Source organism: Ooceraea biroi, chromosome 4 (genome assembly GCF_003672135.1).
Source record: "Ooceraea biroi isolate clonal line C1 chromosome 4, Obir_v5.4, whole genome shotgun sequence".
Classification (NCBI taxonomy): domain Eukaryota; kingdom Metazoa; phylum Arthropoda; class Insecta; order Hymenoptera; family Formicidae; genus Ooceraea; species Ooceraea biroi.
Window position 1 is genome coordinate 326,166 of NC_039509.1, and position 128,780 is coordinate 454,945.

Sequence of the window (128,780 nt, forward strand, 5' to 3'; positions counted from 1 at the left end):
ACGCGGTCGATTCCCTCCTGACATATATCTGCAAAATAAACTTAAACAAATTTTCGAAACGTGCGTCGTTTCTCTTTCCTTTCTTTCTACTTTCATTAAAACGAAAAAAAACATCTTATGAGAAACGGAATATCTGCAATTATGCTGTAACACAAAAAGGTGTAACAAATTGTCAAATCAAGAGCTGATTTACGTGAGTGCATCTGTCGATCGCCGTCATCGAAATGTCCGCTTTTCAGTGGTTAAACCAAAATTTATCGACGTGGTCGATCCCTTCTTCAGGATCTCCCGTCGTGACAGAAGGAGAGGACGTGTGGCAGCGGACATAAATGTAGCGTGGAGGTGGTGCCAGGCCCCTCCTTCTAATAAAAGCCGCTCACTAAGCGCCGCTACACAGACAGTAACAGAAAACCCCGAAGAGAGCAGGAGCCGTCGAGAGCTCCTTCAGGGACCCACGAGCTCGACCTTTTTTTCCAAAAATTCCCTCGGTTCAATCTCACGACACGGAAACGTGTGTGACGGATAATATCTGTGCGTGGTGAGTTCCTACAGTATCACGCGCTCCTAATTTGAACCAGCGTTTTCGTCGGATTGGTCTTCAGTGTATCTCGCGGAAAGTTGTCGAATGTGACGACCACGTGACGAAGTAGTGACAAGTGGAATTATTTTCGCGAGTTTTTCGAGTGTTCCTGGAGATGAGTGTAGGCAGGGAAGTTTCGGTCGTTTAGCGACGTTAAATATGTTCGAATGAGAAAAAAGTCAGTCAGTATTAAACAAGAATCATAAATTTAATAAAATCATAAAATAAAATCACAAAAAATCATAAATTTTCTTTTTATTGTTACTTAGGAGAAATATACGGAATAATTGGATGCAATTGTTCGGTGTATTTTCTTAAAAGTGCTGCTGAATCGCGGTTTTTCGGACAAATCTGTTTACGACTGGACGCACAATTTTCTTAATCAGTCATCCGATGGAAGTCTGAGATTTCTCTCAAGATATTCTCGAGAACGTCTGTATAATGACAAATTCGGTTTAAAACTTTTATTTAGATACGCGAGATTGCTCAAATAAGTTTTAAAAGGAAGAAAACGAGAGAGTGAAAATCTTCTTGAAGTGGTTCTTACTAGAATGGCAAGTTTCAGGTGAAAATTCCAACCTGTCGTAACAGAAAATTAAAACAAGTGTCACGTAAATTCTACTTCAGTCACTTCACTTCAGTCAGTTCACTTCAGTCTGAAGAAAATAAATTTTCTTGATCTCTTATCTTTGTAGAAAAATCCTTTTAGAAAGTTTCTTGTTTTGTTTTTTCCAACAATCTATTTTTTATCATCTTGATTTAGAAATTTAAATATTGTTTATTCAAAAACGTAATTTTACGAATAAGAAAATTTATCAATAATTTCTACATCTTTTTGTACAATAAGCATACCATAAGAGTATATAGTATGTAATTGAAATAATTGGTATGTGACCTCGAAAATGCAATATCGCAACATCGTTCCCGAACGAAAGTGATGCGTGCTGAATCCATATGATCAAGCTATAGTGTGCCAAATGCAAGCAATAGTTACTCGCACGTGGCATGCATTGACGAACTTCTAAATTACGCATACGTCATTCTACATTCATGCTGAATTCCTCGACATAAATATATATATATATATATATATATATATATATATATATATCATAACTCAATACTTCATAAAACGATTTTTGTAGAAACAATTTTGGACAAAATTCAAAAACGATTGAATACGTTTACATTTTATCAGGTGTTCGCGAAACTTATAATCGGTTTTTATCTATCTCGGCTTTCATGTTTCCTCATTTCCGCTATAAAACGGATAACGACTCTAATGATGAACATCACACTAACTTTCGTTCGGAGAAAAATCGCAGATCGATAAATATAATTCACGGTCGTGACGCGGATGTGATGCGAGGAGGTAAACGTGTTTCATTAAAATCACGATTAATTACGACGCGCGCGTTATCGCGTCTTTCCTCCTGCGTCTGGAAGACGCCAACAGCGTTCTCCACTTTCATTCCGTCGAAAGTGATAGTCGCGAACGAATCCACGCTCGAGAAAGGAGAGTCATTGCGCCTCTCTTTCTCTCTATCTCGCGCACCTCCTCTCTCTTCTCGTGATCGTCATGATCGTCGTGAGCAATTTCCGCCTTGCATCGCCGACCCGTGGGCTACATCTTTGCGTGTCAGGGTCCACGTGAGAGGCGCGCTGAACAATACGTGAGAGGTATCGAGATTAGCGGCATTATGGCCGTGAAAAACATCTTGCTCGTTAGATGCGCGCATCATCCCGAACAGGTTTTCTTTACATTTGCGTTCTTTGAACAAACAATTTTTTTACAAATACTCTCAACTAGGCAGTCTGCGAGATAAAAATCTATGCGATATAAAAAGTTACATCTAATGATATTACAACATTGATATGCACGCATGTGATTCATGTGATGACTTCCACATCAAAGATTTTTACGCGTTTACTTTTAAGATATAAATACCATGAATATTATTAAATACTGAATGTTAATTGTTTTTGCAGAAATCCATCCACTCGACCAAGATGAGGTGTACCATCCTGGCGCTAACGGCCGTGCTCTGCCTCGCATTGGTGAACTCACACCCGCTTCCGGAAGACGGACTCCGCTCGGAGGTAAGCACGTGAGAGACGCATCTCCGTGCCTTTCTCTTTCAACGTCGGCGCCTAGCCGGCGAGATTAATTCGCGGGATTAACCCCGGCCGCTATTGTCCCCCGTTATCGCTTAATTATCTAACATAGCTTGCACGTGGTGCGCAACTAACAGAACATCAGCCGAATTTTACGCGAAAAACTGTCGAGACACCTGTTTATTTGCCGGTTACTCGGCCGGTTTTGCCGGGCACCGCAAACGTCTTCCCTATCGAGCGTTTCTGCGTGAAATTATGCAACGGTAATTACAAATGACTTTCACCGTGTCACTGGGTCGCGATATCAGCGATTTTCCCCATTGATCGACTGGTTCTATCTTCGCTCCTTTTCCATATCATTCCGAGAGAAAGTCCGATACGCATCGTGCTGCCGTGCTATTAGGGTTGGAGGGTAGAAGGGGAACTCATCGGCGAGTTGATATGGAAATTACGAGTGATTATCGATCGTTCGTCAATTAAGTGTACAAACGATTGAGCGTGAACGATCGTGTTCCATGATCGCGAAAGTGAAGCTGCGTGCCGGGTCGCCGACGCGTTTAGAATCCCCTGATTGCTCCACCGAATTGACAGATTCGATCGGCCGCGGATGATGTTCCGCTTTCGACGAGTCTTTCACTCGAACAATACCAGCTGCGACGAAACCGCGATGCGAGCAAAACATCGGCGAACGGTCGCAATCGGAATTTCACGCCGATGCCTGCGGCCTGCGGAACCGCAAACGAGCACCTGTTTACTTTACAATATGACAATCGGAAATGCGGATAGGAATCGCGGATACGCTTTTATTGATCGTACCCGTAAATGCGTTTCGCCGCAAAAGTGCTACGGTCGCACGCAGAGCCGGTGAAATTCGCGCGAAATAGCGTTTCCACGTCGTGACACCGCAAGAGTAAGTACGTGGCGAAAGTATTTTGCAGATTCTAAATATTACTGGTAACGTATTCTGCACTCGTTGAATATGTGTAATGCTCTTAATTGCAACGAGAGAAACGTGCGCTCTTAAGATCGCTACTTTGGCGTCTTTCCAGGCGCTACTTTTCCAGAGAACGCGGTGATTTTAGCCTGGCACGCGTGTTTACTGTAATTTATTTATAATTACCGAGGCGTTTTACGTAACTATAATTTGAGGCCACGTAGCATAACGCACGTGTGCGTAAGTATGGCGGAAGAGTAGCCGCGGACGTGCACTTACATGACAATGAAGGGGATTATTCGTACGGAAAGACATTCGCGCGTAATACCGGGGTTGCGAGCGTCGTCAAGGAATTGATGCTTCGGTCACGCGGTCATAAAATAGACGATATAACCCTCAAAGTATACGGTCCGACGAAAAAGCCGGGTCGTCCGACCGGCTTTCGTCTTCGTTCCGACACTTTCACTGGCCGCAAACACCGGCGCGGAGTTACCGGACACTTTCTTCGGAGTCGATAGGTGCTCAATGGAAAGCTGGTGCGTACGCACGTACGTGCATGTAACACCACGGTGTGATATTCAAAACACCGTGTACAAACACATTATGAAGCTAATGCGTCCGATCCGCGTCCATCGATTCGTAGCTGAAAAATTTCTAGTTGTTAGTAGATACAGTTATGAGTAGTCAGACTTCAAGATCGATACGACGCACCTATGAGATGATTGCCCTTCTCTCTCTCTCTATTAAAAATTTGGGGAGATTTATTTCAGATAAAGATATCGAACGTTAATAGTACTGCGAATAAAATGCAAATGAGATATTCGATTGTGAGTTATATAAAAAAATTATGTAAATGTTACAAAAGATTGATAAATCTTACGTAAAGAGAGGTACACAAAAACGTTATATGAGCAAACGTAATACAGGAAATTATATATTCGCTTTCGCTTTTTTGTTCTTGAATTAGATCTCTCCGATACACAATAAAATTAGTGTCCAAATGATATATTTTAAATGACCAAAAATTGAAAGACATCGCGCGATGGTCACAAGAATGCGAGCCAAGTTTTGAGGGAAAGTGAAGCACACCGCTCGGATTTAGCAACGTTTGAGTTCGGTGACTGCTCATTGACCAACCTATCAATTTTATTGCGATTTTATAAGACACTAAAAGACATTAACGATACCGACTTGCCTTGACATCACGATTGATCCTTCAACGAAGTAGATATAACCAAAATGTTGACCTTTTACATTATATACTTTTTAATAATCACCATTATTCACATATTCGATTTCGAAAGTTAGTGAATATATTATTTTCACGAGAATCTTACCTTGAGGATCTAAATATGCTGGCAAAAACTGTTGCTTGAGGTAATCTGTTTCGAAACTTCTTCGAGGTCGGTGAGAAAAAAGAGGAGAAGGAGAGATGCTGCCGATTAATAGCATGAGGAATGTATCTTACGGTATATATAACTTGGAATTTTAATTACGAGAGTAACGAGAGAAATTAATCGGTACGTTCTCAGGGGATAAATCGTGAAGTAACCGACAAACTCGTTTCAATGGCCGAGTTAATGATCCTTGCTTGACCAGCACATCTAACACAAGAATTCTTACACGACACTATCAACACTATATTAACACGTAAACGTTACCAAATTCCACAGTCATTTTATCGTTTCCATCTCCAGCGCCAACTCAGGGGAAAATTGCGCATTTCCTTATTTGCCGCCACTTTGCGTAGAATGAGCTTCGCGATACTTTAACGCCTCTCTGACAATAACGTTTATGACGTACAGTTAACTTTAACAAAAGCGGCTGATGGGGAGTCTTTCGCTTATTTTATTGCGATCATAAATCGAATATGCTTTAATGATGTTCGCGAAATATACTACAGGGACGCGACTCAAAAGATCTCAGCTTCTACGTACCTGCGCAACAAAAGTAGGTGATTGCTTACAAGCAGTTAGGTGTTTTCTATGACGAACCATTGATCTCTTTAAATTACCAATCTAAATAAGTTAAATTTTATTGCTCCGGCAATTTTCAATCTGCGCGAACGTGCCACCAGCTGAAAAGTAACGCTGCTGTCATAAAGGAACAGATTAGAAATTGCTGTCGGAGGCAGGGCCAATAGGAAACTTTCTTTCAGGCCCTTGATCGGCTGGTGATGGCCGAAGCCGACAGCGAGGCAGCCCTGAGAAGCAAACGGACAATCGGCATTCTGCGACAGCTCTTCCCCGAGATCTCGCAGGTGAGCAGTCGTGATGTACAAAAGATCAGAGAAATCCTGCAGAAGGCCAGGACTAGATTGACGCGCTGTGCAGCGTTTCGAGGCTGTGCATAAATTATCATCTAGCAGATTACCTCGCTTGGCAAAGACTATCAAGGAACAACACGACATCCTTGAGAGTTCGTACTGATCAGACTGATCCGCACCACTCTGAATCTCTGAAACTCAGAACTAGGATTGCGCTTTAATCATCTTTTTTTCTTCTTTTTTTTACGGCGAAGAACGTGCCGTAAAACTTATAGCGGCACTAGGCTGAATACCTAAACCACAGCTCTTTCTTACGCACGGCATTCTTATCGAGAAAGTAACGCACTCGATTTGTAAGTCAGCCGGTCGACTACCCTTCGTTCGTACGTCGCGCATGTGTGTGGCTCCGATCAATTTCCCGTTCATCGGATTTACTCTACGCCATTATGAAAGCGGAAGCGATTAGATTATGCACGTACACGCAAGAAACAATTATCGCGCGACTTTGATTTCCGCCGCCGAGCATCTGATGCCTCGCCTACTACATCGAGTTACATTTTCCTTCCTCGTTTTTTTCTCTATCCTTTTTTATGCCCAATTTCTTATATTTGATTTCATTTATGCATCGAGTTGCCCACCGAGAATTCCCGCGGAGTCTGCGGTCTCGTTAGGGGAAGTTTTATTGCGGTCTAAAGAAAAAATTGTACAGTTCGAGGCAATCGTTCGACAATGCAAGAAACCCACACTCGTAAAAGTTAAACGTTCTTGGGAAAGTTTCTTTCTTGCGCATGAATTTCTATCTGGCCGCGGTGTCCATAGAATTTCCCAAGTACGACTTCCTAATTTGACTAATAATACGCTGTGTGATTTTTTCATGTCGTTAGCAGACAATTCTCTTTGGCTGCATTTGATCAGCAACACCGGCTTCGTTTGCATGCGATCGCATGTCACGACAATGGCGATTGATTCAATAACGAACCTTGCAAACTAGGGCGAGTTAGCTATGCCACAAGTGCTTGCGCGAACCGGAAGATCGTTCATTAACGAACGAGTGTCGAAATTTTTGGATTCGATTTCGATACGTAACATTCTCGAGTGATTGAACGACGTAACAGGAAACGGCGAATTTTGTCAGTCATGGAGTAACCCGCGCTCTAACGATAGTCTTGTTTAATTCTGATTTTAGATGTCTTTATGAATCTCTGAAATATGCTTGATTGAACGTCGGAAATGTGACGTAAGAGCGGTGAAACTAATTTCCCTGATGACTTGCAGCGTCTCTAAAAGAAAGTCCGATAGTAAGATAATTTAGCTAGTTTGATGAGGAACGTTAATAAATCATTGATCGACACTTACCGATACTGATCACTCATACGAACATTATTAGACGGACGATCGCTCAGATACTTGAAAAGTTCCTCGCAGGCTGGACTCAGTCCACATCATCCATAGACGAAAAGATCATACCATCCACTGATCACGACCACAAAGCGAAAAGCTTTGAAATATTAGCGAAAGGAAGATCGAGTTGTCGCCACCGAGTGCTAAGAGCGCTCCCAGCTAAGGCCTGTTATTTTCTAGAGAATCGAACAGAAGGTCAACATGATTATAGCGGAAATCATTCGCGCCGTTGGTCCGACCCTCCTCCGCAGTTTTCTCGGTGGCAGAAATAACGGCGGCGGCAGCGGCAGCGGCGGTGGTACTAGCGTAATGGGTGAATCACCTTTCGGAGATGACTTTGGATCGACAACCGGCTCGAACGGTGCCAGGGTGTCGATCTCCCTGCCCGACGACGAAGACGAAGAGGAAGAAACCGAGACGCCCAATACCTCCTCGTCTACTTCATCGACGTCGACGACAACTACAAAGCGCAGCGAAAACGTTGACGTTACCACGTTGACCACGTTGGACCGCATCCGAGCAACAACACTACCATCACAGAAAGAGAACGAAGTCACCACTACGCTGTGACCGTTCGGTCAGCAGCTCGGTAAAACTTTGGAGGTCATGATCTTGAGGAATACTCGCGGGATGCCGGAAATCACCGCGCATCCAAGACTGCTGCGGCGTGTTCTCCACTTTGTGTGCTAACTATTTACTGGGTGCACTCGAGAAAGGTCACGATGGAATCGTCCAGATCTCGAGGGGGATCCTGAGGGGGACCACTAAATTACCGCGCCACCAGGACTGCCGCGGCCGCGCACGTTTTCGTTACATTGCTAACTTTTTTCTTCTGTGCTCTCGTTCTCGTCTGCTGTGTATCTCAAGCAATTAACGCGATTAATGACGCGCCGTCATTATCGGTGATCTGCGTTGGCGTGATCTCGCATCGCCAGAATCACCGCCGGGAAATTTTCCGTTGCTTCTCTATGATCACCATTTCGCTCGTCATTGTCCGAGTATCATGCTACTTGCGGAATAACCCGCAAGATAACTGTGTTTCGTCTGTCTCTTCGCTATCCAACTCTGATACAAGTTCAGAGCAAACTTACTTTTCATAATCTCACGTATTTTCTCTTTTGCAATGTTGAGACTGCGAGCAGGTTGCCTTGAAGCTCATCTTTCGATGTGACCCATTAAACCATCTCGATTTTTTGTGATTTTTTTAGTCTATCATCTCAGTTTTACATGAAGCATTTCTTAATAAATCTTTCTAATAAATATTTCTGTAGCGAATTTCACGCGACGTAAAATAAATCTACGTGTCTACGCACACAATATTTACAGAGCATAATTGCGAATAAAGTATTTGAACAATGCTTGAGATTAATCAGTAATCACAATAATGAATAATGCTCAGCTCTAGGTTTTGATCATTAAATCATTGGCGATAAATGTGACATCGTCCAAGATTCTTGCGTGATTTAACATGAATAACTTGTTTGAAATGATTCTGCACATGTGTTATTAACGCCACTTTTGTCGCTTACAATTGCACACGTTACAATATTTGTGTTATTTATAATCTGCATGTTATATATATTTTATTCTCATCAAATCGTAATCTTTATTGCAATTGTAATCTATATGTGCGACTAATCTGAAAAATTATGCCATACATGAATTCTACTTGCTTATTCTGGTGTATAAAAAATCGCGATCAAAATAAAGTGAAATTCATATAATGAGAGTCATAGACGTAATACTATGAATAATTCATAACGTTCCTGAAATAACGCAACATACTTTACAGACCCTGAGTAATATGTGATTTGAAGTGAACATGTGATTCAATTACCACTTTTTGTAACGATTTTTTATGCACTTTTTAGCATACATTCAAGGGAACTAGTGTATCTATTAATCAATCTCTCCTTGATGATTAACAGTTAATGTCTATATTTGTTCTTTTCGTGATTATTATTTATATAATACATCATTATTGTCGTCATTATTATTTACGCTAAATACATCAACCAAAGAAATACGGACAATTTGCGAGATTTTGAAGAGCTTTCGAGTTTTGCCTTCTTTCTCACTTGATTCTGCCACCCAAAGAGAGTCCCTGTTTACAGGACGTGAACCCGGAGTCGGAGAATCGAGTGAACGAGATCGGAACGGCGGAGTCGCAGAACAGCGAGGTGCGAGTGCAATTCGCGGATGAAGTGTCGAGCGACAACTCGCCCCAGGAGTTGACGCCATTGGACGAGATCGAGACGGATGAGGACGAGAACAGAAACAAGAGATTCCTCTTTGGTTTTGGCGGTTCCGGAAGCGGCGCCGGTTCAGGCAACTTCCTCTTCGACATTATCAGGGTGAGTCGCGTGTTAATTCTGCATCCAGAACTTTTTCTATTAATGGCAACGCGTGAAAAATGGAGAACGCGAATCGACGTCTCTTTACCTTACGATCGAGTCGTGGTAGTTAGAAAAATAAGAGCTAATGAAAAAAAAGAAAACCAATAAAGATTCATGGCTGTGTTGTTAATGGCACAGCACGATAGATCTCGAACGCTTGATATTCCAGTAACAGGCGGTCGCAAGGGCGCCTAGCTGCAGACGGTAGTGAAAGTAAGTAACCGAATTGCCTTTAACCGCGCTATACCACCTACCACCTGCTATTCCAAGGTTCCTGACCTAGGCACGACCTGGCCTCGCGGTAGAATTACATTAATCGACTGATCCATCGTCCTTGATTGAAGTCCAACGACGATACCTAGCAGAATACCGCAGAATACCGCAGATAAAAATAAAAAAATATAATAACAGCACAGAACATCAGACAACGAATACTTTATCATGATTGCAAGCTGTTTGAAATTTCATCAACTTAATCTCTCTCTTGCTGCGCTTATTGAGAGGAACGCTTGTACGTATAATATTTTCAAGTTGTGTGGTGTGGCTTTATTATTTTTTTAATATAATTACATAGATATTATTTAATTTAATAAAAGAGAACATAATTGTTGTATTTCTGCGCGCTCGAGGAATATTATTTCATACTATTTTCTGCAATGAATCAATCTCGCAAGTAGCCGTACATTAACAATAAGCGCAACATACTAACGACATTCAACGACTTGTTCGATACGTTTTTTGTTCGATACGTCTATCTCGGCAAAACGGGTTTTTCGACGACGCGACAGATGCAATCGTTCGAACTGGTCGCGCGAAAACCGAGTTACCGTTTCCAATGGCTGCTGTCCACCGTTATCCACTTTCTTGATAAAAACAGTTCGATTACGAACGGCTCGAAGCGATTCCAGACCAGTCGGTCGCGACGCGACCTTTCACCGTCTGCGGATCAAGAAAATGAAAATTTGCCTACGTGACTGATACTCTGTATTTATTATATTTTTTTTCTTTATAGCTATTCATTTACCTAACTCTCAAAATTATACGGGCAAACATGTCGCTCGTATTGCATCACAGAAATATAAATAATGTTCCTTGGGATTTTATAAGACCTATATCGCAGCAAGAGATTTTCATGATTGTGAAATAAAATTAATATTCATCGCGTATAACAAGCCACTTGACTGTGATAATAATAAATAATAACCAGAGATTGTTTATATCACTAACATAATGAAGGATTCCTTTGAAGATACTTCTTACAGCAATATAAATTTGTATAAAATGTTCAAAATCGTTAGTACAGAATATGCAACGTGTCGCAATCTATCAATAGCAATCATCAATTATTTTTAACAATGTACATGTTTATTCGAGCAAAGTTCACATGAAAAAAATAGCTTATTCAATAGCCAGCAGGACTAACTCGCTCATTAATATCGAACCGAGTTCTTTCCTCTGTTGAATTTTGTTCCCATAAGACGTGATAAAATACGTGAACATTACTTAACCATTTCTCCATTTTTCACGACTACGGAACGTAATTGATTGACATAAAAATATTCGAACGATCGAGCGGTCACAGACTCCTGCCGAGGAGGCCCCCACTTCGTCGCGGTCTCCCCGGTGCTCCTTAACGAACCACTTTCCAGCCATATTGCAGGAGTTCCAGGATGCGTGCTGATCGGCGAAGAGCGCCGGAAGAGATAGTGATTTCGCGCGAGAACTCGCGCGGAGGGGTGGGCGAGCGGCAAACGAAAAAAAAAGAAAAACAAGCAAAAGAAACGAGCGCGATCCCTCTCAACGGGCAAGGGCAGCGAGCCAAGTAAACGAAAGTTCTCGTCTCTGTTCTCGTTTAGCAAGCAGCCGACGGGGCGGCAAGAGCGGCGGGCACCGTGTACCGCGTGGTGGCTGGTACACAGAGCCTCGGGCTCGGGCTAAGCGCCTCGCGTGACCTGGGCCCGGCGCCCCAGCAGGGCCCCGCTCCTGCTACTGCCAACCCCGCCGGCGGTACTGGCACCCCGACGTCCGGCGCACCCTCGACCGCCGCCGCAGGAGCCGGCATTCTACCACCGGTACGCCAAATCCTTCCGACACCTATGTGTCCGCCGACAGAGATACGGCGACTGTGCTTCTTCGATCGAGCCCGACAAACGAGGGACGCGTTCGCACGAGAGTGGAGATCTTTCGGACGTGATGCTGGGATCGCGTTTGCCGCCGATGCGCGCCAAATTGGCGAACGCGATCGGCATTCGGTCTGAAAGCCGAAGGAAATGATTGTCTGCGTGAATGATGGGCATATTATGATATCGTTTTTCACGATTTGTAATATGCTAAAGTACGCGGGGTGAGCATTTTCCTGAAGCTCGATGCGAACCGTCGACGGTTGGTGTTGTGCACATGTGCAGTACCAATCGAGTTTATCAGGTTCGCTCAATTAACTCTTTCTCTTTCTCTCTTTTTCTCTCTTTTTCTGTCTCTGTAGTTTAATCTCGTTTTGCCGATGTAAATTCTGTGCCTGCTCATTAATCTTTCATACTTTCATACTCTCTTCTCTCATCTTGTTATTGTCTTCAGCATGTCGTTTGTCTCTCGACCGCATGAGAAATTAAGTTCTATTCTGATTATTATCGTAAAGTTTCTTAGAATCGGTCAGAATTCTCTCTAAGAATAACAATTTATTATTATTGACTCGCTCGTTCTTGCGACGTCTCGTGCAGTCGCATACTAATATGCAAGTAGTAAAGTCGCACCTTTCATGCCTGCAAGTGCGTTTTAATTCACCTATTATTCTCAGCAAACTATTCTCTCACGTAATCCTCTACAATCACAGAATCTTATTTATCCACGTGTAGAATCACACTTTATCTGCATGCGGCACTTTTCCACCTGCACGCACACCACATATCACTCTTTTGATTCAGTCGAGACGTTCTTCAATTTTCCACTTACTTTCTACCGGTGACTTTAATCCCTTTCGACGACTTACTTTGAACGTGTCTACTGACTGTCTTCCTGTCTTTTCTTTTCTTCGTTTTTCTTCCTTCTCACCACTTCTCCTTCCTTTGTATGAAGCCTCTGTCAATCTTATCTGTCTCGCTGCGCATGTATTACATATCAAGATCTCTAACGTATGTAACTGAAAATAATACGGAAATAATAAAGTTCTAATCTCGTTTCCTCTGTAAGAAAAATACTATTCTCTTTATCTGCTGCGACTTTCTTTGCATTGTGCACTGTTTACACGTGTCTCATGTCGCAGTGAGGTCTTGGCATGTAATTTGTATAGATTGCGCATTCTTAATCCCTAATTAGTTGTTATTTAATAAAATCCTACGCAAGCATGGAGTTGAAGTATAATTAATTGATCAAAATGTACAAGTCATAGTAACAAAAATCAATTATTATTAATTATTATTAACTTTATAAGAACATTAATATTTTTTAGAATGCATAAATACCTGCAGTACTTGTAACATATTTCAGACATCTGTGTTTTATTTTTTGATAGCTTATTCTTGTCAAGAGATGATTTACGCTCGAGGCCAAACTTTAAGACTTCGCAAGTTTATCTCCTAAATTCTTCATTACTCAATGGTTTCCTTCAACTCTAGGATAGTTACCAAATAGTTTTGCCCACTCATCTCGTTCTCCAAAAATCCCATCTTGTTCCACCCAGCCAACGGTCCCGACGCAACGCTGACAACCACCGACTAAAAGACTTTTTTTAATGGCGTACTGACCGGCTGATGGACAGGCCGATCCAATCGACGGTCGCCATTGATCAGCGCCGATTCTGTCGTTGTCGATCTTCGTACTCGTCCACTGCACCGTATATCTAGCGGCCGTAGCTGTATCTTGTTTCATCGTATTTTGGACGCACCGGAGTAAACGCACGCAGATTAATCGGCAGACGAATCGGTTATCGGAGATAACAATATTCACAGTTTAAGCGCGAAGATAGTATTAAAATCGAACGAGTTTTATCATGGAACACAGGCTTGTTCCCGTTGAGTTAAACCGGTTTGTCTGCCAGGCAGAGACTTGTGTATCTCGTAGTATTGTAAATTTGGTAATCAGTCCACGACGCGTAAATTCGATGCGCTCGAAAATTGGAGAGTTCGCGCGAACGCCGAAAAGGGAGTAACATTGTAATATTGTTGTTGCACTGTCGCACAAACTCCCAGATGTGAGACGCATCATCAGTCCCGTCGTGGCGTATGGCTATTCTGTTGTCACCATTGGGTATTCACCTTTCTATAGTGCATGCACAGGGTGTCCATACGAAAGCCCTTGACCGATCGTCTCCGCCCTCGTTCGCGCGGGGGTGATCCCGAACGATTCTCAAGCCGGACGAGGATGCGCGTATGAACACTCTGTAAGACGAGCCTCGAGTATCACGAGCCGAAGGAGCTCACGTAAGGATCGTAGCAGCAAGATCGATGGATCGTGTAATCGTAGCCGCAAGTAGGAATATAGGACGTGAGAGCACCGTAGTGTCGGGAGCGCTGGAGTTGGACGTGGAGCTGCAACACACATCGCAATTTTACATCCCATACAGACAAACATAAGATTGCAATTAGATCCCCGTATGATTTGTACCCGCCTCCGCCGCGCGTCCCCGGTGTAATCCGGGGTCTCCGAGAACGGCGAAACTCCTTGCTTAGCTTAATCTGACTAATGACGGGTGTGATCTTTCAGCTGGTGGCCGGAAGCGGAAGTAACCAGCAGGCCAGTGCCGCTGGTGGCCTTACGCCCGGAAGGACGGACGGCACAGCGGAAGCTGTACCTGGACCCGTTACCAGGTTCTTCGTTCTCGCCAACCGAGGAATCGCCAATCTCCTTCAGGATCTCATACTCGTAAGTAGATGCAATATCTCTAGACTTTTATCGATCTCTAATCGTGTCTTTTTGTCCCGGAACATGAATATGCAAATGAAATCCAGCTTTTGCAACTCGAACATTTCAAATTGTAACTGTACTGAGGATAATTTCATTCTCAGTAAAGGTTTAATTAAATATTTTGCTACGAAAGTAATATAACTTTGGTAAATTTAGGATATTTTGTAAAATAGGCAAATTGATTAAAAATTTGAACTAGCAGAGGAATTTTAAATCCAGCAGAAATTTCACAACGGTGCGTAATTTTTAGGGGAATGTACCGTTCAATCAATTACATACGTAATAGAGGAGGTTGATTGATTGCTCGGTTATTGCAGTCTACGCTGACAATGTGATTATACGAGTATCTCTAATAACTGGTTTTGAAAGGTATCAATTCGCTTGAGAGAAACGGACAATGTAGTAGTAACACTCATTCTTTACGTTAATTATATAGATTTTGAGATTTTATAATGACTTAAGTACACTCGAAAGTAAATCTATGATGAAATATGAAGCAAATACGTCAAAGGCGAAGCGCGATAGATTAACAGACGAACCGGAACGATTTTGTTGTTTGTATCACTAACAGTTGTAGTGAGAAATAATGTCTATTAGAGATTCAAGGAAGATGCAATTGATTTACTTGGAATCTACAATCATGCAATTCCGATGCATATAATCACACATTGTACATCAACGTGTGCCTGGTGCGGATTAATTATTCGTACCTGTTTTGTTCGTATGTAAATGGTGTTATTTCAACATTGCTAGAACAAAGAAAAATATTTTCTTAATTCAATAATATCTACGATTCAAAAAATTCGCACAATCTTGCGCTACAAATCCAACGAGCAGTTTAAATAAACTCAAGTATGAATAAGAAATTAATATCGCACGTGACGTAATTTTCATTCGATTCTATAGCGAGCAATTCAACCTGTCACGTCTCGGATGATTGCATTAGTTAAGACGTGGATAATTGTGGCGTTACTCACAGTCCGCTTCTTCGATGGATTTGTAAAGCGAAATTCGCGTCGTGGTTTCTTATGTAAAGCAAGAATATTAATTAAGACAGACACGGATGCAACGCAAGAAATCATCGGGCAGTTTGATACAATACAAATATCTCAGTGAAGAGAGATCAATATTCATGAAGCAAATCGGTTTCAAAACAGTCAAAGAAACATATAGATTATAGATGACAGCTGACGCCATAAATCTGGAGCATTCCGTATTGATGACAGATAATTGCGTGACAGAATTCCATGAGGCTTTCAGGTTGTCAGATAAAAAAAGGACGTTAGTTAATCCTCGCTCTATCCATAATAACGCATAGGACAGGCTCTGAGGTAACGCCACGTCATGAAGGTCGAGAGTTGCCGCGCAAGGCTGGGGCAGTTACATCGACGGCGATGGTCAATTAAAACCTCATAGAATGGTGATCGCGAGAAATTCGAGTTTCACGGTGGGCAAACCATGCCGGCGATGCCGAAAGTCGCGTAAGCGTGGCGCCGCATCGCGCCGCGTCATTTCAAATATAAACCGGACGATTACGCAAACGCGCGGTCGGGATCGATGGAAAGTAAAAATGTAAGCGACTTTCTCTATGAAATAGTGCGTCCGTTTACCAGCTGCAACTTATGCAAGAGACTGCTCCTGGCACGCGAGATTGCCAGGGGCGACAACTGGCCGCGGCGACTATCGTACCAAAATTGTGTTCGAGTTATTTTATGTTCGCGTTTTCTCAGGATTACTTTATCATGGCATATCAGACAAATGAATAGCGCAGATTAAGCTGTAGTAATGGACACTCGGATTTTCAGTTTCTGGTTATCGCTAAGAAACAGAACTTTCTGAAAAGTAAATGTGAAAATGGATGAATTCCGGAATTCATTTCGAGCAATTAAATTCGGAAAGTTTTTAATTGATTATTTAATTTACATTTCATTCGACAAATTTCAGAGTTGCTCAACAGTTACAGCTTACTTTGCAAAAAAACATTGCACCACAACAAAAACGCGAGATAAAAAAAGATTGACGTATATTATTCGTACTAACTTTCATACATTGCCAAACCGACTACTTTCACTTCGCGACTCGGTCAATTTTAGTTTCGTAGAGCAACCGAAGTCAGACTGGATCGTGATTCACTGACCATTGTGCAGGAGATCATCCATCTCGCATTCGTGTGAACAGGTTTTCGGACTTTCAGATTGCACGAAATGAATGATCATTGATCCATGATCAATGTGATCGTATCTCCGAACAAGATCCGTGTCTGTCTCGTGATCTACTTTGAACCACTCTGATTCAATCATGACGACATAAGAGTGGTCTCCGCGACCTATTAAAATATAGAAACACCGGAAAAAGTATTCGAGCTCGTGCGTGTGATCACGCACGAATTCTTTCTACATGCTGTCGCGTGCAATCAACTGCTATTTCTTAAAGCCGACGATTTTTTCTGCGTAACGCTCGGAATTGCCGCGCAGACCGTGGAAAATGATCCACCTTAGATCATCTGGTCGACGTAACCGCGACAGTTCATTCTTGCGCGGTTGCCACTTCCGCGTGATGACTCAAAGATTTTACAATTGTATAATGATGAATAACCGCAGCTTTTATTAGATATTCTAACAGTAGCGATACAGCTGAATGACTATAAAGCGCTGCGTAATCAGGTGCTGCGGTAGAAAACCCAAGCGTATAAGAGGTGTGAAGAAATGAGAATATTTTTAATTACGTTTTGAAATTGGTCAATGTTAACGCCAGACCGTCAATGTTAACGTATAACAGCGATGATGATATGAAAGTAATTACATTACTCAGTCAGCATTGCGTGTTTAAGGGTATGTAATCTTTCGAAACGAACGTCGGGATAGCGCAAACACCGGTTTTGCGTGTATTGCAATCGCGGATTGAAATCACCGGCTGTATAGGACTGTATAACCGTATTATGCTCGTAAGAAATCGTATAGCGTAATGCAAATTAAGATTTCGCGGCGATCAATCGATCGATCGATTGACTGCGCAACGGCAGGAAGTTTCGCTGTTCAAGCAAAGGCGCACGGAGAGAAAGGAAACAGTGTTGAGATCCTGGTACATTTTTGTGGACTTTGTTGCAGTTGTGTTGTCTTTTTTAATTTTCCGCGTCGCGTCACGCACTGACCGTAATCATTTTATTATGCGCAATTTGTGGCGCATTAATTCGCTCGCGCGCGAACGTACGAGCGGTTTTGCTCGACGGAAGAGCGTCCGACACGTTTGAAAGCGTTCACGCTTCGGACGCCTCGCGGAATTCCTTGATCCGGCCAGCTGAGCAGTTTCTTGTTCGCCGCGATTTTGCGCGATTAAACGGAGACGAGCAGGCAGCGGAAACGGCTTGCATTAATACCGCGCGCATAAGATATACTACACGTTACGCCTGCGATCTTTCTCCGTCTATCTCAAGAATGTTGAGGCCCTGTGTTTATATATATAAATAGCTCCCTCACACATTAAATAATAGAATTCAAGAAAGTCCGGAAGTGCGGAAAAGGCAGCAGGCGTGACCAAAATCTCAAGAAAGTATAACTCATTCCGGGAAGCTGCTCTATTGTGGACCATTCTGTTCTTTCGCTTCTTGATCATCATATTAACAGTAATGAAGATTCGCTCAGATCAAGCGACGACTCGCGCGAAAGAAACAGCGTGTGGACACCTCCGCTCTTTAATGTTACTAATGTCATGTAACGCTGACCTCCTTTTACTCTACTATTACTCTAGGTAGCCGAATAAAATGGCTCACCTTCACTTTTCGCACTCACGGCCTCCAAGAATTTTCACGTCAGCGGCTTACGAGCGAGCCAAACGGTCTGAGCTCGCGAATCGAGAACAAAAATAGCATTTGTTAATAACAACTACCTGCTAATACCAGTTGTTATTAACCCAGAATTTTTCTGGCCATCGATTCATCCTACTCGCCCACGGAGTTTCACTCGCGTAATGATCCGTAAATTAAGAAAGTTGGCACGTTCGAGAGACGCGAAACGGATTCGTATAGCCCGTTACTCTGCTGGAAAGCGAGAAACGTTCGTTTACCGTATTCGGAAGCAGCGCGGTTCAAATTCGCAATAAACCAGGAAAGAGAATCGTCAGATTAAATCGCGCATGCTGCGCAAGTACCCGAACGGTATCTTACAATTCCCAATTATAATCAGTCTACCTTGCTTTGCAGCGTCTGGCGGCCACGAGCGAGCGTATCGTTAACTTCAAGGCGCGACTGATCACCTCCATCATCTAGGATCTCACACGAGGACCGAGATGAGGAAGCACAAGAAGAGGCTCTGCCGGCCTTGGTACCGCCACGTGGGTACCATCGCCGAGCCGCCGCCTCTGCCCAGAAGGAGCACGGGTACGACGTTGGCAACATGATCATGGTGTTGCCCCCTTGTCCCCGAGATCCAGAAGTTAATTCCTTCGTCGATGGCCGTCGAGCTCTTCGCACAAGACACCCGAAGGCAGTTCGCCACGAATCGCATTCCTCTCCCTGCCCTCCCCCTCGCCCAAGACGATCGACGTTCACTCGATTCCACCCGACTCGGTTCACCCTTCGGTTCTCTCTTCTCTAGTTTCTTCCGTTCTCTTTTTCTGTTCTTCTTTTGCTACTTTTCCTTCCGTATTACTGTTATTTTGTTCCCCATTAGTCGATTAGGATAACGATAGATGACGATAGAGAAATTCCCGTAGACGCGATCGTCGTTTCTTGAGAGAATTGATCGTTACGGCGTGGCTCGCGCCGCCATGGTACGATGGAAACACACCGAGACAGACGGTAGAAACTGTAAAATCATTATCGAATTTGTGATACGACACGCTCTTCGTTGACACTTTGAACGGGATGATTCATGCATTTCGACGATTACAGATCGATCTTTTCCCCGCGCGCACGCTCTCTCTTCTTCTCGTCACGTCGCTGGAAGTCATTTTCTGACTTGAAAATGTTTTAATTCGCGCCCAAAGCATGATTAAAAAGTCTATTTCTTTATGTAGGAGCCACAAGAGCTCCACGATCTCTTTTAAACAGGGCTACGACGCGTGCTGCTGGTGAAATCGGAGCGTAAGACCGTGACCCACCCCTCTTCCCCTAATTATTTGCGCGAACGAACGAGATATCACAAATCTGTACATAGCCCATTTCGGAATGCAATAGTGCCAGGCATTCATTGTTATTAATTCGTACTATTTTCTTATATAATTATCTCTTGCTTCTATTATTTTCTCTTATTTCAAAAATTACAGTGATGTAAAATTTGTGAAATGTAAGCAATTAAATTTTCCATATAGCTTTAATTATTAATTAAATGAAGATTTGTTTTTACACATCACGATAAATAGCTAGAACGAAGTTAGCTCTTCTTGCTTTTCTGGATTCTCCATTTCCAAGAAGATAGTTATACTGATAATTTGAATAAATGTAAAGTCGTCGGCATGAAACGCAACGTTTCTCGTCCTTAGACGGAGCGTATTTCTCTATGTAAAACGTCCCTGTTGTTTTGTAGTGAAAATAAATTTTATTATAATAAAAATTGAGTATATGTTGTGTCCCTAACTTTATTCCGGCCCTGTACATCAGACAAAGTTTTAAATATATATAGCAAAAAATATACAGATATATATGTATTCTCGACAGTGTATTAAGATTCACTAAGATTTATTACATTCTTTGTGTATAGTACAAAAATATAATTAGAAAAATATCATGTGTGTAGTTCCGGATATTAACGGAATTGACGAAATTTGCATCTGATACTATTTACGAGAGTTTTAACAGATTGTTATAATAATTTTGTAAAATTAAATGAAGAGTGCTAAGACACTGATTATTATCATTACGTATTGGTTTGTTCCTTTTTCTGATAAAAGCAATACACACTGCATAATACACACGAGTTATTATATCATTATAATTAATTTCAAAATCGCTGCAATATGCAAATTTAATATTTAAAAAACAACAGTAAAGTAACATTTACTCATTCACAGACCATTTTAAGAATTACAGTTTTATTATTCTCAAAATGATAAGCTTTTTGTTGCGAAAGAAATTTAACTTTGTTCCTTGTAATAGGATAATTATAATTTTAAATTATATTATGAGTCAGAAAGGAAATGCGATTCTTAGCAATATATAACAGAATATGTAAAAAATATAGATATTTCTGTCTTTCTAAATGACGCAATTCCATGATGCAAAAAGTAAAGATTGAGGTCGCACATATGTACACTTAGAATTATTTAATCCCACACGTCGTTGCTCACTTTAGGCTTGCCCACAGCACAAAATTTTTCATTGATATAACGATCACTAATAATTACGAGTAACTTTATGATCTTATTGCCCTTACCGATCTCCCAAATTATCAATTGTTCCCAGTTGAAAATGTCTCAGACGCACAGTCGTGTGTGTGATGCGCGTGATTGTATATTGATATCTCATCATCTGATTCTGGACTCTGCTTTTCATGTTTGCCCTCAACCTTTGGGTCGGGAAACTGTTCGCATTCCAAACTTTCGCAAGAGTCCCAACGGCGTAGCTATGATGGTGATATCAAAGATGGCTCTTCTTCTTCGGTAATACCCACATAAACTGGATCGCCCAAGCGAACCGTCCCGTTTGATCCTCGCAGTCCAAGGTGAATTCCCATAACAGGACTGTCGCCACTTACACGTCGAATCTCCGGATCGTCTATCTGTCTATAACTGTTCAAGACAATTTCTTGTTATCATGTTGTGTCAAGACAAAGTTTTTCGTATGAAATATAATTTTAATATATTCATCCTAGTGATTTTCCACCAGTTTTACTCAAAATACTCAAAAAAATATATAAAATAAGAAACGACGGATTCTTGTACATCGTTATAAAACAACATATTTTTAACGCACCTTTTGAGAGTTTTCAGAGGCTCCACTTTGGGATTTTTCGTTCCAGTCTCTGGATCTACTGTGGTGAAGATGCACCTTGTGCACGGCTGGATGTTCCTTAGAATCACGTTGCCGATTTTTACCCAGTCCCACTTATCCTCTTCGTAAGCAGTAGCACCTTTGACCACGAAATTCGGACGAAACTGCTGCGGCGTGACCGGTTCGTCCAGCCGGCTATTAAGATCTGTTATCGAAGCTTCGTTGATCAGACAATAGCTTGTTGCATCTGGATAAGCTCCCTATCGAAACATAAGTTTTGTAATTTTATTTCAAACTTTGAATGAAATAATTTTTAATAATTATGACTAGTTAATTAATAAAATTGTCACGATATATACATATAATTATGTAATTATTTCTTTATATACACTACGGCATGTCATTTTCCCGTTGTACAAACGGTGCAAGAAATTCTCTTTGAACCAATTAACGGCCGATAGACTAATAATCTTAAGATATTTATGATCGTGATGGCAACGTGCGTAACAGATGTATGATGCAGGAAAATTACGTTAACCGACTTAGAGCGGAAACGTAAAGTCGAAGCGCGATCTCTCTTCCGTTAGAAACGTTTATGAATTATCTACTATAATAGCCAGTTAAAAGACCATCCATTAAGAAACAACAAATATAAGAGAGAGAGAAAGTTTACTAAAAATTATTCAAAGTAATATGAACGAAAGCTATACAAATATGTATAGTTATCAAACGCTAGAAAATTTAATTAAAATTTCAGCAGATGAATATATAAATTACTATTTTGCATACTTTTACATTTTTATATTTTATATTTTGAAAAAAAGTACTTACAGTATCTGTCGATTCCGTTAAAGGGTAGACCTTGTTTTTCGTTCTCACTTCTCTCGTCGGCCGATCTAATGGATAATAGACCAACCTAAGACCGGTATCTTCCTGAAGAAGGAAGCGTGACAGCCACCGAGCGACTTCCTCGCCGCAGTCGCACGCCAGTACTGGTTGACCCCACACGGCAGTTCGGAAAGTTTTGCCACCAAGCTGAGCAAGCTCCACGGACATCGACATCATGCCTGGGGCACGAAGTGTCAGTACAGAATCCTTAATACTTGGTGATACCTACAACACAAAGATATAAATTTGATATCTCACATGTAGAACACTGATTAAGCGGAATTAAGTATATATATGTTGCAGGAATTTCTCCAAATTTTTATTTGTTCCTAAATAAAGCGTCTTGATAATTGTATTAATTATATACGATAATGGATATGATGCGAATGTAAATTAGGAAAAACGTGATGGCGTTATACGTATGCAATAAATGAATCTTGTATATCGGGATCACTATACTGGCTCGAATCGAGCTGGAAGGATATTTAACAATGCGTGAACGTGACAAGAGGGAAGAATGGCCAGGCGAGCGTGTTTATGGCGCGTATCGATCAGTTGTTTCGATCTACGCTCGGTGGAAGTATATCGAAACTGTTATATTTCTTTCATGAATCTCTCTGCCTATTAAATTGCAGCGATGCATAATGATTCAACGTAGAATAAAGCAGAGTGGTAGTTATCTTCAGATTTCGCGATTCAAATCGTGTCATAAATCATAATTTCCATTAAAAACTCATTATTATTGTCGGAATAAATGAATAAATCAAGTCTCCTAGTTTACCTGAACCATTTTGGGGATTTGTCTGGCGGTAACAAAATGCCCATCCAGATCAATGACCATCAGCGTCCGGTCCCTCAACCAACCGGACCTCAAGCCCAATACCGTGCACTCCATTGCCGTCATGCGAATTGGGCCAAGCGATTTAACTGGGAACGTAATCAAATCACTCAGCTCGCCGACCTTTCGCCATTTCGATGGTGGCTGAGGTCTTTGCCTCCTGGTCCACCACCACCAGATAAAGAACATAGCTGTGCCGGCGCCCACAGCGACGGCCGTGACATATGCAAGTCGCGTTCTATCTGAGAGACAAAAAAACAAGATAATTATGCAAGAAACGTTCCATCTCTCGCATCTGAAGTTAATTGTTTATTTGCAAAAACAGCTATAGCTACTTTTTTAGATAATCTAAGAAATTAAAAGGAAGAACATTTATAATCTCAGCAAGTATCTCTCCTTATTATACTATTCAGTTCGGACTGGCTGCAGCAATTGGATCAATTGAATTTTGCGTAGATTAATGCAGGCGGGCTGTGGGTAACGAGCCTATAATATTGCAACGCAAGGTCAGTGTATTTATTTTTCAAGTCACATGTTCGCTAAATGTGCTCGTGTATGTAAGTCGCGCAGAGCATAACTCATTTCTTTCACGTAACAAAAATCGGGCTTGTGCGATGCATAACCGGTTTTATGAGTTCCGGGAACTTTTCATGAAATGGTCATTCAACGAGGTCATATGGTCGTTAATTGCAATGTGATGTATAACAGTTGTAAATTATGATGCACTTAGTTGCACAGAGATTATGAAAAAACGCGAAAGACAAAACTGATATAAATTTCGTAGCTACAAAATTCTCGATATTGTTATATAAGCTTCTGAAGAAGAATTCACTTCCAGTTGATAGACGAGTTGATATAGAGTTTCTACTAGTAGAAACCCGTTATTTCAAGTGTTAAACATCTTGCTAATTAACAGGTTGCATGCAAATGACATAGATCTACACAGTTTCACCAGTCACTGCAGTTTATGCGGTATCCTGTACGTTATCAGTACACGCGTAGTGTATTACAAAAATATAATAGCGACACGAATTTACTCTAAGAACCTGTAATGCGAGTTAAATTTTAATGACGTCGGAAAATTTATATGTAAAAAGATTTATTCTTAAGTTAAGTTTCTTAACATTATTATATAACTATATAATACCCAACACCTGCTCAACACCGGGCAATAATTCTTAAAAGAAATGTCATGTAACGGAGAAATGAGAGCAAGGCACCGGTTGACAACAGATGCGTTCAATAAACTGAATGAGTTTCATGAAAATTGCATGCGCAGCGATTTGTCGTGGTCGTCTCCTCGAGGAGCTGTTCGAGCTCTTCGAGCGAATACAACGCAGTTTGAGAAACAGCTTATCACATATAACATAAGTGCATTATCTGTTATTATTTTTGCAGGCTTTTGCAGCTTCAAAATTACATTGTACATGATACACGGTTACATCAGAGATATTTTAGTACATCAACTGGATCTTTTTGCGCATTATTTTCTAATAAATGGGATAACAAAAACGTAGCTTATTCGATTCCGACGAAATATATTTTTCTAAAGGGGGAAAACTCATTGTGGACTTCTAGGGGACTACGCACCCTTCGCACAATCAATACTGCAAGAAACGGGCATTATTCGAACACGAGGGGAAAGTAGCTGCTCCTTTAACGCTTAAAGCACATGACTTATATGATTATTTTATTTTACCGAATTAAAAAGATTAAAATATACCAATTGTTCTCATAATATAAAGGTGATATTGCTGCAATAATAAAAATTAATATGATATAATTTTTATGTTATGATATAATTTACTATTAATTAATTGAGTAAGAAATTGATTCATGAAAACGTAATGACGTAACAATAAATTACATTTAATTATAACAGAACAATTATTAACAGAAGATTGCACTTTCGTTGTACTTTTGTACCGTTCAATGATGTTTAATAGGGAAGTAAAACTATTGATCGTGAGAAAGATAGAATTGAAGGAAAACATTGTTCGAAGGAAATGTGCCGTGCGAAATGCCGGATTCCGCGTAATGATTCCCTGATGCTTTTCCGCTTTTACGTCTTCCTGTGGTGAAATGCAAACTTTACATTCACTGTTTCATATAAATGAGAACATGTAAACAAACATGCTTCATATTACATGTTACAAATCGATTATAATGTATATAAATTGTTCTTCAAAATGAAATATCAGAAAAATATTTCGCTTTTAATCAAAAGTCTTTTACGACTATCTCCTTACTCTCTTTTTCAACTTATCACTATAGACCTTTTATTTATTGAAGATTTTACTAAATCAACATTACTATCAGCACATATCAAAAGAACATATCATAACTCAGTAAGCTTTTTATCACAAATTGTGTTTCATAATTTCTCGTCTTTATTGCGTCATTTCTCTCTCTTCCAATTTTTTATAATATAATTTTTTTCTCCCTTTTCAGCCAATCAAATTTATAGGTATGATACTTTTGTCGAATTTATTTCGTAATTTAATTCGCCATTTTTTCACGCATTTATATTTTCTACTAGTAATAATTATATCGAGTTTCTAATCAAATAATTAATATCATTATTGATCTTGCACTTGAGCTATATTTCTTCTAGATTCTGGAAGGGTCTACGAATAATCAAGCCATCAAGTTGAACCAATCGAGCAAGGCGTATATATATTTACCCATGATCAGTCTCAAGGCCGGCGATAATTCGTCACGATAATTCGTACAGTCTTCGAAACAGTCGCAGTTCCAGGAGCAATTTTCAACGAAGATTCCTCAGGATCACGCCGAAAAATTGGAGGATCGACAACGAACCTCACTTCCTCGTAGCCGTCGCGGCACTGATTCGGGCTTCACGTGCACGCCGCGACCATCTCCTTCCTCGTGACGACGACACCGTTATCTGCTGCGTTACGTTCTGCTATCTCCTTTCAGCATGTAGTGAAGCACAGTCGTTGATACTGCCGCCGTCGCGTCGATATATGTGAGGCAGAAGGCATCGATGTGGTATACAGAAGCATCGTCCAGAATTGGAGTAGCTTTCTAGAGTGGTTCTATAGAGTGGGTGGCACATGCGCTGGTCGTTATCAGCACGTGCGCCGGTTTCTACGCATATTTTCGAACCGGGCGCTTGATAAACTTGTAAATGATACTTACGTAATCACGCCGGTTGGAAGACTCGTAGAAGAAATGATTAGACTATATATAACGATTATTCCTGACTTATGTTATTTTCCTAAATAACATTTTTTACCGAGATATTCTAATGAAATATTTATTAAAGTGAATAAATTCTGCGCTGCTATGTTGAAGATCTCAGGCTGCACTTAGTAAAACTCAAAAAAACGCAGAATTTTTCTTTTCCGTTTAACTTGGAATCGCAGCTGTTGCTGCTATTTCGCGTCTCGCCGTTTCAAATCTCGCGCCATTGCGAGAGCGCAGGCGGACCAGTGTCTCCCCACTACTCCGTTGTTGCCACCGAACTGTCATCCAACGCACTCATCGATGATTTCGGCAGAAGCGTAACTGCACGGTTGTGGGAGGTGTTTTTATGTTTTCCCGAAAGTTTCCGCGATAGAAAACAACGGATCGATCGATCGATCATTGTTCTGGAGCAGACGTAAACTCGCGGATGCTCGTGTTACATTGCCAAAGACGTAAATAAGAAAGTGCGCAGCTGCCCGTTCAATTAGACTTCTTTGTATCGTGAGAGGTCAAGTATTGGATCGTGTGATGCTTTTATCAATTATATCTCGACTCGTGCGATCGTATCGTCGCGTGCGATTTATATCTAAATATTCAAAAACCTTTTCCAAATTTGCCTCATTCGTCATTCTGTCGACTTCAGATTGAAGGATCAGAGGTTAAGACTGCAAATACGGATAGTGTTGCTTGTGTGTATGTGTGTATGAAAAAATTATTCATTTGTCATGCACGTCGCAGCTAATTTCAATTATTATCCACGTTTGTGATAAACATTTTGCATAGTTACAAGCGGATCAGGCTTTTGTTTTGCATATTCTTTGCATGGGGCGGCCTGTTGTTTTCACTTGCAAGATATGATAAGAGGATTCCATTGGGAAATCGTCATCTAATATAATATTTGCTGTATCGACTCGTGATCAAAAGTATCAAGTTATTCATTGAAGCTTGTAAAAGTGCAACTGTAAAACAATTTGGTACGTGTACCCATCATTTTATTTAATGAAATAAATTGTCTGTTGCAGATATCAAAATGCCGATTTTGTACAGCGTGGTGGCCCGTGGAACGATCATATTGGCGAAGCACGCGGCGTGCGTTGGAAATTTCGAGGAGGTCACAGCAAAGATCCTGGCAAAGATACCACCAGACAATGACAAGCTCACCTACTCGCAAGGGCCTTATCTTTTCCATTACATCTGCGAGGACCGCCTTATTTATATGTGCATTACTGATGATGTAAGCATCGTATCCACTGAAGCAAACGTTAATATCGAATAATGACATTAGTATTGCATGAGCGCTGATGGACTTTCAAAGTTGATCTTCTCAAAAACAATGCTTTGTAAATTTATTAAATTTTTTAACATCTTATCGATGGATTACACGTTGATGACGCATCAAACTGGATATTATTGTGGATGACAATGATGCTTCAAATGAATAACAACTTGGCGTGCATTCAGTTGCTAGCGAGACTTTTAACGTGATCATTTATGATCTAAAGATAATGATGATACTGATATTAGTTTTTCTTTTCTTTTTTGTTCATTGATCTTGAATGTACTTTGACACGTTAAATCACTTCCTTGACGATTGTATGATTATTTGTCAACTGAAGCATTCACATATAATGAAATTTTATTTAATTTCTTTTTTATTTCAGGATTTCCAAAGATCCAGAGCGTTTTTATATCTCAATGAAATTAAGAGAAGATTCTTGGCTGTTTATGGGCCAGGCGCTCAGACTGCCGTAGCGTATGCCATGAACACCGAATTTGCCCGCGTTCTAGCGAACGAGATGGTAATGTCACACTGAAGGACTGAAAAAATTGGAAAAATTTTTGTCTGCATTATGCATTTTTTCTTCATTGCATTTCTCTTACTCTTCGCAGAAGCATTATAGCGAATCAAAAGATCTGGACAGGTTGTCTCAGGTTCACGGCGAACTGGATGAGTTAAAAGACATTATGGTAAAAAACATTGATAACATAGCGATGCGCGGCGAACGGTTAGAACTACTCGTAAACAAAACGGAAAACTTGTCTGCCAATGTAAGTGAGACCGTATCGATGAATATCGATTATCGTTGATCATGGGCGCCCGCAGAAAAGAATTCAAGAGAAAACCTTAAGGTCCTTCCAAAGATAAGAAAGTAAAGTAGAAAACGAGGAAAATTTTCATTTCGAAATTTGTTATATCAGATATATAATTTATGTGTATTATTTATTTGCTGTTTTCTTCTTTTTCAATTCCTTGTCTCCTCCCTTCGGGCGCCCATGTCGTTGAGCGTTGTCAAAGCGATATTCTTTTCAGTCTGTCACGTTCAGGAAAACGAGCAGAAATCTGGCGCGCTCCCTGTTTTGGAAAAACGTCAAAATTTACGTGATCGTCGCCGCTATCTTGATTGTAAGTTTAACATTACGATTTGTTTTTAGGTTTCTTCGATTTTCATTGCAATTCAACATCGACTCATTTCTCCTGTTGCAGTTGATGATATACGTGATCGTGTCGATTTCTTGCGGAGGTATGGCATGGCAAAACTGCGTCGGAAAATAAAAAGGAACTGTATACATGATGAAGAATGCAACTGTCACGCAATCTTTGAGTCAACCGTGGAGTATGCGAAAAAGGCACGAAAAACTAGTATGAGACTGACGAAGATAGAGAGATCCGAGGGAGAGCCACATTGGAAATAACAAGCAAATCTATTATTATTATGTTTTAATTTTGTTTAATACGATAAGGATACTGTGCTAACGTATGCATACAAGTTTGAAATATTTATCCATATAACGCTTATATTATTTTCACCAATGTCACAAGAAATGTAATATATAGTTGCAATTTACAATTCTGTGCAAACGAGACACATATAAATATATATTCACTTTTGTTTTATAAATCAGAATCTGGAACACGTCACGTCTTATTTTACGAAAATAAAAAGATTTTATTATTCGAATACTATGTCCTTATTGCACTCGTTACGTCATATCCTGCACAAACGAAAAGAGAATTGCAATCCTCTGGGCACTGAATTTTTTTATATTTTTTTTACATCTCTTTCTACGTACGACAATCCTCTTTTTTTCAATAAGCCATCTCTGCTCGTAGCTTTATATGCTTGAAAAGCGCGTGCGCGCAATCTTGATTTGTCAAGGGATGTAACACGCTCGAATTGTGCCTGGAGATATAATCGAAATCTAATGAAACCACAAAGCAGATTTTAATTTTAAATTGTTTTAAATTAATATTTTTCAAAAATATGTGTTATACAGTTTCCCATAAATCTTATATAATTTATTTGTATAATTTATGAATTTCAATAACTATAGTCCTAAGAGAGAGAGAGAGAGAGGATTTTTACATACAAATTGTTTTCTAATTATACAAAAAAAGAAGATACAATCGTTGCAATATCTTTGGTTATTTTAAATTCAATTAATTAAAATTCAATTGAACAGGATCATAAAAAACACTTATAGAGATTTTTATCAATATATAACAATTCGTGAATTCAAGAAAATTGCAAATTTTGCATTACATGTATAAGAGAGAAATATAATTCCAATTTTTTGTAGAGACAAACTTGGCAAACTATCGGAATGTCACGTTCAATTTTTTCCCCTCCACGATCCACCCTCTCGATACGTCGCGATGCAACCATGTCGTCCGGCGCAGCGGCGTCGCGACGCGCCCGCGCCCGCGCCGCGCCGCGACGCCCGGGCCATCGGCAGCAGCCCGGCGGCTCTCGCAGGATGTCGATGTCTCGCGTGGCGCGCCCTTCGGGAGGTGTCCAAGTATTCCCGTGCCTCGTATACGCGCGCCACGATTGATCGCGCTCCGTTCTCCCAAGCTCGACTTTCGAGATATTCTCCCTTTTCTTTTTTCTTTTTATATTATCCTGTTCCCTTTCCTTTCCGCACGATTCGCCGAAACAAGTTTCGCACCCCCATTTCCCGGAGTATCTTAAGAAAAAAGAGATTCCGGCGAGAGATAGACAGAAAAGAAACGAGAAAAGCGAAGAATCCGGTCCACGCGCGCGTTTCTTTCGGCTCTCACCCCCGAGACAGAGCGAGCCGCAGGAAGCTCACAGGAAAGCGCACGGGGGAGCTCGTGTGGCACCCCCGAGCGTTGAGCGGCTCTTCAGGTACGCGTGTGTGTAAGGAACGCGTTGGTGCGTGTGTTTACAACCTGTGGGTGGTGCGGCGGTGGTGGCGGCGGCAGCAGAGCGGCGGCGTTAGGCACCGATTACGGGATATGGATTCGCGGTGGACCCGGGTGGAGGCGGAAGGCGGTAGATGATGGGTACGCGACCGAGCCCGGCGAGAGAAGCCGCCGAATGAAAGTGAAAACGGGGAACTGCACAGTGCGTACTGCGATGTGTGAGAGAGAGGAGATGCGTCGCCCCCGGAAGAACGACGACGTAGGGTGCGGGAAGACGAACGGAAGGCGACGGATGCCTTGAGCTCTCCTCAGTAAGTGCGTTCCCTTCGTTTCCGTTGACTTTCTATGAGAGCAAGGCGCGCGAGATGCGCGGAAGTCGCGATTTTCGGCGTTGGAGGGAAAAAGTAATAGACTGACGCATATATTGCCAGCCGATTGTGTATTGAAATTGGCATGCTATGTTGAATCAACCACAAGGGTGATTTGCTATTTATTATATACATGGCATTCTTGAATTATGTATGATGTTTTGCATTATGTATAGTAAAACACGGCGGTGTAAGATCGATCGCACGACGAATAGTCTATTCTCGAAATACGTGACCGAAATCTGCAAGAATATTTTTGATATGCAATCTATTCTTATTTAGGGCAAAAATATTTTTCCTACATAAAACGATTGTGGAAGGGTTTTTGCGAGAATTAAATTCTGAATAAATAATGAAACTTTATCAGTGATTTAAATAAAAACGGAAGCTTATAATTCGCGATTTATCTCGTGTAAATCAAAATGCAATTTTGTTGGGAGGAAGGGGGTAGCTCCATAAATAACTTGCGAATATTAAGTTGCTGCATTTTTTTCCTTGTTGATATTACTCTTGGCCTATCATTTGCGAACGTTTATTTTTCATCCTGTTGCGTGTTTTATTGCGTGCATCTAAAAACGAGACGTATAGTTTAGATAAAACGTCGGAACGCGCGACATCGTCGGTGCAAAAAGGCAATGAACTGCTTTCGAGCATGAACGCGAACTGGAAATACGCTGCCTTTCCACGCACGCGACGGAAGCAACGGAAAATCGTTGCTGCAGAATTCTGGGAAAGCAACAACTGTACTACTGTACCAAAGAAACGATACTATTAATACTACGAGATATAGAATCTTCATATCGATTCTCGCAAACACAATCCTTCCACCTTCGTGCATCAATATTGTTATAGTCGCTCTTTCTCATCGTGTTCTACTTATTATACTACACTTATGAGACTAGTAAATTATACCATCGCGTATTAAATCTGTAATCATGTTTTCCTGCATTTTCTTTGGCTAATTCATCAAGCTTTATCAAGATTACGTTCAATGCCGTCAGTCTTTTTATTAATTGTACTTTAATTTTGTTAGGTATAATATATGTGGTCAATGACCTTAATTTTTATTATATTCAAGGATGTAATTACTGATCAATTATGTAGGTAATTTAATCCGCGACCAGTATTACTCTGCATGTTACATTGTACCCACAAAACTGTTTGCTACTGTGTGATACAAAATGTTGCATCTGACCCCACTTTGTTTCTGTTCAGTATTTCCCTGACGCGCGCAGGGAGTCATTTTGATGGAGAAATATTTGATGCCACGTATACGAGCCATAAAACGTTCGAAGAACGGGAGGGTCCGTCGTGGAACGGTGTTAGGGGCGATCCCAAACGGGAAGAATGTTCATTGCCGTTAGAGCTCCTGTGTCCTGGCGAGAAAGCGTTTTAGTGTCTCCGCACTGGATCACTCATAGAACGACAAATGTTCTTTAAAGGTATGAGACGTTGCCGCTAGATAATTACTGCGAACTTATTGCGACAAATAATTGTAATATCTAGTCAATATAATATTAGCTACTGAAATTAATCTTTGAGATTTAATCATTATTCCGATAATGATTAAATCTTCGTTCGTTCGTAAAATATCGTCGCGAATGTAAGCAACGTTCATCAATTTCCTCATTGTCGGAACACGAGACGATATTTGACGTTAGTGAGGAGCAGCTCAAAGACTTGAAGACTGTATCCGCCGAAAGTTTCTAGTAACTTTCGCAAGTAATTATGCATTCTATATGCACAAAGACGTCTTAGTTGAGTATCTTGTTACTCCGCTAACGATAATCCTGCGCGGCGAGCTTGCTTGTAAGATCTAGAGTCAACATGACACTAAGTGGTTAAGTACGTAAGCCCGTTTCTCGTGAGATAATTTGCAACTTTGCTTATAACTTATCTTATATTTTTTATATTAATAAAATACTTTTGGCACAGAAAGTAGAATTGAGAACGTGGTCAATAAGCAGCCGTCGTGAGTCACAACTACATTTTACGATTTCGATTGAAATTATCACTGCACTGTGAACGGAATAATTAACTCGAAGACAAACGGGGAGCCAGATTTAATTTCCTACCTGCCGTAATTAGTTTCGATCTTACAAAGTACGTCCCTGCACCCTCTCATCACCTTACGTAATTAAGGGCATCGAAGCCGCTTCCGAGATTGCCCGGCAGCAGCCGGATAAAGTTTCTTACGTGAAATACGTGATAAATACCGAAATTGTAGAATATACAACACGTCGTTTTATATTTACTATATAAAACTTAATTATTACGATCTCTTCATAAAATTTTCAACTAAACAATTACTTGTATTTTCTAATTAAGGGGTAGAAAAAAATAAAAAGAAAAAAACTTCTCATTTAGTGCAGACAATAATTATCTTTTGTACGTTTACATCACGTGAAAATGTTTCAGATATAATAAGCCGCACATGATAACATGTTTAGCTTTGAATCGAGGTTTGAATCGAAACCAGTATCGGTGACTACCCTTCGAATCTCTCGCACGGTTAATAACTGTGATAAGTGTCGAAATAAAAATCAGAGCTTTCCGGCGCGTGCACGCGCGATCATCTCTCGCGAAGGGATAAAGGGGGAGTACCTTTGATATCCAGGATGAAAGTTGTTGAGGAGTGGGCCGCGTGCGCTGTCGACTCTTTTTACCAGAATATTTTCGCATCGCGCGGTCGAGAGCAGCCTTTCGTTTCCTCTCGCGCGATGAGGGGGAGGAAGAACAGGCCGGAGGAGGCAATGCCGTTGAGGCGATCTGTCTTTCAAGAGCCGATTCTTTCAGGCTACAAACCCGGCAGATTGTGTGCGAAAGGGCCCACCCTCTTTAGAATTCCCCGTCCGTAGAGGAGAGAGGAGCTTGTCGAAGAGACAAAGACGAGGGGGGTTGGCGTGCGAGAGGGGCGAAAGGAACGAGGAGAGGCGCGAGGGAGAGTCGGGACTCCTTCTAGAGGGTAGGTGCGGTTGAGCCCCCAAGGGGTGAAAAAGCGAGAGGAAGATAAGGAGATAGGGAAGATGGGAGAGAGCTCGCCAGATCTCAGCCTCCGGCTACGCCAGGGCAGTTCCGACTCCAGAGATTCCTTCTACATGGACTTCGCTCAGGTAAGCGGGGAGAGAAGGAAGAAGAAAAAGGTGTCTCGCGCGTCTCATAGATTAAAAATCATCTGTCTCGAGTTACTGAGGGCAATTACACGGAAGAACTTCTGACTGAAATGCGACGAGAATTATGGGATTACGAGTCCTCGATTTTCGAACTTGTCGCTCTATCTGCGTACACGATAAATTACAAAGAGAATGTTAATTATGCTCTACGCGCTCATAGAGCATAATTAGCATTCTCTTAATTATGGATTCTCTATAATTATGGATTCTGATTCTTGTACTTAGAAGTTCAGTTTTAATAATTTTTTTGCATTATTTTGTAACGCATAACTGTGCACTACATCTCTCTGGATGTATGTCATATCATTTACGCTTTTGCCACAATTTATATAGAATGACGGGTAATAATTTCTGAAGTACAAGAGAATTCGATAAATTTCTGTTGAATAATTCTCGAAGTATTCTCAGCTCTCACTGTATTTGACCCTCTTAAAATCGGATTAAAGCGTGGCGATGTATGTCGATAACTGAAATAACAGACCAACGGAGTCACATATCCCGCGAAACAAATTCAATAAATCCTCCTAAATATTGTATTTTCGAGAGAAGGACAGTTATTGAAAAAATAAAATTAGTTGCTCTATTTTATTTTATTTAATTCACTTTGCTTGATTAGAAACCTGCATTTATTTCTCGTATACCCCGTTCATGTCATCGATAAATACATTTGGTTCTAAATTGCGGTTTTGTTAAAAATAAGTTGGTCTTTCCGATAGTTCGAAGCGATATAAAACGGGCACGTCATCTACAGTAACGTATCTTTCGACTCTATCCAATAGGGTATCGATTCCGATATCGAAGAAGTGACACGACCAGGCGATAATAATTCCGATCCCATGCTGGAAAATCATCTGGAGGAGAACGGGAACGACTTTCCGCCAATTGAGGACATTACAACGATCCCCGAGGAAGCTTCTGAAGAATTAAGGGAAGAAGAGGAAGCGGCCGCATTAGAGGCTGCGCTTCGAACGTCAGACTGTGGTACGATTAGCACGGAAATCGAAAAACCGTCAACTGCGACGCTCACGCAGGAGTGAGTACAGAGAAAATATCTTTTCCTCCAGTACTAATGCACCCGCCCATTTCACTCGCTTTTCTTTATTATTCATATTCTCGATCGTTAATCCCGTACGCGCGACGTTGACGTGGATTACTTTATTCACAGATTAGAAAAAATCGATATCAGAAAAGCGACTAAGCAGAATAAAATTAACCGACTTGAACAAGGTAATCTTCGTTTTCAAAGACGTAAAATCCATTTCAAATCCTTCACTTACTGATACCTGACTGATTTAAGATCTAAGCGAGGGGAAAAAAGCTTAATTCCCTTTCCGGCGTCGCATAGAAACGTGAAACCATGAAGAAACTATGTGGACGCCGTCGATTCCACCGTTTTGTATCGATTGTTGCCGCTTTGTACGCAGCACCGCAACGTAAATTACAGCCTCCCCTAAAGAGCCTGCGTTTCTCCACGTCTCTTCATTGGAGTGACCAACGCCGGCGGTCCCGGCGGGCAGCATTAATCACCGTCTGCGATTAACGCGCATTTCCCTCGGTTCCCGGCATACGACCCCGCACTTTGTACACCGTTGGCAATTAAACTTGATCGTGAAAAATACCTCGGCGATTTCGCAGCAACGCACCGATTTCTCTTGCGCCATCAATTCCGCATCCGTTCGACAGGCATTCTTTTGATACAATTTCCGACGAACATAACGAAATGCAGCCTTCTCGCATTTGTCTACAATTAGAAGATGCAGTCGTTTGCGTTGACATATGTATAAAAGAAAAGAGAATATATCCAAGACTTCTTTGAGCATTAACATCTCTTGCTTTACATGCACTTTATTTTATTTTAATTTATGTATTAATACATATCTATTAATACATATCTATTAATTAACATACAGAGTTAGTCGCGAATACTTTTCAGAAATATGTATATAATTATATAATTGCTGATATATACCCATATAATTAACGGTGTTGTTTGTGGCGTTGTGTCACTGTAACTAATTGTAAGGAAAAATGGGCATCTTGTGCAATAATGCGACAGCTCTTACCATTATTCGTCGCAGGCTCAAATGGAATGATTTAGCAGGAATACCAGACTATCCTCGAACCGGATTCCAGGGAACAGGCGCGTCTGGTTTGCGCGTGAATTCGGTCCATCCGCGGAACTCGATTACTTCCGCCGGATATCGAACGTGAATTCACGTGTATCGGCAGGGGTGGCTGTCGACGTCAGAGTTAATATTGACCTGTCACACGCTTATGGCTTACGCTCGGTCTGCGTGCGCGTCTTCCCTCTCACTTCCGCTTCCGCCTTTGGGCGATCTTCTAACTCTCTCTCTCTTTCTCTTTCTCGCTAAGTCTCCTTCGTGCCACCCCCTTCTCCTAAACCCTCCTCTTGACTCTATCGGGAAAGCAGCTTATTCCGTCGATTTACATGTAGATTCAATCAATGTACATACATACGACGTGGCATTTTGGCAGGAGAATATCTACGGTGCGATGCATTTTCCGGAAGAGGATTGCTATCGAAAAATATGATGGAGTTATGTACGTATCGATGAGACAGATAGAATTAATTAAAACCGAAAACTGTTTGATACCAAAAAAACGATAGCTGTTAGCATCGAAAAATGCTGCGTTGAAAAGTTGTAAAAACTGTAAAATCACACCAAAAATGGTTTTTGGTGCGAATCGCGATCTACGAAGCCTATCATACGTGCCTGACAGCGTGAGTTCCGGGATAAAAATTTTCTGGTTATACCAGAGGCATCACTCGACAGAAAATTTATATCTCACGATTCTCCGACGAAGGAACCTCTCTACCGTCGAATTTGTCGTCTTGATGGGAAAATGGTAGATGCGGTGAGGGCGGCGGAGCGCTGTCAGATATTTTCCAGTGAATACGAGGATCTCGGGAGGCAGATGGAATAAAAGTCGAAGCGTGTGAATATTGGAGTACAGCACTTTTACGCATCCTTGATACGATACTTTTCTTCCAAAGAAATTTCAGATCGCAGCAACTTACTGAGAGAAACATTTTCCTTTTTAATATTTTTAAATGGAGCCAATATATCCTATTCCATTTTTAATTTCGATTTTTTTCGAAATAAAAATTTTATGTAAAAATGTTTCTCTCTCGATCCCCGATTTATTTTTTAACGTAGAATCTTTCCCTTGCCGAGTCGCTGCGGGCCATTCTAATAAATTCCACTTACCATCCACATAAATCTCTCGCTCTGTATCTAACGCGCGTGTTTCTTTGTCCGAATTCCGTTGTTGATCTTCGTCCCCGGCACGCGAACCCTTTCCCTTTCGATTATTTCTCGGATTCTCGTCACGTAAGCGAGGCAGGAGCGATCAGCTGGCGCGCTGGCGATGCAATAGCGTGTTACGTCGCTGCAAATTTGATACACCGCTAACGAGCTCGCTGTCAAACGATCGCATATTCAAGCAGGAATAAAGAGAGAGAAACGATATGCAGAGAGAAGGATCGGCATATGCGATAGCCAGGGAGTCAGTCTACCCCGGCTTAGGGTCTCAGTGTGTGATGCGGGGTCCGTGAGTACCGTGTCACGAGCCGGAGGGCCGTGATTGTGTCATCCGTTGGTGTGAGGGCCGTTCATGAGGGCCAACGTTCCGCCGAGACGATCGAGGAAAGTGCAAGTCAAGGTCACGGGTATGCTGATCAAGGAGACGTCGCTCAGGTATCACGAATTTTCGCCGCATCATAGGATATACAAGCGCACCTCGCAGCTTCTATTTGGATACCATCCGTTAATGCGATTTGACGGGAGTTTAATGATACCGATATCGTTTTAAAGTGGAAATTGTGTTGTACGAACGTCAATCATAATTTCATCCCACGTCGAAAAAAATGAGGAATTATCGTGGAGAATTTACTGCCGCGTGAACGAAATAAATCGAAAAAGAGAGAGAAAGAGGATGACGATAAAAGGTATGCGAGAGACAGGAGATGATGGACAGCTAAATGACAAGTTATAGAATCGATGTTCCTCTCTGACAGACATCTCGGAAGCGTAATTCTCATCGTAATACGTGAAGTGACAGAAAAGAGAAAGGCGGGTCGGAATTTCTCAGGCGCAAAGTTCAAAGGAACCACGCGAAGGGTTCCTAAGTTTCTGAATAAGAGATGTACTTTGACAATGGCTGCGTTGCAATTGAATTCAAGCGAAATGCTACCGACGCTTTTGTAGAACATGGAGAAGAATTCCGCGGAAAATCGTCGCCGAAAAGAAATGTATCAAAAATTGCGAAACATCTTTGCGTGAATATCTGTGAGACACATTTATTCAGCAAATTCAGTAAATAGCACTTTTAGAGAAAATTTTCGCGACGATAACAAGCACATTACTGTGCTTTTTTCTGGTTCTGCTTTTAAAAAGAAAAAGATGTCAATTGAATTGAGACTCAAGTAAATAAGTGATTAATGGCAACAGATGGCCAATTAATCGACGCGTATCGAACTCTGTTAAACTTGGATTCCTTGAATGAATTAAAACTATAAACGAACCAGGTCAGCGTTCTATTAAAGTCTCTTGGAAAAAGAGAATTTTACTTTTACTTTTAAATAACATAACAGATCTCCGGTCGCGAGAAGAGAATTGTAGAAAAGAAGAACTATGAGAAGACACGTCGAAGGGCGGAAAGTAGCGTACGGGCAGCAGGTTTCTACCGAAGGGTGGGCAATGTGCCAGGTCCTCAAGCCACGTACACCCTCGCCCTTCGCAGCGAGGGACGATACTCGACCACTGAATCAACCTCTCAGTGCCCTCTCGTTCTTCCCTTCCCCCGGCCAACGATACCCTCTCTCGCTCCAACACTTCACAACGCTACGTGATTATTTCAAAAAGCTCGGAGGCACGAGATGAGCCCTTCCACCCTACTCATCCGGTACCTCAGTATCGCGCCGATGCCACGTTCTCTACGAAATATTTTTACGCCGCCTACGTGCGCCTCGTGCGATGAAAAGAACTGAGTCCTTTTCTCATTCCTTTCTGCACCCCTTTCGATTGTACGAATCGTAGGGGTAGGTCGTCGTGCCCGGATCATTTATCTCTTTAAATACGCGGAACAGTGCTGGATCCTGTGAAACGTCGGGGGCGTGAATGTGCGCAATTTCTATGATAGTTACAACGAGGAGGAAAGGGAGCAAATTCGCGCGAAATTGCTTCTTTTTTTAAAGCCGCCTTGATTAAAACTTGGCGAAACTTACAGCCGACTCAAGATAGCACGGCTAGGAAATGTTAGAAGTGGATAACATGATTCAAGAATATAGTTGTAGGCAAATATTTTTTCTAAACTCAGTAGAATAAAATTTATTATTAAATATTAATATCCTTTTGGAACGATATGATTTGTGAATGTGTGATTTTATAAATAAATTGTTAAAGGATATTTTATCGAGATATTTAGAAATTAAATGGATTGATTAAAATTATTATCAGATAAATAATCAACAGTCGAAAGTTAACGCTACGTCACCCAATTGATACCCACAAAGTCATCAGCACTAGTCGGTCTCTTCCTGCAGCCAGTGTCAATGTAATGTGTCAAACATTACGACACCGCGTTGACCTTATATTAAGCGGACATGTGGGTTCATATAAAAATCATGTGCAAAGCGCACATGGCTAACCAATATTTTTTTTAAACAAAAACAAAACTTGTATTAAAATTATTATTTACGCAATGTGTAGCAACAAAAGAATGAATTAATCAAGTGATTATCGATGTCAATTACTAAAAAGAATTAAACGTGATCATGAAAATGCAAAAATAAAATTAAAATTGTAATAAATAACGGTTTTTGTCGTCGTTATGCTAATGAAGCCATTAAAAAAATAATTACACATTTTATTCGCCGAGTTTATCGGGCGAATTATCAATTAATTAAAATCGTTAATGGGAGATGGCGAGAAGGGCGTGGTCACAAGGTTATCCGCAATTGCCACGCGCGGCCGCACGTAAAATATAAAAAAATGATCTCCCTTTACACCTCTTCAGAAGTGATAATTGTCAAAAAAAGAAAACTTGTTAGGTGAAATTACAATTTAAAAATCTAAAAAAAATTGCATTAATAGGTGAAATACTATCTTCTGTGTCTTTCCACACCTTTTTGGATCTATGAATATTTTTTGAATACGTTTATATATCAAATATAGATCAATTGTGTATCAATGAATAAGAGGAATTTCTGCTTGGAATACGAGATATATGGAACCCGAAAGCCCAAGACGTTAGAATCTTGGAAAAAGAACAATATGATTGAAGTAATAATAAGATACATTTTTACAGTTGGCCAGGATTGCCGGTCGCGTTGCCGTCACCAGCCTCTCCATCTGCCGTAATCGTCTCGCCGGAAACGCTGTCTAGACACAGCAGCAGCTCACCCTCTCGTGTTCATCGGCCACCCCAGTTCGCATTGGCCCTGCCATGCTCCTCGCAGCCGATTCCGGCGGTCTGCTATCCGGCGCCGACCTTCCTTGAGGTCACCGATGAGCGGAAGTGGAAGAACCTTGGCTGGTGAGTAGCGGATCAAACGTTTCGTTGTCGTAACGAAAGTCGATGTATCCCGATCCGATCGGTCCAGATTGTCTTCTAGCATCGTACGTTCAAGCACAATTAATTTCCAGCAACTCGGAATCGTGGATATTACATTTAATTATTAATTCGACTGTTTTCGTATTGATAAAACGTAATTATTTACGTAACAGAAAGCTATGTTGAATTTTGTAGACGTGTGCTGCTGGTTATAATTAATATTAATTTAATTATTAAACCTAGGCACATACACACACACATTTACATCTCTCTTTTATTAATCACGTGTTCAGTTATAACGTTATCCTCGAGCGTATAATTTCCCGAGACAATAGACCAACATTAAAATTTTAGTGACATTATTAATGCATAGGACTGTTAACTCAACAAGACTATTATTCATGATATATCATTAAAACGCATAACGAAAACATTTATCGGAGCTAGAATGCATTTTCTTACGTCCTTAGTTTCTCGTATTCTTCGATTTTGTTCCACTTTGAACGTTTCGCAAAGATTCGTGACTTAAATTCGCTCTCGTTCTCAACAAACGTAATGTGAAGGGGGAATGTCGCTCGCCACGGAAATTTCACGTGATCCTCCAGGTTATCCTGACCGACGTCTGAACCGCAATTACCGGTACTTTATGAATCAAACACACGCGTAGAGGCGACCACGCGATTACTCGTAATTGAGCCAATTCTTACGGGGGTGGATGTATTTGCGGCCAATGGTACCTCCGCTGTAATGTTACACAATGATGGGCATCGAGCTAACGATCCATCATTCGCGCGCTGCCCTCAATCTCTCATTTCCAATAATTCCTTCGAAAAGTTATTTTTATTCGGGTCAGGGGCAAGAAATAATTAATTCACCAAATTTTTGAATATCAGAAAAAATCACCGCAAATTCTTTAAAATTTCTAATTGAAGCAAATGAAATTAATTATTCATAACTGAGATAAACTTCCAGTTCATACGTAAAAGAAAAATGATTAATTTATCTAATGAGATTTGTTTGTTTAAATTTGTTCTTTGCTGAGCTTTAATAGAAAATGTCGTAAATTTGCGAATGAGCGGATCCGTAGAATTTCTTGTCAGTGCATTTTAAGCAAGATCCGTTTGATAGCCAGCAAGTAGTAGCTAAAGAGGAATGTGACTGCGCAAAGTATGGCCGGAGATGGATCTATTTCCTCAAGTGAGAATTTAATCCGCGCGCGACGCGGATCCGCGTTTCATTCAACTTCAATTTCCGTTTTTGCTGCAGCGACGCCCTGGCGACCACTTTGAGCGCGCTGTACGGGAAACTCCTGGTCGTGATGGGGATCGCCTTTCCCATGGCGGAAGTAATATCCACGTACATACCGCCGTCGTTCTACGAGGCTTTCTACCTCTACCTCTACTTCGGCAGCATGATCTTCCTCGTGTACATGTACGCCATGCTCTTCAGGGACGGCAAGACGAAGCCAAGTGAGTCGATCATATTTGGAAAATTTATTTCGCTCGGTCGCCGTTCCCGTCTGTCCCGCGGCGAGGAATCTCTTGAGGTTGAAATATCGATCCGACTTTTACGACGACAGAACGCAAATTGACTTTGCGTTTCGTACGTTTACACGTGAAAGTGGATAAAGCTCGCTGTGATCAGACGCGAATGTCCGAAATCTCACGTCGCTCTGGCAATCGCAGTTTTACATTTTGCTCGAGCTATACCCACACGCGTTGCAACATAATGTTATATATACATCACTTTAACAACCTCGTATCGAAATTCCTCTCTCAGTCGACAGCGATCGCCAAAAGCGGTCGTTAAATCCGTATGCCACGAACCGGGATTAACGGGGTTCACAGTAATTAATTCAAATGAATTGCAAATCCGCGGAGCAGAGAAGCAGAAGGACGTATGCGACCTGGACTCGTCGAGATCGTCGAGCGGCGCCGGCGGCGACAGTGACACTCCTGAGACCGGATGCCCGCACGTGAATCCGGTACGTCCGGTGCAACACTACGGCAGCTTCTATCTGCGAATGGGCGCCGTGGCGTTCGGTATCGGCTCGATGATCTATTCCGGCCTGGAATTCGGCCAGTACTTTGAGTTGGAACAGAACACCAAGTGTCACAATATTATGCTGGCGCTCACACCCGCCACGAGAATGGCCTTCATTTTCATCCAGATGTACTTCATATTTCTGAACAACGAGGTGAGCGGGCGCGAGTGATATGTATACGAGCTATTTCGCAATTTGCAATTTAAATTTTAACCACGAGTTCTCTGATCAATGCAAAATTGATTTTTCTTTAAATGATTCTTCGAGGACAGCCACTATCTATTGCACTTTTTAATTGTAACTTATCTAAGCAACTTTTTAATTTCTTCGTTTCATATTTGTTTGAATCTTACATTAAAAGTTATATTGAAATAGAATTCTGTTTGAAATTAATTGAATAATTGTTGTTTATAATTATGCAAGAACTGTAACAATGTAAAAATTTTTGCAAGAAACTGAAACATGCAGAAAACTGTCTCATTGATTTCTTGAGAATCGCTGCACGTGTTATATCGGAAAACTATGATGCACTGTAACTCGATGGGAAATCCACCGATGGAAGTGCTGAGCTAACACCGCTCGTCGGTTACGGGGTTAATGAAACAGAAGGGTGAATAACCCTGGAAGCAATAGTAGAACGTGACTATCCGAGCACTCTGGTACCCTATCGACATATAAAAAAACTAAATGCTTTCTTCTTTATCATTAACATTTTTTCAAAGTTTTATTAATTCATTTATGACTGGATTAAAAATAACTTATTATTCTCATTCGATTTTGATTATTTATATCAAATAGTTACAAGATCACGTCACATTCTAGCAAATGAAGGTTTATCGCCATCGCGTCGTCGCGCGTTTCGGACTAATGCACATGATCGGCACGAATCTGTCAGTCTGGCTGAACGTTCTCGTGCAGGAAACGAAACACGAGATCCTCACCTTCTACAATCCAGAAATCAACTCCCTCAGGATCTCTCACCGACTAGGTAAACGAGTTGCATAGAGAGATCCCTCATTTCTGACTCGACACGAAGTATCTGACGCTTCCAAATGACTTTCAGGTCCGAAAGGAGGACTCCACCTCGGTGGTACCACTCATTCTCATCACGGTGAACACGTGCGGCTTCCGCGCGGTCTCAAAGGGCCCCATCACATGTTCGAGTGCAGGCGGACGAATATAATGGGATCCCTGGTTCAAGATGCCAGCCCTTTCCTCTTCCCGTGCACGATAGAGTACAGCTTGATTTGCGCGGCCATCTTATACGTCATGTGGAAGAACATATCGAAAGTTGGATTCATACAACCCATGACGCCGCCGCGTCATCACACTCACGCCTATAGGTAACAATACATACGCCCACGACTATAGTAACAATATACGCCTACAGATGCAAACGGCGGTGACAGTAACACGCTTAGAGGCATGCGAATAATAACCCAGTTCATCAACCATCCCACTGACGCACAACTTAGTGAAAAATCGATCGCGGATAATATCTTTATGTAAAACGTCTCGCATGAATTCCGTCAGGCTTTATTTCAACGAGTGATAAACGAATCCTTATTATTTGCAGGAAGTCGCCGCATCATTACAGCGTCGACTGCGCCCGCGCGCATAAGGGCCTCTTCGTGGGTATCCTGATTCTGGTACTGACCATAATCTCCCTGATCCTATTCTTCGTGCTCATTTCGCGACCGGAGCTGGTCAGTCTCGCGGTGACCGAGGTGAACGTCTGCGAGTTGACGCTCTATGGGATGTCCACCCTGGCGACGCTGATCGGCATGTTCCAGATGCGCAAGTTGCGCTACGACGGTGGCCGAAACCTAGAACTCGACAACATCCTCTTGGTGGCTGCGCAGACTGGCATGTTCATCTACTCCATGTTCACCATCATCGGCAGCCACTTTACCCTACAGAAGCATACGATCCTCGTGCTGGTCACCGCTCTGGCCAGCGTCGTCCAGACCACCTGCCAGACCATTTTCATCCTGGACGCGTCGAGGCGCTCGGTCGCCACCGCTGAGCAGATACGTCGGAAGCCAGGCAGGGAGATCGTGACGTTCCTGCTGGTGACGAATCTGGCCATGTGGGCGATCAACACACTGGAGAAGTCCCGGGCAGAGTCTCATCCAGTGCAGCTGCACTTCTATGGCCTGTGGGCGTGGACAATCATCACTCACGTCTCAATGCCGTTGGCGATTTTCTACAGGTTCCACAGCACCGTGTGCCTGTGCGAGGTGTGGAAGCGGGCCTACAAGGTCAAGCCGACCTACATGTGACGCAAGGGGTCCCACGAGATCGTGTGGAAGACGGGGCCACCGCAGCGGCCCAAGAGTCAGCAGTCGAGACTGGACGCCATCGCCGAGAACGATCCGGCGTATTTCATATGATCGAGGAAATACCGAGCCGCGTAAGATCGTCGAGGCGTATGACGTAAGGCGTAACAACATGCCGTCTTTAAAAAGACCGGACAGAGGGAGGATCTGTCGGGGCGGCGATAAGGAGTAGGCATCGATAATCTTTAGGTGGACAGAACTTTTCTGGACGCTCGAACGCGATCGGCGCGATACGGCACGTACACGACGGTCCATATGCACGTGATTTGTATCGACTCCAGGGTATCTCGAAAAGCTAATAAAAGGTATTATAGAAATAGATCCAAAAACTCGTCTGGATATTACATACGTAGTTCGATCGATTAGAGGAGAATGTGTGTATCAGCAGAAAGGTGCTCATACAGGCTAATTGTCCCATGATCTCTCTCAGTAGATTTAGTTCGTCATTTATCGAAAGTGAATGTCTTTAGCTAGTCATGTACAAATTCCGTCGCTGTAGATATTGGCGAATTCTATAGAATTTACACGATGCCACTGTGCACAAGTCTGTCACTTGCTAAAAAGAATCATCCGCTCGACGGGAATCATCGTAAAACAATCACGTGGGGAGAAACGATTTTGGCGAGAAGCAGATTATCATCGAAGATACGTACTTTGAGACCCTTTTATTAAATGGAAGAATATATTGTAAATTCTTTCCTCATATCTGGAGATATTTGAATATATTTCCTCAATTTAATGAATCGAAAGAGAAGTTCCGGTGAAGAAAAAACCGTGATTGATCACAATCTTCGTAGATTTATTATAAATTATCGCTCGCTCAAAAAGGTCCAAATGTATGATTCTCTTACAATCACACGACAAAATATTTCACTCGTTAGAAGTAGAAAGGACTAGATTTTTCTTAGGGCAAATCTGGTCGATGTAACTGACTACAGTTCTTCGACCGTGCGGGAACAATGAATCTTCGTTCGATAAATATCTCTATCTACTCCGAATTCCGAAGGAATTAAGAAAGTTGAGGCCTCCTCTCTCAAAAGACTGAGATCGTCAAGAGAACGATCGGGACAGCGAAGCATAAATCCTGATCTACTTCGAACCGAGTCCTCTAGATATTAAAAAAAAAATGAAGAAACTCTATCGTTCGGTGCTCGCACTTGAACATTCTCACGGACATCCGTCTTCCACGTAGTACAAACTGCAGCTTAAACAACAATCGTCGCGTCCATGCAGATGGTTCGAGAAATAGCAGTGAGGGAAATAGATTATGAGTATGTTTAATAGAGTAAGAGACGATATTTTAGTACAGTGGTATTATTTTCGGATTTTCGTGGTGAACAAAATTAATTAACAAAGCAATTGTACAGATCTTAAGTCATCAAATCGATGAGAAATAAGCATAGCGTAGTTAGAAATAATTTGATGCAAAGAACGGCCCGTTTCTCTCAATTCTCTATTTAACAAACTCAACATCGACGCCGAACGTTTCGCGAACCTATATTTTTGAGCGCCTTGCATGCTGTCCATGTAATACGACCACGTAGCTGTTACATGTTCTAAAATGGAGAACGCAGATCAGAGAACTTTAGTCCTTTTGTAGTTGAAAATACGTATTGCATGAGAAAGATATAATTTTACACTTATTGTAGAAACCGACTCAGACGTACAGACGAAAATGATTATTAGCGCCGCTGTTAAGATTATAACTTATAGTGCACGAGTATTTTATTGTTGAATTTGTATCATCAAGAGAAACTTACTTTACGTCGGGTTCAGAAAAGTGATCGGACAAGCGAATCGATGATCGATTCGTCGCAAACTCATGTAATTTTCGAAGCTAGATGCAGAGCGACAGGGACGGAAAGAACTAAGACGTTCAAATACAGTACAATGGCTGATCATATCATTAAGCCTTAAATCCGTCGAGAAGAGTGCTGTCCGAACTTCGATAAGAGACAAGGGGATCAAGATCGATCGATCGCGACCGAGCGCGATCTCGAAAACTGAAGCGACCTACTCGTGTTTCTTTCATGCTCAACTGCACAGATGTGATTACAAGATCACAGATGCGAAAGAGGATGAGTGAACGAAGAACGAACGAGCGAATCAATGCGTGATTATGTACGGGTACGAATGTGAGTGTAAGTATGAGTATGAGTGTGCGTTCGTACATGGAACGATAGGAAACACAGAGAGAAAGGTGGGAAAGTCGGGATTTAATGTAGGCGCATTTATGGGTAATACATGTTTCGTGCTAGAAGCTTTGATACCGATTATCGCCGTTGCGAATTATAGTTATCCGGTCGGTGCAGTCGATTTTTTGTAAGATATAGTTTCTCTAAGACGGCTGTAAATAAACGAAGAGGGGAATATACAATAAAGCGAATTCTCTCGGTGTTTAGCGCTAGCGTTGTGTCGACATGTTTCTTCCTATAGCATATATATATATTGAATATATATATATATACACATATTTATATATACAAGATACAAATATATTTATTATTACGTTGTTCTATTATAATATTTATTATAACATGACATAGGATTTACTACGCGACATGTGTTACGTTTATTGAGAGATATGAGGATTTGTGCCGAGATTTCATGCTTCTTCTCTTTCCTTCACTTGTTCGCTCCTTTATCTATATCTATATCCTAATCAGAGCGATTAAACTATTGCAACAGATACAAACACATAAAAATGCTAAGCAAGATAATACGAAATAATATGTATATAGAAATACTATAGTTATGTACGTGGTGAACACGGACCTTAAAGGATAATGTTACAGCTAAATGATAATTCAAATTAAATTGTTGCAGCTTAAATTGTTTAAACAGTGACCACTCTGGACGCCAATATCGCAAAATCGCAAGATCAAGCTCTTGTAGGATGTTTCTCCTTTCTGATTAGATTTCTCTTACGTACATCGTTGACGCGTTTGCACAATCTCGGCACAAATCTTCTCCGTAAAAAGATAAAATCAGGGCGAAACCACGAAGGACGCAATTCGCATCTGCGAGTGATATAAGAGAAAAGCGAGGGGGGAAAGGCACGGGGGAGTTCTCTTTGCGATATCACGTCTCGAAACTGTACTTTTTCTATGTCCGCATAATCTAGTTCCTACGCAATGTTTGTACTCTTATACCCTTTGTACTATTTGTACCTTACGAATTGCAATACACTCGTCCGCAATAAAAAGAAGAGCGTTTCTTTTGACTTTACGTCCACCATTGTTCGCACTCATCTCGCCGAGTTAATATTAAACTTTGGCAAGTTTAGAAAGTACGCGTCAAATCGGTAAATTGCATTCCTGTGGTGCCCGTTTCCTGGCAAGAAAGCGATGTCGGGACGCGATTTTAATCGTAAACGATCCACAAGAAATCCGACTTTCTACGTAATAGGAATTCGTTTCGTACTGCGATAGTCGGCCCGCCAACAATGCGGGGATGGCGGCGAATAATTCAGATAGCGGCGGATCGTGACCAAACAGTCGGGCCGACCTAAATACCCGCAATTCCGGAGTCGATTCCGCAAGTACGTTCGTGATCTCTTGATGTTGAGGTAGGCCTTCCTTCGGAACCAAGGCCATCCGGTGACTGACCCTCAAACTGAATCTAATGAAAACGGAGAACTGCGCGCTAAGACTTTCTCCTTGCCAAGTCAATTCATCTTGCACGAATTGGATCGCCGAAAATGTTTCAATTTTGTTGTAGTATCTGTCTATTTCTGATCTCATTTCGTTACAATTATTTATTGTTATAAGTCTAGAGCAATTGTTTTAATTTTCCCGTTTTGCGACTTGGCTTTATATTATAGTTTATAACATTAAACATATATATTATTAATATTATATATTAGATATGCTTTGCGTTAAAAATGCGTTAGAGATATGTAGCACTCCTCTCCATTTGCTTTTCTAATTAATTCATTAATTACGAATGTTTCTCCACTTTCGAAATTAACAATAATGGATTACTAGAGTAAACTGCACCGTTGTAGCTTATTAATATATACGAGTTATTAATATATATATATATATATATAATATTTTATATTATGATGGTTGTTGACGTAGCGAAATAATTAAACCCAATGTTTTTATATGCGAAAACGAAGATGCGGCGGGATTTCACATAGCGTATCATTGACGTATCAAAAGTGCTCCCCTGAGTGCTCTTGAGGCGTAATTAGTCAAATTGATAAATGAAGCATGCGCTCTTAATTATTTCACCGTCAAATAAACTTGATCGACTAAAATACCTCGTTAGATAGGTGCAAGTATTAAGATATTACTTATTAACGTCAATTGTCTCATTAACTTTCGATTGAAACTGATACGCACCATTGAAACTGCTCCCGAATAGTATATGTACATGGCGTTTTATCGTTTTAATTAGAAACTATTTATATCTGTGACATAAGACGTGTATGTATGTATTATAGACTCTAAATCTTTTGCTTCAACTTCAAGGTATATTGCGTGACTAACAATACTCAAAAATTTGAGCCAATGACTTAAGAATCCTACAAATTAAAATACATGATATTATTTCTCAAGAATATAATGAGAGCTCAAGAGATCGTTCAATGCATATCACAGCTTTTAGATTATTTTAGATAATCGCTTTATTTTAACGCATTGTGATCAAATTCTCTTTTGTACGATCAAATATTTATATAATCTCTCATATTACTATACAAGTTTTTGAAAAATTCGTGTATACAGGTATTGCCTTCACCAGCGTGGTAACCGAGCGTTGAGCCTGCTGATCCGCAAGAGCTGCAAAAAGATAAATGAATCGAGTCTGTGCGAGAGCAGGATGCACCGCATGTGCAGGCGTGCACAATAAACTGGGAGGAGAACGGGGTTTTTTTTACCGCGACGCGTGAGAGGATCGTTGCATAAGAGAGCGTGCGAACGGAACGACCCTTGCGCGCTCGATTTAATGTTTGACGTTTGCTCTCGCAAGTTGCTGCTGTTGCTGCTGCTGCTGCGTGGGTGTGTGCCTCCTTCTTGGTTTCCAAAGACTGAACATTCGCTGAACGCCTTCTTTCTTTTGCTTCATGAATGGCACGAGTAAACGGTTAATACCCTATCTCTTCTTCGGTATAGGAAGCGGCCAATAAAACAGAGACGGTAATTCCGAGCGTCGGGCTTTAATTATAATGTGCCATAATAAATAAAAATAGCCTGCCAATCGACTCCAGGAGGAAGATAGCGTGCGTAAAAAGTTACCCTACTTTCGCTTGCAAATTAACCTCGTTATAACATCGCTGCAATCCTCTCGATCGGCCGCTGCAAAGTAAAAGCGAACGGGAAGAACGCGAATATTCATGTTTTGCGTATACCGAAGACAAAGAGATAACAATATCCTCCATTATGCGTTGTGAAGTATCGCGATCTCCTTTGGCTCATCCAAGCAAGCTTGGTGGCCGATCGTTTGCGTGGAAAAGCCCTATCCGTATAATTACAGGCTAAATCTACCCCTCGGCGTTGCTGGGTTCCGGCCACTCGAAAGAGGGTGCATTTTGGTCGTCACGTTACGCTGTGGTCGTTTAAGTCATAATGTACAAAATCAATAAACACATCCCTTCCTAAAATTCACTCGGCTGAAAATAGATGACGGACAACGCCGATAAATTTGAACAAAGAAATAACGTCGAACATTTCGTTCGACGTGCTTGATATAATATCAAATAAATATCAAATATTATTATTATCTAATGTACGCTATTCACATACAAATTCACATATACATTTTACTGATTTTACTGTGATATAATAAAGAATAATAACATTTCAGTAAAAAAATTCTCCTTTCATTCGTAAAGCTTTACGACCGCGAGAAGGAACAAAGAACCGCACGCGGTTGCGTCTCTTCGGCATTAACCCTACCATTCCACCTGTAATAACCCTGAAGCTGCTGTCCATCCTACGCAGCCGGTGAAGCGAGCCTCGCTCCACGAGTTTCGATGCAACAACGACCACCACTATCGTCACCACCACCATCAGCAGCCCTACAACAAGCGCGCGAGTGTAACACCAACATCAACATAGACGCAACATGGTATGCCGTCGAAGGGGACAGGGGAACGTCCACGGGGTGGAAAAGCGGGAATCGCGGGAGTTGGATATTGATCGCCTTTCCACATTGCATGGGGGTGGCTTCGAGCGCGCGGCGACCCCCATAACCAACTGAGCGTCGCCATTACACCGCCATGGGCGGCCGCGCAGCGTCGCAGACGTGCTGAGGGTGAGACTGATCAGCCGGCCGGCATCCGGAGTTGTGCGCGAACACGCGCGAACATCGTGAAGATCAGGACCACGCAATACGCACGCAAGACGCAAGAAAAAGGAAAAGGAGAAGCGGTGGAAGGAGTGGAAAGGGCGGTAAAGCCGGGGAGGTCGCCTGCCGGAAAGGACGGGAAGAGCGGACGCGCTTCCGGGCAGGGCGCAAGCTCAGGGCTACTTGTTTACATCCGCCCAACGCCGACCAGCAAGCACGTTGTTACGAAGTAACGCGATCAGCGTCACGTTGCTCCATCGTGTTCAGTGAAGACATCAGCTGCTGTAAATCAAGACCGGCAACGAGAGAAATCACCAAAGGAACACCGAGAGAGAATTTTTCCAGTGAGGAGTCCGTCCAGGACGACTCTGAAAGGTCAAGGACGAGACTTGCCCATGGCACAGAGTCGCTTCCTCGGTTAATGAACGCGTGAGTATATCTGTCATGCGAGCTTTCTATGGTGTCTCTCGCAATACCTTGAATCTTTATGTTGCGGCGTCTTGTATTAAGAGGAGTACGTGTTGCGCGCGCGGTAATCGGCGAACGTTCACGTTGTCACGTGTGTGCTAGATGCACGCTGACTTCCGGAGAGCTCCGTTAATTTAGCGGTTTTGTGTACCTCGCGCCGGGAATAACAAAGTTTAATTAATATGATGACCGAGTACATGTAAAGTACGTAAATAATAATTTAATAACGATAAAATATTGAAGTACTCGGCGACTGATACGCGATGGAAATGACGAAGTTGCTAAAAGCGGAATATTGATTAAATATTATAGTGCACGTAGTTGCTTGCGGAGAGAAAGTTTAGATACGTGGATTTTTCCCGCGTGATGGATTGATAAAATCACAAAAATTCTTAAACTTTCAATTAAAATTTTTGTTATTTTAAATATTACTTCACATCCAATAATTTGAAGTAAATTAGAGAAATAACATGATTCAAGTTGCGATAAGATTACAATTTGAAAAGTTCATGGCTCAATTAGATTGATGATTACGTTATGTGTGTATGTATCTGTGTTTGCAATTTCGCTTTCCATACGATCAACTGCCAATTACAGAATTTATGGCTTGGCTTTTGATCTTGATTAAAGACGCAACGCTGCTTTTTTACGCTGGGCTTTATTCTTCGGCCAATGACTTTCTAGCAAAATAATTCCACGTCGGATATCGATTTTCAAGTTGGTTGCGTGTAGCAAACGCATGAAATAGGTCCTATTGAGTGACGTGTATTCATAACAGACTACACATTTCATAAAAATTATTGAAACGACACGTCGATATTAAACACTATAAAAATAAAATTTAAATTACTTCTCAGTATCTAATCACTTTTATATATATATATAATTTTGCTAAAATATTATTTAAATTATTTGAATGTTATTTAAATTTGCTACCTCAAGCTTCTAATTTATATAATAAATTTAAATAATTCATCTTCCGAAAAATTATTTCACGCGCTTGGTTGCGCCAATTAATCTTGTATAAACGAGGAGAACGTATGTGTGGTGTGTTTGAAACTATACGTGAAAGGGGAGCGGTTAACGAGCTGAGAAATGCGCGAGGCTTCGGTTCGGCCATGCCGCGAACCTTGAACTTATCGATCAGTCAGTATTTATATTGCAACGACCCAAAAATCGAGTCAAGGACCGGCGAATAAAAACGAGAGGACCGTGTTTGAGTTCGCGAGCGTCACATGAACATATATGATACACACATGATACATACATATATGTACTAAGTGATCACGTTCACCACGCAATGGTTGATTAAATTGGTTTCATGACTAACAAAAAGGCTAATAGCCAACCTTGTTGAATATATACTTACCTATCTTTCTTTTTTCTTTATTTGCATCAATTATTGTCTGTACTCGTTAAAACGCGATCGAATGTCTCGTTGTATCAATGAGCGCGCGAACAAAGTAACCATGAGAGCAAAGCTTTGTAGAAAAAATATATAAAATATATTCTTCTTGTATAGAAAATATTAATATGAAAAATATGAACAAAATACAGAAGACTAGAGGACTAAAGAAATTGCGATAGACAAAAAGGGCGAGGGACTGTATCAATTACTCCTTTATTTGGATTTCTTTGAAGTTGCAACGGGTGACGGACAATATATGCTGAAGCCCAAGAAAAACCCTTGTTAAAAAAATCTGTGTTTTACCATCCTATGATGTCCACGACAATCCTTCTTTGTTTTTGACATGTTGAACAGGAAAAAGGATTGATGAAAAACTTCAAAGGAATATACTGGACATACGATTTCAATAAAGTCAAATGAAAGAAATGTTTCAAAAATATCATCTTAAAAGAAAGATTGAAATTTTCCGAATAATTCTAAAAAAAATGTTAATTGTTCGTGCATTTGTAACAGCCAAGTAGATACAATTTTATTTTTTATTATATTTGTGCACTACAAGCTACGAAAGAATATTAATCACACGTGGTTAAATTTAACACCAAAACAAAAATAGACTTGGCAACGAAACACTGTTGCATATTATCACACACGTTACTCACCTCGATTTGCAAGATCCCCGCCGACCTGCGATTCGAAAAGAGAAAGGATCCCGTTGGGGCATCGTGTCCATCACAAAGCCAGTATTATTCGCGCGCGAGACACGAAGCACGACGTGAGTGCCTGAATGTAACCGTTCTGCCGTAATCGTTTGATAATTAAACAAATATCGTTAGGCAAGACAATATTAAATTAAATTTTGTATATAAAAGATCATGTAACAGTTAACTCAAAAATCACGTTTCTAATTTATGTCGATTTTTTCTAAAGTGTTTTCATTATTATATTCTATTTTTCGGTGCGTTAAACACAGTGAATTTAAAGATCTCTCTTTAAACCACTCCACGTGATCCACAATGGAGGTAAGAGATAAGATATCAAAATAAACATATTTAAGTTGTTCTATATTATTTTTTCATAGTCATTTTTCATAGTCATTTTTCATGGTGAAAATTTTATTCCGGTTTATATAACTTTCAAAGTACGGTACAAAATAATATTGTTAATGAGATATCACGAAAATAGTTTAATAGTGAAACGCTGTGGAATATGTACTGAGCTCAAAGCAAGTCCGGCATAAATATTTCCGAGATAGCAAAGTTGGAGGCGGAAGGGCAATAACTGTTATAATTACCGTAATTATGACGATTACTATGTAGCACGACTGCAATCGAGGTAATGTCGATCTTTGCAGAATCGCGCGGAAATGTTGTATCCTCTCGTACATTCCATGTAAATGTAAAATATCTCTATTTTATTCCAATATTTCACCTAGCTTTTTGCAATGTAATCTATTTATTAATAGCATGCAAAATTGCTAACACGTAGAATATCATATCACAATAAAAGACAAAACCAGTTCAATACGTGCACAAAATATCTTCTCAAATTAGATGTATTTTATACAAAATTATGAAAAAATAGCTCAGCTAAAATATCACTAAAGGAAAAAAATCAATTCAAAATAAGTCGCATCGATCGGCTTTAAAATAACTTTTCCATTTGGAAACAGGCTCTCCGAAATTCTTAGAAAATATAGAAAATGGAAAAACGAAAAGCGTTTTGCATCTTGTCTGATATCAGAAATGGATGCTCGCGGCATGTTGGAAAATTACCGACAGTATCAAAGAGTGAGCGAGCGTCATTGACCAATTCGACGCCGAGAACGCGGACTATCACAGGGGAGCGGTATGTACCGGATCGGTCGATGGGTAGTACGTGGGCGTCGCGACGCCGGCGCCGGGTAGAAAGCTCACAGGTGGTCGCCACGCAGTCTGGCCGTGTTTCGTGTCGGGTACCGTACCGTGGCAGCGCCTCGTTGTCGGGTTGCCGCTTTTTCGAGGTCCACGACCGACCGAGGCTAGAATCGATCCGCGGCTACTTCCGGCTTCCGTTTGTTGTGACGCTCGCGCGCGCGGACACCCCCCAGCGATAACCTCGCACCCTCCCCGCAACCTGTGTGCGTGTTTCGGCGTGACTATCAACCCTCGCGTAGTCAACTGTGCGTTCTATCGTTGCGAGCTTCCACATGCGGAAGCTCGTCGATTTCAACGCTGCTTGAGAAGACCTATGGAACCTTGAGGTGATATGAGGGACCAATTTACGAGTGACTTAAAATAATCGTGATAAATAATCGTGAGGTGAATGCACCATCATAGTATTCTTTATGATAGCATCTATGATTTTTTCATAGGTGTTTTATAATTATTAAGTTAATATACATATGTAAGGAATTTTATATGACTGTCAATTTTATCCTCAAATACCCTAAAAGTGCGGTATTATTTTTTAAACATTTTTTGTACACTGCAAACCATACTATTCCATAGTAGTGAGTAATTTAATAATAATAAGTAAGAATCTTAATTTCGAGTTATTTCCTTCAAGCGATATGCATTAATAACGTGTTAATAACGTGTTAATCGGCGAATTATAATTGATTGTCTGAAAGCAAAGACTGTAGACTCGTCAATAGACTTTATCATATTAATATGGATCGCCATTGTGCGCTTTACGATTTCACACGATAATGAAAATAACTCTAATATAGTAAAATTAAAAATTTAATGAACATTTGACATCATTTAAATTTAATAATAATAGTATTATTAATAGTGATTGGAACATCTGCAGGAGTTCTTCTTCGAGTTCATCGATCGATCTTGTGTTTTTGATAACAGTTTTGCTGCTCTGCGCTTTTGTTTGTGAAACCTCATAGTATTCACGATTACAGCGTTCCATTCATCGGATCTCTTCCAGCTCGCTACATGTTGCTTTGGTGACATAACGTAACACTGCGCGCACGTGTACATCCATGAAATAACAATCGTTAATTGGAGTACCAAGTGCACTCAGCTCCCTCGAGGCTTACCCGACTACTGGATGATTTTATTTAACCTCCGGCGCAGCGAAAAGAGCTTAAAAGTGAATTAGAAGCCATTAACAACTGCCCTTGTGTGTCGAGTCACAGAAGTAAAGCAATTAGCCGACAGAAGAAACTTAAGCTTCGGAATTTTATTACCTCATTGCGAAGTTCAGTCTGGCTACGTATTAGCTTGCTTAAAACACGCGACGTTATCAGGAGCTTTTGAGCTTATTCGCAGACTCCAATATTTCTGGATGCTTCTTGTAATACCGTATAAAATCTAAATCACTCTTATTCAGTATTCAGCTTCCTGCGGAAGCTCGAGTGTAGTTGAGATTTTGTCTAATGCAGATGCAGAAGTGCAACGAGATCGTTATCGTTAATTATGCGATCGCACGCGAATTTCGCGACACGATTCTGTCATGACGTTTCGTCTGATATTCTCGCCTTGCATCGCCTTGAAACGTCGCAGTGAGGAGTGCACGAGCGGAGTGCAGAAATAATTCCGCGCGTGCACTTGTCGACGTACACGTGTGTATAACTCTTTACGTGTGCACACGAAAAGAGAAGAGCTCCGAGCTGTAAGACGGTGAGAAGGGACGCGATGAAAGAAGGGCGAAGACAACGGTGAGCCACAAACGGATCGTAATTAAAGTTACCCTTCCTGGCGCGAAACGCGGATTTCTAAATATATGTATGTGCATAGCCGACGAAAGATGAAAATAGAGAAAGAGAGAAAGAGAGGAAGAAAAGAACTTGCACTAAAACAAACTCTTGCAGTGAGCATTGCGACGCCAAGACGTCACTTCGCCTTTAGTTAGGTCAGTTATCGCGTGAATTTTCGACGTTTCAGCTTGTCTTATGTATAACATACACTGAAACAAATCGCTGTTACATTTGGACCAAACGTAATTTTGAGCTTTCGGTTTTACGATTGACGGATTGTGATAGTTCAATTAGCCAAAAGCAACATGAGGTAAAATCTTCATAGTATTAATTACTAGTAATATCACTTATTTAAATTTAGCCATTAGCAAAAATATTAAAAGATTTGTTATGATAACATCAATTCCTCATCCTGTGAGAGTTGCGAAGTTTATGATGTAATAGGTTTTAAAAAATAATGCACAAGCATAGTATAACATAACATCCCTCGCAATCATCTCCTCGAATTGCTTATTTGTTTTCCTGTCTTGCCTGTTGGGTTCCTTGGAGAGCATCCACGTGGAAAGATGTACGCACGTGACCAGACGAGCGCGCTAGCGCGCCAATCGCAGCTCCATGTTTGGCGATCTCTACTATGGGGAGAGAGCCAAGAGCCAGTTAACGGCGATGGGGCTTCCTTCTGAGACAGTACCGATCCGATCGCGTTTGCACTGTCGTTCTCGGTTCAGACGAATACGATCCCTTTTTCATATTGTTCTCCGAGAACAAGTTTTTCTTGAGAACTATCTCTTGGGTATTAAACGTGTTTAAAGTGTGTACCATGGGTACCGTAGCTTTAAGTAAGTTTAGTGAAATAGTTCAGTTAAATGATGTGATGACATGGTGTGCGGAATTAAAATCGCCTATATGTAAAATTGAATAAATTTAATATTAGAAGTTAAAGAACTCTCAAATTGAAAAATAAATATTATTTGTGGTTTTGGAAGGTTTTCATTTGGCTGACCTAATAACACCATCAGAATGTTAGTGTATCTGATTTACCACAAGTTTAATGTTTCACTCTATTATATCACTATCCACTAGATACAATTACATCTATAAGACACTTCTTCACGCGAATGAAAATTGTTACATGCATCAATGAAGCAACGAAGAAAACGTTCGAGTGAGAATAATGGTAACTTGCTTAAGAAATGGCATTTGTTAGCATGGAACTTTAAAAAATTCAGTCTAGATTCGAGCATTTCGATTTGTTCCAGAAACTAAAAGTTGTAGTTCTCAGAACGTCTCTGTTCTCTTTTATTTTCCCGGACATCAAAGAACTTCGACATTCGTAAATCAGAATAGTTTGTAGTAGTACTGCCTATTGTTTCCTCCGTTACTTGAGAGGCACGAGGAGCGACTCAAAGGATCGCACGTATTCCGACTTCAATAAAATCAAATAAATGTCTAACAAAATCCAACGAAACAAGATTCAAAAGTCCACTCATGTGCAGATGCTATTCTCGTGTTTTGGTACCGTGGTTGTTTTATTAAATCTCGCGCGGTTACTGACCTTCCTAAAATAGAGGCAAACAGGCCGCACACGCAGGCAAGACTTTAACTAGTTTTCGTAAAAGTATCTGTACACGCAAAGCACAAACAGAAACCCTCGCAATCAATTATTCGCGTGTTCAAATGAAAAGGAAGAAAATATTTAATTGAAATAGAAATTGTCTCGCATGCATTTCTGATTCTCATTTTTCCTTAGATTGCCAGAGAGAGAACCGAGAAGAAGCTGAAGAGATGCAACGGTGTCCATACCTCCATGAGATGAAAGAGCGCTTGCTCTCGCAGCCGACACCGACCGACAGCTTGGACATGGAACGACTCGACGGTGGCACTCCCGTTAAGGAGGCCAATCTGCACAACGATTATCCGGCGCACACAAATCCAGGCGTGATACCAGAGCCCCCGGAAATGCCGCCTGATTCGCTAATCGGCACTGTCGTCAAGGTGAGCAATTAAGTGTACCGCTGCCATACACATGCGCATGTATCTATGTCACGCGCATAAATGCAGAATGTATTTTGATGACTCGTAAACGGCTGTATTTGACATATGACCGCAACGTAGAGTAATACCGACAAGAGTTCGATTGGAAATTCTAAATTTGTATTCGTATGATGTTTGTTTCTTAGCTGAACTCCGATGGATACGGTTCGCACACGTCGCCGGCGCATGCGAGGCAGCCCTTAGTTCCACAGAATGCGAATAACCCACCCCTGTGCCTCAATTCTACGTATTCTGGTCCACCGAATGACATGCTGCCAAAGAATGCAAAGTAAGTACACTCCGACAAATGTAAGTTCTTAAGGTCCTTCGCTGCGAAGTACACGCGGACGTTAATGCATCATCCGCACTACAAAACAACATCTTGAAACGTCCGCCTAAACTTTGCAGGGAGATTCAACTCTTCCTGCATGGAATTGCATTTTGAATTTAATCCGAGAATTTGTATCTCGTTAGAAAAAGATATGACCAGACACAAATTATAAGATAAAATTAAACATTATAGAATTATAAGATAGTAGTATTTTAAGAATAAATATCCGGATCATTCGATTAATCAAAAAAATTATTATATATTACGTGGAACTTCGATACCGTATCTTGAGGGCGTTGCTTATCATGAAACTTATAAAGAGAGTCTCTGGAACTGTTCGAGTGACTTAAAATAGCCTTAGAGTTACTTACTCTCCAAGCAGTTACGTTTTACGACCTCCGATACCTTGCAGACGTCGAGCTCGTCGGCTTTGACTTTTAGCAAGTCAACAACGTCCAACAGAAACAACCAGGATATTGACGTATTTCAGATTTATATAAAACTTGATCGACATATCAATTTATTACATAATCATGTAGATGTCATTAACTGTTAAACAAGTAAAAATTCTGCGATAAAATGGACAAGTAAATTTAATAAATATTGCAAAATATAAATTCACGTAAAAGTATCCCAAGCGTGATCTCGTGTACTTTATAAGTTGCAAATTAGTTTAATTAGCTCAATGAACGTAAAGATCCTGTGTAATTTCCTTGGAAGAAGCGCCAATAAGGTATCGCGTTAAGTCACTTCGTAATTGAGATCACTGAATGCGTGATAATGTCGCAAATACAGTGGATACAGCTTGATTCAGCAATTTATAGCCGACTAGTACTCGGTTGCTCATTAATATGCGTCTTTAAAGAAGAACGACATTTTGAAAGCGCCTTCGGGCGCTGCTACCATATAAATAAACTCGATCAGCAATCATTCGCTCAATAGGACGAGAATTAATTAATACAGGTCAAAATACGTGAAATAAAATGCCGACACTCTAAATACACTCTGAGTACACTTGATACATTAAACTGTACGTGTAACTGATACGTGTAACTGAAAAATTCATATAACAAATACGAAACGAAAAAGATGAAAAGATGAAGTAATTATACGTAACTCAATTTTGTGATACAAAGAAAGAGAAGCACTTGAACCCTTTCTGACTACTCAGCTAATAGCTGAATTGTCAGCAGGCAAGAATTTAAAAGATTAATTAAAAACCGCGTTGAATGGCATTAAAGCTCTTCCTGTTCTCTCTTCTAGCAGAAAGGGCTTTTCACCTAAATTTCGGCTCATCATCGCTTTTGCAACCTCTCGTTCAGGGTTTAGTTCAGGAGGCGCGGAATCGCGGCAGCACTGCTAGCAGGTCTCGAAATCAATACTGCTGTGCGTGAGTGTCTCGCCTGTCGCAATCCTTGAAACGCGATATTACAGCACGCAGAAAAATACTACGAACGAGCTGTTGAGCCCGACTCAATTGCACAAGGATTGTCACGCAATTCTTACGATCTCCACTTAATTCTCTCGCTCTTATCACTTACAACTTCATTAGTCGGCATAATAAGGCAATAAGTAATAAGTAATAAAAATCTACGATGAATGATTAAACATTGTAGGATACTAAATGGATACGTGAGGTTTGCAAACACGTGGGTCAAGGCTACTGTGTGATATTTATTTAGGGATTAAAGATGAAATTTTAGATATTGTATTTGCATGCTTTAAGCTTGCGAATATTAAACTGAATTATGAATTGAACAATGAATGTATCGATTAATGTATTGTAGTCATTTTTCACAACTTTGCCAATATGTCGTGCTTGCGTCCATGAAGAATTGCGACATCGTGGAGTTTGAAATTGAGGATGTCATGGACCATTGCCAGGCTTTGTTACTTGCCAAATAACTATAGTTGTGCTGCCAAACATCGCAGAACCATAACGTCACGTCGATTCCCGCTCAAGTGGCCAAACGTAACTCAGCAATATTTTGCAACGTATCTCGAATCCCGATCACTAATCAAGATCGGTAATTCTATCGGAATCAGATAATTTTTCCGGATATAACGAATCACGGAACGTCAAAATCGAGTCTGTCTGCTACACCGACAGGGAAATACGTATTGCATACCCGTGGACTCCCATTCGTTGCAATATTCTTAACCGTACACTCGTTCGTTGAGAGTCGGGAGATTTCGCTTTTCGACGAGCGACATTTTTCCGATCGCTGCGGTTTCTCACCCCCGTCCGTCCGCACGCGCGGGGAGCGTGCACGACCGCACGGCAATAAATTCCGTCGAATCCTCGAGCGAATCCCGTCAGATCGGCCAATCGAAAACCAATTTTTAGCATTCCAAATTGACAGTCGGTCATCTTCGCGCTCCGGACCATCCCGCCGCACAACCCCTGTGCATTCTCTCCGTCATTCATCAATCGATCGGACTATTGGGCGTGCGACCGAAGTTACAGCACGCGACGATCAAGGAACTCCTCGCTCGTAATGGGACAATCTCCGACTCCGAGCCAAGAAACGGGGCTGCGCCGAGGGGGTCATGTCGACGCGAATTTTGCGCGTGAGAAAGGTCAGTGACCTCCCGGTGGCAGCGTTATCGAGCGGGTCAGTGGGTCGCAGAACCACGGAGCATTCTGCCCCCCTCGCCACCTGCCACCGCCCACGCAACCCCCCGCGCGTAACACTATCTTGCGCTGACCGGCCACCGCCCCCCGTTCCTCGTCATCTTTCCGTGGGAACGGTGGTGGCTGCAAACCCTGCGCGCGCTCAAAATCTCCTCGTCTTTGCGAATTCTCCTCCTTGTGCATTCGTCTTTCACCTGGGCGAAATTTTCCAGCAGCGGATAACGAAGCTTTTCTCCAGCGAATACGCCCTGGAGCAGCTAAAGTGCTTCTGTACTTGATGTACATGCGCGATACTGCGGTACAAGCATTGCGCAATATTTCTGCGTTACTCTAATGAAGCGTCTCGTTACTTAATTCGTTATATTGCAGATATAGAGAAAAACGAAGAATTATTTTATATAAATATGATACAATTTTAATAGCTGAATTTTATTCATTCCTTATTTATTTTTCTTATTTATTAGTGCGAACATACTTCTCTTTTATTACATTATATATTTCTGTTAGAGTCCTTAGAGAATTCCGAGAGTTAGAAAATTCCGTGGATGGTTTCCAACGCGCGTGAATTAAAGCGCGTTAAAAATTTGGTGGCCGTTTCATGCAGATAATGAGACGCTATTGAGAGCATCTCTTGTGTGATACCCGCGTCGATGAAGATGAATCGCAAAAGAAACGGCGAGACGCGTATGGAAAAATTCATGGCACGACAGCAACAGATTCCGCGAAACAAAGGAAACTTCTCCGTTTCGTATCACCAGTCGGCAGAAATCACCGTCGAGGATGCTCAATAAGCTTCGAGAAAACAATAAAATGTTCGAGTTGGACTTGCAATAATGGGGTCGACAACGCTTGAAAAATTTGTTCAAGCCATAAGAATTTCAAGCACGTGATTCTAAATACATGCATGCTCAGGACTCAGCTTTAAATACGTATAAAGGATGCGAATGGTATGAAAGATTTCAGAATACCGGACATTTTATGAAAATGCAATGTGCACGTCATACATTTCTTGGGAAATGAGGAAGAAATGATACCACATCGAAGAATGTTTTGTATGAGATTTTCTTCATGAGAAACGTATTCCGAGGCATTCAAGTGAGGATAGAACCATAAAGGAGAATTAGAAATGAGGTTTAGGAAACACGAACACGAAGAACAGTTGCATCAGCTACTTATGCAGATGAAATTAACCGGCTAGTATAATCAGGGGAATGGTAGCGTTCTCATTCTACGCCTTATGCATGAAAATTAACTAATAACATGAACGCATACAATTTAATCCCCGATACTTTACGGAAAAATGTTGCGTAATACCGTTAAACATCCAGGAATCAAGAAGCCTTTAAGTCTATAAAGAGCAAACGGTCGACGAGGCACGACGGAAAAATCCACCAAGACGCGAGACTTCGCCGACCGAGGCAGAGAAAGAGACAAAGCACGCGGGAGGGTTCCTCGACAGGGCCTTATACACCGTAAGCTGACACGAAGGGGGACAAGGGGACACATGATCTCGGGGTAGAAAACAAGGGGAGCCGGGAAAGATAGAGAAAGAGGGACGAGCACCCCCGCGGCTCTATATAGACGAAAAGCTCTCGCGTTCGCAGTGCGCTTGTGCGAGAAGCTGCTGCTGCCCGGGAAGAGACCTCCCGGCCAGCCTCAGTCTCCGGGATGCTGGGGGCGGCGATCGTGATTCTACCCCCATTCTCGTGGCGCTCCGATAACACGGTTCAACTGATTGCAGCGCGGTCCCGCTTGCTCCTCGCCAACCACTCGAATTAGCCCCTCGGTCTCTCGTCTCGCTCTTCACGCTCGCACGGTTTCTCGCGCGCGCGAGTAGAGAACCCGGGCTCGTTGTCTCTCCCTTGAACGGGTCCACCCTCTGTTGGCGCTGCCGCCACCGCTGCGTCCGTCCATCCTTCCTGTCTCTCTTCCTCTCGTTCTCGCTCTCTCTTCCTCTCTCATTCTTTGCCTCTTTCTCTCTCTCGTTCTCTCTCCAGAGATACCAATCCGCCTTCCGTCCCTTCTCCGCGTCCACGCTTCACACCCTTTTCCGTCGAAGCCGGGACGCAGTCACCGCGAGAGCTTCAGCCAACCGCCTCTGGCAGGTGAGTCTCTCTCGTCATCTGTCGTCGCGGGTGCGTCGCGACGCTCAAAGTGGTGGTCGTCGTCGATCAGCGGAGCGTACAGTGCCCGGAACCTGGGATATTCAGCCGCGCCTCGTGTGTGCACGGGATTTTCCATTAGCTCGTTCGACCAAGTACGCGGGATCAGAGACCTTAGGGATCTCCGCCTCAATCTCTATATCTCTTTCTCTCTCTCTCTCTCTCTTTTTCTATCTTTCTCTCTTTTTCTCTTTGTCGTTTTTGTTTCACTCTTCCCACCCATTCTTTCTGGTTCCTCCACAGCTCTATGGTTTTCTATTCTTCCCGTGCTCAATTCTGCGTGGCCGATCCTGTTAGCGACTCGCAGGCTAGAACGCTACGGACTTTTCTTTCTCTCTTTATCTCCCTTGTATCTCTGAGTGTGTAGAAAAGCTAACTAATTTTGTTTTTCGAGATTTAATGCAATAGAGGCAAAGAACGTTATTCGTTTTTCACTAAAAATTTTGAGAGTGTATACGGAAAGGCAATATATCTTTATTCACACACATCAAGTTTTCAAATATATTAACAATTGGGTTACGGAATATTCAAAGAGGCTGTATTCTATTTCTACGTTCTAGCAGAGAGATTTGTAATTGATAAACACTTGGCAGAATCACAAGAGCTGGCGTTTCCCGCTAAAACGAGTAAATGGAAAACGAAGTGACTTGAAATTTCTTTGAATTATAATCATTGACCATGGAAATAATTTGCGACACTGAACTAAGTTAATGCGGTGATTTAATCGGATTCGATTATATATGTGTGTATATATATATATGTATATACATATAATATTGAGGCGTCCACCAAAATGGCGGCACGGGTACCAGCGCTCCAAGGCACGACCACCACGTAGGGGGCACTTGAACTCGCGGGGGAACTAGATCGATTTGTTGCGAGATCGTTCAGTGTTTTTTGATCCGATCGTCAGGAACTCGTGAGACGAGACGAAATCCACGATGGTGGGTGGTGGTGACTGTAAGGTCGCCACCGTGGAGGTGGAGGCGGCCCCGGCTGGTGACAACACCGCGACACTTCCGGTCACCAGGCCGCTGAATCCACAAAACTCGTCGCCGAATGCACAGGACAATGCGGAGAAGAACAACGCCGCGAACAAAGAAGTGGAGCTGAAGAGCGTGCGATCGTGCCCGATAAAAAAGTAAGACGCACGTTGTAGAGGCGAGAAAATAAAAGGATTTTGTAATTTAAGAATCGTTCCTGTCTGTCTTACGCTCGCGAACTTGGTAGCGTTGATATATATGTATATATAAATATATTTTTATATATAGATTTTATATATAGATATAGATATTTTTATGGAGTAACTGAAAAGAAGAATATTGCTGCAAAGTATCTTATTCGAACATGCTGTTATCATTTATATCAGTATATCGGATTAGCACTTTGTAGTAATATTCTTCTGCATACAATTATTTTTAAAATTCATTTATATTACTTTATCACAGATTATTTCTTTAAATGAAGAGTAATAAAATCTCGAATATTTAAAAAAAAGTCAAAGTTTTCTAGCATTGGAAAAAGATGAAGATGAATTTTTTTCGAAAGACTTTTACAAGAAAAAATAATGGTTTTAGTTGAGCCATTTTTGACATACATTAATGGTCATTTGATTATTTATGTAGTTAATGGATACAATAGTTGTAAGCATATACGAATATTTGAATATTAACATTACAGCTCACTAATTTTCTCTCCGATAATTATGTCAAGACACAATTACGGACTCCGGGTATTCTTTCCATGCAAGAGTGAAATCTAGGTCAACAATAAACGTCACTTAGTGCGGTTGTTGTGCATGTGCTAATGGAGCATAATTATTTAACAACACGTTAATCGCGTGTTTCGTGGATTTGCAACTTTATTAGAATTGGCGTGACATACGCCGATTCTAATCATTTCAAACATAATAAGAAGTCAATTAATTCGAGAATAACGTGAACGTGAAGTTTGATTCACACCTTACGATAAAATGGAAATGTCTTTATATTAATGAAGAAATCAGAACTTTTTTACTGTTCTTTTGTAGACATTCATCACACAATATCCACATTTCGCAAAAAAGAATTGTTGGCGCGCGTCAATATTAATTTCCGGCTACACGTGTTGCATGTAAAAGTACAAACGGTTCATAACTACCCGAATGGAGGAATATCGATGCGCATGTCCGCACAAAAATATTCATCTCCGAAGCACAGAAGGCAGCGTGCGCTGTAAATAACTATAAAGCGAACGCAATGCCGCGCAAATGAATAGCAGATACCGAATGAAACTCTGACCGAGAAACGTTTGATTACGATTCATTTACGTCGAATAGAAATCTCCTTGTAACATTGCGAGCATACAGATTTGTACGAGATTTACAAGGCGTGTCAAGACTGGGATCCTAGCCAGTCGCCATATTAGCAGTCACAGACAGAAAACGTTAGCCATGTTACATTCGCGCTACCCATAGAGAACATCCGGTTAGCTAGGAAATAGTAACTGGGGCCCAAAATGGAAACGAGATGGTCGAGTTTGGTTCGCATTTCTATTTACGACGTAGTTCGTTAACCTGCATGCAGCTTGGGCGGATCCGAGGCTGATGTCACGTACACGGGCGACGTACATAATATATGCATTCGACTCGTGAATTACAATTGATCATTCATCAACGAAATATATTGAAATATACATAAATGACGTCAGGAAATGGACGCAGAAATTCAATTTCCACATTTACGAAGTGATTATTTCAGAAATTTCGGAGTTATGTACATACAATTGTTAAATCAGTGATCGATTGTTTACTTTCTTACGTTATATCCTTTCGTGGGTTGTTCTAAATCTTGTTATGTGCATCCAATGTGCGTCCTTAGCATCCTTATGGAAGGACTTTGCACAAAAGCTACGAGTCACGGATAAATCGGACAGTTCGCGCGCTACTTTTCAATTGACTAATATTGATTCGACGACAAGTGTAGTTATATGCACCTCGCGACGAAGCAATAGGTATCTCGGATTACACAGTCGCAGTTGCAATTGCATTAACACGGTCGCGAGCCAATGCCACCGGCAGTCTGCACGTTACATCCGTGACAAAACGGTGCCGCTGCATGGTCTCTCGCGAACGTGATTCAATTAAATCGAAATTTTTTAATTCGTCTATGTTTGAGGTATATGTAATATGTGTCAATTGCTGTGATTAACGAAAAAGTTAAAAAAAAGTAGTGTTATACCATACAGCTCGTACCAAATTAAATTTAAGACATAAATAACTGATTTCACGTATAAAAAATTTATTTAATTATATAGTAATAAATCATTAAAGTTCTATTAAGTTTTCGATACGCGGAAAATGTCACTCGGTTAATCATATTATCGTCAATTACAACATTATCGCAATTTCTCTCGTTTATCGTCGCGTGTAGGATATAAATAAGTATTTCACTGGCGATGATTTAAACAAGCACCGCTTGTCGACAAGTCGAAGTTGTTCGAGTACACGAACAACTTAATCCTCGAATAAAGTTTCGCGAAATGTTTGGAAGGATTCGAGAAAGGATTGAACCTTGAAAGAGGATGTGAGACGAGGTTGAGCCCATAATAGAGCGAGGGAACAGGGAGGAGCAGCGGCGCCGAAAGTAGGTACTTCGAGATATCGACCAGCCTGTCTGGACCAGTATACCCCAACCGCGCTACTATTTCCATTTTCTCGTTCCTTGTTCGCAACCAGAGGAAGGCGGGTTACAACACCGTCTACTTTCCACAACGCGAAAAAGATTCAGCATCTCGTCTTATTCATTGTTCTGGTATTCTTAATTTATTTGATCCACTTAATCGTACAAAATCCAAAATTGCGAGGAGTGTGTAAAATTCGAAAACACCGCGCCTTTTGTTAATTGTGAGAAAAAAATTATGATTCTAATGAAGATTCGAAGAAGCTTAATATCAGGAGATCGCGTAATGAAGTAAACAAAGATATGGAGCAATACCAAAGACGAGAAACTCATTCGCTGCCATTCTGTCTGTTAGCCCAATTGGGTGAACAATAGGCACGAAGTCTGCCCGATCAATCCAATTAGGAACAGGTTAGTTACACGGCTCCTTCGACTAATTAATATCGGGAAACTGAATTCGCGCAATGTAATTAATCGTTCTCTCGCTCGAAATAGATTTGCGCGCGAAATGCGGAAATGAATTCCATATTCGGCATACTCTAAGATCGCCGTGTCCTTTTCTCTACGAATCTTCAAACATCGATCTTTTTTTATAAATTTAGTTGTAAAAATACTCAATACATTAAAAGGTTAAAATATGTGATGTTAGAAAAATGCAACCTTTTTCCTGACGAAGGACAAAAAACTCTCGCTGAATAACGTATTATCTACAAATTAGCGGAAGAAATTATCGCTGACACGATATCCGTAACGCTTCCGTGATATACAATAAGTTGCAACAAGTAAGTACAAATAGAAGCGATCGTTTTAAAATAAAAACTGCCGCCCACATTTCCGGCGGGACGGAAAATATCATCACCTCTGCTCTCTAACGCACATTTTCCGCTATTATTCATCCAGGAAGAAAAAAATCCCTGACGCGAGTGTACAGACCCGTGCAAGTCACAATAAAGTCTGCGTCTCAACCCCTGAAATGCCACGGTGACAAAGGGTGGTTAAGCCCTTCTCGACGTGGACGCACGAGTCGTCGCGCCGCGCGGGCGTCACTTACAACGCGCGGCCTGTCATCCCTTCTGCGTGCGCGCCGCGCGGCCCCGTTTTCCCCATGGAAAAGCCTCATTTCCCGCGCGATTGATCCTCGGTGAGATCGAGCGCCGAGTTTGCGACCGGCATTATATATAGATTATCGATTGCGCCGCCTAACCTTTAGGTGAGAAAAAGAGCGTAATGAGGATAGGCCGTGGTTAAGTACGTCCGAGATGTTCGAGTGGCAGTCATGCTCGTCGATTAAGCGCGAATGCACCAGGTCAACTGTTATCGAAGCTTGACCTCTTTGCCGTATTCCAAGTAATCGCGCGCGTTTCAAGATCAAACGGTATCCGGACAAAAACTCGCCGCAATAATTCGTGAGGTAACACTGATGATCAAGAGTTGCTTGTCAGAAAGTTAATTCAATTATATTGTCAACTGGTGAATAGTGCGTTATCAAGTGAGCCTATAGTGTTCTTTTTTATCGTACATACATTGCGGTGGCGCGTCAACATAATAACTTGAGATTCATAATGTACTAAATATGAGGTTTGTGATATTGAATTAAACTGCCGATTGAACATTTCTCGACAATTATTTGGTTCAAAAAGCGACTAAACAAATTCGGTTGACAACAATTGACTGTAAAGGATAAGAGCGTGTTATTTAAGTTAAAATAAGATATCGGGGTCAAAATTATATTTGGTAAAAACAGTGAAAAGTCGATGAGCTTGAACGGCATAATAGTTGAAAGGAGAGAACAGAAATAGCACGCTTGTGCGAATCGACTTGCGCGATCGCAAGCGCAACAGTCGGCATTCGTTATTAGTCGAAGTAGGACGCGGTGCAGGTGATACATGAAAGTTAATAGAAAATAACTTATAACAATCTAATTAATAAAGATGATTAATTAATTACATATAATACATACATTCATTAATAATGAAGAATGACATTTATTTAAAACAGTGCTCGTGCAAGATATAAAATTAAAAGCTTTTATGCAAGGAATTGTTGTGAACAAACATTTGCACAAAAAGAAGTGAAGTTTAAGTGTTTTTAAAATTATTTCGGTGCGTAAAATTCTCGTTAGTAATCATGGAAGTCGAAGTCGTACCATTCGTTGACAGTAATGTACGTAAAAGGGATATACTGCCACGACGGAGTAGCAGAGTACAAATTGTGCAGAAAAAGGGGTGAGATTATAGTTAGGATGCAATATTTTAATATCAAAAATTCTTCGAGAAATTTTAATATATAATAATACTTCAAATTAATTTTTACGAAGACTAATTATGGCCTATTGCATTATTGTGACATGATAGCGAACTTGAATTCTTTATTACAGAACATCTCTCTTCATCATTATGAGCTTTATCTATGCGAAGCTGCTCGTAGTCGTATGCATCGCCTACGTGATAAGCGAAGTGGTAACGCACAAGCTGCCATTGTACTACTACGAGGGATTCTTCACGTACCTGTACGGCATGAGTATCTTGTTCCTGTTGTACGTCTTCTGCTTCCTGCTTCAAGAAAGCGCCTGCTGTGCGAGAGGAAGTGACACGCCACCGCCACCACCGAGGCCTCCCAAGACTGGCTGGACTGCTAAAGAACCTAAGGACAAGAGCAAGAAGAAGGATAAGAAGGAGAAGGAAAAGGAAAAGCAATCGAAAACCAAAAAGGAACCTCCTCCTCCTCCTCAGGTTTTTTAAAGATACACAAATTTTTTACAAGAAATAAGAAAACAATTTCACTGGTTATGTTATTAACAATTTTAATTAATGATCGCTGTTGATAATTTTGTAAGGAATTTTTTCAAATTCGATAATTCGTATTATTATTGTATTTATTCAAACAAATTGGTAAATTATTTATAGCAGCTTGTCTAACGCAAAGTTTCTGCCAGTTGTGACTCACTACACAGATTACTAATTTTATTTCGAGCGAGTTTCACGGCTACGGCAGTGACACGTTACCCATGAAATGTATTTCAGTTAGAGAGAGCCTGGTCCTAGTAATAAATTACGCGAATACTTTTGATGCTGACGCAATCGGGTCAACCACTGCTATCAACATGTCTACGCTATTTCAAACGTATCCGCATTTCTTTAGGCTATAAATTTCCCACTTCACTTTTCATTATCGGAATTGACTTTAATAGAGATTTACATTTCATTATTTTCGAATACAGCGATAATTTTCCAAATCTCTCAACAAAATTCAATCTCTCAAGTTGTCAAATGTTCAAGTTTTCAAAAAAACAAATATATTGACATAATCAAATGTATTTTAATTACGTTATCGTGACAAATATCGTTTTTGTAGGATACGACCGATGTTGAAGCTGGCGTAGCCACACGAGCGTTACGAAAGCGGAAGACTTCGCAAAATGATCATAGCCATGGAAGTTTCTTCCTCCGAATTGGCGCGATTGGTAAGTTTAAAAATTTTTAATAATGATAAGACATCCTTAAAATTAATGTACCTAGATAATATCGATAAATTGATTAAACTACGTAATTTTTCAGCTTTTGGACTGGGTACTATGGTATACAACGGTTTGGAGTTTGGTGCATTCTTCGAGGTGCCGCCTACATCACCCTGCTATCAGATATTACAGGGCGTCAACCCAGTACTGCAAATGATCTTCACCTTTATGCAAATGTACTTCATCTTTATGAATTCTCGAGTACGTATTTGATATGCGACGCACAACTGCAGAAATGTCGGGAGACACAAATTGCCTTTATTATATTATTCACAGCTGAACATCCATCGCTTCAAAGTCATCGCCCGCTTCGGTCTGATGCACGTGGTCGCGACGAATCTCTGCGTATGGATACGCACGCTGGTTCTCGAGAGCCTCAAGGAGATCACTCAGTATCACAAAAAACTAGGCCAGGTTCAGGCTGGGATTCTCGGTAAGCGATCTATCTGCAGACTTAATCGTGCCGCGTCGCCAAACCGCTCGAGCGACCATGCGAGTTCAAGCGTTCTGGCGACGACGCCAATACGCATCGACTGATTCCAATAATCGTCACGGCCGACGTTTGCAGAGAGCATTAAACAGCACTCGATGCGAAATGCCGGAGCCATATTGGGTACCGAGCCGCGCGACATGGCACAATTACGAGAGGCCCCTCTTACGGCCTCTTCGAGGTCGACGACCGTCGCAACGACCACCAGCACAGCTGTGACTGCTTTGGGCCGCGTGATGACAACAACGGCGAGATCGATCGCGGATGCGTTCACCTCTACGCCAAATCCTGTATCTACGACCTGGACGACCCCATCGACCACGACACCATCAACCACTATCTCCGTGCTGCCCAATCTGACATCTAGCACGGCCACGACCTTGTCTACTCTTCTAACTACGTTCACGCCATCGACTACCAGCACTACTACTACTACTACTGAGAGGATCACCACTATCCCGACTACAACGAGCACCACAACCACCACACCATCTACCACCACGTACTGGTCGCAAATCATGGAACTGATGAACACGCCGCAAGCTGACATGGACAACCAGGTACTAGTTAAGTTTTGTCACGTCTCGGTAAAAAAGTTTTATTGAAATTATGCGCTAAATTTGTCTCTATTTAGGTACCGCAGATCTTTGATGTAAGCAACCTGACAAACAGCAGCGAGTATTGGACTCCGAATTTGGGGATTTACGCGGAGGCGCTGACGGAGGACGGCACAGTATCGAACTCGTGCGGACGTGTCAATATCATGGGAACTATCGTACAGGACGCGGCACCGTATCTGTTCCCGTTCATAATCGAGTACAGCCTGATCGGAGCAGCAGTCATCTACGTCATGTGGAAGCACATTGGCCGGCATCCGCGTTGGCCTCATCAGAGCGAGACGGATCTTGAACGTTGCTTGGAAGCTATACTGTCTCGAAGGGCCGTGGCTCTTGCACATGCAGGTAATTACAGTCTCTTTCCATTATTCTTCTTGCTACCTGCATTTCAATTGCGCTAGGTCTAAGAGATGTTCTCTCTTTTTGTTTATGTGTGTCAGATCTTTAAATATAAGTTAATTTTTTAGTTAATCTAAATATCATGCTCTCATAAAAAATATTATAACAGGTCACGGCAGGGTTGATTGCGTAGGAGCGAGCAAGGGTCTCTTCTTCGGTCTGCTGCTACTGGTTGGCTCCCTGATATGTCTGATCCTCTTCTTCGTGCTTATCCACCACCCGGAGCTCGGCTTGCTCGCGATTTATCTCGCCGACGTGTCCCATTGCGTCTTAATGGCGTTATCTATCGTCGCCATAATCGTCGGCTTCATCCGCGTGCAAGGCCTCAGGTTCAAGGCTGAGGAGCAGAGCGACCTCAACGACATCCTCCTGCGCGTCTCCGCTTTCGGTCTCTTTGTCTACGCCGTCTTCAGCGTGATCGCCGGCTCGCTCGCGGCCTTCAAGCACGAACCAAACTTGCTGGTGATGGTGACGGGATTGCTCTCGGTCGCCCAGGTGGTTCTTCAGATGCTCTTCATCTCCGACGTGTCACGTAGGCGAGTTTATCTACCGGAGCATGACCGCAGCAAGCCCGGCAGGCAGGTTGTCACTTTCTTACTCATCTGCAACGTAACCATGTGGGTGATCTACACCTTCGAGACCCAGAAGGTCATCGCTAATCCGGTGCAGCTCGACTTCTACGGTTTCCTGGCCTGGGCCATCGTGCAGAGGGTCACTCTGCCGCTATGCATCTTCCACAGGTTCCACAGCGCTGTCACGCTCGCCGAGATCTGGAAGACCAGTTATAAAGCGCGTCTGGAATAGACGAAAGGAGGTCTCGTTATGGTCAATCGTCCGGAATGATCGTCGGTTGGAAGGAAAGAGTGCGCACGAACAGGTCAGGATGTCGTCAGTCGACGACCATGATCAGATATTTCGTGTTTCATCGTTGATTTCGAGTTTCGAAGGAGCGCAAGAATGGCTGATGAGGCGAGCAGCGATTGAAGAAGATTGAAGAAGAGATCGGCGGATGGGAAAAACTGAAGAACGACGGATTAATCGGAATAATCAAACGTACAGCGTATTCAATACGCCCCTGTTACACGACCAGACCTTCAGATGATACTCGTTGATAATTTGTTGAAAAATCCAAGAAGGATTGAAGAAAAAGTTGGAAGTGGAGATTTGTCTCATTGACAAATCTCTTGTCGACATCTGAAGAGATCGTTTCAGTGATTACGATCAAGGTCGATCTGACATCCTCGTGGAGGAGCTTTCGTGTAAAGTGGAGCCAGACATGATCGTGTCGATCCGTGAACTATCTTTTTCTGCCTCCGTTTACATGTATATTGCATTTATTGTTTATTCTTTTCTTTGTTTTTTACGTTGTCTTAGCATTGGTCTATAGAGACGAGACGAGGAGAGAGGATGGATCAATGACGATCTGGACGATCGACGATCTCATCGGTGATCGGACAGGCTTTTGCCGATTTCGCTCGGCGCAAACGAAGCACAAAACAACAAAGATATTAGCATTTCACCAAGTACGACGCATTTCCCTTCACCGCGTGTCTCACCTTACACGATCTCTATATACTGCCGCCAAATTTTCTACTTTTATATGTATACATTATATGTACCGTATATGTACCCTCGCCCCATATTGTGCATCAGGAGCATTGTAGACGATTCGGTTCACTCACGAGGATTTAGATTGTCCGATATTGCCCGGCAATTTTCTTATTTTACTCATTATACGGAATATATAATATATTGGATCGCGCTGTGATACACTTTTGTGAAAACTTGAGTCGGCGTTAGCGACGAGTCTCTTTCTATTCGTAACATTAACTAAATATTTCATATTTTTATAAGTCATCGATATTTAGCGCAGACGTGATTTTAGCTTCTATGTTTATCGCGTTTGGTTCGCGCTCTCTGCTGCATCTTACGAGACGCATTAATTGCTTCGAAAACCAGAATTCGTCGTATTAAATGATCAGCTGGCCGTTCGAAGCGAATGCGATTTCGTTTTCGCGGTCGGCGCAAGTTTATCGAGATAATTTCGCATAATTGCTAAAACGGTGAATGGAATCCTCAAATCCATTCTCACGACACGTAATGCAGTCGCGACTAGGACGAACGAGACGATCGTGATTGCACCTCTCGCGATCGAGGTCTGGCGAAATCTCGAGAGACTCGGCGCAGAACAGGGTAATTTCGCAGTGCTGTTTTTCGCTCGACGCAGGCAAATCGAGCGACGTCTCAGTCTCGCGACAGGTCCCTTTATTCTCGAGTGACTTCAGCCGAGACACGAATGTCTCCTCGCGCCGTTCATGAGCGCGCAATTAACGAGAGATCCGTCCCTTCAAAAGGGACACGCACTCGAACGATCTCCACCGTTGTTTCACGTTGCGTGCCGCGGAGTACAAAATTGTTTTTGAAGATTTTCGAATCTTTTTATCGACACTTTTCGGATATTCGCGCTCCTCGTGCGAACGCGCTTCACATCTTTGTCGCATCTTCATCGCGAGCAGCTGGCACGAAGCACGCACAATTCGAAACGTCATTGAACGGAAACGGTGAGGAAGAGAGGAAGGCTGCGTTCCGAGCCAACACGAGCGACTTGTAGGTACAGGGACGGCATTTCTGTTTCGGATTCGCCGAGTACGCTGAACGGCATGCACCCGAGACTTCTCGCAAATGTAAGCGGAAATTACGCGCTACGATGCAGATTGTGTGACTAAGGCGTGGATGCATGGAGCAGTGGAAATCATGTCAGGGATGACTTCGCATCGAAGAGGCTTATTTGCAACGGAAAGCGACTCGTACGTGTTTGTTCTTTCAACTACGCGCGGTCTGGCGGTTTGAACGCCGGTGCTTTCCATTGCGAATGGCTTAATTCTTTGAGGGGCGACGGTGCAGCTTGTGTACAACTTTCACGATTAGATACGTATAAGATATGTAAATGCAGGTGCCACCACTTTTCGTGCGTTTCTATGTTGGTGCGATGTGGTTTGATTTGTGAACTACAGTGCCTAAGTTCCGCACTCTAGCGTACTGTTTCCTCTTTCGAAGGGCCTGCACAAGAAAAGCAAATGAATACGCTGATTTTCTCAGCCCCTGAAAGAGTTAAGGGAGGGAGAGTTTGGAGATAGAAAAAAAACGAAGACTATAATTGGTACACGCGAATAGAGGAGCTCGCACTACTCACGAAATATAAGAGATAATTATTACTATCATTATTGATTAGTATTTAAGCTTATCTCGAAGAGATATCTCGATCTTTCGCATTTACTACGCTATTGATATCGTACGTAGGTCGTTGAGAAAGAAAAAAACGTTCATCGTATAGAGAATATACTTTGTGAATTCCTCCATTTAATCCTTGTGAAAATATTCCCTCCTTTGGAAAACAAGTCACACATTCAACATTGAATTTTATTCAATAAAATTTATCGATCGTTATAAATTTTATTAAATAGACTTCCTCACAAAGGGAAAACAATGATGCACTTGAAAGATACACTTGAAATCCTGACGAAAATCGCAGTTACACACCAGTCAACGTATTTAGCTTTCGAGTCTAAATATTTTAATTATTAGAAATAATATAAATAGTAATATAAGAGCAAGAGGGATGCGCAAGGCGCAGGAGGAATGTTGTTGCACCGGAAGCTTACCGAAAAGCAACCGTTAAAATTAATTAAAACGATCGATTATACATAATTATAATCCAAGAACGACATTACAATACGAGATATAAAAATATATATATAGATATAAATATAAATAAATATATATATATATTATGGAGACTTGTACTAATATCAATGTGTGCAACTGTAGATGAAGTGCAATGTGTAAATAACGATAATCGTTCTTCGTCAATAAATTATTGTCTAGCAGAGTGTCTGTGAAAGAATGTAATATCATCAGCACAGCGATGCAAATTTTTCCTTCGCGCGCGGATAGAATTTTAATTTCTCGACTGTCAATCTACGATTGCATCATGTCACCACGAAATGTATAAGCTGATATTTCCAAGATTGCTTGTATGACGTTGCACCCACACGTAAAGTATGTAATGTATAAACACATATAACGTATATATATATATATATATTTTAACGTAGAAAGAAAAACAATATATATATATATATATATCAATAGAAAAATTATATGTACGAACTTCTATGAATCAAAACAGTAATCATGCATTTCACTTTTCTCATAAGAGATTTCCATCGAAAGTAGGTAAATCAGCTTATATACATAAAAACCTATTAAGTCATTTAGAGAGAAATTTACTTCTTACGACAAACTGTGAAAAAAGAGAATTTTCTCACAGCGAAGGAATCTTTTCACCGACACTCTGCGCGATCACCAATTTGATCGCAATCACGGACAGAAGAAATAAAATCACGATGACATAGCAAGAGCTCAGCGAGAGTTAAATTAAATCAACAAGGCACTGCCACACCGGACCAACAAAGCCGAAACGAATGATAGAAGGGATTCGGAGAGGGGAAAAAAAGAGAAAGAAAGAGAAACACGCAAAAGAGAAAAGAGAACCAATAATCCTTTATCGATTTCCCATAAAGAGAAGCTAAATAAAGAGAAGATATATATGAAGTCAAAGAACCTTCCACGTTTAATTCGAATGCGAACGAGTGCGTAGTTCCGATGTACGTGTGCGTGATGTGAGAGTGACAGAAGAGAAAAAGGAAGCGAACGACAAGAAAGATAGACGGAGGGAAAAGAGAGCGAGACAGTGCGGATCGTTCTTCTTCGGCGAACAACGTCTTTGTATACTCTACCCATGTTGTAAGGAGAAAAGCCACGATTCTTGTATATGTACATCAATATCTCGATAGTAGCCGTAAGCCTAACTAATGAGTCGCGAATTTGCACTGGGGCCAACAGCCTGAACGCAGCGGAGATTCCAAGGGTTCAATCGCAAAGCGATTGTGCGCTTGTATTTATTCATTTATTTATTTTTCGTTCATTTGAGTCCGCAGAAATCATTCGTGCGAATTTATTGCGAGCATCAGCCTATTTATTGCATTAGTTTTCATTCACATAGTTGATATTTATTGTACGCATAATTGTGGCAGTATTATAAATCCGGTTTTGTAGAAATGATTCAATTGCAAACGCAGCGGCCGATTGGCGACTGTGATTGGCGTAATTCTCTTGCGACAACTGCATTGATTTATAGAATTGCGTTTTGAGATTCCTGAGTTAATGACACGTTCGCGGCAACTTCGCAGCTCCGAGTTGCGAGTTCTGCAAGAAACGAGCGAGAAAAAAAAAGACGGCGAGGATTTGCATATGCATACGCGCCGGAAGCAAATCCGCGACGCATTATTATTTAACATAATGTAGTGAGTTTTCGATGTCTTCGAGTATAATTACAGTTTGTACACGTATACACATAATTGTACACAGACAGACATACACGTACATGCTAGCACAAGTGACATCACTCACGGATCTCCCGGAGACACACTGTATCGAAGAGGAAGCGAGGACAAAGGCAGGCACAGAACGGAAGAAGTTAACATTTCGTCAGAAAGAAGGCGATAATGGCAGGCAGGACACAAGAAAAAAAAATAAAAGTATAAATTACGTGTTATGGTGTAAGCAGTTCTTCGAATGTCGAGTAGCGACGATACGTCTGTAAATTCGTGAATTCGCTCATTCATCGATTCCTATTTTCATTGTATACCGTTAACAAAACCAGTTTCATTGTAACCCGAGTTGCATTGGCACAGTCGTTGCCGCATCATTTGTAACGATACACGATTATATTGGTTAATAAAAGTTATCTAGACGTATACGACAGCGCGTTTGTCTCATTCAAGTCGTAAATCCTATTTCCGCTTCTTATTTTCACCATCAAACTCATCTTCGATTGCCTTTTAAAAAGCAAGTTTACAAAAATAATAATAGAATTACTCTAATTGCATAATTAGTTTTATTTTAATAGTTAATATTTTTATATTTTATATCTTATATACATAGTTTTTAAAATTTTATATAATGAACATGATGCAATATTTAATACAAAGTTCACAGTAATATCGTTTTGCAAACATTGCAGAGTTACAATTCAGAATTTAAAAATTGCATAAGTTAAAACATGCATTTTAGTATATTAAAATACAGATCAACAGCCAGTAATGACGTTCTCTTAACGAGTCCATATATCTACCGTAGATATAGCTCGAAATTTCAGCAATTTAGAATTAAATAATTTATACGCAAAATTTCGATATAAAATATGTTTAAGTAAAATATTTTGGTAATATTCCAGCATGCTCATGATATTAATTCACTTTGATGATTATTGCCAAAAACCATACATATACAGTCAAATTACGTTCACGTTCACCACGAGATGGTGGCTGTTCCCGCTCAATCGACAACGCAGAGTGTAACGATACAATTTCACTACTTATTTTATTACTCGAGTTATCATTAACCCATCAACACTTTGCATTTAACATTTGTAATGAAAGTCTATCTAAATTTGCACGCAAGTCATAACGCTGTGCTCAGGTCTTATGTACATTTTGTGAATAATCAGCCCGGTTGAAGTTATTAGGTCAGGTGAATTGTTAATCCTTGCATTATTAATTTGGATCGTATCGCGCCTGAGTCACTCTACGTGTACAAAGTGTGTTAAGGACATTGTTCAAATGAAACCTGGCACGATCCTTTGCAACACGACATTTACATTAAAACACAAATGCGACATAATATAAGTGCCAGTAAAATAATAGTAAAATTTTTACGATATGGCAGCGTTCTTTAAAATTTATTTTGACTATAGTGAAAGATAAATTTTATTGCTATTTTATGTTATGCATAAACAATAAGATTAAAAAGTAAAATGTTGAAAGATGCGTGTGAGCGACATTGCTTTCCTAAATATATCACGATGCTCAAAGCGAAGCAATCGTTTGCGACTAAATGGTCCGAGAAAGAGTTAATGCAAATGCGTAAAAAATTTTTAAATCGAAGAAAAGATCACGGAGCCGGGTAAACCGGACATGAATCGGGAATCGTGCTTGACGAAATGCAGCCAACTGTCCCAACGTGAGTGATGTGATGTGACTCGAGTACAGCGTAATGCAGACGAAAAAGGCGGAAGGCGCGCGCGACGCCCAAAAACGGGCGAAATTACGAAGAAGGAAACGGCCGGGCCGAAAGAAAGGTACACAAATGCATATGTATGGTACGCACGTATATATCGACGTCGTCAGGAGTGTTGGCTGGCTGGCTGGCATTGTAAACGACCGGTAAACAATTAGTCGCGCCGTATGGCGATGAATCATTATTAAAGACGCCGATGACGAGCCGACTGTCCTCAAGCGCTCCGTCGTCGTGCCGGTCATTCGAATGGGCCTGGTTAACATGCGACATTAATTTGCGTAAGGTGTATTTTGGGGTGCTACTTGAAAAGACGGCAGCGGATGTGGGTGCGCAATAGAAAGGAGATGACGTACCGAAAGCGAGGGAAGACGAAGAAGCAGAAGAAGAGGAGCACTGGCCCCGGCGAGGCCTCGCTCGCCGGGGCCTCATTTGCCTTTCAATGCGTTGCTTCCCTTCGTCTTCTTCTCATTGTACGACATGGCCATTGTCGTGCCTCCGTACACCGTGTATTACCTGTGCCCATCCGTATTCGTGTCGGCGTGGGTGGCGACCGCGCACGGCAGCCGCGTTAAAAGGCTGATTCCTAAAATACGTCTCAGATACTCGTGACCTGTCCGTGCCTCGCATTTTCCGAGGCTAATCGCCGGGAATTATCCGAGTCTCGTGGTCCAGCGCGCCATCATGACTGCTGTTGAATGGAATCCGTTTAAGGGTCGACGAGTGAGATGCAGAGTCATTAATGGCGAGAAATATCCGTTAAATCATAGGAAATAATGATATAGTGCATGATCAGAAATTCCGTTCTGTGAGATTGACGTCTGTGGCTCACGAGGAACGTGTCCATTCTCTCGGTTCAATTTCGTTGGGCGAAATTAATATTTCGCGTGTTGCGGTTGTCAGGTGTCTCGCGTAAGAGCCAATCAACGTTGAAAGTTCAACGCGTACGGAAGCCTCATTAGAAAATTCTCATCTAATTTCCAGCCATTCGCCTTCCATGGAGCGGAGCCGCAAAGTGCGGGGCGTGTTCCCGCCTTCAGCTTGTTTAACTACGATCCATCATCGAGATAACAAGGGAATCCATCCCGAGTAATCTCGCGCTTGAAAGGCTGATAACATTCTACGTACAAGGCGGGAGAGATCTCTCCTCATCAGTACGCGCGATTGCGACGTCAAAAATCGCGGTCTTCGCCGTGCTTCCGGATACCCGGAGGCTTTCCACTCTAGAGGCAACGTAATAGTCCGTATAATACTGCCCGGGTAGCGGCGGGTGCAAGTTGAGTCGAGTCGAGTCAAGCCGGCTACGAAGTCGAGGAAGCGGATCGGCACGGAGACGCCCCGGGCAGCTCGGCGCAGCCGTGCGAGGTGAGAGACCACAGGCTGTTTGTACCGCTTAGGCTAATGAGGTACAGATGGCGATATTGCTATACCGTAAGGTGGACCGGAGGGTGCGACAAAGATAAACGCAAGACACATACACATAAATATGTACACACGCGTATATATAGACACGTACGCCGAATCCGGTGCAAGGTGGTTGGGAAGGCGATCGGGCGCGAGCGAAAGGGGTTGCCCTCGTTTGATCAGATCCCTATCTCGGCCAGCCGGTCGGTCTTGGCTACTGCTCGGCGATCGCTATCTCTCCTGCCGATATGCACCCTCCTTTTAACCCGGTGTTACGGTGAAACCTGCGGTGCTTGAGTGCACACGCTCGCCTTTTCGGCCTGGACGCAGATGCGCCGCGCTCGCCCGGCACTGCTTGCATATCAGGGTGTACATGCCGATCCTCACCCCGATATGACGTCTTTAAGTGATGTTCGGTGATGTCGGTGTTGTCCGTTCTTGTACGATGTGATAACACGATCGCCAAGATTCGCCATGGTTTCGTTAACGACGGTAACGAAAGCTTTCAAAATGATTGTGGCGCTTGCTCTTTTCGTTGTCAATATGGAATACTTTGTTTCATTGCAATTTGTGAATATACATACAAAATGGACAAAATAAACGCAGAAAATGAATTGCAGCGTGTTTCTCTACTCTTCAATAAAAAATAAGTTGTACGTAACACAACGAAATTTATATGCGCGTACATGCGCGCGTTATGGAATCGGAACGGAGGACGAATGCGAAAAGACGGCTGAAATCAGCGCGAAACGAGAGCAGGCTGAAGCGGACAGCCACGATTTCACACCGCGGCCGTGATCCGTGATTTCACGGCAGCTGCTCGCGCGGCAGGAAGTGAGACATCATACGTGTGCGCTGGCACTAACTTTCTTGCATAATGTGAAATCGAGGACGGAACGCGTTGGCCGCTCGTCTTTAAGACCGACAATCGCCGATGGAGAACAATGAGACGATGAATCGTTCTTCGGCAGCTGGCTCGATTGGCGCACGGAGCGGTAAAACCAACTTCCTTCGATGCGGCATAAAATTATTTTCCACGAGAAAAGAGATCAATATACATCTTTACATAGGCAGAAGCGCGGATCAGAACACTTGAACAATATGGGAAATATTATATATAGCAAAAGATGTAAGAGAAATTGATTAAGTTGACATCAAAGGATTAATGACATCAAGTTTGCTTCTTTAGCTTTACTAATTAAATCATTTAATTGTTCTAACAATTTCAATATATTATTTATATATTATATATAAATTATTAGAACAGGACGTTATATAATTTCTTCAACATCTTTCTTCATGATGATTAGAATTTGAAATTCTGCATCAGTAGAGCGCAACCATAAGATCACGCGACATGCATGTACGTCGCAGCTTCGTCTTAGATAAGTCAAGAGCGATGATGGCCTGTGTTGTTGTTTGAACTCCTCTCGAAAGGGGAAAGGGTTTCCGCTTAGGGGCGGCATAAGTGCATCCTTAATTACCTTCTGTGGCTTGAACCGATAAAAGGATAATAGGTGCATCTTCCCTCTATTTCCGCTCGCCGGTTGCCACGCTCTCGTCTACGGGGCCCAATTTTTTAATAGTCGTCATTACAGGCTTTCTCGATACAGCGTGAGCGTCGGGGATGTAATCCGTGGGCATCAAACTGGAACGTTTCGCGCTCGGTATAATGCGGACAGGATGCTAATTTGATTATTAGTCGGATTGCAGCAGTTACGAATCGCAGAATTGCTAAATTGCGGTAATCACCATTTTCCGACAGCGTGCGCTTTCTTATCGCGAGAAACGCCGCGTCACACGGCGTTAATAATTGCGACCGTTTATCTATAAGAACAATATGTCGTGCGGCGAATTCAAGTTCCATGAGAACATGAAACGGTACCAACTCACCGATCGAATCAATCCTTTTTTCTCACTCGTGCGGCGCGGCCATGGAAACTTCTATCAAACGGAAACCGCGTCGAGTCACGAAATCATTTACACTGCGGAGAAATGACAGTGATACCCGAACTATCTGCAAGACCTACGCGAGCCCTAACTTTTTGGAAATTTGTCTAAAAGGTTCGTCCACATGTATTTATATTTGACGTTATTAAACATATTACACAACAAAAAATGTTGAGAAAAAAGCTTGCAAACAACGATATTTCTAGGATCTCCTAGTTGGTGCGTAAATCTCGACAAGACTTTTTGTGAGCGGCACGAAACGACGTAGGTGGGTACATAAAGTAGGTGGACTGCACTTATCTGGTAACCCCGCACGAGAACGTGGCGTTCCGGAGCTCCGTGCAGGCTTGTACTTACGTTAAATTACAGGTAGGCACACGTGCAAGTGCCATTAGTTTTCTCTCGTGCGTACGCCGCCATGACTGGGCAAGGTATCGGCGTTTCATACGTTTATGCAAATCGAAGAGCGCCGCAATGACCGGAGGTTGCAAGCGTACGGCGATATAGCTGCGCGAAAAATCGCGAGTACGACAGTCGCGCTCGCCGGCAAAACTCAGTCCGATTACGCTCGTTAACGGCACGAACAGCGATTTTCCGAGCCGTTGGATCGTCACTCGAGGAGCGCAAAGACAACACTTATACCTCTGCAACCTTATGCACGTATATCTACACGAAGAGCAAGAGTGGAAATATTTTTAACTCTTGCTTGAGGCGAACCGACCTCGAGGGGCTTGCAACTTTTCCTCGAAAACTGGAAATGTCTCGTTTTTCCGTCAACAAGTGTTTAACTCGCGTTTCAACCGTTACTTGAGTAATTCAGTATTTTCGTTGCAGCTGTTTGCAGCCTAGCTAATCTTTAAGCAAGTACAATACAATTAAAGACGATTATAATAGAAATAAACAAATTCCTATAAAGTTCTTCAATTCTACTTTCAGCAGCGGAAGATTCGAGGATTCGAAAGCCCGGTTGACAGTCAAATGCACCCTACGCAAGTACCTTGCGAGTTTCATGGAACTATCGATCTTCTCACGGTTTCTCTTCTTGCGGTCTAGGGAAGACGAGGGAAATGCCCCGCGCGCTCGCTCGCTCGCTCGCTCGCGGGGAAGAGGACGAACGGGAGCGCGTGAAACCGCGCCGGAAGATAAACGAGGGAGATCGATTGCCCGCGTGACAGGAGCGACGAGGAAGAGACTCCCGCGGCGGCGGCGGCAACGGGGAGGACAGGGTACAGAATCGAGAGCGGTCGGAGCGAGGAAGGAAGGGGGCTGGAGGGAGAGGGGCAGGGAAAAGAATTGAAAGAAGTTATGAAAATAAGGCAAAGCCGGAAGGGGGCGTACGATATGCGCATGCGACGATCGACACGCAAGACAGGCGCTCTAATTTTAGATCTTGTCACTCTGACGCCAGCTGGTGTGCCCCTCCCCGCCTATTACACGCGTTTACGCACACACCATAGCCGCGGCAGCGCGGCTCCGCTCGGCTCGGCTCGGTACGGCGCGGCGTGGCGCAGCGCACGCACTACACCGCGCCGCCCTCAGGCCCTAAAACACGCGCGGCAGCGCGCCGCACATCCGACGTGCACGTCACGATCCCAGCATCTCACGCATCACGGACGCGAAGTGCTCGAGAGATGGATGCTTACCCGGCTATTAGACGCGGGTATCGACGCGGATACTCGGCGACGTGAGCGAGGCCGCGAAGCGATCATGCGGCTCCGCAAACACCTCCCGGTGTGCCCGTCTGCTGCGTGCCGCCTGGAACCGCGCGTTCCGGAAAAGGGAACCGGATCGCTCATCTCGAATTCTACGAATGAAGACGAATGGAAGACAGATACCTCGACAAGTTTTGCGGGATCTGCAATTGCGAGGTGTCAGATAATGGTTTTTGGTCTCAGGTAATGTTACTCCTTGGCGTGCATTTTGTAAAAATTATAATGGATCAAATCTAATAAAGCTAGTTCAGATCTAGTCTTTCACATTTTTGTGGCACCCAGGAATGTGTTCTTTTGTTACTGCCAGCTTTCGTGTACATATGTACGTGTTTATGCGAAAAAGAACGGTGAAGTAGTGGATGAAGGTAAATGAGGATAAATACGTAACTTCATCCTTTGATATGCACGAAGTAAACGTTAATATGCGTCGTTTAACATTAATCGCAAAATCAAACAAGAAACTTAACGTCTCCGTGCACCGATGAAATAATCACGAAGTAACGGTAGAAAAGAAAATATGTGCGCGGCTTCCAGTCCTGAGACATTAAAATAATTATTATCATTACACATCACTCTCCGGAATGGCGGTTGCAACAAGAAGTGCCGGATTGATCTAAAAGTCTGCGCAATTTGCCGGTACGCTTATATTTTTCTTCCCTGTCGAGGAAGTGCGCGCGTGTCTATGATTGCCAGTTGAACACGCGGGTTTAACGTCATCCGTCCTGCCGCGAGAAGTGTCATACACGCATAATCCATTTTCTGGAAGTCGTATATTTCCTCGTCTTATCGGAGCGACACATTGGCAAACATTACATTCTAATTTGAAGTAATGATTAACATCTGAACAGAGTGCGTAGAATAAGGGCAGATAATGAACTACCGGAACCGTGCAAGCTGACATTCAGCCGACGTAAACGTCGAATTATCTTGTTGGATTCAATTAGAACCCGGTTCCCTTCCCTCTTCATTTAATCCCCCGGCGCTCTAATCCTCTCACTCAATAAAAAATTCTCGTTTCCTTGTGAAACCTAATTCCTTTCCTATATCCGCTTACGATACGCCGCTTACGATAAACAGAACGTTTAACAGAACGTTTAAGAGAACAAATAGCCGTTTAAAGTGAAAATCCTCTAATTTACACCTGAAAAAAGTAGCGTCAAATAGTCCCGAGTCGGCAGAGCAAACCTGATCTTCCGTATCCGGGAAAGCGTGCCGAGCCGCGTGCAAGGCTATTACGCAAATCGCGAGCGGCCGGAAGAAGGAAGAGCGAGCGAAGCGACGATGAAGAGGCCGCGGCAGAAAAGTCGTAATTTCTGGAGTAGCATCGCCGGGCGATGCATGGGCTAGGTCAGCCTGATCGCGATAAATGGCAAACTATATAAAACGGGGGAGCACTAGGGAGGAGACACGGGGCCATCGCACTCCCCGGAGATATATCTTACATGGACGTGTACCTAACGGGCACGCTGACGAGGGAACGGGGAGGGACGGATGATATCTTCGCTCTAAGTTCCGTGGCAATCGGGAATGGAAAGAAGGCGCACTCGTTGGACCTTCACTTCCTCTCATTGTTCCCGCGGTCTCTCGATCGTCTCCTTTTCTCGCGCTGCCGCGCGCGGAGGCACTTTCTCAGCTCGCTTTAATTCGCTCGACGTATTCCGAGGAGAAAGAGAAGGAGGAGGAGGAGGAGGAGGTGGGCCGATGGTAACAGTAACATCCGATTAGCTCATTATGCGAAGATCGACGATGATAAATTCGACGCTTCGGCCGCTCGAAATACGCGGTTGCGGGCAATTCCGCTAGTCCCTCCGCGTAGCGTTACGCTACCAACACGCTTTCGCGGCTTCCGACAGGAATTCCATGGGATAGAACGACATCGATTATTTCTTGCAGCCTAGCGGTACCGCCGCAAGTACGAGACGACATCTATAATGAGCTTCCGGAGGCATAATTGGTCCCGTTAGATATGAGAGGTGCTGAAGAGTAGCATTTTTATCGAATCAAAGATATTTTCTTCGTTTTTGACATCAAGAAGTAAGCACTAGTAAAATGAAGTATCTATTTTAGCACGATTTATGTATAGCTCTTAACTACAATATGTATTATAGCATAATAGGATCTCTTTCATGTGCAAGTTAAGTCTCTCTGCTCGAACGCAGCATTTTGTGAAGCATCGAAGTCATAGTAATTAACGGACTGTTAAGTTTTTACTGGAGACAGCCCCCGACTCACTGCGAGACAACAGGTGTTTTAGATACGCGGTATGGTTGTTAACGATCCAAGGTTTTTCTGATACGACCAGGTGCATACTCTCAGGTGGCAAAAAACCAGGTGAATCAAGGCTGCGCGAGAAAGTTTGCGGAGGAAAAACAATCCGGCCAGATTGATTAATTGTGACCAATGAATAACTCCCGACCTGCGCACCTTAATTAATTTCATGACACCTGTAGGGCATCTTACATATTAAAAAAAAACTGCATCACTGCTGATAGCTTCTTGCGTCGGGCAAGCCAACTTTTCGCATGTATAATGCACACGAAAGTGCATTAAGAAAACGCTTACCGTATTCTCGTCGTGATCGGGCAACGCTAATACAACTCGAGGATCGAGAAGCAGGGCGAAACGAGTTTCGCACATTCCTAGAAATCTTGGGGAACAATCGGCGGGGCATCGATCCGCATTCTCAGGCCGCCCGGAGCCGCCCACCGCTTAGTAGAAAGTTCCTGCCAGGGAGGAAGGCCTCCCTCTTCTGTTATATACGATACAACGTCCGATCAGCTCGCGACGCGAAGATCGCATCGATAAATTCGCTGCGGAGCGTCAGCGCCGGTCACGCGTGCGAGAACGCGCCGCCGAGGATACCGGGCGCAGCTGGTCGTACGCGCGCGAATCGCGCTGTACGATCGCGATCTCTCGCCACCACCTTAACGGTAACATCTGGTCGCGGTTTCGGCATTTAGCGTCTCAAGGACCGCAGGTATTTCAGCGTTATGATGCGTGAGGCAGGCAGGCATTCGGCAGGTGGTGACCTACCTGTTCGCCCGCGGGCCGGAAGCGGAGGTGGAGAGATTCGGTGCACCAATCCGGGGCTATACGTCATCGCCGGGTTATCCTTTATCGGCGACTCACCGACGGGATCAAATTGCGGGCTTGCGGGTACATTTTTATGATCCTGTTGGGCGTGCGATAGCGGAGCGACCGGAGTAGATAAGAGATACGAGAGGCGTGCAATCTTCGATTGTAAATCATAATTGACTGGACGTGAGCGTGCGAGCAATGAGCCTCTTGTAATTCTCTAACAAGATCGGATGTATGCCAATTTTTTAACACTCTTGCGCTTAGTAATACGTCTGCCGTTTTTCGTGGCAATACGTGTGCTGTCCTGTTTAAGTCTAATCGTGTGACGAATGGATGATACGGTCAATGACGTCTGGAGATTAGCCTCAACTCGTGAACGATGTTGTTCTTTACACACATCGATAGCTCGTTGATCGTTTGTCCGAAGGATTATCTCCGTGTTACTTCCTGGGATTATTCCCAGACTGGTGGTAATGGAAAGGATGATGAGACACGTGGCAATTAACCATTCTGCGGCCTTTTCAATCATCTCCCTCGCCAACTCGAACTTATCATTAAACAAGATATTTCCTTTCAAAACCAAATTTTTTAAATCAATAATGCTAAGTTTATTAACACACTCAATTAACACATCAATCTTTTTATCAAATAAACTTCAATTTAAATAAAACGATTAAATATTTTTCACTACATATAATTCTGTATTACATATTGCTGATATTAGAAATATATACTGTATTAGAAATAAATACGGTTTTTAAGCATATAATATAATATGTTTATTATATTTGATTGCAAGGAAATATAATATTTTGTCGGCGGCAGTGTTATCTGATCTGCACTCTCTGGATATCAAAAGAAAGGCACCGTGATAAAACATATCCTCAGTTTAAACGAGCGAGGATACCCCGTACTGTGAACCTGGTTATAAGTTTCACTTCTCACCTATCACAGTGCCTCTGACTAGGCAGTAATAAACCTTCTATAAATATTACTTTACACACTACAAAGCGCTATCGAGAAATCGATTATACCTGCCTTTTAATATATACGATGTGTTCTACATTTTTTTAAACTATAGATACATAATAGTATACAGTTTTGTATTATTATGATTTATCTAAATAGCATAAGATAATATTTCCTATGAATAAAAATTTTTATATTGATTTTTATATTACAAACTTGTCCCCGACATCTTTATATTTTTTATCTTCTTGTGTATTGTGTGCATCGAATTACTCAGCAAACATTTCTAAGTTGCAATTCATCGGATTAAATTTTTATTATCGTTTGTCGCGCGAATGTGACTTTTTAGAGCGTCCTGTCCGGCAGTACTATTTATCATGGTGCACGCAAGCTGCGCAATTGCATAAATAACCACGATTGACGTGCGCGATGCAGTCGTTAAGACGTATTACTTAAAGCTGCGTTTTTGTCTCGTACACAATATCGGTAAGCTAGATTAAAACGGCGGGAAGTTATCATAAATTAAAGTCAATTCGAAATATATATATATATATATATATGTATTTCGCTCGTTCAACAATAACAAAAAATATTAATCAAGTTAACGTTTTACAAGATATATGGGAATATCGCGTGCAGACGAACAGGATTTCATTAAACAGGTCACTACGACGCTAGATGCATATTAAAGACCAAGTAGTATTAACTGTAAATATGATGCAAACAAGACTGCCCGTAAAAGAAATTACTGGTTGCCAAAAGCACAGAATAATAAACTCAAACGGAAATTCAACAAAGTTCTCCTAATTTCACTTAACACAAAGCAGACAATTGAAAAATCAAAATAATTTTCCAGAATATTCCATAAAATTACAACCAGTATATCCCTCATTAAATTCTATCCCCAAAAAAGCAATAATTTGAAACGGACTGACTGTAGTATAGACCGAACAATCTCAGCTACAAAGAATCTTCATGCATACATACACAAATTATTTTAACCCAAAAAAATATTTCTGGCCGTCAGCTTCGATCGAAATCATTTACAACAATGCACGAGGCATACACATACACACAAACACACCGTCAAGAAACCGATCGTGCCTCGGTATTGCGTAATAATATTGTACGTGCCAGCACCGTCAATTACCGGCTTGACCAATTCGCAGGATAAACAGGACGCGTTCGATCGGATCGGCGAGTCTGACCGGAGCCGGACAGCGCGTTTATGCAATTACGCGCGTGTCTTTGTGCGGTGCCGGGCACCGGATACGCGGTAAAAAACTCGCAATGAGAATTCATGAATTAGGGGCTCTGCTCGCGCCATGTGCCCTGAGGGCTAACTCGCGGTCTCAAGAATCCCGACGCCGTGGGCCCACCTGTTTTGTCCACCCGTTCGCCGCTCGGTCCGTCTGCGCTCCGGTTGCGCCCCGGCACAGATGTTCGTTTAAACTCGACTTCGGGTTCCTTCTCACGTCGCTGTAGGGCTCGCCGCAGGGTCATTGCGTAGAGCCGTCTCTTTTTGCCCCTCGGTAGCGCACGGTCCTCTCTTCATTACGGCCGAAGCGCCACCGAGAATGAGCGCGCGATCAAGAAGAGGACGGAGGAACGGGAGACGAGAGGGAGAGAACGGGGTTCGGAGAGCCTGGGGTGAAATTGATAGATGGATGGGAAAGGAACGGACGAGCGGACGTACAGGTGCACAGTGAAACAGTGTATCAAACGGACCGAGCTGTCACGATAATCAGAAGGAAATCGTGCACGAAATGTAATACGACATATACTTGCGTTGTATAAAACGTTCCGCCGTTATCGAGTGTTATTATCGGTGTTTCACAGATCCTCTCGATTTGGATCTGATTGCTTTTCAACAGAAATGCCCGATGAAAGATTATCATTTCGTATGATCCTTCAATCGTCAACATTAAGTAATGAAATTTCATATTTTATATGTCGTTAGAACAAAATTTGTAAATCAAATTAGATAATAAAATATGATTGAAATATGATTTGATCATTCATTCACGCGGCATCTACAGCACAGCGGTGTTTTCAGTTAATTACTTATAAATTATTGACACCTGAATGTTTTATTTTTTCATATGCTTATTCATACACATACATTGAGATTTATTGTCGCATAGCCATTACGCATGTATCCTGCCTTAGGAAAATTACAATTTGAGTTGAGCAAATGTACATGAAAATGACGTGTGCGAGTACGAGTACGCGATCACGTCGCATCTGTCGAGTACCAGGAATGATAGAGAGCGAAGGTAACATCCCGACACATTGTCCAGACAAATGTCCCCGCGGGCAGAGGGAGGAAAGATAAATGCGTGCAGCAGACGTTTGATAATTAAATGCAATCAACTGACGACGACGACAGGATATGGCGCGAAGTGATCCAGCATGGCCGCGCTTTTTGCACGCCTCCCTGTCGCTCTAATGTGTAATCTGAAAGTGTCCCGACGTGGTTGAACAAGCTAATCGCATGATGGACGTCGATCAGGAAACGCGACCGCGTAGCCTTCGATTTCCAGGATATTATTTCGTTCGCGGAAATCGCTGCAGTCACGAACCATACTTGACATCAGCGATATAGCGCGAGCGTATAATACGGAGTCGTACATTCCAGTTTATATTTCCTTTATTCTGCACGATTACTTAAGAATTTTATTATCGTTAAATTTTGTATAAATTAAGAATGCGTGCAAACTCAACGAGTGTGAAACTCTCTCTGTCTCTTTCTTGTCGATTATTTCCTCCAATTATTACGTTTGCGTTATTACGTAATAAATATTTATATTTATTTAACGATGTAAAACTGGGTTTTATTAAATTCAATATTCTGTAAAATACGTGGACAAAAACATATTTTTCACCTGGTTTGAATAGAACTGACTTTGTCAATATTGTTTTACCAGCAGTCTATTCTCCCAAGTGGCTCTATGCTTCCGTTGAAATTAACCAATTTTATTCCGTTAATAATGCGAGCAGTTTGTTTGGACATACCGAAGAAGCGTGGGCCCCTGAAGAAAAGAAAGCCCGGACGGGACATCGATCCACCTTTACAAAAAGAATGAACAGCGGGTGGAATTGATCGGCTACCGTGTTCCTGCATCTGCTTCTTCTTAGTCAGCCTTTATTATAAGTTACGGATACAAAAAGTTCCTCCACGCGCATTAGTTCCACGTATCCGATCTTCACGGTGCATATATCGACAAGCGATAACGATCCGATCCAACCTCGTTCCCGAAAGCCTAACTATCCCTTTTGTGTCCTTCAAAATATTTGTGACGAAGAAGTGTCTCAACTACACGTGTTTCTAAAACACGAAGACACCCTGCGTGGAAAATTAAAAAATAATAAAATAAATTCATACCTCCTGGAAAAACGAAACTTCTATCAAACAAAGTAAACATCTAAATTGCTTGAACGCTGCAAACGCCACGATGAAGCCGCATCAAAGCGAAATGCACATCGTGTTAATTAGTGACACAAATTTAAAGTGAAAGTTTTTCGAGAAGCTCTTCTGTCTAATAGCTGAATAAAGAGAGATAATTTGAATATCTCCGTATCTTTTTCCCGTTTTCACGGTTCTTTTAACGCGCCCGCACGTCAAGGGAACATCAGCTCGCGTCGCGATCTGCGTATCTTTACGCATCCACGTGCACCTCCTCGCGCGTGTATCCTAAACGGCTGGAAGTGGCGCAACGTGCGTGGCACGCACGTCTATGGGACCGAGGCATAATTATGCACGCATATATATATATACATATATCTATATATCGAAAAGGGTTGCGCGCGCGGTGCTGCCACCGGGAGAGGCCCGATAGATTCCTCACGATAAGCCGGTGGACTGGCCCACGAAATTCATATGCATGAACCCTTATTATATGGTATTAGCTATGCGCACAGGTGGTTGCTTCGGCTAGATGCGATACGGTCGTTCGTTTAATGTGTAACACCGTTCCTAAGGTATGCGAACGCCACCGACGCCGCTAATGATTTCGGATGACTACGTCACGTTATTATAAGCTTATTGTAAGAAACCATTTCTCTTCGTTGCTGATACGTTGGTACGCTCGAATTCGCTGCGACGAGCGCGTGCAAATGATTAATGGAGTCACTTGGTCGTGTTGAGAGAAAAATTTGCCAAGAGAAAAAGAAAACATGCGATAAGAATGTCACGAAATGCGTTAGAAAAAATTAAGAATCGATATCATCGAGTGATCAACTATCGATGAATCGATAGTTTAGTCAACCGTTCGCCAACCTGAATATCGTTGCAGATTCTTGCGTGACGCGCGGGGCGAGCGAAATGATCGGCGAGCTCTACGTGACGTAGAATTGCTCGCTGAATTTCGATGCAAACGAAAAGCTCGTCGTGTGGAGTCGCATCGCCACAAGGCAAGGCCGACGCCACGCGGTGGTAATCGTCGTGGCGAGCCTCGTTATAACGCGCACAAAAGGAGAAACGGCCGTGGCGAAGGAGCGGAAGAGCGTGCGATTACGTGCGATCAATACGCGCGGCTGCGTTCTGTATGCCGCCGTTTCTCGGGTTGAGCAATCGACTTCGACTGCACCGCTGCGTTCCCATCCGGTCGCATCGACGCGATATTACGCGCGCCGCTGCCGGTCGGAGCCTCGGGTACCGCCTCGTTTACGTGTGCATTACACGCGCGATGCATTCACGGGTGTAGCATCGAGGGAAAGCGACGCGAACGGCGGAGGAGAGGGACGGGGAAGGCTTCTTGTCAGGCCCTCTCCGACTTCTTTTTACTTCGTCTCTTTTTTTTGTTAGAATGAAAGCACCGTTGGCATTCCTTTGTCCCTCTCGTTCCGGTGGTCCGTGCGGTCTTTAATTCTCGCGTGCACACTGCGCGCGTCTCAGGGTCGCTCCTGGGAAGGAGGACGAGTGGACGAACAGACGGACGAGCGGAGAAACGTCAGGGTGCGCGCCGTACGTGATCATTCTCGTTTCGTACGGGAGCTGGCATGAAATGCGAACCGATCGCGGTTTCAGCGCGCCCGCGAGCGAGTACGACGCTCGCTGATAATTGCACCTTTCAGTGGTCGGTCCCTTTATACGAGCAAAATGTCTCTATCAGCACTGTAATTATGCCAAATCCTGATTTTCGGGAAAATCTCGATTTCGTTTCTCGTTCGCTATGCAACTTGCTCAAAGAAACTAAAGAGAGATGGTTTCTTACAATGACATTTCACTGCAGCGGTCTCTAAAGTAATCTGTAAAGTTTGGGAATCATGGATGTTCATTTATTCACATTTTCTTTCCTTTATAATTATTATCCTTTACATATACATATATATATTCTACCTTGTAGAAATCTCTTTCTCTCTCAAAAGCACGATATTGTCATTTATTTAAACATCTCCAATCTTTCATATTGTCAAACACGCTCGGATTGTATTCCACTTGGAGATATGCAGAGCGACGTTCATGCAATAAAACTGGCGTGACCTGCGGTATCTCCGGAGTGTTAAAAATCGCAATTTTCATAGGACGACGTTGAGAATGGGGCGACTTAGTTGCCAACCAATTAGCTGACTTTCACATGGAGCCGCATGCGAATGTAGCGAATTCTCGCGCTAGTAGGAGGAGCGACGTCGCTGATACGCGTCTGATGTACTTAGAACACTACCGGGACGCCATTTACGTGAGGCACGTAATTAGCCGCGCTCTCTTTGCCAGCTCGAAATTACTTACAATGTAGCTTACCGCGTAGAACTATCGGATGGGTGATCAGATGCCTCCGTTGCCTGCCAGCGCGGTAACAATCCTTTTCCCTGCATTAAGCGAGCTCATTTCTGCGAGGAGGATGCGACTAATAACAGCTCGCTATTAAGAAAGGGGACATTAAGAAAGGAGACTTTCTTGCTAACAAACGACTTGAATATTGTAATCTTGGAATGGATTTGAATGGACAATGTAAGCACAAGTCGCTCGGACTTACCTCGCATCATGTGATGAATGTTCTTAAGCATGACAAATGTTATTGTGACGTGTTTTAATGAGAGCTTATTCTGACTTAACGTTCGTAAGCATTGAAAATGCGTAAATACAGTAAAGTGCAAGGGGTGTTGATATAAATACCTCAAGTCTCGTTCGTCTGATAATAAAATACATGTGCTTTAGGTTTCTCTGCAATTATACATTCTTCTTTAGCATCTTGATCAATAATCGAGAATGCACGGTACTATAAGCGACTGTAGTTTTGAATTATATCCAACACACATGATAAACCTTAACAATATAAGTTACCAAATTATCGATTCACCAGTATCGTTTAGTAACAATAATCTCTTCTCCTGATCAACAATATACCGCTTATAGACTGTACTTTTGTCAAAACGTACTCTATTATCTGACATTTCTAGAATGAGATATAGAAATTTCCAATTTCTCATTGTTCATCCCCCTATGAAGACCAAGCCTATAAGAAGCGTCGAGTGCACCGCGTCAGTCATCGGATATCTCTTTATTCGCATATAGCATGAAATCAACGCGACGCTATCACGTAAGACTCCGTAACAAGAACCTGGAAGAGTTCCGCGACGTGGCCAGCGTTCGCAGTGATCGGTGAGTGCACTCGTCAGCCACTGCCGACCAATCAGTTGCGACGTTATCCCACCCTAACTCCGGCCGCGCCCACAAAGGCCACCGCCCACCGCTGAGTGCTGTCGGCTACGACGAACGCCACGCCGCGCCGTTCACGACGGGTTTGGCGAGTCGGGACGCGAGCAGCGTGCGCTCCCAACAAGCCCCCAGCAAAATCAATAGACCAATGGCTACTGGAACGCGTGCGTAATTACCGCTCGTGACGGACATTGCCTCTCGCCGGTTGCTGCCGGTCTTGGACGTCGGCGTGGTGGGGAAAGGTCGCAGATACCCTCCTCTCGTCGAGCTCCCCTGCGTCGCTTTTCCGACCATGCAACGACCCGCACGACAGCCTTCCAGCGCGGATACGTGCGAGCAGCAATTTAGCCGAATCATTCCTGTCGCATGATTTATCACCGCCAGGCGTGCCACGGTGATAATGGCAGACTCGTGATAGTGCTCACGGTGGTGCCGCTGGTGGTTGGTGGTGGTGATACTTTATACCGGCGCGATCGCGGGGCGACCCGAATAAGTGGCGGTGTAAAGTGCCCACGATAAATCTCCCGAGCCCGATGTGTGAGTGACTTCGCGGTATTCATCGTCGGAGGTAATCGCGATAATCTCATTTTTTTATGCACCACCCCTGGGACGTCCAGCACATACCGTGCGATATATGTGCGCCATTTTCGACTGAATATTTCTTACGCGTTTCGTGATCAACGATGGAGGACTATTAACCATAAATTAATCTTCGAATACCTTATATACCATATTTTTTTACATAGTATTATTTATCTAAACAATATCGTTGCAAAAATTGTTGCGCCACGCATTGAATATTAATGTGAAAGTAGTAAAATAAACGGGATTCCTTTTTACGTATATATAATCTCTTATAGAATAATTAAAATATTCGGTACACCCTGTATCTCAGTTAATTCTCTCATTCTAGCCAAGCTTGAAGAACAATAAAGTTGATATTTTGACGCAATAATTAATAGTTGTTCTCACCACATGTCTGACTCGTTATTTTTTCACGCGACACACGATTGCGTAGTCAGTCACACGGATGATAATAGCGACACGAATGTTTTGCGACTCTGTAACACATGCCGCATTAATTCATGATAAGTAATTGCGTGGCTTGCAATTTTGTCGGGAACACTGATGATTTTGTAGTTTTTCTTTCTTTTGTTCTTTATTCGAATGATTAGAAAATTTCGCATATATGTAAAAAATGTAATAAAAAAGTAGATATGCAAAATTGTCAATCGATATTTTTGGAACTTAATATTGATTGTTTATTCATCGATACTAAAATCGATGAAAAACTAGTTAATACGAATAACTTTATTATTCCTAACGCGACAGCTAGCGAAACGAAAATCAGTTTACTCAACTGCCTAGATTACTATCAATAATCATTAATAAGTCATATTCACGTAACTCGCGTATCAACTGTCTGCTTCGTGTAAGTAACGTTCGTCTTCAAATATTTGATACCATTTGCTAATACATAATCATTTTCTAATCGGCTAAAACAAACAGAAAAAACTATAATTACTATTAGAAAATATTTCTTAATTGGCACTTGAATTACGATGTTAGATTTTAGATATATTATTTGCCGAAATGCATGAAGTGTTGATTAAATTTCAACCGTTTCATTTTATTGTCACAACAAAATAATATCTATAAATTTGAAATAATTCTTTCTATATTCTATTCCTATAATGTTCATTAAACATGAAAAAAGTTATTATATTATTTCATTTAATCAATTTAAGATCGGCCAATTGCAAATTTTTTATTGAAATATTAAAGAAGAAAAATCAAAATGTGTCATATTTATCCGCCTTTTTCAAGATTAAATAATAAATATACAATCGAGAGAGACAGAAAGAGAAAGAAAAAGAGAGAAAGAGAGAACAGGCTTATGAAATCATATAATAATAAAATACTATTATTAAATACATTTCTATGCTTACTTGAACATGAAAAAAGTTTTATTATTTTGAATTATTATTATCAATTTCTATCTCTTTGCTAGTAATTATCTATAGTTACAGGAGCAAGTTATACTATACAGCTATTATACACATCAACTTTGAAATCGATCGATACAGAAGTTGTCTTTTTCTTAAGAAAGCAATCTATTAGTACATGTATGGCAGCAAGATAACAAATAATATAAATTGTGAGATAATTGTGAGATTCTATACTTGACCCATATCTATATCTTGACCAAAAGATATTTTGACTAAATCTTGGAATAATTCAGGCTCTGATCGAGAAAATTATTCAACAAAGCACACAATTTTACATACACCCCCTGTAAATCCACACCTTATACAACGCTTATCTTCATCATTACAAATTTTGTCGATTAACAATTTACAAAATGGAGAGATTAGAAATGCAAGAAGAACGATTTCTGTCCGTACGAATTGATCATTTCGCAAAGAATAGATTCTTTCAACGTATATACAGGGTATCTCAGTGACCCCGTACTATCCGTTAATGACATATAGCCCGAGTTTAGCTGAGTTGAAAAGTCCTGTGACCATTTTGCGATTTTCGCAATAATAACCGAGTTATTAACGATTAAAGCTAACGAATGAGAGCGCGGTTTATGCAACGAGGTCGTCGGTAGGAGGGTACAGTGAAGCGCGATGGAGGCAGCGATGTCAGAAAGCGTGCTTTGTAGCATGCGGTGAGGATGGTCTCGCGAATCGTCGCACGTTTTCTGGCATCACTGCTTCCAACGCGCCTTACTGTGCCTTCCTACCGACGGCCTCGTTGCATAAACCGCGCTCTCATTCGTTACTTTAATCGTTAATAACTCGGTTATTATTGCGAAAATCGTAAAATGGTTTTCAGGACTTTTCGACTCAGCTAAATCCGGGCTATATGCCATTAACGAGTAGTACAGGGTCACTGAGGCACCGTGTATAATACGTTCAAGTGTACTACGTTTGTCATCGATGATCTACGAAATCATGCTGCATTGAAAGTGCGTAATTTATGATAATATCAAGATCGATATAAGTAGATCTACAGAAACAGACAACGTGCTTCTTATTACCCAACTATTTCGTATGACAGTTCAGTTTTGTTCGTATGGCCAGGTCAAGCTGGTGCGCAACATGTCAGGGGGCCGGTGAGTAATTGCGCCAATCGGTTATCCCCGAGCGTGTCCTACGTCCGACGTCCTATTCCGAAAGTGCACGCTATAGCAGCCGTGATGGCAACGGTCGACGACGACGACCGCTTCGCGTCGGTTGAAGATACGAGCGGAAGGCCGCGCTTTAAAAGCGTGGGCGACGTGGAGGCGAGCGGACAGATCGTTGGGCGGCCCACCGGATCGCCCAATTGGTCGATCGACTCGGTAATGGTCGGTGGGCGTTGGGTAAGCTCAGATGCGCGGTGTGCTGTGCGCACTTAGCCGGCTTTTATCAGCTCTCTCTCCCTTTTACCGTGCATCCCCACGATGCCCCGCGCTCGCGATTGCCCGTTCCCCACCCCGCCTGTACTCTCGCCGACCAGGAGAACTCCTCGTGAGAGTCCCCCTTCGTACCCCGTGTCCTGGTAGCGTCTTCCACCCCACGTCCACTCTTTTACGTCCTAGCGTAATCAACAGCTCCCACACGTCTTCGATAGCAACCGCCTTCCTCGTATCTGTTTCCCTCATCTTAAATCTTGATCTCATCTTCTTTTGCCGGGTAGAAGCAACGGAGCGAAGTCTTTTGCGGATAAAGGGTGGGGGTAAGACTAGTCTGGGCGCGCTTCGAGCGGGGCGCGCAGCGGAAGGCAATCTGCTCGAATACGGCGGAGCGCGAGCAGGTTGCTCCGTGCGTAACGCACTCACGTTTGATCGTGCAGGTCCAAGAAAAGAACACCTACTCCGAAGCCGAAGGGGAGAGCGAAGACGAGTTTCAGTTGCGACCGATAACCGAGTTGTCATAGAGGGATGAAGTGAATCCACCATGTACGAGTTCTTGATATCGGAGCACGAGAAAGATAGTTCGACGCATCGATCGCGTGATGAGAAGAGCAGTGCACCGGAAAGAACCATAAGTCAAAAGGGCGAGAGGAGGAAAAAGTGAGAGAAGAATAATCTATTTCGCCATTCTGAAGAAGGTTGATTATATTTTCCTTTTACACTTGGTTTCATATCCAGAGATCAACCAGATGAAGAAACGAATCTGCACGGAGGGCAGAAGACCGTGGTAACGAGAGGTGCATCGGGAGGGAGGGAGCTCCCTGGTGAATAGAGAGAAGAGACAGAAAGTCGATCACGTATATGGAGCGACGAGGCAAGTCACGTCACATTAAATCTTGATCTCACCTCGACGAGCAGCAGCAAGTCCTGGGAGCCGCGCGGGTAGGGGTAGGGTGGGGGTAAAGCTAGTCTGGGCGCGCTTCGAAACCACGAGCGGAAGGCAATCCGCTCGAATCCGGCGGAGCGCGAGCAGGTTACCCCGGTGGCCGCAGTCCTCGTTGCCTGTCATTGGAGAAGGGAGCCTTCGTAGGCGGAAGGAGCGAGAGGGCGATCGACACGCGAGAAAGAGTACGGAGAGGGAACACGAGGAGGAGGAAGAGGAGAAGGGGGACGTGGTCACGAGCATCGTCGAGGACGCCTGCGCTCCAACACTCCGCGCCTTCGGCTCTTCGGCTTCGACTAGGCTCAAGTACCGCGACGACGTAAAAGCTCGCGTCGCGATGCGTCGCGACCGTCATCGCGCGAGCGAACAGGAAGTCATTCCGCTCCGTTAATCGGACCCGCAGGACACGCAGCCGCGACTCGCGTGTCCTTCCACCTCACGTGACGAGTCTGCCCGCGAAACGTGTCTGTGTCGGAGGATACTGGCGGACAGTGTGTTTTCGTAGTGCACATGTGACAGTTCGATGAACACCGAACGTGAGGATGACGTGAAGACCAATATCGGGGACTGCACTCACTCGGCAAGCAAGATGGGGTTGTACTGAACGCGTATTGAACTCTTACCGCGTCCATGTGAAGAAACATGCAAAGATAGTGGAGGATCTATCTGAACGAGCAGAGGACAGCTACTTGACAGTTTGACAATCGTGCAATTGGCAAGTAAACTTATCAACAACTCTTACAGAACAATTTTTCGAGATGGGAGATCGAGGAATGTCCACCCTTGCAACGATATCCGACGCATAACGAGAAGAACGAATTTTGTCAGCCGTGTACTACGAACGCGAGAAAGCTTGCAAGGATCCGAAAGCTCAATAGCCCTAAACAATACGTTCAATCGACTCGTAGTCATCGAGAACGTTCGTTGACGTTCCGATTACACCTGTTCAATCTTCTTAGGAGCCCGATCCGATTATTCGTTCGATCTCGGGGATCGCGATTGCCCTGCACAGTGAAAAAATCCGTTGGATGCGAGATACGAGGCAGAGGAGCACTCCGAGGATAGACGTGGTGCATCCGCGGAGGTGGAGGAAGAGCAGGAGAGGGAGGAGCCGCGTTGCTGAATGTGGAGGGGGCGGAGGTGAGATCGTCTGGTGATGATGATCGGTGGCGGCGTCGCGACCCCTCCTGGTACTGCCAAGTCGGCGGCTGCGATCGACGGCGAAATGGTGCAGGTCGACGGCATTGGCAGTGGTAGTGTCAGTGGCAGTGCTAGTGGTAGTGGTAGCCCTGCGACGGGCGCGACCACCACGCGCCTCACGAACAATACCAATAACGGCAACAATAGCAACAGCAACAACAACAATAATAACAACAACAATAACGGCGACGTTAGCAACAACAATAACGATGGACACGGGGTGGCCAATTGCGCCGGCACGACTGCTGCGAGTGCGGGCGACAAGTTCTGCTGCCAGGACGATGACGTGCCTGCCAGTACCGGCGTCACTCGACCTTGGGAACCACCGTCGCCCACCTTCTCCCAGACGAGATCGCACCTGCTGCAGGTCCACCCGCCGCATCACCATCAGCACCCGGCAGCCCATCACCATCAGCAAATGAACGTGCCGGCTTCTTTGATAGATGGTGAGTACTATGAAGGCACTCGCGATATTCAAGTCTCAAAATCGAGTTCGAGCTGAAGTCTGATTATCGATAGATTCGAGGCTTATCGAGGATTTCTTTCTTTCTTTAGTCTGCTCACACAAGGTTTACAGTAGCTCGACTAACCGATTTCCAGTCATCGAGAGAATGATTGTTCACAGATATTGTCCATCTTGATATATGTGCGCAAATATTATTCGATTAACTGTTCAATAACAAAGATGTTTGAGTGCACTGAACTCGGTTAACAATTTCCGTAGAGTAAACGAACTCAGAATGAGAGAATCATGATAACAGACATCATAATAATATTTTTATCGAATTCTACGATTTTTTTTTCTCAAGCGTGTTAATCTGCGACGATAAATATCTATAATATGATTTTAAAATTCGGTTTTAAGCGCGATAAGTAGTTGTTCTGTTTCTTGCCATAGGAACAGTCTGTACATTTCGATACTAATCGAAATTATAATATCATTCTGTGTTCTTAAATGTGAGATAAGGCAAACGTATGTGTAAGCAATGAAGAGTCAATTAATTCGGTTGTCCCTGCGATAAATCGATAATTATGAGACACGTCACACGCAACGTCACTATTTACAATCGTGTTCCATGCACTTTATTATAACAAACTTGCAAGACGGCGTTATTGAAATTTAAAGCCGTTGTTTAACGTGCCTTTAACCGAACACATTAAAAACACTTGAATACACTCCTGGGACTATTGAAAGTAGATACAATAATCGACGAAATATCGAAATAATGAGAGAGTACGTGAAAGCCAGGACCACCAGCGAAATTGTATAATGATTTTTCTGGAAACGGATTATTGAACATTCTTTTGATGTAATGTTATCGTATTGGTTTTTGATTATGCTTAATCGTTACGAGAAACGATTGATGTTGGACTAAATTAACAGCAGTAAAGATGGATCTTCTTGTCAACGATATTTTATGTTTATGTGTTTAATATGTACATATATTATCATTTATATATTATTTTATCTTGATCTCTTTCTCTCTCTTTCAACTTAGTTTCATTATATTGGGTTGGCCAAAAAGTAATTGCGTTTTTTTCCAATAGATGGACATACATGTCTTGAAATGTAACTAACTTCATTCTAAACCGCAAATTCATTATGTAGGTTAACAACTCACAGTTCAAGCTTGTTTTAGAAAAAGAAAGTACACGATTTCGTTAACAATTGTTTGTTTGCCGTCGATTTCAAAATGGAAAATCAAAAAGAACATTTTCGTCATATTTTGTTTTATTACTTCCGAAAAGGGAAAAACGCTGTGCAAGCTCATACAAAGTTATGTGATGTATATGGCGAAGATGCTTTAAAACTGTGGCAGTGTCAAAATTGGTTTACTAAATTTCGATCTGCAGATTTTAATGTGAAAGATGCACCACGCTCAGGAAGGCCAATCGAAATTGATGATGACAAAATAAAGGCACTGATCGATTCCAATCGGCGTTTAACGACACGAGAGATTGCTGAGAATCTTAACGTATCGAAATCGAGTGTTGAAAACCATTTAAAACGACTTGGATACATTAGTAAGCTCGATATTTGGGTACCACATGAGCTCAAAGAAATTCATCTCACTAAGCGTATTGACATCTGCGATTCTCTTTTGAAACGTGAGGAAAATGATCGATTTTTGAAACGTATGATAACAGGCGACGAAAAATGGATCGTCTACAACAACGTCAAACGAAAAAGATCGTGGAGCAAGCGTGATGAACCTGCTCAAAGCACTTGAAAAGCAGATATTCACCAAAGAAAGATTATGCTGTCAGTCTGGTGGGACTTTAAAGGTATTGTGTATTTTGAGCTGCTTGCAAGGAATCAAACCATTAATTCAGACGTATACTGTCGTCAACTGGATAAATTAAATGATGCCATCAAACAGAAACGTCGAGAATTGGTGAATCGCAAAGGTGTTGTGTTTCACCATGATAACGCTAGACCACGTACAAGTTTGGTCACTCGTCAAAAATTGTTGCAGCTTGGATGGGATGTGTTACCATGATGTTACCACATCCACCATATTCGCCAGACCTGGCACCATCAGATTACCATTTGTTTTGTTCTTTGCAAAACGCCTTGAATGGTAAAACCTTTACTGCTGATGAGGATATCAAATCGTTCTTGGAATTGTTTTTTGCTGAAAAAGATAAGAACTTTTTTGAGCGCGGAATCATGAAGTTACCTGAAAAATGGCAAAAGATAATCAAACAAAATGGACAATATATTGTTTAATAAAGTTTTTGTTTCCCATGAAAAATTCGCCTTTTATTTATATAAAAAAAAACGCAATTACTTTTTGGTCAACCCAATAGAACACTTAATCTTTAAAATGGATAGAAAATATGATTGCAACACAGCTTTCAAATCACACTAATACGATTGAAACGTCAACAGAATCGATAATCGTGCAATTCGTATTCTGCAATTAATAAACATGTACATTTAATCACTATATGTTTCCGATAGCGTGGAAGATAAATGTATTCCGTGTGACGACAAATGAGCATATTGATTATATCTGTCTTGATGGGAGATAACCGAATAATTAATTGAATTATGAATCGCCTTACGATCTTTTGCCGCGCCTTTCGTCCGACGCAAGATGGTAACTACAATTAACATTGGACACCTGTACACTCGAACACCTGTATACGTCCCGTCCCGTATCTAATTGAACCATTTCACGCCGTCGAAAGCACGAAAAAAGAATCTCAAAAACGCATTAATTGAATCGTGACTTTGGAATCTAATTACGAAAATTGCAATGGTGAAATAAATCAGAACCGATGTTCGGCAATACATATTTCTGTTTCGGATTAAAAACTGTCGCGATATTAGTAATAGCGTCGAAAGCATGCATATTAAACGAGCCGTCGAATACCAGTTTTCGAATGTTTGCGATACCGGAGGTCATTAACTCCGAGCATGCAAATACAAAATCCGAAGGGGACACGAAATTCCTTCTCAAATCTCCTAACAAGTGCAATGCCCATTCCGTGGTGACATTCTTAACGTTATCGCTTCATCAACGATCGATCGCGTCACTCATCCAATCGCCAATAACCAAATCATCGAGAGAGGTGAAGAGAAAGAGAAAGAGGTGAGAGCAGAAACCGCGATCACTGCGGATTAGCGTCCACCTACGGCATATCAAAGCAGGTAGCACGTAGGCAATAGGTGTCTTCGGTTTCGCGAAGCAGGCAAAGATAGAGTGAAAGAGAGAAGGATACTACGAAAGAGATCTTCCTTGTGCTCTTTGGCAGCGCTTTATAACACTCGTGTCTAATCAGACATAACTAACGTTCACGCGGTTGTCGGATGCAGAACGCTCCGGCTGCTCGCTGGTCGAGGCTGCCGGCTCGCGAGATATCCCTGATAAGGGGGATGATAAGGGTGCGCGCGCGATTGGAAGCGTACCCCACGCGCCTATGACGACGTACCCAACCACCGCGCGTTCGCGGATCTCCTCTCGTGGTTTACACTTGCCAGATGGAACATAGGGGCTACCAAGGCGCACCGCACTCGTTCGGAACCGGTTTCAATGCGTTGGCAACAGTACCTCTCATCGGGCACGGCGACTCGAAGGTATTACTCTCGTTTAACGCTCAATACGCGTCCGTTCCGGAGGGGGTGCTCTCGATCCTCTTGCTCTCGATGGCTCGTACGCCGCGCCGCGCGTGTTCGCGCTCGCGGAGCACTTGGTTTTAGAACCGCGGGATTTTATGGCCACACCCAGGCCATTTCGAGACAGGTACCACGTAGGCAGTAGGTGTCTTCGACAGCGAGCAGAGAGAAGCGGAGGACGATGTCATGAAAGAGGTCTTCCTGGTGCTCTTTGATAGCACTTTATAGCACTTGTGTCTAATCGTATAAATTATACGATTATGAGAGATATATTGATTACTCATAACTTATATCAAATTTATATTTCGCGATTACGTTGATGGTGCAGCATTCTCACCTCGATGTAGTATCCATTATAAAATTTAAATTGAATAAATGCAAGAAATCCATCTATCGTCACATTAAAGACACTCAGTATAAACGCGATTAAAATGTGCGCTGAAATTGATTCAAGCAGAATGATATTTATAAAAATCTAGAAGCTAAAAAGAAGTCTGATAACTCGTTGTGGCAGACAGAGAACAAATCCAGCTTGACTCGCGTAGAACTCACGCTAATCCACTTTAAGACCCGATACGAATTCTGTTCGCTGTTCTCGAAGCTATACTCGATACTCGGCAGTGGCCATGCCGCTGAGTTTTACGACCGTGCCCAGAACGTTTTGAAACAGGTACACCTCGAGGCTGATAACTGTCTTTGTGCGGTACTTTGTTACAGTCTTGACGACCAATTGTCAAAAGTGTCCGTGAGAGAGATGTGTACTGTGCACGCGCGGAATGTACTACTTATCGGAGTTACAATTTCGTGAACGTGGACAGGATCCTGCCCTCCGACGCTAAATTTTACGTCCATCAACGTGATCCTTCTAAGTTTACGATCATAATGCGTTTGTAGTCACGCTTAATTGTAGTAGCATGCCAATATGTCAGTTGCAGCGAGAAAAAAAAGAAACAATCTCGCCTTTTTTTATCGCGCATTCAATTGCGTGACGTGTTATTAATTGTGATAAAATTGAATTTCGGATGATACTTGGCGCGAATGACGCAGATGTGGCACCAACGATGCGTCATGTTCGCGGATAAACGTAAAATTTATGAGCAATTAGGCACTAGATGCAATTATTACGATGCCGCGCAACGATAACGCATTCTACTACGCGATTTTATGATTACACCCTAGCTGCGTCCATGGCGCAAGTGGCACATGTATGACACACACACAAACAAGAAATGGATATCTTCATCTGCAAATGAGTTCCCACTCAGCTTCTCGGGTACCATCTCGTCACGGACTCCACTAATCACCGAGTCATTACGTAAAATGCTTGCCTGTAGCTATGTGTATCAATTATCGGCTACGTGTACAACTTGCTCTTAACACGATCGCTATAGATTATAACGTGATAACATAAGAGTACCTTTTTGTGAGATATACTACCTGCAAGTGCAAACGTAATCATCTGTATATCCTTCAACACCTCTAAATCTTGTTCTACGCGTGAAAAAATTCAGCGACAGACATCCGCTCTGATCTTACTCGCAAAATTTTATCGCCGAGTAATCAAAGATGCGATAATTTAAAGATAGGCATAATTAAGAGTTAGCATTAAGGCACACATTCGACTTTTGAAACGTATTTCTCTTTTCAAGTGCACGCATAAACTTTATTATCTGAATGCCTCCATCTTTCAACATTCTCGTCAAATGATTCAATCTTCGTTGTATTCTATACTTCTATTCGCGTTCATGTCGCAGATCAGTGATCTGTGCTTAAGGGTTAACTTGATTTCGCGCATCGTTAGCGAAGCGTTCGTGGCGCGACATGGTTTTACTCGAGATCCGTGGGCTTCGGTCCGGATAAAACCGCTCATCGGCAGCGAGAAACGATCTCACGAGTCCACCGATCCCGCAGGAAGAGAGAATCGGCCTTCCAGTTTTTCTGTCTATTATCTATTACGCCGTGTCAAGCGATCGGTCTTTACCGGCGGCGATTTCGAATATACGGACGAATATACCGCGAGGCCTGATGCCAGAACTCGTTCAGAACCGGTTCCTGCCTGGTGTCGATGCAACGACGGGACGCATTTCTTTCTGTGCATCGGCTACTTTCGTTTTCACGACACCTCCGATCGCTTTGACACGAAACGAGCGTGGAATGCGCGCCCGATGTGCCATCCAGGCGGACGAGACGGGTGCCAGGACTCTCAGAATTCGCGCAAGTTTTATTCGCGTTTCGAGCGACTGCCGCGAACAAGATTCCTCGAGAAATAACTTCAGCGGCACTTCGGTTTTGCCATAAACTCCTCGGGAATTTCGCAAACGTAATTGAAGACCCCCATATCGTGAATTAAATCATCGTGGCTTCTACGCGATCTGCATAATCATTTGATTCCATACAAAGCGTCTTAAAACCACCGGACTTTTCTTTTAATCAGTTTTATTAGATGATTTCAAAATAATTTTTTCTTAGATATTGAGAACAAAGTGTTGTCATACAGATTTCGAACAATAATAACTCAGAAAGCCTAGAATGACAATTGATTCAATTAAGAAGTTGAATAATTAAAATTGTTATAGAAAACATTTTCGATAGCATTTTAATGTCTGCAAAAAGTGTCGCTTCCATTACACTCGCTTTCAAATTACACTAAGCTGATCGAATGAGCTGAAATTCTACTTAAATATATTATCGGATAAGGAGCCATTAATAATTAGCTACTTGGTGTCACAAGCTGCAGAAACGGACATTCGATTGCGCGGTTAACAAATTGCAAACGATCCACATAAGATGCGTCCGTCGTACCGATTGGCGATCCACCCGGCTCATAAAGGACTAATTAATTAAACATTCTCACTATGTAAACGAACTACCGCGTATTCGTCCGGTCCACTCGTTAAAACCAGTTGAAACAACGCGATACAAATGATCACGGCGGACCTGTTTTCTGCTAACACTTGGAATTTAATTTCGTCCAACGATTTCTCCTCTTTCTTTTTCTTTCTATCTCTTCCTCTCTTTCTTCCAACGATCGCTGGGATCCTTTCGCAGGATCGAGTAAAAAGTAATTGCGTTCGTCGTTCGTAAATGACAGCTACTTTGCGCTCTTAATTTCGCTGTATCGTTTGACCGTAAATTGGCGTCCGCGCGGATCGCGCTGAACGTTATTAAGATTAGTTGACAGCGCGATTACGAGGAAGTCGCGCCTGCAATAAGTACATCATAATTTTAATCGCAGTGCCGGCACTCAGTAATTAACATCTATCGCGCGTTTAATTCATATTATCTTGAAGCGCGCGTCGATTTACGCTTAAACGTTCGCTTCGAGTTGCGTCCGCGATTGCACTGGACGTTGTATAATTAAGGTTTCCTCTTGTTGTAGACTATTTTCTGTGCGTCAATTTTCTACTTAGCGCAATCATAGCAGGATCTTCACTGAACGCCTGATTATTCGAAACTTAGCGGACAGAATGTATCCACGAATCGACTAGAGATTAAGAACGAACGATCCTTAATAATGTCGTGTGTCCGATCGTAAATTGCTATTTTCCTGTTGCCATTGCTCGAAATGTCCTGGAAATTACTCAGCTGTAAATTCATGAGAAAGATTCAATTCGCGCGCGTTCTTTTGAAAACTTACGGAGATCTTTGTATCTAGCGTAGATGAATTGTTTGCATTTGTGTAACACGCGTAATAAAGTGAATTATTAATGTAATAATAGACCCTGTATGGCCCTGAGTCAAGTATATTAATGCAAAGTTAATGACGAAGGATATGTTTTTATTGAGTCTGAATTTACTTAAAGTGATTAACTCTTGCGTTGATTAGTTGATTGACGTGCCAGTGGTTATTTACGAGTGATTATTTACGAGTAGAGATAATTATCGGTAACTGAAGGCAAAATTGATAAAGATTGAGAATCAAAGTTTTTGTAATATTTTGCAACTCACGTCAAATCATTGCAAAAAAGTGAAAAAAACGGTGCAAGGCAATTTCGATGAGTATAAAACATCAAGCGCTTTTATATTATTACCCTGACTTCTACAAGAATATAAATTAATTATCAACTACGTGCGACAGGTGCCCTGAATGCGTCCTCGACATTCTGAAAGATCGCGTCACTAACAGGATCACAAGATCACTTGCAGCGATTTAAATTAATGCGAAGTTGAACACGAAGTGCTTCACCGTGACCACTTTCGTTACAGCGATTACGCAGACAATTGTTAATTTAACGAGGCATTCAATTGACTCCGTGGGACCTGACGAAGATCTTCGTTAAAAAAGTAGATTCGGAGATGATTATCTCGGAACGTAAAGTCATCCCTCGAATTTCGTTAACTCCTCTATAAGCATAACTCAAAGTAAGATATACAAATCTCGTGAAAGTCACGATAAAGTTAAAGTGACAAGCCCAAGTAGTAATAGAGAAATGTTTCTCGGATTACAGGGGTAAACTTGCAAAATTGCACAGCGGGTCCCTTCGCCAGCGGCAACAGCGGCGGTGCATCGCGACAGCGTCTAATCGAATTGTCGCATGGATTAGGAGCACTAAGGCACTACAACGATCTCGCCAATCACGTGCTGTCTCTGAATCAGCAGGGCGCGGTCGTCACGAAACTTTTGGGTGAGTTTTTGCGAAATTTACTCTTGCGATTTACCGCGAAGCCGAAGAGAGTCGTCGTCCGGATGTACATGTATATATATTATATATGCTCGATGTTATATGCCGTACATTGTCTCTTATCATCGATGATACAAGAATATGCAAATTATTGGGTGACATTCCGAACGCGAGAACCTACGTAGGGGAACCACTCCGTTGACATATCGCCATTATGTTCGTCAGCTGCTATACCTATTCGCGAGTATCGAGCGCTGCACGCATTACGTACGTACGTAATTTGCAGAGTCGAAGCAGAAATCATCCATTTCTATTCTACGTCCCGAGAATATCATCGATTCTCTAGAAATGAGAGAAAACAGTAGATTGCGAAAACATACAAAGTCGAGAATCATCAAGTTGAGCTGCGAGAGATATACCGTATTTGTCAGATAAAATTCTTAAGCATTATTCATTTTTAAAAAATCTTAGCCATCAAAGTGTCTTCAAATTGTCCGATTTCTTCTTTAAAACATTTGAATTAATAATTGTGTTAGCATTTACATCGATTTAATGTATACGGTTCTCTCGTCCGTTCTTCCTTTTCCCATCTTTGAGGTTTGCATAATTCGCAATTGTAACTTTTTGCTATGATTTCGTGCAGCAATCAGCAATTGCTTCAAACGATGCCGCGTTAATATCTCAAGTATTTCCAAGCGAACCAAAGAACACGGAGAACAACACCGAGTGCGTTTGCAAGGCACGTACGTAACGAGCATCATGAAGAGCGCAACAGCCGGCCGAAGCTCGTTAGCTCGCAAAGATTAACGTGTAATAGGTGCTTCTTTCACACGTTAAAACTTTAGCACCTTGGCAAACGAACTCGAATAATTCGTCAATGTTTGCGCGAATCATTAGCTCCTCCCCGAGAAAAAATGGACCTATGTGATCATATATGATCATACATAATTGGCTATATATAATAAGATCCGAAAATTTAAAATTTAATTTAATTTTATATGATGATATATAATAATGTCAAAAAATTGGCGCGATATGATTTTATATTTTATACTACAATCATATTTGATTAGATCTCATTATAGTTGTATACGTATGAAGAGATCCGATAAACATATCTTATATTATTTGATCATATATAATAATATGTAAAATTTTGTTTGATATGATTATATCTGTATACAATCATATTCAGCTAGATCTGATTACACATAAAACCAGATCTGTTCAAACATAATCATGATTACATTAAGATAAGATCATATCGTGCCAAAATTCGGACATCACTATACAAAATAATATAAAATTTTATATGCCATCAGATCTTTTCGGATCTTATTATGTATATTTACATCTGACCATATTATATCCATTTTTTCTCGGGTCTACATTCCGGCGAGTTAACGCAGAATTTAGAGAGGTTCTCGTTTCTTCTTGATCTTGAGAAATATAGACTCAAACCTCTTTCGGAGGTAGTTTATCTCGCTTTAAAAGCGCATTAAGAATTATACATTACATGACACATTAGCTTCGAGCTAAAAGTATTATTTATCTACTACTATCTTTATAACCACAGAGCATGGTAAAAGTCGAAACTATATTATATCTTGAGAGAGTTCAAATCATTCAACGAACCACGCCCTGCGCTTTCCGGCGTTCGCGCTTTTCGCGTCAGCTTTGAGCTGCTCTTCATCCGCCTTCGACCGCCATATTCCGCGAGGTAATGCACACCAGGGCGCTTTCGCCGAGGCGGGCACGCGAGTGCGATCTTGCACGCAAGAGCGTGGTGAAACTCGCGGAAATTCACGCTCTGAACGAGATCGAGAATCATCGGTTGCCCGCACGAGTGTACAGGAGCCGCGATTGCGTTCGAGGAAAGGCCAGAAAGACTAAGAAACCAAAGGAGATGTCGGAGAAGAAGAAGAAGAAGAAGCGGAGGGAGAAGAGGGATCCGCGCGCCGAGAGGCAAGCAATAAAAAATGGAGGCGAGCCACCGAGCATCGCCGTGGAACGTCAGAGTTTCTCTCTTTCTCGTAGAGAAGCCTGCTACCTCGCGGTCCTCGTTAACTTTACGAGCGGCTCGTAAAAATACCGTTCGGGGTCTGCCTCTCTCGCGGCGCGCCGGTAATGTCTTCATCTCGCTGGATACGGACTCCTTAGGCGTCTCGAGGTGAATATAATGTACCATAATCGACCGACCGATTACTTAACGACGGCGAACAATTAATCCCGTGGAATCACTGGCACTCTATCGAATGGTCCGCTCGTTGATCCGCGTGTCACCCGAACGAGAAGGAAGTGACGTGCTACGACATCGCGTCGCTTTGCTGGCAAGAAAATTGATACGAATTGTATTATATTAGCGCGCTTGATCCGTCAGTGGAATAAATTGCTAAATCAACCGTTACACGTATAAGCTACACGTAGAAGATTCGCTCAGCTCCAATCATGGTCGAAGATTTGGTAACAAGATACAAGAAATTGGGAGTATTGTGTCATGCTCAGCCAATTCATATGAAAATCGTATAGCGGCAAGTGAACATCGTGGTCAAGTGGCGAACGGTGAATATGGGACTTTCAAAAGTCGTGACTTGACTTCTTTGATGCGTCAATCACGGACAGATCGCGAACGTCAAAGATCGAGACCGCGAAGATAAATGGCCAAAATCCGGAGCGTGTCGTAACATACTTAACGTGTCACTATCGCTATTAGGATAACTGGATGGCAATCGCGAGGACAATGCCGGAGGCGTTCCGGCTGTTTGCTCGTAATTTTTATCGCGACGCTGTTCATACGTTCGCCATGTAATTACGCTAATCCCTTATTATCAATTCATAAAAGAGATCGCGCCATGGCTCGCCGAATGCACGCATGCGACGCGCGCTCTGAATGCACTCTTCTCACCCCGTAACTACTCGCGTAACCGCGCCGAACTGACATCCCGGCCGATTGCGCTCGCGAGTAACCCTAACCGGCTAACGAAATTGGCTTCGTGCGGTTTCTTTTATTAAAAACGACGGCGCACCGCGCTCGAGAATCTTACGTACGCACGCACGTATGCGCTCACATCCAACACAGAAGCACACCACCGAGAGCAAACCAAGAGCGAGCAGCAATGAAAGACCGGGGAGGCTTGACGAGGAGTAGGCAGGGAAAGATAGACAGATAGAGGAAAGAGAAGACAGAGAGCAAACTAAAAGACGTGGAACCAAGAGGGGCAGGGGGAACCGACGAAAGAGCGAGACCGAGATAGCGGGTCGGGGCAAGGAATTTGCTCGCGGCATGGATACCTATTAGGTGGGTACATCGTTTATATACCCGGCACGCACTTCATCCGTGGGAGCGCACGCGATACCCTGCCGGGTTTAGCCGTCATTATTGTTATTAATAATAGTACGTAACGACCGATAATTGCTCAAGTCTGCCTGCGCCTCTGGTTTCCATTACCTTGCCGGTCTTTCTGTCTCTCTCGCTTGGCACCGAACTGACGTACGACTCCGACGCGAGTACCAACGCGCGAGGAACCTGGCGGCCGCGACAGAACGCGCGACTCACGGATGATGCATGCACTTCGGCGGCATACGAGCAACGTCGTCCTTCCACGATGAGCCCCGCGCGTAATTGGGGTCGGAAGGCGAGTCTCGATGGGACCCTTTACGCTCGATGGTTGACGTTGATGTTAGCACGCGAACGTGACTATCGTTTCTTCGCTCTTACGCCGCCGCCGTCAGAGGCAGGACAAAAACAGCGGATACATGAGTACATCTCAAACGCGATATTTTGCTACCGCGAAATTAAATGAGAAGTAAGAATTTTGTGTGACTCGACGCATAACTATGATCGCAATTGTCAACTATGTCGAAATGAGATGCACATCTCTTAGTGCTATGGTTACTGCCATTACATCATGATGAACGAACAGAAAAATGTACGAAACGAACAAAAGGACAATGTATCTACACAAGAAATTTTTATTCTTTATTATTTCTTTGATCTTTGATCATAGTGGATTTTATCAAGATGAGATAATAGAACTCTAGAAATGTGTATATGTGTACATGAAATTATTTCAAGTTTAAATATACTTTCTCCTTCAGAAATTGTGAGGATATTTCGTAATATTATAATGTAATATATAAAACTTCCGTTGATCAAACTATGTATTTTACTTACACGCCTTTGGTAGTAGCAATAATTCAATCGATGATGCACGCAGCCTGTTCGTACTTGTAATATGTTTACTAGGCTGTTGTGCGACTCAGCATTCACTCGCATGTATTAATTAATTCATGGCTAATTGACTGCTACGTTGCTCATTGTCTCCCCCTCCCCCACGCGTCTAGTAGTAAATTACAAGTCTAGTTTCTGAATACGATAGCGGCAGACTTCTAAAGTACGTGTTCTTGTCTATAAGGCTACTTTACAATCTCACATATATAAAATAAATTTATTTTCTTGCTTCAGAAAATATCGACTGGCAAGCCATGATAATTTTTACCAATGGCTATTAATCCATTTAAGCGTGAAATCTAATTCTTAAACATGACGCGCGCGATAATGGCGCTAGATATGTTTCGGATTAACGCGACCTAACGCGCAGCGGTTACACGTGCGCAGATAATTTCCTTGTATCACGATGTACATTACGTAAGGTATCCTCGTGCTGTCCTAATCGCTGCATCATGAATCCGCCCAGATACGAGAAGATAGGATTGATATCCGTTTGTGGTAGCACGCGATCTTGAGCATCGCTATACTACAATATTGGCGTGACTTTCGTAATATCATATGTTACCACTTGTATTCATCTTACATTTTACCGCGACGTTCTCATATCCATTTTAAATGACCGAACGAGTTCTATTCTGTCTCACGTGGAACGATATCTGAGGCGACGAAATGCTTATGAATAGTATAGATTATACATGTAATAACGGCCATTGTAATATTTAATATTATAATTATCGTTCGCCCTCCACATCAATCATGTCATAAATTGTGAAAATTACATTTCGGTTTCGGATGCGCGTGCATCGCGTGATTTTCGGGAATTACGGCGAGCTTCGTGATTTTTGGCGTGACCGCGCTGCCGAACAGGGCGCAAAATATAAATGCGCCGTGCCGCGGTGCCATTTACGAGCGATTTTATCGGGAATCCCGAATGAGACTTTTGCCAATGCACTACGTCCTTGAAACCCGCTTTATCGTGTTTCAGGTACGCTGCGCCCGCCGGGTCTGATCGGTGGCAGTAAGCCGAAAGTAGCGACGCCGGCTGTCGTCGCCAAGATCGAGCAATATAAAAGGGAGAACCCGACCATCTTTGCTTGGGAAATTCGCGAGAGGCTGATCTCCGAGGGTAAGATAATGATGTCGCTTCGATTGGATCGGCACCTGTCGAGAAACACGTTCGAATATACAAATTCAGATTAAACGAACATACATTTTTTATGAGCCGAGTCGCGCTTATAAAAACTGCGACAGGAAGAATAATAAATTGCAAATTAGTTAGAATTTTAATTTACGTAGAGCAATTACGCGCGTGCGCGGCAACCAATGATCACGAAACATCCAATGACGAATTGGCCAACTTGACTAACATTGACATTGACTAAGTTTTTTTCGCAATGTATCCTGGAACGCGCTTAGTCATAAGTGTCACGTCTTCATCAGCGCGATGCATAAAATAGCGTGTTCCTTACTTAATTATGCTCGTCCTCCGTAAGCCACGCGAGTGCAAACGACCCGTGATTACGGACGCACGTATGAGCAACGTGTAATTTAGCGAAAGAATTAAGAAACGCGTTTCTGCGACCTTACGTCTTGACACACATCACTGTTCTCGAATCTTCGTGCGAATATCATTATAGTCGTCGGTAAACTTCAACGCGATTTTACTGCACACAATGCTCTCACTCAGAAAATTCAACAAAACGTACCATAAAAAGATCCTCGTATTAAATAATGAAACAGTTGCAACACGAAGGTTCACTCAACTCTTTCACATTTCCAACGAAGAGTATCGCGTTGAGTGTACGCGATGATGTAATTCCCAACACTTTCACGGCTCCGACTCGTCTCGCGTTAACAGGGACACCGGAATTCGCCTGTTTCAGGAGTCTGCAGCAACGCGACAGCCCCGTCAGTCAGCAGCATCAATCGGATACTGCGGAACCGCGCGGCGGAACGCGCGGCTGCCGAGTTTGCGCGTGCTGCCGGCTACGGCCTGTACGCGGCCGCCGGACCGCATCCTTATTTCAACTCGCATCAACATCCGACGACGAGCCACCATTTGCCGGCGGGCTGGCCGGCACCAGGAGCAACTGGACACCCGTGGATGCTGCCGCCTCTCGCCACCGGCATCTCCGGCGCATCCGCTCTACTTCTACCGCCATCCCTGAGCCCCGGTGCGGCTGCGGCCGCGGCCGCGGCCGCGTCCGCTTCCGTCGCGGGTTCTTCTGAACACGCGCTCCATGCCGCCGACGCGATCGCTCGGGGATACTTGCAAGGTGACGAAAGAGATCTGTGATGTGCTTGGCAATATGAAATCTTCTCGGTGTAAGAAAAGGAGAGATTTTACTTGGTTATACAGAGGTATTCAGTAGCTTAAATTCTGAAGTTGGACTATTCACTAAAACGGGAATGAAAAAATCGAGAAACAGGGGCAAGAGAGGGTTTCTTATAATTTCTGAATAACGTTTGAGTTTAAGACCATGATTTAAATTTTCTTGTCGAATGCATCAGTTTTATCAATATGAACGGGTTGTATTCAGAGACACAGCCCATAGAAAACGTGCTTTGTTGATATGCAGACGGCGACGGAGACGACGGAAGCTTGGACGGTTCGGAACAGCCCAAGTTCCGACGCAATCGCACGACCTTCAGTCCGGAGCAGCTCGAGGAGCTCGAAAAAGAGTTCGAGAGGTCGCATTATCCTTGCGTGTCCACGCGCGAGCGTCTCGCCTCGAAAACGTCACTCTCGGAAGCACGCGTTCAGGTAAGAATCTACCAGTCACAGAAATATAAAGACGCGTCGACGCAGGGTCTGATTCTAACTGCAGACTGATGTTGCGTGAAACAATTGAAAAGTAAATTACAAGAAATGTCACAGTATTGCGAGAGACTGCATTCAGAGAGAGAAAGAGAGGGGGAGAGAGAGAGAGAGAGAGAGATTCTTGAATAATAACTGCTTTGCACAGAAGCAAGAAAGCGCATCGTTAAAACGATGTCGAATTGAACATTCGATTTGGATATTCCTCGATGAACATCAGCACGCATCGATGTCGGCACGCAGCATCCGATATTTGTCAAAGTTGGAACAGGTCCTGCGGAGGACAACCGCGTCATTCCCGAACTCCCTTCTAACTTGAACGAGCGTTCTAACGACCTAACTCGTGACTCTTAGGTTTGGTTTTCCAACAGACGGGCAAAGTGGCGTCGTCACCAGCGCATGAACCTCTTAAAGCGCTCGCCACCACCGCCCCCGCCACCGCCGCAGCCGCAGCCGCAGCAGCAGCAGCAACCGCACTCCGCTACGTCCGCTATGGAAATCGGCCAACGTACATCCAGCTGCTCCATCGCCGGCATGGGCGGCGAAAGTAGCGCGTTCCGCGCGGTCGTCACTAACTCCACGAGCAGGGACACTAATCTCACAGACAGACCGTCAGAGAGGATTGACAGGCTCGAATCGGCGCCAAAACAACCGGAGAAGAAACCCAGCGCCTTCCGGATGATCAGCCAACTGGTGGGTGACGACTCGTCCGGGCTCTCGAGACCGAGCAGTCCCGTGTATGAGCAACATCAGGGATCCGGACTCGGGCCTAGACCGGGATCGGCGCATAGGATACGTTACGATCAGGACGAGGACGAAGACGAGGAGATCGATGTTCAGGACTCTGATCAGGACGTACCGTCGTCGCCACCGGTCGCTTGGAGGGATCATTGGACTGATCAACAACCGTTGGAACTGACGAAGCACGATCGTTGAGCTAGATAGATGTGCGCGTACGGTGAATATCTTGGTTTGGTCGGTCACGGCCATCAAATCTGAAGTGACATTCTTTCAGGCGAAAATCAGGATCTACGTACAAGTGACCACGTTGCTATTTATTTATTGGAGAACCTCTCTCGCGAGCGGGAATAATACGTAAATCGCGTGAATCGTGATAACTATCGGTTGCAACTGATTGATGAAGTGCAAACATGAAAGTGTCTTTCGCCTTGCGGTGTCCAAGATAAATCGTGAGAATAGCGGATGTTAAGGCTGAACGTGAAATGCCAATCGGTAGCATCAGCATTTATTCGATTGGCACGCGAGTGATCGAGACGTGCCGTCGGACGCGGCACCCGTGTATTTTAGCATTTCCTCTCCTCTCATTATTATCGAGCTCGACTCTTTCCTATCGGTTGAAATCTTCGATATCTGTAGAACTGCTTATTACACGGAATACGAACGATTTCTTACAATGATGGGTACGAGTAAATGTATTGCGAGCTGCGTGTTGTTGAAACGCAATATCGTCAGTGTCTCATTGTAATTATTACTGTTGATTAAGTAGGTGATCGATGCACATCGCGTGACAGGGGTAAAACGCTGTTAGTTCGCTCAAATCTACCTGAGAGGAGTCGCTCGTGTGGATCGAGAATAAGAAATGTACCGTGAGCGATGAACGAGATCGTTCGAGCTCATTCGGAACTAGTCCTAGCGAATCATTATGAGATATATAGAGGTGTGCGTTATCTAGGTATTTGAAATAGAAATAAGCAAAACCGTAGATATAAGAGAACTGTCTGTTGAAGTAATGTTTATTTAAATGAATTCGTTTGTAAATATCTACACGGCGTGTCACAATTCATTCTCTCTTGCGAACTTGCGAACTTTTAAGAACTCTCTTCCAAATTTTCTCTCTGTCTATCCTCTTAACTGACGAAACGATTTTCGGCGACCCACAAAATGTCCGCACAATAAAGTATATCATATTGAAATAAATTTACATGAATATCTGACGTTATCACTCTCATCAAATCAATTTCCTTCCATTCCCAAGTAAAATAATAAATGAAATAATAATTATAAGCTATATGGGCAATATTCTCTCAAAGCTTGATTTTTCAACTATTTATTTTCGTTCTTAGAAAATAAATTGCTCGCATATAAACTTTAGAAATTAAAGGTTGGTAAAGTATAGAAAAAATACGAAACGTCTTTGTTGATAACTCGGACTTGATCCGTTTGCTCTGGTGAACCGTACATACCTTCATTAATACATTGAGAGTTCTATAGACATCAGTATCAGTAAGGAATCAGTATCATAAGCAACTATAGGTACTGATTTACATCGCACGGCAATTATCCTCAGCGGAATATATTTCCGCATATCTGCTAACGCAATACAGGATATTCTGCGATGAAATGAGCGGCCGAAGTTTATCTAATATTTTCCGTACTTATCTTTTATTAAATCGCTCGCGCGAATACCGACGTCGCGGACATTCTCGCGCGATCGCACCCGTACATTTACTCGAACCGCCGTTTTGTCAACGACCGGAGGAGGGAGGGAAGACACAAAACGTGTACAAGAAAGGTAAAATTGCCAATAGTTATTTCTTGCTTAATGTTCCATAGAACACGTCACAAGTCTGCCAGTTATCGTTCAACTTCCTGAAAAGAAATTAAAGAGGACGATGTTATCCTTCTTCCCCGCGTAAACGCTTCAATTATTCGCCGCGAGTGTATTCATTACGCGTACGCTACTTGTCTCCCTCCTGCCATGGAAGATCCCCATTAAAAACCCATCATAGATGATAAAATTTCAAGCTGGCACTACTCTCGTGGTGCGAGACTTGCGTCAGTTCCAGTTGGAAGATCGCCACCGGGACAGATTCATTCTCCGACGAGGACGGGGCCACATGTACTCGCGAGACCGCTCGAAGCCTCCGTATCCGAGGTGTCGATCCCCGAGGGATGCAGCAGCCAGAGAACGTATTGGTGAGGAGGAGTGAGAGGTAGTGAGGGGGCAGGGAAAGCGCGCGAGCGAGAGAAGGCTCATCGACGATTAACTCGAATCTACGGTTTCGTCGGGCTCGCAAATAAGGAATCTGCGCGCGAAACTGGTTTCTCCAGGACGACACTCTCCGCCACGGGCACGGGTGGAATCGCTTGTTGCCGTTGAGAGCACGAAAACATTGGATCCGCCGACATTTCGGATATCGTGGCCCGCGTCAACGGTCAGCGCAACCGGCGAATTTATGGCCACGCTCGACAAGCTTCACGAGCCGGGAATAAGCGCACGGTAGGACGAGAAGGGTAGACGCTGCGGTGCGACCGAGGGAGGAGATCAGACGAGGAGAGACGAGGTGGACAGAGTGAGGCGAGATCGCGTCGCCGGCCATGTAATACGAGCGGACTCGTTAATGGCGTTAACACGACGAATCGACGCACCTTTTCACGCGCACGCCTCCTCTTTTTTGGAGTCCAACGACCGGGGATACCGGCGGATCCTCGATTCTATTTGCACGCGAGTGAACCAGCTTTGACAGCCTGGTCAACTTGAACAGAAGGACAGACGTGTGGAGGGACGAGAAACCACAACGTCAAGCTACCTCTTCGTGGTATATGGGGGCCCGTGGATTTCGAGACAATCGTCACGCGTGTCCTGGTAACTCGAGTCGTCCGGAAATGGACGAACAGGTGAAAGAATGCCCAATATAAGAAATCTTGAATAAGGGACAATAATCAGCGTTGATTTCTTTATCAAGGAAAGAATGATCATCAATTGCTTACGCTGAATTATTGATGTATGTTTAATAATCGCAAATTATTGGATTCGAGGAAAACTTGGCTATTGATTAAGCTCTTTTTTTCTAATTCTGCTTCAATCACCATTATTTCTACCTTCCCCTGAATCGAGAATTTGTAACCCCTCAGCTGATTCAACTTCCACGCGCGTGATTCCATTCATCTGCCGCCGCCGTACAAGCCAGGAGGACCCAGCGCAAACAGAGTCAGCAGCAAAGTGACGAACAGATATCGGCGGTATTGTAGTGCCAACAGACTCGACGAAGGCATTAACACCAGTGATGGGTGAGGATTGGTCGCGGCGACTCCCAAGGAAGAGTCGAGCGAGTGAACGCGCGCGTGCACGCACGTGGAAAGACAGAGGTGGGAAATGGAACGCGGAGACGCGCGAGAGAGGGACGAATTCGAGTCTTCAGGTGTTGGAGGAGATTCGTCGGACACGCTCGAACGGTCGGCCACGGGAAAGCAGAACGTAACAATTACTATCTGCGCCCGATCGGTGCGCGGCAAGATTAACGATCTTTCTCTCTCGGCGGGCACGTCGGCCCCGTCTTGGCCGCGATTGCTCACGAGGGAAGAAGCAAGTGGCCGACGTTAAAGTCACCTCCTCCTTGGCTCAATGAGATATTGCTTGCCGAGGCAGCAGCATGCCTTCTCCGCGCGCGTTAAATCGCTCGCTCGCTCGTCGCGTTCATCGTCTTCCGATTACCCTCTCGCTTGTTACCGCGCCTAACGACGCACAGGCGTGTGCCTTAAGTCGAGACATTGATGTTAGCGAGAATTAGGACGAAGGGATTACTGACAGACACGTCGCCTGCGTTCGCAGTAAATTGCATTAAGCCACTTCCGTCGCGTTTTTCCATAAGAAAATATGCGCGTGCGATAAACAGCGAGTAAATGCAAACGCCTCCCTATAATCGGCGAAATCACGCGCTAGCCGCACTAAGGCAAGATGTTTATGCGCTCCGACAACTGTCGCGGAATTTTCATTCAAGATAATCAGCCGTGGATTCTTTTGGGGAGGAGTTACTGTGATCCGGCGCGCGGGTTTCGATTGCGTGCCGAGATTACGGTACGGGACACTTTGTTAATAAGCAAATCGCTTATGTAAACCGTATAAAGTACATTCTTTATTCGGTGAGGCGATCTTAAACAATTTTCGAGGTCTCTTCCAAATATGTAAAACTAATTAGACGAGCGAGGCACTGATACGCGGACAGACATTCGAATGATCGAGCCAGTGAAACGATTGCTTGTCCACCCACACAGTCTCGCTTCCCCTCAACTCCCCTTTCGCGGGGTACGAGTACATCAACGTCATATAAAAACATGAAATTACGCAGCTCAGCGTAAATGCCGATACATCGATGCATGTCGGATCCCCTCAGAATGATGTTCACTCGTTCCTTGCCAAACGTCTAGAAGGAAAGAGGAAGAGAAGGTGTTTCACATCGTGACGACAGGAGGGAAGGAAGCGGGAGGGGAAGCGGTGGCGCGGTCCGGCAATAATACGCGAGAAATCGTGAATTAGTGAGAGTCTTTTTGAGCGTGCGGACGGAGAAAAGGAGTGCCCGATGATTTCTCGCCCAATTAGAGTCGACCGGGCTATAAACTTCTCCACGGATAAGATAGGACCCCGGTTTTCTGTGTTCCCGTGTCCGAGGACGAGAGAGGGGCCCGTAATGTCCCGCTCCAGCCCGGAAGCCTTCCAGGTCGCATATAGACCGGGAGTTTGGCTCGGACAAAGAAACACGGAGGGAGAGAGAAAGATATGCGGAGAAAGGGATGAGATCGGCGACCGGAACGATGAAGAGAGAAAACAAACGAGAGGGGCACAGGAAGAAAGACGTATAAACGAAAAAGAGTATCCAGAATGGAAATGAGAGAGAAAGGGAGACGGAGGGATAAATGAAGAGAAATGGGGAAAGGGTGAAGCTGCGGTGAGGAGGAGAGATTCGAGAGGGGAAAGAGGGTACCTGAGCATTGGGACGGAGCTAATTGGCTCGTCCACTGCCCATTGAAACCGCCGTCCTGGTATCGCCTTCGATCCACGGAGCACATATACGTGCCAACGTTTCAGGACGATCAATTAAATGGAAATGGTCGGGAGATATCCCACCAGAAACAGACGTTCTCGCACGTTTCACGCTCCGTCGGGTTAACCTACGGCGACCGGGCGTCCGGAGGACCGGCGCGGCATCGTCCGAAAACGACTCCCGGATTTTCGGTATGAGAGAGAAAAGGAAATAGAGCGTATGATTGGGCGATCGTGGTCGCGTGCATCACGCTTACGACTCAACGAGCCATGAGCACAGAATTCGACCGGAGAGGAATTCACGGCCGAGTACGCCGGATCACGCTTCTGCCGCTGTGTACTCTTTTAAGGAAAATACATGCGTGAATTTGGGACAGGAGAGGGTTACAAAACTCATATTAAATGTACGATCCGGTAGATTGTGACACGATCGACCAAGAGTTCCTCGTAAAGAAACAAGTAGCAGACGTACGTACAAGTAGCATACGGGCATTTTTTATGATCGGTTGTACAGCTTCAGAAATAATGACCTTAAGTATGGAAATAGTTGGTAGATAATTTATGTACATGAAACTTTTATGTATGTATAACGTTAATATTATAGCGTGTAATCTTCTCGTAGGCCGTAATTTACATGCAACTTTACTTCCGCATGCGTGAATCGCTCTCGATAATTTCTTAACGGGAGAACGACCGGAGTCGCTGCGGTTTATAAATTAATTCGCCGGTAAATAATCAGCCGAACATGACAATCCTCTGTCATGCGCTCCAGAATCCAGGACAATTTTATATTAAATAAATTTTTACGCTAATATCCGCGCTAACAGCAACTGTGCTAAGAGCACAACTATCCGGACTACTTCGATTCGCATATCTAGATTATTATTAGCGATCTCGTGCGGTAAACGTGCTCGTAAAATGGCATTCATCTAAATCAATTCATCGGGAATCCAAAGTGGATACAAAAGTATCTTCAAGATGAGAACCGTGACCGTCTCTAATAATTTCAAAAAGCTGAAAATTCCCGGGCGGAACGGTTATTCTGCTCCGATGCCTCTTAAATTCTCTATTATCGTAATGTATTGTCATAATTTATCCATCGGTATTTCTCTGGCGAGAGAATAGCAGCGGTATACTATCGCGTCGTGGCGTATCAAATCGAGATCTGCGAATATGATTCCCCGCCTTTACTACACGTAATTTTACGCGTGCTCGTAAAATTTCGTATGTCGCGATCGCGGATCGGAGCTGCCGATTCTACTCCGGATCACTCCGGAACCTTACGCTTCGGAGCAGGTTGAGACTATCCCAACTGAAAGCTTCGAAAACGCGCATAAGCTTTCGCTATCGTTCTCCGCATAAATTTCGCCGGCATTGCCGGCGAGTATCGCCCTATTTCGCGCAATCGGCATTGCATCTCCGAAGGAGCGCACTCCCAGGATATAATACTCGCGGGCCCCTCTGCCCCTTTGCCTCCCTCCGTCCGTCCTCGCGGCCCTCCTCGCAACGCTCGCTCGCGTGCAACCTGCGTGCACGTAGCTCACGGCACGCGCGTGTGTGCGTGCGTGCGCACGTAGGGCCGGCGACCGAAGTAATGGCGCAGAAGCCGACTTCTACTACTCCCGCGATCTGAAATGAGCGGACTAGGATGGTGTCGACGTGATGTACAGCGACAGGGTCGATAGCGTTACAAGAGCTACTAACCCTTCCCTCCCTTCTACCCTTCCTTAGTGCTTTCCTCCGTTCTTTTCGTTCTCTCTCTCTCTCTTCCTCTTTTTCTTTCTCTCTCTCGCTTTCTCTTTCTGTCTTTCTCTTCTCGTTCTCCATCATCGGCCTCCGCAACCATGATCGCCACCACCACCACCACCACCACCACCACTGCCGACTTTGGCTCGACATCTCTCGACGCATCGGCGTATAAAGCACGGTCTCGCGGTCAGCTCGAGTCCCTCTTCGTCATCCCTCTCGCTCCTTCCTCCTCTCAGCACATACTCTTGTTGTCTTTCGCTGCCTCGTCCCGCTCGCCTGCCTCCCTTGCGCGTCTCGGTCGATTTTTCTGCTCCTTATCCCTTGCCACCGTATCTCGCGCCTCTTCCCTTTTTTATTATTTCGTCATCTCACCCTGCTCCTCTCTCTCTTTCTCTCTTTTTCTCTCCTTTCCCAGTCTCGCGTTGGTCTCTTCGTCCCACATGCTCCACGACATCTTACTGCATCCCGTCTTTCCTCGCTTAGGGAATCGGCCGAGCGCGATCGCGTTCACATGTGACAAAGACGTCTAGGAACGCGGTCGCACGCAGAGAACGGCCATCCGGTCGTTCACTATCGCCAGCCACCACTATTAGCGCGTTTATGTGGAAGCGACTAGGGGACACGCATGTACAGTGGTCGCTACTCTTTTGTATCTGTGATCAATTAGGCGCTTGCCGGGGATATGCCTATCCAAGGAATGTCTCGCGCGCACACGAGAAGCAGAGAGAGATAGAGAGACAGAGCTCTTCCCTACTTTACTCTTCCTGTGAAATAGAACCGATTACCATCGTGCCGACGCTCGGCATACAAATGATTGCGTTATCATCGGGTACGCTCGAATCGCGTTATCACGTAGTGTGTATGAATCGGTGCTCAATTCGCTGGAATGCAACGAGAACCGGACGACTTCGACCGTGCACTCGGCCTCGGCGACGATAAAATATCGAATTGGGAGTGATAAGCTCGCTGAGAATTGATTGCGGGGAATTTGTCCGGCGGCGCTTGGTGAGAGAGAGGATATGCGCGGAGCTCATATAAGGTACCATGATGTCACGGCGCGAATGAAGTGGCCGGGCAAAGAGAAAGAGAGACGGAGAGACAGAGAAAAAAAGCGGGAGGAGCGGCGCGCAAACGGAGAGCGGTTAAAATGTAACGAGGTCCGAAGTAAAAAGGACGATTTAATTTATCTGCAGAAAAACAAGGCTGTATACCGGTGCATGGTGCGCACGGTGAGATAACGGAAGGTCGTGAATACGAAATTCCCGGGCGAACGAAGGCCGGGCGTGAATGTGCGACCGCGAGTCCACCAATTTGTAATCAATTAAATCTCTCTTTCTCTCTCTCTCTCTCTTTGCCACCGACGCAAATCCGCGAGATAACCTAGTCTTGTCTTAATTTTCTTACGGTGTCGGAACGCGTCATTATCACCCCGATCTCGCCGATCGGCATACGAATTATCGTTTTATCGTCGAAGCGGCTCAGAGGCGCGTTGATGAGCAACAAATAAACAGGCAAGTGACAGAAGAAGCGCCGCGAGCGGAGATAAGCGCTGACGCGCGATTACGCGGGATATGAGTCAAGGGACGTAAACCTTTTGGAACGATCGAGCGATCACCGGCCGGAGAAAGTCGGGAGTTTCTCAAGGAAAAAGCGAGTGTAAAGTAGAAATAACTGCCTAAGAACCAGCGGCAGTTCGTAACGACAGCGCCGTTACAAAAAGTCATGGGAATTAACACGTATGGGGAGTCACGAGTTTCCGCTGTAAATTTTCCCAATAAATTTCCAGTCAGATAGCGCGACCAGTTGCCTAATGGGGCCGATAGCATCGTCAACCTGGAAGGATTCGTGTCGAGCGGGAGAAAGGGTGCGAGAGAAAAAAGGGAAAAAAGAAAGAGTGAGAGAGAGACAGCCCTTCTACCTGCTGGCCGATTGACAAATCGTACTACTATCGTCCCCGCGAGATCACTCGATCCCCGTCGCATCAAATTACCCCCTGCGAGAATTCAAACGTAAATGCAGCCTTAAGATCGCGCCTGCTCCTGCTACGCTCCACGTTTTCGAAATAGGTGCTTTACGTTCCAAGAAAACGAACGAGGCCTGCTCGGTCACGTGCATCGTTCATTTGCATTACGATAAAATAAATTTTCTACATCATTATATGTCTTCGAAATGAATCTCAAATTAAGATGCTCTTGAGACGAAGTTTACGAATAAGCTTAGAGTATATTATCTATGTATTTTATCGATCAAAAGACGAGGAGGACTCATTTACAAGTATCGATTTTCTTACATAATTCTGCTCCCTGCAAAAATGGTGAAATGGATTACAATATGCCAATATCGTCACCTCACTTCGAGCAGATTTAAATGTCAAGTCTTATGCATTATTCTCCGCACGAGAGATGCAAATCGGAACGATCCCTCACACGATGCGACACACGACGATCATCCGATCTACCACGTACACTGCGCGAGCTGATTGATTGCCATCATGGATTACCGCAATCATGCTCGTGACTCGAATTTTCAAGCTTCTTTAACACGTTCGTCGCGAACGATGGGTTTCAATGTATCAGTTAATTTAAGTTTCTTAAAATAAAAAAACTTAAGAACAAAGAATATGAATCTAAGATCAGGAAAATTTTGATGTTAAAAACAAGGTTTTGATGGGCTGATGCAGAAATCTGCATTTCAAATATTGTTTGAAGACATAATTTTCAAACAAAAAATTAAAGTAATGCATGTAAATTATTTCCACATTACGATGAAAGCTCTTAAATTTTAAAACAGCACACGTCACTATGTTAATCTCGCGCATTAATTAGAAGTCTGATTTTAGAGGTCGTTCGAGAGTTGCCATCGCGCGCATATGTCTGACGATTCGAGATCAGTACCAAGCGGACTGTGAAGACGCAAGGGATCACCTGAGATAGGAAGAAGATTAAAGCTTTTGAGAGTCAAGGATCGGAAAAAGACCTAATTATACGAGGGTACGAAGTAATTGGCTATTAAGGAGCGAGCTACGTGTGAGTCGATTTATAAGGACGCTGAGTCATTCGAATAGAATCTAACGACTTCTCCGTAGGAGATGTAACTCTTTACGATAGCTGCTATTGGTTACGATCAATTTAGATTTTTATTTGTCACGGAAAAACACACTGTTATTATAAGGATGGTAGCAGGGCGAAGAAGCCATTATTTAAGCGAATAATGACACGATTCTATAAAGAAACGGTGTCTACCTATCAGACAGTTAAGACGTTATATAGCGTGAGGAAATAAGATAACTTCAGATATGCAAGGCTACGAAACGTTCGACTGAAAAATCCGCGCGGTAGCTAACGTTTACTGCCCGCATCGTTACGTTGTGGGCGATTTAAACGTAAGTAGACTGACGTGACATTTAACATCCCATCCCGCGCTACTAAGGCCCCCGCGCTCTCCGCCTCGCGAAATAAAACGGACGCGTCAAAAGTATAACGCCTCGTAAGCAAGCGATCCGTCTCGCGGCAACGGCTTCTCGGAAGGAGCAATCGCTACAAAGCATACTCCGAGCCGATTGCTAATGCTCGGCTCGTCATCGATTCTTTCCTTTTTGCCGCTCGATATGGTAGCCAACGTCTCGATGTCGAAGGTGTTCTCCATTTCGCCGCCACCCACTCTCTCGCTCTCCCTCTATCTCTCGGCCGGTCTCGCTTCTTCGTCAGAAGGAAGATCAGAAGTGTGGAGTCACCGTGGAGCCATTATCCCGCTAGCAAGTGGGTTTATTAGGAACGCAGCGGGGGTGGCCTCCGCGTAAGATCGACACCGCTACCATCGCCTCGCGATAGCAACAACAGCAGCAAAAGCAGCAGCAGCGGCAGCAGGAGCAGCAGCAATAACGCAACGTGAATCGGTCAGGCTCGTTACCAATCTCGTGGTTGTTTTTTCTATCTACCTTTCCCTCATCCACCTCGCGCCCGCGATGCAGTCCCCCTCCCACCCCGCCGCCCCATTATTACGAACAATTATTAATGGCCGACAGGCTTTCGCTTCGGCTCGTCAGACCGTCGAAAATGGACGAGCCCCAAAGTGAGAAGCTGTCGGGTGCTACCGGTCAGGTTGGACGCCTCGACCAATTTATTCGCCAGCTCCGTTTGTTCTCCGCGGCGCTGGCGGCTTTTGTACTCGCGGCACAAG

The 128,780-nt window shown here is 43.0% G+C and overlaps 6 protein-coding genes and 1 long non-coding RNA gene across 17 annotated transcripts; 5 read left to right on the top strand and 2 right to left on the bottom strand.

Moving 5' to 3' along the window:
* The first annotated feature begins 397 nt into the window (after positions 1–397).
* On the top strand, positions 398–20,135 carry LOC105283569 (uncharacterized membrane protein DDB_G0293934). Of its 4 annotated transcripts, XM_011346420.3 has the most exons (6): positions 398–538; positions 2,570–2,680; positions 5,788–5,889; positions 9,411–9,650; positions 14,391–14,549; positions 18,790–20,135. In XM_011346420.3, exons 2-6 carry the CDS (start codon positions 2,591–2,593, stop codon positions 18,853–18,855), a joined length of 657 nt encoding a protein of 218 aa, XP_011344722.1. In that variant the 5' UTR covers positions 398–538; positions 2,570–2,590; the 3' UTR covers positions 18,856–20,135. The 4 variants fall into 4 exon arrangements, with proteins under 4 accessions (XP_011344722.1, XP_011344726.1, XP_011344724.1 ...); XM_011346424.3 differs by lacking the exon at positions 5,788–5,889; XM_011346422.2 differs by lacking the exons at positions 14,391–14,549; positions 18,790–20,135 and adding an exon at positions 7,477–7,885 and having other exon boundaries at positions 9,411–9,525.
* Positions 20,136–20,228: 93 nt separating this feature from the next.
* LOC105283572 (mitochondrial amidoxime reducing component 2) lies at positions 20,229–26,287 on the bottom strand. The gene is made up of 5 exons (XM_011346430.3): positions 25,927–26,287; positions 23,186–23,484; positions 22,348–22,629; positions 21,499–21,776; positions 20,229–21,314 (listed from the first exon to the last, which is right to left on the bottom strand). The coding sequence occupies exons 1-5, from the start codon at positions 25,928–25,930 to the stop codon at positions 21,149–21,151; spliced, it is 1,029 nt and encodes a 342-aa protein (XP_011344732.1). The 5' UTR covers positions 25,931–26,287; the 3' UTR covers positions 20,229–21,148.
* A 425-nt stretch (positions 26,288–26,712) lies between these two features.
* LOC105283571 (vesicle-associated membrane protein 7) lies at positions 26,713–29,412 on the top strand. Of its 5 annotated transcripts, none has more exons than XM_011346427.3 (6): positions 26,713–27,145; positions 27,475–27,686; positions 28,114–28,251; positions 28,343–28,501; positions 28,778–28,856; positions 28,938–29,412. In XM_011346427.3, exons 2-6 carry the CDS (start codon positions 27,483–27,485, stop codon positions 29,144–29,146), a joined length of 789 nt encoding a protein of 262 aa, XP_011344729.1. In that variant the 5' UTR covers positions 26,713–27,145; positions 27,475–27,482; the 3' UTR covers positions 29,147–29,412. The 5 variants fall into 5 exon arrangements, with proteins under 5 accessions (XP_011344729.1, XP_011344730.1, XP_011344728.1 ...); XM_011346428.3 differs by having other exon boundaries at positions 26,713–27,141; XM_011346426.3 differs by having other exon boundaries at positions 26,713–27,110.
* Positions 29,413–30,191: 779 nt separating this feature from the next.
* Positions 30,192–48,325, top strand: LOC105283573 (proton channel OtopLc). 3 transcript variants are annotated; one of them, XM_020033069.2, is made up of 10 exons: positions 30,192–30,928; positions 32,201–32,427; positions 33,782–34,098; positions 34,938–35,191; positions 40,489–40,716; positions 42,001–42,203; positions 42,618–42,931; positions 43,601–43,766; positions 43,842–44,121; positions 44,355–48,325. In XM_020033069.2, exons 3-10 carry the CDS (start codon positions 34,012–34,014, stop codon positions 45,058–45,060), a joined length of 2,238 nt encoding a protein of 745 aa, XP_019888628.1. In that variant the 5' UTR covers positions 30,192–30,928; positions 32,201–32,427; positions 33,782–34,011; the 3' UTR covers positions 45,061–48,325. The 3 variants fall into 3 exon arrangements, with proteins under 3 accessions (XP_019888628.1, XP_019888627.1, XP_019888629.1); XM_020033068.2 differs by having other exon boundaries at positions 30,192–32,427; XM_020033070.2 differs by lacking the exons at positions 30,192–30,928; positions 32,201–32,427; positions 33,782–34,098; positions 34,938–35,191 and adding an exon at positions 37,666–37,877.
* On the bottom strand, positions 35,970–37,461 carry LOC105283575. The gene is made up of 2 exons (XR_894704.2): positions 37,389–37,461; positions 35,970–36,695 (listed from the first exon to the last, which is right to left on the bottom strand). It is a non-coding gene; the product is annotated as an uncharacterized LOC105283575 (long non-coding RNA).
* A 10,400-nt stretch (positions 48,326–58,725) lies between the features above and the next one.
* Positions 58,726–78,640, top strand: LOC105283576 (proton channel OtopLc). 2 transcript variants are annotated; one of them, XM_026969176.1, is made up of 9 exons: positions 58,726–58,970; positions 59,156–59,298; positions 70,174–70,528; positions 71,151–71,259; positions 71,354–71,514; positions 71,590–71,746; positions 71,882–72,363; positions 72,438–72,765; positions 72,929–78,640. In XM_026969176.1, exons 1-9 carry the CDS (start codon positions 58,761–58,763, stop codon positions 73,621–73,623), a joined length of 2,640 nt encoding a protein of 879 aa, XP_026824977.1. In that variant the 5' UTR covers positions 58,726–58,760; the 3' UTR covers positions 73,624–78,640. The 2 variants fall into 2 exon arrangements, with proteins under 2 accessions (XP_026824977.1, XP_026824978.1); XM_026969177.1 differs by lacking the exons at positions 58,726–58,970; positions 59,156–59,298 and adding exons at positions 63,604–64,080; positions 65,051–65,278.
* Positions 78,641–100,087: 21,447 nt separating this feature from the next.
* LOC105283577 (paired box protein Pax-6) lies at positions 100,088–119,026 on the top strand. Its single transcript, XM_011346442.3, has 6 exons — positions 100,088–101,722; positions 109,848–110,024; positions 115,238–115,378; positions 116,136–116,528; positions 116,832–117,016; positions 117,425–119,026. The coding sequence occupies exons 1-6, from the start codon at positions 101,233–101,235 to the stop codon at positions 118,004–118,006; spliced, it is 1,968 nt and encodes a 655-aa protein (XP_011344744.2). The 5' UTR covers positions 100,088–101,232; the 3' UTR covers positions 118,007–119,026.
* Positions 119,027–128,780: the final 9,754 nt, after the last annotated feature.

Coding starts and splice junctions, on each gene's coding strand:
- LOC105283571 (XM_011346427.3), top strand. CDS start 27,483: ATGCCGATTTTGTACAGCGTGGTGGCCCGTGGAACGATCATATTGGCG. Junction 28,502..28,777: donor CGGAAAACTTGTCTGCCAAT/GTAAGTGAGACC, acceptor TGTCACGTTCAG/GAAAACGAGCAGAAATCTGG. Junction 28,857..28,937: donor TCGTCGCCGCTATCTTGATT/GTAAGTTTAACA, acceptor CTCCTGTTGCAG/TTGATGATATACGTGATCGT.
- LOC105283576 (XM_026969176.1), top strand. CDS start 58,761: ATGCAACGGTGTCCATACCTCCATGAGATGAAAGAGCGCTTGCTCTCG. Junction 70,529..71,150: donor AACCTCCTCCTCCTCCTCAG/GTTTTTTAAAGA, acceptor TCGTTTTTGTAG/GATACGACCGATGTTGAAGC. Junction 71,747..71,881: donor GGTTCAGGCTGGGATTCTCG/GTAAGCGATCTA, acceptor CGACGTTTGCAG/AGAGCATTAAACAGCACTCG.
- LOC105283577 (XM_011346442.3), top strand. CDS start 101,233: ATGATGATCGGTGGCGGCGTCGCGACCCCTCCTGGTACTGCCAAGTCG. Junction 110,025..115,237: donor GGTCGTCACGAAACTTTTGG/GTGAGTTTTTGC, acceptor ATCGTGTTTCAG/GTACGCTGCGCCCGCCGGGT. Junction 117,017..117,424: donor TCTCGGAAGCACGCGTTCAG/GTAAGAATCTAC, acceptor CGTGACTCTTAG/GTTTGGTTTTCCAACAGACG.
- LOC105283572 (XM_011346430.3), bottom strand. Junction 22,630..23,185: donor AAATCCCCAAAATGGTTCAG/GTAAACTAGGAG, acceptor TTTGTGTTGTAG/GTATCACCAAGTATTAAGGA. Junction 21,315..21,498: donor CCTCTGAAAACTCTCAAAAG/GTGCGTTAAAAA, acceptor TGTCTTGAACAG/TTATAGACAGATAGACGATC.
- LOC105283573 (XM_020033068.2), top strand. CDS start 34,012: ATGGGAGAGAGCTCGCCAGATCTCAGCCTCCGGCTACGCCAGGGCAGT. Junction 34,099..34,937: donor TCTACATGGACTTCGCTCAG/GTAAGCGGGGAG, acceptor TCTATCCAATAG/GGTATCGATTCCGATATCGA. Junction 42,932..43,600: donor TCATATTTCTGAACAACGAG/GTGAGCGGGCGC, acceptor GTCACATTCTAG/CAAATGAAGGTTTATCGCCA.
- LOC105283569 (XM_011346420.3), top strand. CDS start 2,591: ATGAGGTGTACCATCCTGGCGCTAACGGCCGTGCTCTGCCTCGCATTG. Junction 5,890..9,410: donor TCTTCCCCGAGATCTCGCAG/GTGAGCAGTCGT, acceptor CCCTGTTTACAG/GACGTGAACCCGGAGTCGGA. Junction 9,651..14,390: donor TCCTCTTCGACATTATCAGG/GTGAGTCGCGTG, acceptor GTGATCTTTCAG/CTGGTGGCCGGAAGCGGAAG.